General features: G+C 39.3%; 1 protein-coding gene across 9 annotated transcripts; it reads right to left on the reverse strand.

The window, feature by feature from the left end:
* Positions 1-50,041: 50,041 nt before the first annotated feature.
* Positions 50,042-115,797, reverse strand: GPBP1 (GC-rich promoter binding protein 1). 9 transcript variants are annotated; one of them, XM_055555030.1, is made up of 14 exons: positions 115,369-115,620; positions 113,211-114,175; positions 90,738-90,813; positions 80,985-81,104; positions 69,108-69,231; positions 68,752-68,975; positions 67,806-67,872; positions 66,709-66,768; positions 59,629-59,813; positions 58,885-59,025; positions 56,572-56,739; positions 55,927-56,114; positions 52,704-52,806; positions 50,042-51,011 (listed from the first exon to the last, which is right to left on the reverse strand). In XM_055555030.1, the coding sequence occupies exons 4-14, from the start codon at positions 81,045-81,047 to the stop codon at positions 50,853-50,855; spliced, it is 1,482 nt and encodes a 493-aa protein (XP_055411005.1). In that variant the 5' UTR covers positions 81,048-81,104; positions 90,738-90,813; positions 113,211-114,175; positions 115,369-115,620; the 3' UTR covers positions 50,042-50,852. The 9 variants fall into 9 exon arrangements, with proteins under 9 accessions (XP_055411005.1, XP_055411006.1, XP_055411004.1 ...); XM_055555031.1 differs by lacking the exons at positions 90,738-90,813; positions 115,369-115,620 and adding an exon at positions 115,662-115,797; XM_055555029.1 differs by lacking the exon at positions 90,738-90,813 and having other exon boundaries at positions 113,197-114,175; positions 115,369-115,619.
* Between the last annotated feature and the right edge of the window lie 28,382 nt (positions 115,798-144,179).

Consider the following 144,179-nt stretch of genomic DNA (forward strand, 5'->3'; position numbering starts at 1 on the left):
ACGGGTGACAGGGAGCTCGGACTTGGCGGTGGGCAGTCCCCAGTTCATCAAGGAACAGGGCTTGGCATTTCCTCAGGCAGGACTTCAAGGAATGGGGCCTTCAGTTGGCAACTTGGGACCAGCAAACAGAGAGCTGGTTGCACAGCCTTCCAGGGGCAGCCTGCAGCAGGGGCAGTGGCCGTGGTGAAACAAGTGCCCTCCTGCATTTGCCGGGAACACACAACCCTGGAAAGTGTGAATGCTATGCTATGCTAAGTCACTTCAGTCGTGTCCGACTCTGTGTGACCCCATAGACGGCAGCCACCAGGCTCCCCCGTCCCTGGGATTCTCCAGGCAAGAACACTGGAGTGGGTTGCCATTTCCTTATCCAATGCATGAAAGTGAAAAGTGAAAGCGAAGTCGCTCAGTCGTGTCCGACTCCTAGCGACCCCATGGACTGCAGCCCACCAGGCTCCTCCATTCATGGGACTCTCCAGGCAAGAGTACTGGAGTGGGGTGCCATTGCCTTCTCTGGGGAAGTGTGAATAAGCACCCTTATAACTTGAGAGCGGGTGAGGCGAGCAATGCCCCAGTGAGGTGCTGAGGAACCACCATGGAAAAGGAGATCCCCTAGAATTCACTGTTGTGATTTATTTACTCTGGTGCATTTACTCTGTTTGGTGTACAGAGAGCCAGAGATCAACGGTTCATCTGACCAACTTTCCTCCCAAGGACTGAATGCGACATTTTAAAACAGAAATACTGCCCAGCCTTTATTTTGTGCTCATGTCAAAACACTTCCAGTGAAAAAGCAACTGGGAAGCAAAACAGAAGCCACTAGAGAAAGCGGATCCACAATGTAAACAGAAATTTCTCACCCATTTTTTTTTTTGTTGTTATATTTTAGGGAAAATCCAATGCAAACATGAGGCCAAGTTCTGATGGAGTATGGTAAAATGGTTGTGTTTAGAGGGCTTGTGCTATAGATTTCAGCTTTAGGCTGATGATAAGAATGACTCCATTATTTAAAACATCTCATTAATATGTTCCTCCTTTAGAACATATCAAAACCTCAAATGTCACTGTAAGACCATCTATACTAAAAGAAACAGTGCTCTTAGTCTAAGAGAAAATTTGGGATCACTACAGAAAAGGTACACAGATTAAATGAGTTCTTGCTGTTTTTTAGTTTTGACAAAACAGTTTATTTTAGATCTAAACATCCCCCTGCTGTACTGTCAGCCTAAAATTGTTGTATATTTTAACTGGAAAGAGAAACTAGCCAAAAATAAAGGAGATAAACACATTGGCTCAATAGATTCTCATTTTCAAGCAAAACTACAGGCAAACTGTAAATGACGCAGAAAAAGCAAAGGCCTTAAATGTTGCAGTTCAACTTACCTAAATGAGCATGTGTGAGAAAAGGAACGTCTTGCTGTCCAGAGAGGATATCACAAGGCAGGTGGGTCTACCCTTACTCCCAGCTTGGCTCTTTCCCAGGGACTCTGATGGCCTCCCACGTAAGGAGCTAGCTGCCAGTTGGAACTGATCACATTGAGCTCACTTCAAGAGTCATAGCGATGGTCCTGCCTAAGCCCCCTTCATCTTCACAGCAACTCCATGAGGTACCACCATCATTACCCCTGACTATCTACAGGTGAGGACACCAAGGCACAGGGTGGGCGCCCAGCCACAGTCACGTGGTCGGCCCGGGGCTGCAGGCTGCCGGCCAAGACCTTCAGCAGTGCTTCCCAGAACATGGGCCACACACCTGTCCCAGGTGGAGGACTCTTTGTTTCTGATATCAACTGCAAGTAAATCCTCTGAAACTATTATAGAAACGTGCTCCAGAGTAATCTTATCTTTCTTAAAATCAGATCATTTTTAAGTGGGACTTGTACTGGATTTTTAATGTAATGTTTCACAAAGGTAAAATTTTCTTGTTAAACAAGTATCAATCTGTGATGGATTGGGAAAGACAAATATCATATGGTATCACATATATGTGGAATCTAAAAAAAAGACTACAAATGAACTTATCTACAAAACAAACAGTTACAGGTGGAGAAAATAAACTTATAGTTATCGGGGGGAAGAAGGGGAAGGGATAAATTGCAAGACTGGGATTGACATATACACACTACTGCACATAAAATGGATAACTAATAAGAGTCCACTATATAGCACCGGAAACTCTACTCAGTACTGTATGATGGCCTCCGTGGGAAAAGAATCTAAAAAAGAGTATCTATAACATGTGTATTCACCATTTGAATCAGTTCTAATGAGGTGGATGAAACTGGAGCCTATTATACAGAGTGAAGTAAGCCAGAAAGAAAAACACCAGTGCACATATATAATATATATTAACACATATATATGGAATTTAGAAAGATGGTAACGATAACCCTGTATGCGAGACAGCAAAAGAGACACAGATGGATAGAACAGTCTTTTGGACTCTGTGGGAGAGGGAGAGGGCTGGGGTGATTTGGGAGAATGGCATTGAAACATGTATAATATCATATGTGAAACGAATCGCCAGTCCAGGTTCGATGCAGGATACAGGATGCTCAGGGCTGGTGCACTGGGATGACCCAGAGGGCTGGGATGGGGAGGGAGGTGGGAGGGGGCTTCAGGATGGGGAGCACGTGTACACCCGTGGCAGATTCATGTTGATGTATGGCAAAACCAATACAATATTATAAAGTAATTAGCCTCCAATTAAAATAAATTTATATTAAAAAAAAATGTGTATTCCCTTTTCTGTACATCTGACACTAACACAACATTGTAAACCAAATACACCCCAATAAAATTTTTTCTAAATAAAGATAAATATCTGTTTGCTTTAAAATATAAAAGCAGGTCCTTCATCACACAGACGGAGAAGGCAATGGCAACCCACCTCAATACTCTTGCCTGGAAAATCCCATGGACGGAGGAGCCTGGTGGGCTGCAGTCCGTGAGGTTGCACAGAGTCGGACACGACTGAAGCGACTTGGCGGCAGCAGCATCACACAGTGGGAGGAAGACTGGTCCAAGAGCTCAGAGAGCCCTCAGGTTCAGGGCTAATGAGCAGGACCCTGTCTTCCCTCTGTCTTCAGCAGGAACTGCTTTTAGTGGCAGAGCTCATGTCCTGTGAAAGAGCCACCTGCCCACTGAGAATGACCACTGAGAAGACATGGGAGCTGGGGATGTTGGGGGTACAGGGGTTCAAGGCTGGTCATCTTAAATTCTCTTTGGTGATCCCCAAACTCTCCTGCTACAGTAGGTATGTCATTTTAGGAAGAAATTGTGTTTCATACCTGCATAGATCCATAAGAATGTCACTGCAAGTGACCCTGAATAAGGTCATCTAATGCCCCTCCTTTCCCCCGAGGAATGAAACTACAAGGGGACAGGGCACCGCATCCCTCGGGAACAGCAGCAGTCGCTGTGGCACCTGCAAGCCCATTTCATTGGTCTATCTGATCCCAAAGGGCCTCTCCCAATAAACATGGTCTTTGTGTTCCCTTCTCCTTGTAAAACAGGACACAAATGCATCAACCCCTCTCCTTAGTCTAGAAAGGAGCATAGAAAAGGACCCTGAATATCTGAAGCAAGTAAAGGATTAACTGGAAGCCCCAGATGGATAGTCCCTTGGACTGCAAGGAGATCAATCCTGAATATTCACTGGAAGGACTGATCCTGAGGCTGAAGCTCCAATCCTTTAGCTACCCAATGCAAAGAGCAGACTCATTGGAAAAGACCCTGATGCCAGGAAAGATTGAAGGCAGGAGGAGAAGGGGATGACAAAGGACGTGATGGTTGGATGGCATCACCGACTCAATGGACATGAGTTTGAGCAAGTTCTGGGAGATGGTGAAGGACAGGGAAGCTTGGCGTGCTGCAGTCCATGGAGTCACAAAGAGTCGGACACAATTAAGCAACTGAGCAACAACCAGATGGATAAATGAAAACCTTCCTGGCCCACAGCGGGAGGGATAAAAAGGACGGCACAGGACACAGTAGGGTCAGCGTTCCTCAGACTCACAGGCTTTGTTTTCTTGGAAAGCCTATCCCAAATAAACCAAGATGGAGCTTTTGTATCTCCAAAGCCACAGTTCACCATAAAACATAACATTTACAGAGAAAGTAAACAACTGTACTGGGGAAAGCTTCAGCTGAGGCACTCTGGACCACAAGGAACAATTTTTGGTAGATGAGATGCATGCATGTGAAGCGAGCTTTGGAGAGGAGTCAGCTGGGGCCAAGCATATGAAGACGTGGGCTGTTATGGTTCGTGGAAAGTGAAAGAGAAAACCCAGAGAAGTCACTCACCATAGACAAGCTAAAGCCCAACCTAGTCTGTTGCTACCTTTAAGACATTTGGCCTGAGAGGCAAAATTCCAACACTTCCGCTCAATAGAATTCGTGATAGCAATAATAGCAATATTATTATTAAGGTTTTATGGCTTTTTATAATTTACAAAGTCACATTATCTCATTTGATCCTAATCTTCATCCTGAGCAATAACCGGTAGAGATTTATAATCCCCTTTGGAAAGTAATCGTGAGTGAAGAAGAAGAAACTCAAGACATTTTGCCAAGATTGCAGGGAGAGTCAGTGGCAGGGAAGTTCCTGGCACTAGAATATCAGCTTCTCTCTCCAGACCTCTTCATGCATCAGCTACTTGATTCTATGTCACTCATTTCTCGGTTCATATGTCCTAAGGCGGGTTCATTTTGTCAGCTACTATCAGGTCAGGAGACTTAGAAAATAAATAAGTAATGATACTAATGTAACCTAACCAAGTGCCTATTACTATACAAATTTTAACTGTGTGTGTGTGTGTTTGGAATAGTTAATATAGTCTTCCTTCATTCTTTTTTTTTTTTTACTGGATCTGAATTCCAAATGGACTCATGTAGACCTTTACATCAGCATATTTTTTTTACTAAATTTTTGGTGAATTAACAAATGAGTGAATGAATGAAAGAAGGTTAGAATACTTGCTATGATGCTCATATCCTGGTAACCTGACCAGAATCACCTGGAATGGGCTGAGTTCCTCTTCTTCCTCACCCCCACCACCCAAATACACACACCAGGGGCCCAGCCTCAGAGGCTGTGATTCTGTGGGAGAGGACAGGGCCTGGGGGGCTCCTGGTTTCAAATCAGACGCAGAGGTGTGCTTCTAATTAAGAGTTACTATCTAGGCCAACAGTAGATAGTTTTTAAAAGGAGGAAGTAAAGGTCATTTCATTTAAGAAATGAGGAAATGAAGGTCCCATGATCTGCCCAACCTCACACAGCTCATGGGCGCATACCACCATAGCCCACCACTTCAGGTCATGCTGGAACCACCTTTAGAAGAACTAACCAGAAAACATCACATGGTACCAAATCCTCTGTGAGTCCAGATGAAGACCTCCTCTCTCTTGCCAAAAACAACTATATTTGACCATTTGAACAATCCTAATGCAGCACATCTTTTTTACTTCAGTTTGGATGAACTATGCAAAGTTCTCGTTAAGAAGACATCTTGGGTAAATATGAATAATTCCTAGACTTAGCAGAGGAAACAGACCTCGGTGATTCAGAGCAAAATTTATAGCCAAAAATATCAAGCCAAGTTAGCCTCTGACTGTACAGAAGTTCCCTCGGGACAGTGCAGCGTCTCCTGGTCACCCCAGTGAACGCACCGTGGACTTGTCTCCTAGAGTCTTATCACCTGTGAGGAGGTTCTGGGAGATAATGTGCTAACTGAGAGACCCACAGCTGGAGACTGGCTCTTCATCCCTCAAGATGCAGGAAGTGTACTTGTCAAGCTGACTGTTTCCAGCAGAGGTGGTGTGTCCTTGAGGATCAACTCTAGGAGTCTGTGAGAGAGGAACTAGGAGGGTGCCCTGTAAGAAAACACTGAGCGAAGTATATGAATGTGCCTCATGAGAAGGTAAGGAGTTCCTGGGCTAGTGTTAGTCGCTCAGTCGTGTCTGACTCTTTGCGACCTCATGAACTGTAGCCAGCCAAGCTCCTCTGTCCATGGGATTCTCCAGGCAAGAATACTGGACTGGGTAACTATTTCCTTCTCCAGGGGATCTATCTTCCCAGCCAGGAATAGAACCCAGGTCTCTTATTTTGCAGGTTGAGTCTTTACCATCTGAGCCACGAGGGAAGCATAAAGAAACACTCGGGTAAGGAAACATTGAACATAGTATGTGACTGTGCTTCATGAGAAGATAAGTGGATGCTGGGATAACATGGAGGGAAATATTGAAAAGATTGAAACTGCCACTCAGGTTAGAGCAGCTCTGACTTCGGGGTTGCCCTTTATAGAAGACAGTTATCACACACATCCTATTTTTCAAGGAAACCATCTTTTTTTGCCCTACTGAATTTTGTGCAGCCTGTCCTGTGAACGGTGATTTGCTGCCCCCTAGTGTCCATTTTCTTTTACTAAAATTCACAAATCATTAGTCTATTTTCCTTTCCCTCCCAGTCTCGTCAAAAAAAGTCATCCCTTGACTGTCACGACAGTAGCCAAATTAAATGATGACAAAGTTGACCTACAGACAAGGGCTTTCAAATCACACCCGTGACAGATGCTCTGCCTCTCTTCCCGTCACCACTCACAAACCCGAGCCATCACCGGTGGGAAGGAACCCAAGCACCCGCACGACAAAGCCAGAACTACAAAGTCACCCTTGTGTTACTCCAACTGCGTCTATTTAAGGAGAGTGTAGTTCTCTCCCTGAGGAAAGCCATCAGCGACCCCAGTGGTTCTCATATCAGGTAGGGCATCTAGGGGGCAGTGTTTAAAACACCTAGTCCTGGGACTTCCCTGCTGGTCCAGTGGTTAAGAATCTGCCTTACCATGCAGGGGACAGCTACTGAGCCCAAGCTCTAGAGCTGGTATGTAGCAACAAAAGATTCTGCGTGCCACAGGGAAGATCCCATGTGCCACAGCTGAGACCCAACACAGCCAAATAAGTAACTATTTAAAATAAAATAAAATCCTGAGTCCTGCAAGGCAGGGGTCCCAACCCCCAGGCCATAGACCAGTACTGTCTGTGGCCTGTTATGAACACAGCAGGAAGTGAACAGTGGTAAAAACCAAAACCATCTCCCCCTATCCCCATCCATGGAAAAATTGTCTTCCACGAAACCAGTCCCTCGTGCCAAAACGGTTGGAGACCACTGCTGTAAGGGATTAATCTCCAAAATATACAAACAGCTCATGCAGCTCTATGTCAAAAAAAATAAACAACCCAATCAAAAAATGAGCAGGAGATCTAAGTAGACATTTCTCCAAAGAAGACATACAGATGGCTAAAAAAAAACACACACACACACATGGAAAGAAGCTTAACATCACTAATTATTGGAAAAATGCAAATAAAACTACCATTAGGTATCACCTCACACTGGTTCAAATGGCCATCATCGAAATATCTAGAAATAATAAATGCTGGAGAGGGTGTGGAGAAAAGGGAACCCTCCTACCTTGTTGGTGGGAATGTATATTGGTACAGCTACTATGGAGACCTTACAGTGGAATACTACTCAGCCATAAAAAAGAATGAAATAATGCCATTTGCAGTAACATGGATGCACCTAGAGCATACGAAGTGAAGTAAGTCTGACAGAGAAAAACAACGATATCATGTGATACCATTCATCGATCTCTCTGAAATGTGACCCTCCGTGTCTACAGTTGCCACTTTAATCCCGGTATCTAGACAGGAACCAAGGTCAAAAGAGACAGGGCCTGTTCTAAAATATTTTCTTTACAAAACCTCTTACTTAAAGATATTCCGCTGATTCCATTTTGTGTGTTTTAAAGGATAACTTCCCCAGATTCACACTAGACTCCTCTTTTAATAAACCTTCAGAAAGTGATGGCATAAAGGCACCTCGTTTTTGTGGCCAACTGAACGTGTATATTATCTCTTCAAATCTTTTGCAAATTGGCAAAAAAAAAAAAAAAAAAAAAAAGCAGGAAAGGCATATGAGAGGTACAAATCGGCAGGTACAATGTTCCGGGGCGGACATAACAGCAGAAGTCCTGTTGGAGAGAAGAAAAGAAAAAACACACAAGAAAATTTCCAAGAACTGTAAAGAATTCCTCGTTGCCTAACAATAAACAAGAGACTCATTCAAAGTAATATTTTCACAAAATTTCACGGGCCTAGATAAACAAACCTTTTGGAAAGAATTAAAGTGAAAGTGTTAGTTGCTCAGTCGTGTCTGACTCTTTGAGACCCTGCCAGGCTCCTCTGTCCATAGAATTCTCTAGGCAAGAATACTGGAGTGGGTAGCCTTTCCCTCCTCCAGGGGATCTTCCCGACCCAGGGATTGAACGCCAGTCTCCTGCATTGCAGACAGATTCTTCACCATCTGAGCCACCAGGGAAGCAAAAAGAATTAAAGCAGTCACATACTGAAGATCAGAAATCAGAATACCATAAACTTCTCAATTACAATAAGAGAGACTGAAAGGCAATGGAAAATTCTGCAGGAAAAAGATTACCAACCTGGAAATACATAGCCCACCAAAGTGCACACCAAGAATTAGGACATGTTCAGACTCACAAGGAACTCAAAATAGTAACTATGACCCTATCTTGAGAAGTTCCTAGAAGATGTGCTCTAGCAAAGAGGGAATAAACCAAGAAAAGGGAAACATGTGGTAGAAGAGAAACTGAGGCCTATTACAATTTTAAGTGTTGACTGGAGCTACAGCCTATTCAAATTGGGCAGAGCCAAACCTGACCCGAAGTGATTAGGAGCACTTTGCCTATAGGAGCCAGGAATAAAAGACTTATACAGAGGAGGTGCAGAAGCAAAGCAAGATTATTGATTGCTGAAGGAGGAAATGGCCATCTCTCCGGTATTCTTGCCTGGGAAATCCCGTGCACAGAGAGGGCTGGTGGGCCACAGTCCATGGGGTCGCAAAGAGTAGGACACAACTGCACACATATCCATACATACACACACACACAAAGGGTGAAACAATGCCATTTGCAGCAACATGCATAGACCTAGAGATTGTCATCCTAAGAAAAGAGAGTCGGACAGAGAAGGAAGAATATCATATGATATCACCTACATGTGGAATCTTATGCAAATGAACTTATTCTAAGAAACAGACTCACAGACATAGAGAACAGACTCGTGCTTGGTTATCAAGGAGGAGGTGGGGCGGCAGAGGATGGATTGGGAGTTTGGGGATTAACAGATGCAAACAATTATACACAAAATGGATAAACAAGGCCCTACCATATAGCACAGGGAATTGTATTCAATATCTTGTGATAAACCATAAGGAAAAAGAATATGAAAATAATATATATATGTATAACTGAGTCACTTTGCTATATAGTAGCAATCAACTATCCTTCAATAAAATAAATTTTTAAAAAGATTATTGATTGGCCATAGCTGAAAGCCTGGTCAGCTGTTTGTGGTGGGCTGTCCTTGGTTTTGATTTCTTAACCTTGAGGCATTTACAGGCTTAGATGTTGGTTTGCTCATCTTTGTAGGTACCAAAGCATTAGAGGCCCCTCCATCTGGTGGCCTCCTTGAAACTTAACACATGGGACCCACACATGAGACTATTCCACAGGGTAGGGGTCAAAGGTAAGTGGGAGGGTCAGAGTTCTGCAGGCTATGAGCACAAGCAGTTATGCTTAGAGTAAAAAGACAAAACATGGATCAAGATATGCAATATATTTGGTAATTTGGGAAATATCATTGGTGTTTGACAAATCTGATGGCGTGCATGGAAAAATCAGTGATAAGTGCATGAAAAAAGCTAATCCAATGAAGCAATGACTCCAAGAAAACCAAATGTTTTATTTAAAAAAAAAAAAAAAAGGTGGGGGGAAATTATTGCAGTATTTCGCTCAGCAGTGAAAAATATTGTCTACCAAAATAACATGATTATTGGGACTTTCCTAGCAGTCCAGTCAATTAAGACTCCACACTTCCAAGCAGGTGTTGTGGGTTTGATCCCTGCTCAGGGAACCAAGATTCTACAGCCAAATAATAATAATAATGTGCTTATTATGTTTATATCAGGTAGGAGGGGAAGGGGATGGCATGAGGAGTACTAGACCAAACCTTCATCTAACATGTTATAAAGTCAGTAGCTAAATTCTCAGGTTAAGTGGAGAAATAGGACTTAATATGTAAACTCTGAGAGACATAGATGGGAAGGAGACTTTTCTCTGAATTCCTATTGGAAGGTTTTGAATCATGTGATGGTATTGCTTTTCTAGAATTATTACATTTTTTAAAAGACTCATCACATAGAATCTCTCTGGCAGGATATTCAATAAGCTAATTATAGTGGTTGCCACTGGTGAAGGGAGCTGTACTTTCTAAATCTGTACTTTGTTAGCGAATTATTAAAAAGATACAAATTTTTCCCCAAAGCAACAGAAACAAGAGTTGAAAATGATGGCCTCTTGGGAGTAGGACTAGAGAGAGTGAAGGGGTGGAAACGGTAAGGATCTTTTATATCATTTTGTGGTTTTATACACAAAAAGCTTTCTGTATTAATTTCTGGTATTACACTTTAAACAGTGTACATGTTATTCTATATGTAAACTTTTTTTAATATTTAAATGGAAGCTATGGAATTGCTTCTTGAACACAAAGATTAAACACTGTATATTCTGTACCTTAAGGCAGGCAAAGGTAATTCTGAGCTTCTTCCTGTAGTCAGGAAGTTTCTAAACAGTGGAAAGCTCGCTGGCTCCCTCTGCTGGTAAGAGATACTCTTGTAAAAGTGTATTAAAGTCTTGTTAAGAACCTCTGGTAGGCTAACAAATTCATTAGATGAATAGTTTCATTTCTGTTAAAAACCCCATTAAGCTGTCTGACTATGTTCCACATTCACTGGTGAGGTCATAGAAGAAAAAATTTCATCCTTTTCTTTGAATTCCAAAACCTTTCTTACCCTCAATCAATATTTTCACATACTTAAATAAAACCTTGTCTTCTGGTACTCAGAGAGCCTTTCCTCTTGTGCTAGAACAGTACAGAGAACATCAAATGGTAAAGTTACGAAATTTTCACCCTTGTCAGGTAAGTTCCAGGTGCCAAGTGGACAGAAACAAGCTCTCTGAAGGCTTGTTAGTCTTTGCTGTTTGATGAAACTTTCTCCATCTCCTGCCTCAGATAGGAGGGCTCCCTGGAGAGAGTCCAGACAGATGGAAATCTACCTAGTCTCACCCACAGTATCTGGAGGACGTACAGAGTTGCAGAACACCTTTACAGATTTTCTTTATTTTTGAATGCCTAAGTAATATATGCTTGCCTTAAAAGGTAGACAATTTTTTTAATTTAAAAAAAAAATTCTAAATGGCACAACTCTTTTAAAGAAAATTCCACAGGATCTATTTTAAAACTTTTTTTAAATTTTATACTCTATGATTGATCCATTTCACTATTTGGAGACTCTCCTATAGAGACAGGAACACATGTACAAGGCCACAAGAATGGCCAATGGGGCAGCTTGTAATAGCTAAAAAATGGGAACAATTTAGTTGCCCACTGGCAGGAGAATAGCTAGACAGATCATCTATTATCCATGCTATGGCATCCTACTTTGCAAGTTAGAAGAATAAGGTAGTTTACATATACTAACATGGATACATTTCTTTAAAATACTATGGAATTTAAAAGTGTATTGTAGAAAGATCCACACAACACGGTATCATATATTTTTAATACTATAAATTCTCTCCATGATATAACCATGTAAATACACAGAAAATATCAGGAAGGCAACATCAGTTCAGTTCAATTCCGTGGCTCAGTCACGTCCGACTCTTTGCAACCCCATGACTGCAGCACGGTACGCTTCCCTGTCCATCACCAACTCCCAGAGCCTACTCAAACTCACGTCCATCGAGTTGTGATGCCATCCAACCATCTCATCCTCTGTCGTCCCCTTCTTCTCCTGCCTTCAATCTTGCCCAGCATCAGGGTCTTCTCCAAGGAGTCAGTTCTTCCCATTAGGTGGCCAATGTATTGGAGTTTCAGCTTCAGCATCAGTTCTTCCAATGAATATTCAGGACTGATTTCCTTGAGGATTGACTAGTTTGATCTCCTTGCAGTCCAAAGGACTCTCAAGAGTCTTTTCCAACATCACAGTTCAAAAGTATCGATTCTTCGGTGCTCAGCTTTCTTTATAAGTCCAGCTCTCACATCCATAGATGACTACTGGAAAAACCATAGCTTTGACTAGACCAACCTCTGTCAGCAAGTAATGTCTCTGCGTTTTAATATGCTGTCTAAGTTTGTAATAGCTTTCCTTCCAAGGAGCAAGCATTTTTTAATTTCATGGCTATAGTCACCATCTGCAGTGATTTTGGAGCCCAAGAAAATAAAGTCTCTCACTGTTTCCATTGTTTCCCCATCTATTTACCATGAAGTAATGGGACTGTATGCAGGTCAGGAAGCAACAGTTAGAACTGGACATGGAAAAACAGACTGGTTCTGAATAGGAAAAGGAGTACGTCAAGGCTGTATATTGTCACCCTGCTTATTTAACTTATGTACAGAATACATCATGAGAAATTCTGGGCAGGAGGAAGCATAATCTGGAATCAAGATTGCTGGGAGAAATATCAATAACCTCAGATATGCAGATGACACCGCCCTATGGCAGAAAGTGAAGAGGAACTAAAGAGCCTCTTGATGACAGTGAAAGAGGAGAGTGAAAAAGTTGGCTTAAAGCTCAACATTCAGAAAACTAAGACCTTGGCATCTGGTCCCATTCATGGCAAATAGATGGGGAAACACTGGAAATAGTGACTGACTTTATTCTGGGGGGCTCCAAAATCACTACAGATGGTGATTGCAGTCATGAAATTAAAAGACGCTTGCTCCTTAGAAGGAAAGTAAAGACCAACCTAGACAGCATATTAAAAAGCAGAGACATTAATTTATCAACAAAGGTCCGTCTAGTCAAGGCTATGGTTTTTCCAGTAGTCATCTATGGATGTGAGAGTTGGACTGTAAAGAAAGCTGAGCACCGAAGAATTGATGCTTTTGAACTGTGGTGTTGGAGAAGACTCTTGAGAGTCCCTTGGTCTTCAAGGAGCTCCAACCAGTCCATCCTAAAGGAGATCAGTCCTGGGTGTTCATTGGAAGGACTGATGTTGAAGCTGAAACTCCAATAATTTGGCCACCTGATGCGAAGAGCTGACTCATTTGAAAAGACCCTGATGCTGGGAAAGATTGAGGGCAGGAGGAGAAGGGGACAACAGAGGATGAGATGGTTGGATGGCATCACCAACTCAATGGACATGGGTTTGGGTAGACTCCTGGCATGCTGCAGTTCATGGGGTCACAAAAAGTCGGACACAACTGAGTGACTGAACTGAACTGAATTGATGGTACTGGAGGCCATGATCTTAAGTTTTTTTAATGTTGAGATTTAAGCCAACTTTTCACTCTCCTCTTTCACTTTCATCAAGAGGCTCTTTAGTTCTTCTTCACTTTCTGCCATAAGGGTGGTGTCATCTGTGTATCTGAGGTTATTGATATTTCTCCTGGCAATCTTGATTCCAGCTTGTGTTTCATCCAACCCAGCATTTCACATGATGTACTCTGCATATAAGTTAAATAAGCAGGGTGACAATATGCAGCCTTGACATACTCCTTTCCTGATTTGGAATTAGTCTGTTGTTCCATGTCCAGTTCTAACTGTTCCTTCCTGACCTGCATACAGATTTCTCAGTAGGCAGGTAAGGTGGTCTGGTATTCCCATCTCTTGAAGAATTTCCCATAGTTTGTTGTGATCCACACAGTCAAAGGCTTTGGTGTAGTCAATAAAGCAGAAGTAGATGTTTCTCTGGAACTCTCTTGCTTTTTTGATGATCCAACCAATGTTGGCAATTTGATCTCTGGTTCCTCTGCCTTTTCTAAATCCAATTTGAACAACTGGAAGCTCATGGTTCATGTACTGTTGAAGCCTGGCTTGGAGAATTTTGAGCATTACTTTACTAGTGTGTGAGATGAGTGCAATTGTGCAGTAATTTGAACATTCTTTGGCATTGCCTTTCTTTGGGATTGAAATGAAAACTGACCTTTTCCAGTGCTATGGCCACTGCTGAGTTTTCCACATTTGCTGGCATATTGAGTGCAGCACTTTCACAGCATCATCTTTTAGGATTTGAAATAGCTCAACTGGGATTCCATCACCTCCACTAGCTTTGTTTGTAGTGACACTTCCTAAAGCCCACTTGACTTCTCATTCCAGGATGTATGGCTCTAAGTGAGTGATCACACCATCATGATTATCTGGGTCATGAAGATCTTTTTGTATAGTTCTTCTGTGTATTCTTGCCACCTCTTCTTAATACCTTCTGCTTCTGTTAGGTCCATACCACTTCTGTCCTTAATTGTGCCCATCTTTGCATGAAATGTTCCCTTGGTATCTCTAATTTTCTTGAAGAGATCTCTAGTCTTTCCCATTCTATTGTTTTCCTCTATTTATTTGCACTGATCACTGAGGAAGGCTTTCTTATGTCTCCTTGCTATTTTGTGGGACTTTGCATTCAAATGGGTATATTTTTCCTTTTCTTCTTTGCCTTTAGCTTCTCTTATTTTCTCAGCTATTTGTAAGTCCTCCTCAGACAACCATTTTGCCTTTTTGCATTTCTTTTTCTTGGGGATAGTCTTGATCACTTTCTCCTGTACAATGTCATGAACATCCATCCACAGTTCTTCAGGCACTCTCTCTATCAGATCTAATCCCTTGAATCTATTTGTCACAATTATACACTATTTCCACTGTATAATTGTAAGGGGTTTGATTTAGGTCATACCTGAATGGTCTAGTGGTTTTCTCTTCTTTCTTCAATTTACTCTGAATTTGGCAATAAGGAGTTCATGATCTGAGCCACAGTCAGCTCTTGGTCTTGTTTTTGCTGACCATATAGAGCTTCACCATCTTTGGCTGCAAAGAATATGTAATCAGTCTGATTTTTGTATTGAACATCTGGTGATATCCATGTGTAGAGTCTTCTCTTGTGTTTTTGGAAGAGGATGTTTGCTGTGACCAGTGTATTGTCTTGGCTAAACTCTGTTAGCCTTTGCCCTGTTTCATTTTGTACTCCAAGGCCAAATTTGCCTGTTACTCCAGGTATCTCTTGACTTCCTTATTTTTGCATTCCAGGCCCCTATAATGAAAAGGACATCTTTTTGGAGTGTTAGTTTTAGAAGGTCTTGTAAGTCTTCATAGAACCATTCAATTTCAGCTTCTTCAGCGTTACTGGTTGGGACAGAGACTTGGATCACCGTGACATTGAATGGTTTGCCTTGGAAACAAACAGAGATCATTCTGTCATGTTTGAGATTGCACCCAAGTACAGAATTTTGGACTCTTTTGTTGACTATGAGGGCTACTCCATTGCTTCTAAGGGATTCTTGCCCACAGTAGTAGATATGATGGTCATCTGAGTTCAATTCTCCCATTCCAGTCCATTTTAGTTCACTGATTTCTAAAATGTCGACATTTACTCTTTGCCATCTCCTGTTTGACCACTTCCAATTTACCCTGATTCATGGACCTAACATTCCAGGTTCCTATGCAATGCTAAATACATAAGAAGGGAAAGAGAAGGGAGGAGAGCCAGGAGTGGTGTTCAAAAGGGCCAACTTACAAAATATGGGTTCATTAATTACTTGAGTAATCAAAAACTAATGTAAAGATCATCATCTCTCCCAATCCCACATCCCCCGAAATAATCAATCTTAAAAGTCCTCCCATAACTTGCTCTACTTCCATATAAAGACATACAAATATACATGCACACACATTGTTTTCTAATTTTCTAAAATAGGATCAGACTATACATAACACTCTGCAGTTTTCTTTTTTCACTTAGTAATATTTCAAAGATACCTTTCCAGGTAATATATAGCTATATCTCATGCTTAATAGTTTCACTATAATCCATTGTATGAATATATCATTGTTTATTCAAAATATCTATGAACATTTCAGTTGTTCTGGTGACTTTTTTGCTACCATAGCACATTAGTATATGATATACACACATGTATCAATTAAACAGTTTCCCAGGTGGTTCAGTGGTAAAGAATCTACCTGCCAATGCAGAAGACACAAGAGATAAGGATTTGATCCCTGGGTTGGGAAGATCCCCTGGAGTAGGAAATGGCAACCCACTCCAGTATTCTTGCCTGGGATGGGTTATAGTCCATGCGAGTCACAAAGAGTTGGACATGACTGAGCAACTGAGCATGTAAGAACTAAGCAAGTTCATCTACCACAACCTCTTGCTTTACAGGTACAGAAGCTAAGACCCAAAGACATGAACATATTTGCCCAAATCACACAGCACCTAAATAAATGAACTAGAAACTAGAACCCAAGTCACTTGCCTAGTATCCATTCCCCCCTTTATCTAGTAACAGCTCCCTGATTGAATGGAAGGTAATGGGTGGAATATTGGGCCCCCCCAAAAAAATATCTGTGACCTAATCCCCAGAACTGTGAACATGTTACCTCACATGGCAAAGGGACTTTTATGGTGTGATTAAGTTAAGGATTTTGAGATGGGGAGATTAACCTGGATTTATCTGGGCCAGAGTGATAAGATTTTCAGCTTTGAAAGTAGAAGAGGGCCATGAGCCAAGGAATGCAGGCGGCCCCTAAAGGCTGGAAAATGCAAGAAACAGATTCTCCCCTAGAGCTTCCTGAAGGAATGTAGCCCTGCTGACTTTAGCTCAGTGAGACTCATTTCAGAATCCTGGCTCCCAGAACTGTAAGATAATGAGCTGGTGTTGTTTTAAACCACACTGTGCTAATTTGTTATAGCAGCAAAAGAAACAAATATGGGGAAAGGACCAGCTTCCTCCTACTCTGTAGTTATTTTAATTTCACTAATAAACTCAACATTCAGAAAACTAAGATTATGGCATCCAGTCCCATCACTTCATGAAAAATAGATGGGGAAACAATGGAAACAGTGAGAGACCTTATTTTCTTGGGCTCCAAAATCACTGCAGATGGTTACTGCAGCCATGAAATTAAAAGACTCTAGCTCCTTGGAAGCAAAGCTATAACCAAACTAGACAGCCTATTAAAAAGGAGAGACATTACTTTGCCAACAAAGGTCCATCTAGTCAAAGCCATAGTTTTTCCAGTAGTCATGTAGGGATGTGAGAGTTGGACTACAAAGAAAGCTGAGCACAGGAGAATTGATGCTTTTGAAGTGTGGTGTTGGGGAAGACTCTTGAGAGTCCCTTGGAGTGCAAGGAGATCCAACCAGTCCATCCTAAAGGAAATCAGTCCTGAATATTCATTGGAAGGACTGATGCTGAAGCTGAAACTCAAATAGTACTTTGGCCACCTTTTATGAAGAACTGACTCCTTGGAAAAGACCCTGATACTGGGCAAGATTTAAGGCAGGAGAAGGGGACAGCAGAGGATAAGATGGTTGGATGGCATCACCGGCTCGATGGACATGAACTTGTGCAAGCTCCAGGAGTTGTTGATGGACAGAGAAGCCTGGCGTCCTGAAGTCCATGGGGTCACAAAGAGTCAGACTTGACTGAGTGACTGAACTGAATTGAACTGAATATACATAAGTCCACAACAAAGAAGAGACACAGAAAATTCCAGTATATACAGGATTTGACTACTTACAATACATTACAATAAACAGGGCATTTTATAAGCAATTCAGCATTGGATTAGAATCTTTCCAGGGATGGCTAATTCTAGTTAGCAGAAATATTACAAATCCATTGCTATTAGGATGACAGAAGGCTTTCATTGTTGCTATTGAGTACTTTAAGCTTAATGTTATTAAATCTGAGTTTTCTGTGATTTTACATTGTAATCAATGTTTTTTAAGGAAAGTAATTTAAATCTAACAGTGTTTACTCTGACCTTAGTTGAATTTTTATAACAAAGGTGAAACTTTTCTCCATACCTCATTTTTCTTATTGCAAAAGTATGAATCATTTAGAAACTTGGTGCTATATTCCTCTTCACCAACTCTTCAGTTTAGATGGGGAACATGGAAAAGTCAGCCAAGGGCATATTACCCAGGCTTGGGTAACCAGCAAATGCCATGCCTCAGGCCAAGGTGACTTGGATCAGCAGGTCGACAATACTAGCCTGTGAGAGCCAGACCCAAAGTTTGTACTGAAGCTGTTTGTTAAACAGAATTTCTATTTTCCACTGGATTTTACCTGAAAGCATATAAGCTTGGAACTTCCCAGGGCTCCTATGAGGGGGAAGCCTGCCTGAGAACAGAACAGCACAGAGATGAATGATGGACAGAACCAAGAGATGGACATAACAGCTCCCTCCCCAGTGCTGTTTACACACTTGATCAGTCTGAGTATGAAGACAATTTCAGTCTGCTTTTCATTGTTTGTAGCCTAAAACAATTCTGCCTAGTTCACCAAGTTCTCAGTCTTTTGTGATTATGGCTCTTTCTGAAGAGAATTTTAAGCTATTTTTTCAGGCAACTGACATACTAGAAGATGATACAAAACCATAGAACTATCTAAAAGCACAAGATTAATAATTATTTAATAGAGCATTAGCCAAGATGCCAGGGTCATAAGTTCCTTTCCTTAAGTGTAATAAAGAGCATCACATTTCAGTTAAAAGCAGAATGAATTGAAGTTTGACACAGGAAAAAAAAGAACTTATGGACTTCATGGTTGTAAGATATGAACATGTTCTAAAATTGCAATGTTTTCCAGAAATCTTTAAGAGCATGCAAGCCACTTAGGGACAAATACCAGGGGGAACAGTAAGTACCGCTGGCTCTTTTCTCTGACCCTTGGAAAGACAGTTCATTTTCTAAACCAGCCTGTTGGTTATAGATGTAAACCTGATAGAGCAGGGGTAGCCAGGTAGTTTGTAAATAAAGTTTTATTGGAAAATATCCACACCCACTTGTTTTCATACTCTCTATGGCTGCTTTCCCACTACAAAAGTAGACTTGAGTAGCTTCCCACAAAGCCAAAAATATTTACTATCTGGACCTTTAGAGAACATTTGCCAACCTTTGAACTAGAGAGTTGCCTTATTCTGGGTCAGGCTGGGAAAAATGGCTTCATCAGAAGTATGGTTAAAGGCAGGGAAGCAAACTAACTGTCCATCAATAGATGAATGAATGAAGAAGCTATGATATGTATATACAATGCTGCTGCTGCTGCTGCCAAGTCACTTCAGGCCTGTCCGACTCTGTGTGACCCCATAGACAGCTTCCTACCAGGCTCCTCTGTCCCTGGGATTCTCCAGGCAAGAACACTGGAGTGGGTTGCCATTTCCTTCTCCAGTGCATGAAAGTGAAGAGTGAAAGTGAAGTCGCTCAGTCGTGTCTGACTCTTCGCAACCCCTTGGACTGCAGCCTACCAGGCTCCTCCATCCATGGGATTTTCCAGGCAAGAGTACTGGAGTGGGGTGCCATTGCCTTAAAAAAGAATGAAATTTTGCCATTTGCCACAACATGAATGAACCTGGAGGGTATTATGCTTAGTAAAGTAAGTCAGACAAAAAAAGACATACATATATTATCACTTATATGTTGAACCTAAAAAAATGAAACAGATTAATCAATATAACCAAATATAAAAGAAGAAGAAGAATTAGACCAGTCTACCAGAAGTCTTAGACCTCACATCAAACCAAACACTCCCCGATGCTGGAGTGCCTGTTGTGTGCAGTCCTGTGCTAGTGCTGGGACTGTAAAGATGAACAGCATTCAGGCCCTGACCTCTAGGAGCTGAGGAGTCTTCTGTCTCCAGGAAACACAGATACATAAACAAAGTAGCACAGCATGATATGGGATTTGAGAGATGCATTTAAACAAACCAACATGCAGAGAATGTTTGGCCAGTGCCTAATACCTGTTCAGTCGCTCAGTCGTGTCCGACTCTTTGCAAACCCATGAATTGCAGCATGCCAGGCCTCCCTGTCCATCACCAACTCCTGGAGTTCACTCAGACTCATGTCCATTGAGTCATGCCATCCAGCCATCTCATCCTCTGTCGTCCCCTTCTCCTTCTGCCCCCAATCCCTCCCAGCATCAGAGTCTTTTCCAATGAGTCAACTCTTTGCATGAGGTGGCCAAAGTATTGGAGTTTCAGCTTTAGCATCAGTCCTTCCAAAGAAAACCCAGGACTGATCTGCTTTAGAATGGACTGGTTGGATCTCCTTGCAGTCCAAGTGACTCTCAAGAATCTTCTCCAACACCACAGTTCAAAAGCATCAATTCTTCGGTGCTCAGCTTTCTTCACAGTCCAACTCTCACGTCCATACATGACCACAGGAAAAACCATAGCCTTGACTAGATGGACCTTTGTTGGCAAAGTAATGTCTCTGCTTTTGAATATGCTATCTAGGTTGGTCATAACTTTCCTTCCAAGGAGTAAGCGTCTTTTAATTTCATGGCTGTAATCACCATCTGCAGTGATTTTGGAGCCCAAAAAATAAAGTCTGACACTGTTTCCATTGTTTCCCCATCTATTTCCCATGAAGTGATGGGACCAGATGCCATGATCTTCATTTTCTGAATGTTCAGCTTTAAGCCAACTTCTTCACTCTCCTCTTTCACTTTCATCAAGAAGCTTTTTAGTTCCTCTTCACTTTCTGCCATAAGGGTGGTGTCATCTGCATATCTGAGGTTATTGATATTTCTCCTGGCAATCTTGATTCCAGCTTGTGCTTCTTCCAACCCAGAGTTTCTCATGATGTACTCTGCATATAAGTTAAATAAGCAGGGTGACAATATACAGCCTTGATGTACTCCTTTTCCTATTTGGAACCAGTCTGTTGTTTCATGTCCAGTTCTAACTGTTGCTTCCTGACCTGCATACAGGTTTCTCAAGAGGTAGGTCAGGTGATCTGGTATTCCCATCTCTTACAGAATTTTCCACAGTTTATTGTGATCCACACAGTCAACGGCTTTGGCATAGTCAATAAAGAAGAAATAGATGTTTTTCTGGAACTCTTGCTTTTTCCATGATCTAGCTGATCTTGGCAATTTGATCTCTGGTTCTTCTGCCTTTTCTAAAACCAGCTTGAATATCTGGAAGTTCATGGTTCATGTATTGCTGAAGCCTGGCTTGGAGAATTTTGAGCATTACTTTACTAGTGTGTGAGATGAGCGCAATTGTGCGGTAGTTTGTAAGCAATTAATAGATGGTAGCTCTTTTTGTTGTTCAATTGCTAAGCCATGTCTGACTCTTTGTGAACCCATGGACTATAGCATAGCAGGCTTTCCTGTCCTTCACTATCTCCTGGAGTTTGCTCAGACTCATGTCTATTGAGTCAGTGATGCCAATGGACTCTGCCAGCTCTATGGTAAGGGCTAGTGGCAACCTCCTCCAGGAGGACTTGTGCCAACATGCCATACCTCCCAGGACTGCTGCTGCCAGTGCCCTCTGTCCCCACAGAAGGCCACTGCTGACCCACACCGCTGCAGGAGACCCTCAAACACTCACAGACAGAAGATGAGCACACATCCTTCTACTCTGCCATCAGCAGAAAACTGAATGAAAGATTTACCTAGCATGGCCCTGCCCACGAGAGTAAGACCCAGCTTTCCCCACAGCCAGTTGCTCCCATCACCAGTAGCTCTTAACTTTTAACAATTTTTACTGTAACTCCCCAAATGCTCTGAGAGCTACCTAACCCGAACAAAGGTCAGAGGGTTTTCTCCAGTTTAGTCTGTGAAGCAACAGAGCAAGAAGGAATAGCGTGACTCCAGGTGTGGATAATTAGCCTGTGAGTATGAAAAATACCTGTTTTGTCAGAGTGCAGTGAGTAATCTGAAAGTCCTAGGCTTAGCAATTGCAGAAGGGAAGACTCTCTTAAAGCATCTGAGACTCAACCATGAAGGATTCCTTGTGTTTCTAACATACAAAGAGCAAAAGGATGAAGAGAGAGACAGGCTCAAGAAAGAGTTTGTTTTAGGATAAAGAAACACTGAAAGGCTTGTAGGCACAGAGAAGGGAAAAGAAGAGAAGGAAAAGGAGACAAAAACACACGCCTTGAGAAGTAGGTGTCTTCCTGTGCTGTGCTAAATCGCTTCAGTCATGTCTGGCTCTTGGCAACCCCACGGACTGTAGCCCACCAGGCTCCTTTGTCCATGGGATTCTCCAGGCAAGAATACTGGAGTGGGTTGCCATTCCCTTCTCCAGGGGATCTCCTCCACCCAGGGATTGAACCCGCTTCCCTTATGTCTCCTGCATTGGCAGGCGGGTTCTTTACCACCAGTGCCACCCGGGAAGCCCAGGTGTCTTCCTGCTGCTGCTGCTGCTAAGTTGCTTCAGTCATGTCCGACTCTGTGCGACCCCATAGACGGCAGCCCACCAGGCTCCCCCATCCCTGGGATTCTCCAGGCAAGAACACTGGAGTGGGTTTCCATTTCCTTCCCCAATGCATGAAAGTGAAAAGTGAAAGTGAAGTCACTTAGTCATGTCCGACTCTTTGGGTCTCCATGGACTGCAGCCTACCAGGCTCCTCCGTCCATGGGATTCTCCAGGCACGAGTACTGGAGTGGGGTGCCATTGCCTTCTCCAAGATGTCTTCCTAGGAAAAAGCAAAGAAGGCATTGCTTCAAAATCTGACCCCATACACTGCAGGTAAGGACAGACCAAAGGAAGAGACTGGTCACTCACTCCAGATGGGTAGGTGGCAGGTTTAATAAGCATGGAACTTATGTACAAGGCTGGTCCTGGGAGCTGTAAGATGAGCAGACCTACACACTGGTTGGCAGGATCTTAAAATGTATATAACGGCTTTAATGGGGTTCAGTCCTGTATTCAGAAAACTCAGATCATGGCATCAGGTCCCATCACTTCATGGGAAATAGATGGGGAAACAGTGGAAACAGTGGCTGACTTTATTTTTCGGGGCTCCAAAATCACTGCAGATGGTGATTGCAGTCATGAAATTAAGACGCTTACTCCTTGGAAGGAAAGTTATGACCAACCTAAACAGCATATTAAAAAGCAGAGACATTATTTGCCAACAAAGGTCCATCTAGTCAAGGCTATGGTTTTTCCAGTGGTCATGTATGGATGTGAGAGTTGGACTGTGAAGAAAGCTGAGTGCTGAAGAATTGATGCTTTTGAACTGTAGTGTTGGAGAAGACTCTTGAGAGTCCCTTGGACTGCAAGGAGATCCAACCAGTCCATCCTAAAGGAGATCAGTCCTGGCTGTTCATTGTAAGGACTGATGCTGAGGCTGAAACTCCAATATTTTGGCTACCTGATGCAAAGAGTTGACTCATTTGAAAAGACCCTGATGCTGGGAAAGATTGAGGGCAGGAGGAGAAGGGGACAACAAAGGATGAGATGGTTGGATGGCATCACCGACTCAATGGACATGGGTTTGGGTGGGCTCCAGGACTTGGTGATGGACAGGGAGGCCTGGCGTGCTGCGCTTCATGGGGTTTCAAAGAGTTGGACATGACTGAGCGACTGAACTGAACTGAACTGAGTCCTGTATAAGGACTGTCCAGATGGTCTCAGCCATGCTTCACCATCTCAAGGCCCTGTCCTTGGGGCAGCTCTTAGTGCAGGAAAGGCAAGCAGACACCTGTGCCAAGGACAGGGGATGGGGGAGGGGCCTCCGGCTGCCGGGGTCCAGCATGAAGGTTAACCAGCAGTCACATCCTCTCTGTGACCTCCTCCAACACTCCCATCTCTCAGACAGGCTCTTATAACCTTACACAGATCCTTCAGTATTAGCATTAGAGGCCCCTCCTCTAGTGGATCTCTGACTACTGGAGGCAGATCCTAGAGCAGCAGTAGAGGCACATGCAAGAGAAAACACAGATCAAGATAATGATTTTCAAATAAGTAATTTTTTCCACCAAGAGCTCCATGATCTGAACCACTGATCACTTAGTCCACTGGGCTGGGGGTCAGATCACCTAGGATGTTCACTTGTGTCTGTGTGTGATTTTACAAAAATGATATATTAGCAGACTCATCAGCTATGAACACATAGCACTTCATCTGGATGATGGCACAGGTGTTTCCCAGTGAGGCAGTCATAATGTCCAAGGCCATCCTATTTACTTTTTTTTAATAGTTATTTTTTATTTGGCTGCACCAGGTCTCAGCTGCAGCATGCAGAATCTTCAGTTCTCGTTGCAGCACACTGGATTTTTTAGTTGCAGCATGCATGATCTAGTTCCCTGACCAGGGATCGAACCCAAGCCCCGTGCATTGGGAGCATGGAGTCTTAGCCACTGGACCACTAGGGAAGTCCCAAGGCCATCCTATTTTAAAGGACAGCTTTCCTCTTAGAGGCATTTCAGTGTTGCGTAAGAACAGATTTTGATAGCTATCACTAAAGACTTGGTGAATTTCGTCAGAGCTTCCCTGTATGCTGTCATGCCCTCCAGGCCAGTGGAGCAGCCAAATGATGGAACCAATGGAACAGAGACCACCTGGCCTTGAGGAGAGGGAGGCTGGCGGCATTAGGAATTTGATCTGATTGTACAGATCATACATGTTGGCCAGGGGAAGCAGCACTGTCTGACATGAGATGAACAGGGTGGTGGGTCAGGGGCAGAGTTAGGGTTCAAACCAAAGCTTTCCCAACTCTAGTCTTAATGACCTTACCATTTCCCATAGTGGTTAGCAATCATCTCAGGCTTCTGACATTTTAACCTAAAACACGGCCTTCTCTCTTCGGCCACTTGCCAGCATTTGACACCATCCTCCACCTTCCTCCCTGGCTCCAGCACACATTTCTAGTCTTCTTGCGGCCACTGCCCCACCTGGCCACTCGCTTCACATCCCCTGCCCCTGGTCTTCCTTTGCTTGGCCACACCTCTGCACATGCTCCTCTTCCAGCCCAGTCCTGTCAACACAAATCCTCATGAATTTCTTGCTGAGTTCAAATGAAATACTAACCTAAAGAAAATTTACAACATATCATCGTGACAAGAGAAGAGACAACAACCTGGTTTATAAATGTCACCATTTTAAAGATTATTTAAGATTAGCCACTGAATAAGAAAAATTGTAATGCCTAAGACCTAACAGTTCTCTCATTGGTGAATCTCATTTGATAGAAGTTTTCTCAATTTAGGAATTCTAAAAATTTACAAGTCTTGAAACTAAAGGAAACTTTTCTAAAATATCAATTCAGTCCAGTCGCTCAGTCATCTCCAACTCTCTGCTACCCCATGAACCGAAGCACGCCAGGCCTCCCTGTCTATCACCAACTCCCGGAGCCCACCCAAACCCATGTCCATTGAGTCAGTGATGCCATCCAATCATCTCATCCTCTGTCATCCCCTTCTCCTGCCCTCGATCTTTGCCAGCATCAGGGTCTTTTCAAATGAGTCAGCTCTTCACATCAGGTGGCCAAAATATTGGAGTTTCAATTTCAATATCAGTCCTTCCAATGAACACCCAGGACTGATCTCCTTTAGGATAGACTGGTTGGATCTCCTTGCAGTCCAAGGGACTCTCAAGAGTCTTCTCCAACACCACAGTTCAAAAGCATCAATTCTTCGGTGCTCAGCTTTCTTTATAGTCCAACTCTCACATCCATACATGACCACAGGAAAAACCATAGCCTTAACAAGACAGACCTTTGTTGGCAAATAATGTCTCTGCTTTTGAATATGCTGTCTAGGTTGGTCATCACTTTCCTTCCAAGGAGTAAGCGTCTTTTAATTTCATGGCTCCAGTCACCATCTGCAGTCATTTTGGAGCCTAGAAAAATAAAGTCAGTCACTGTTTCCACTGTTTCCCCCTCTATTTCCCATGAAGTGATGGGACCAGATGCCATGATCTTAGTTTTCTGAATGTTGAGCTTTAAGCCAACTTTTTCACTCTCCACTTTCACTTTCATCAAGAGGCTTTTTAGTTCCTCTTCACTTTCTGCCATAAGGGTGGTGTCATCTGCGTGTCTGAGGTTATTTATATTTCTCCCAGCAATCTTGATTCCAGCTTGTGTTTCTTCCAGTCCAGCGTTTCTCATGATGTACTCTGCATATAAGTTAAATAAGCCGGGTGACAATATACAGCCTTGACGTACTCCTTTTCCTGTTTGGAACCAGTCTGTTGTTCCATGTCCAGTTCTAACTGTTGCTTCCTGACCTGCATACAGGTTTCTCAATAGTCAAAGATAAATTTCAGTTAATGACATTAGAGGGAAGAGGGGATTACCTTTCTATTCCACTAAAAAACATAAGAAAATGGCATCATATGAAAAAGAGATCAGAGAAAAAGTAGCCAAAAACTGTACTGGGAGAAGTGTTATATAGAGGTATGTCTGGGAACTATTAATAATTTTAAAATATTATCTTTCTGGACATTTTCAGTTTGTAGCATTTGTCATCTTTTTAAAATTTATGATCTGTTGTGATTTGTTCTCATTCTAAATAGTCTGTTTTGTAATTTTGAATTTTTCTTAACATCCCCCAAATTGCATAAGTTTTAGACCACAAAACCTGAATCACCCCAACTAAGCTGAGATGGTATATTAGTTTTGTACAGGCAAATTACCACACACTTAGAGGCTTAAACGACACAGATTTGCCTTACAATTGTGTAGATCAGAAGTCTCACACGGGTCTCACTGGCTAAAATCAGTAGCAGGGCTGTATTCTTTCTGGAGGCTCCAGGGGATAATATGCGTCCTTGCTATTTCTATCTTCTGAGGGCTGTGAGCCCTTCCTCCATATTCAAAGCCAATAGTGACAGTCAAGTCCTCCACATCACATCACTCCGACCTTCAGTAGTCACAGCACCCTGTTAGCCTCCCGCCTCACTCTCCCATATTTAGGGAACTTTGTGACTCCATTGGGCCAACCTGGATAATCCAGGATGTCTCCCTGTTTTAAGGTCAGTTGATTAACAACCGTAATTCCATCTGCCGTCTTAATTCCCTGTTACTATTATGTAAGTAACATATTTACAGGTTCCTGGACTCAGGACGTGGACATCTTTGGGACTTATTCTTCTGCCTTCCACAGAGGGTTGTTAGTCTGGACTACTGTGCACCAGACTTCTCCACACCCATCCCCAAAGGCCAAAGCTATCAACAGAAAAGAAAATAAGAATAAACCCGAGGAGGTGGGCAAGATGTGCAATGAAGAGAGGGAGAAGGAGAGAGGAAGAGAAAGAGGAAGCATTCACAAGCCCTGGTCACACCGAGTCCCTGACTCCACCCACTGTTCTTCCTTGTCCTTCCGCTTGAGCAAGTTTGAGTTCAGTTTCCGTCACTTGCCACCAGCAGAACCCTGATTAATAGTACAGTCATTTATTGAATCTACTATATGGAAAGCACTGTGAAACACTTCCCATGCACTTGCATTTTTTTAAATCCTCATAAGCATTCTGCAAAAAATTTTAGTTTTTGCATTTTAAAAATGAATAAGCTAAGGCTCTATGAGGGGAAATACCTTGCCCCAGGTCACCCACCAAGGCTCAAACCTAAGTCTGTTGAAAGATTTTAAAAGACTTTTTAGATGAGATTTGGGGCTTCTCTTTTGTGGGTCTTTTCCTTCTGAATTTCCCCCTAACTTTCTGTCCTATGGTTCTTCAGCCAGAAAGAATACAGATTTTCTGTTGGAGTTCTAGCTGTTCATAACTAGGGCCTGACTCAGGCTAGATGCCAGAAAACAGAAATCTCAGACAGTGCTATCCATTTTTTCAGAGCCAACTTCCATCCAGGTTTTTCTGGATGGTCTCTTGCCAGTGCCCCTCTGTGTATCAGTCACTCAGTTGTGTCCAATTCTTTGTGATCCTATGGACCATAACCCGTCAAGTCCCTCTGTCCATGGGATTCTCCAGGCAAGGATACTGGAGTGAATTGCCATTCCCTTCTCCAGGGGATCTCCCCACCCAGGGATTGTACCCAGGTCTCCTGAACTGCAGGCATTCTTTATCACCCGAGTCACAAAGAAGTACTCGTCTTCCGCCCTCCAAATCTGTATGACTAACTGCCTTCGAGACATTGCTATTTGAATGTCTCAAATCCAGTCGTTCTTATTCCCAGAATACACTGTTCCTTCTGAATTTCTTATTTTAGTAATGACACAACCATCTAAACCAAACACAGGCAGGCGTCCTGGACTTCTTCACTCCCTTACCCACCAAATCGTACTGATTCTCTCTCCTTAACGTTTCAATGTCATTCCTATTGAATTGCCTGAGTTCACTTCTTTTCCATTTTTTGCCAAAATGCAACATTTCAAACTCACTCCCTACTCCTCAGTTTACCCCCTTCTCATCTTCTTTTTACACTGTGGCCAAAGTGAACTTTCTGAAATGTGTATACCTGCTCATATGACTCCCCAGTTTAAAACTTTTCAGCAGTTTGTTGCCTCCAAGAAAACCTGCCAGATGTTTATTTGAATAGTCAAGATCTCTGCCTGCCTCTTATAGCTATTCCTCCACACAGTCCTCCAATACCATCTACACACTAGCCCCGTTGTTGAAACATCCTTTCCTCCACCATCCAACTAACAATTGTTCTGCAAGACAGGATCAGAATTTTACGTCTGCAGAGAATTTTCTGACATGCCTTTATGCTCGTCACAGCACTTACGACGCTGCCTTGTTTTTAACTTTGCTGGCCTCTCGAGGAGCAGAGCTTTGTGAAGGACGAGACTCCCTTTTCAATATCCGTGTTCCCAGAGCCCAGGATAATGGCTGATACATATTAGACTCTCCATAAATATTTGAACAAATAAATGAAATAAAATGTTTTAAAAATGGAAGGGTGGTCAAGTTGTAAATATACTCTGTGGATGCATCTATCCTAGACTTTTCTCTATCTAGATAAAAATTTTAGTTCTTCCAAACTTTTAACACTTTGGTGAACTTCCACCAAAAAACAAACAAAAAAAATCTCTCCAGCATCCTCACATGGCATTTAACCTTAAAGCAAGTATAAAATTCTTGGTTCTTTCCACTACATTGACCATCAGTGTGACTGAGTGATCCGAAAGTCTTTTTAATAATTTGGGTATTATAAGGAACTCAATACACCTAAGGCATATTATCAGAACTGCCAAATTTGTTAATAATAACTGGGGAGATCACCCACATTGTCCATTTATGTAAGAGTTCCCTGAAAATAAATGTGGTCACCTTTGCTCTTTTGGTTACAATTACGTGCACCTACAAAACCACAGAGTAAAAAAACTCATTTATTTTGGAACAGGTATAACAAGATAAAATAATTAAACTCAATTAAAGGAAAATTTTAAATATGCCAGACATTCGTAATATGAAATAATGTCTGCTCTCAAAAGAAATATAGACCCATAACAGGGTGAAATAACAAAGATGTGAATCAAAGGCAAGAGGTAATTTCAGAATATCAAGTACAAAACTCACCTTTCTCATCAGAGAAAACTAGCTGCAACGATCAACTTTTCTTGGCAACAGGAAAGTAAGAAACCGTGGAGTACAGTCAATTGGTCAGCATCTTCATGCTAGTAAGAAACTATTCAGCAAAGAATATTATCATTTCAACCTGTATCAACATGAAATGGGACATAAAAAGTGGAATACAAGAATTTGTTTGACACTTGTAAGATAATTTGGAGTGGAAGAAAACTCTATCAATCCAGAGAAGTAGCGACCTAAACCCAAATTAGGCTCAAAAGTAAAAAATAATGCATGCAGTATTTTCCATAAGCTGCTTTGCACTACTATGCCTCTTGAGGGCACCAAAGATTTTTAAATACTTTGACCTTGTTTTCTGATGAAATTAAAAATTCTCAAATTTTTTCAATGAACTTTTACTGAAGACTGTTAATACGTTTTATGGACAAGGAGCCATAATAAAGATGCAAAGATAAACAAAACATGATCACTTCCTTGGTGACTGAGCTCAAGGTCTGGTGGGAGTGGCCTTAGCACTATTAAGATAATGGAGAACGTAATTTGTTGAACTAACTGCTGGCATTAGGTATAAGCATATCTAATCTAGCCTTGACAGGGGTTCTCTAAGTAGGGGTCAGACTCCTGAGGCTATGACTCCCTTTTCAGGTTGGGAAAAGTCAGAACTACTTTCACTATAATACTAACATGTTTTTGCTTCTGTAACTTTCATTTTTCCATGCATGTACAGTGGAGTTTTCCAGAGGCTAAGTGACACATGATAGTGTTACTGCTCTGCTGACTGATGCAATGTGTATTTGTATATTGTAATTTTTTTTTAGAAATTTCTAAGGCATAACTGGTTTAGGGTATGAATTCCTGCATTTTCAAAGATTAATTTTGTCCTCTGTTCTCCTACAGGGCTCTTGCTAGCTATCTTCAGTTATACTTGCTATGTTTTCTGCTAATTCATTATCCAATAAATCATGATTCTGAAGCCCACAAGATTTTCTTGTAACTCTGTGGAAACAACACTACTGAGTATAATTTGATATTTTTATATTCTTTAATATAAAATTCAATATTTTAAAATTCTTGAAACTGTTTTAGAGTTTTACATAAAATATTAGGGTAGCTTAATATTTTATATGAAAATTAGCTATGTATTTTTCTTATGTTTTAGAATAGATGCCTTAAAATAGGGAGATTGAAAGACTGTTTTTTTCAATCCACACTTGTGCCATCTACATTTAAAGATGTTGAAAGAAATGAAATTGACACCCATAGAAGGGTCCTATCTCATGGAAGGGAGAAGAATCTACATCTACTCCAAAGAAACTGGGCAAGACTATAAGCAAACAAAAGTACAATTAAAACTCTCTTCCCCTTGGCTTGACAGATGTTTATAACTTGCCTTATTGTGCCTTATACAGGAGAATATTTTCATATAGTTTTTCAAATAGTTTTATAGTGCTACTTAAATTGCAACATCATTTTGAGACCAGAGTTTAAAGAAAGTATATAAAGAGTTTAAAGAAAAAGGGATTGAGTTCCCACTGAGTTGTGTGCCGCCCCTCAAGTTCCTGTCTACCTTGAAAGTGAGAATGTCATTTGATGGAGGCAGGGTCTTTCAGATGTAATCAATTAAGAGGAATCATAATAGCATAAGCCCTAATCTAATCACTGATGTCCTAAAAGAAGGCAGACATACTAGATACACAGAGGGAAAAGAACCCTGTGAAGATGCAAACAGAGATTTTGTGTTACTTTTTGTTACTGCCACAAAGCAAGGAATGCCAAGCATTGTCAGAAAACACGGGAAGCTAGTTAGAGACAAGGAGGAACCCTCCCCTAGAAACTTCAGGAAGGGGATGGCCCTGCCAACACCTTAATTTCAGGCTTCTAGTCTCCAGAACTGAGAGACAATAAATTCCTGTTGTTAAAAGCCACCTAATTTGTGGTACTTTGTTATAGCAGCCCTATTATTTTTAACATGGACATGATGAGCTCTTTAAAAGCCAAAATAGTTTAGGCATTTCCAAACTGGAAATGAAAAGGTCATCAAAGCATCTCACAGGTTTTTGTATTCCACTAACTACAGAAACTCACACATTAGCTGAGAGGCATTTAATTTCAAGCCCTGATAGAATAGACAATATGGAATGCCTGAAAATTCAGTAAAGAAATCACAAGCGTGCTATTTTCCAATGATATGGTAATTTGTTGAATTAAAATTTTAGCTGCAAACATGGAGACTGAATTAATAGCTTATCTTTAAAATTGTACTTGCCATGTAAATGACTGAATTTGGGATTTGTTGTTTTGCTTATATTTGCCTGGTATCAATATCAATTAATTACCAAAGAATATCTTCTTCTTTCATGTAAATGCTTGCCAACAAACAAGTTATTCAGTGCTTAAACAGTCAAACACTGAATAATTTCTTTAAAATATATAGTTCATACTGGAACAATTGTGCTGAATGTGTACACCAATGGTACTTGAGCATGAATCGAGGTGGAGGCACCAAACAATATTAGTAATCATTGTATCTTTTCACTCCCAGGTACTAACAGTAAAGGAAAACAAAACAAAACAAAACACCAGCTTCATTTAAAAATGTTCTGCATAAAACAGTAAGTTATTTTTACCGGATTTCAATTCTTGAATACATGTCTTTTTAATATTCTGTGTGATGCAAAGGGACACACACCTAAGGCTAAATATTCCAGGTCACATTAGTCATAGAGTGCTATTAGAAAGCATGAGGCAAATGAATTACACAGAACATCCAAGGGAGAAGCAGCTGAAGTTCTTTATGACCTTGTAATAAGTCACAGTGAAAAACGACAATTTAAAAAGCACAAGTTCACAAATTTCCCCTACATGAGACCATACAATCTAAGTCAAAAGGGCCATTTCAGTTATCTAGGGCAAGATTTTCCCAAATACAAACAGCCCTTAATAATATCTATCAAAATTGGTCACCCAGCTCCTGCTTGACTACTGTCACTGCTCATACCTTCTCAAGGAAACCACTTTGTAAGAACTCTAGTAGGAAGATTTTTCATTCAGTGAGCTGAAACCTCCATCCCTCATCCAACATTCTTGGACTGGCCCTTAACCTAGTAGAAAGCACACTAAATTAGGAAATTAGACAGCCCCATTCATAATTTCCAGTGTACCCACGTGCTAGGAGGGTGACTTTTGGCAAATTACTAATCTCCTTGGATTTCAGTTTGTAAAAATAAGAGTACTTAGTCTTTTCAACTACACTCCAGCAACTGGTGTAAGGACCAGTGAAGAATATGTTTAAAACTACTTGTTAAACATAAAAATAATGTTTACTCATATGACACATTTATTTAGAAAAATACTTGCTAGATTTCTCAATAAGCTACATAGAAGAAAAACAATAGCAAAAGCTAATATTGCTGGTTGTTGACTACCTGCCAAGCTCTTAAAAGGGCTTTACATGTTTGAGAGGTTTTGTTAGTCTTCCCCCAAATTTTATAAGACACCTCCAAATAGTGTCCAATTTTTTACCTAAGGAAACTGAGGTACACACAAGTTAGGTAACTGAACCAACATCGCACAAAAACTATCTAATTAATCCGTCTTTTTCCAAGAGTCCTGCAAACTCTTAAAACCAGCCTTCTTACTTGCTCTCTACTTGCCTCATCTTTCGGGGACCCTTGTACACACATTTATCTTTTGCTCAAAATAGCCTGGAGTCTAAGCAATTGATAGATGGACCTTCTGAGACCCAAAAATGCCTGTGCTAATTAGATTCAACAAGATGAATGAATGCCTATGAAGAGTCACCCAGCCTGCATTGAGAGAGATGCTAGGAAAATCTAACCTCTCTTCATAATTATCTCCAAGTCAAAAACAACAGCTTGGAAATTTGCCAAAGTTAGCAACTGCAATTTCAGCAAAACTCCTGTCTACCAAATCAGTAGCTAAAATTCAAGGCAAACAACAAGTAATACTCTAGGAATTTTTTTTATTAACATTACATCTTATAAAACATGTGATTTTTATTTTTTTTAACAAGCACACTGGAACTGGACCATCCAAATGACTATTGTTTCAGACTAATCACATTGGTAGGCTGTACACTTCGGAAGACTCAGGAGAGGACCTGGGCACACCGAAGTTGCTTAGATGTGCAAATAATTTTGGTGATTTGCCATTACTTAGATAATTTTTGGAATTTTTTTGGTTCTGTCCTCCAAAGACAAGACATGTATTTATTTTAAATAATCTTTGATAGGAGCACTTCTTGGCCTTAGAGGATACAGCTTAGCCTGTTGTGAATTTCTTCCTCTCAATTGTTAAATAAACCACAGAAAATTACATACAACATGAAAAATTTGAACAAGCTGTAAGTGTAAATTCAATTTATTTTTGGAAATAACACAAATACCTATTCAAAGAGATTTTTTTAAAACAAACGTTCAGATACTAAGAATGTATCTAGGTAAGCTATACAAAGAATCAGACTTATCTTTCCTGGTCTTAAAATACAGATATTTAGGTAAAAAGAGCATGTCTCTTGAGGAAGGACCATGTCTTTATATGTTGAGTCTCCTCATTCACTAGCCCTACATTTTGTTTATGGTAATTGTCAAATAATTTTCAACTATTTGCTTTTTAGTATGAGTTACTTTGGACTACCGGAAGCTGACTGTGGCTCAGATCATGAACTCCTTATTGCCAAATTCAGACTTAAACTGAAGAAAGTAGGGAAAACTACTAGACCATTCAGGTATGACCTAAATCAAATCCCTAATAATTATATAGTGAAAGTGAGAAATAGATTTAAGGGACTAGATCTGAAGGACTGTGTGTCTGATGAACTATGGACGGAGGTTCCTGACATTATACAGGAGACAGGATCAAGACCAAGAAATGCAAGAAAAAGAAATGCAAAAAATCAAAATGGCTGTCTGAGGAGGCCTTACAAATAGCTTTGAAAAGAAGAGAAGCAAAAAGCAAAGGAGAAAAGGAAAGATATACCCATTTGAATGCAGAGTTCCAAAGAATAGCAAGGAGAGATAAGAAAGCCTTCCTCAGTGATCAGTGCAAATAAATAGAGGAAAACAATAGAATAGGAAAGACTAGAGATCTCTTCAAGAAAATTAGAGATACCAAAGGAACATTTCATCCAAAGATGGGCTCAATAAAAGACAGAAATGGTATGGACCTAACAGAAGCAGAAGATACTAAGAAGTGGTGGCAAGAATACACAGAAGAACTGTATGAACAACATCTTCACGACTCAGATAATCACGATTGTGTGACCACTCACCTAGAGCCAGACATCCTCGAATGTGAAGTCAAGTGGGCCTTAGGAAGCATCACTACAAACAAAGATAGTGGAGGTGATGGAATTCCAGTCGAACTATTTCAAATCCTAAAAGATGATTCTGTGAAAGTGCTGTACTCAATATGCCAGGAAATTTGGAAAACTCAGCAGTGGCCACAGGACTGGAAAAGGTCAGTTTTCATTCCAATCCCAAAGAAAGGCAATGCCCAAGAATGTTCAAACTACTGCACAATTGCACTCATCTCACACACTAATTGGAGAAGGCAATGGCACCCCACTCCAGTACTCTTACCTGGAAAATCCAATGGACGGAGGAGCCTGGTAGGCTGCAGTCCATGGGGTCGCTAAGAGTCAGACTCGACTGAGCGACTTCACTTTCTCTTTTCACCTTCATGCGTTGGAGAAGGAACTGGAAACCCACTACAGGGTTCTTGCCTGGAGAACCCCAGGGACGGGGAAGCCTGGTGGGCTGCCGTCTATGGGATCGCACAGAGTCGGACATGACTAAGCGACTTAGCAGGAGCAGCAGCAGCACATGCTAGTAAAGTAGTGCTCAAAATTCTCCAAGCCAGGCTTTAACAATATGTGAACCATGAACTTCCAGATGTTTAAGCTGGTTTTAGAAAAAGCAGAGGAGCCAGAGATCAAATTGCCAACATTGGTTAGATCATCGAAAAAGCAAGAGAGTTCCAGAAAAACTTCTATTTCTGGTTTATTGACTAAGCCAAAGCCTTTGACTGTGTGGATCACAATAAATTGTGGAAAATTCTGAAAGAGACGTGAATACCAGACCACCTGACCTGCCTCTTGAGGAATGCGATGCAGGTTAAGCAGCTACAGTTAGAACTGGTCATGGAACAACACACTGGTTCCAAATAGGAAAAGGAGTACATCAAGGCCGTATATTGTCACCCTGCTTATTTAACTTATATGCAGAGTACATCATGAGAAACTCTGGGCTGGATGAAGCACAAGCTGGAATCAAGATTGCCGGGAGAAATATCAATAACCTCAGATATGCAGATGACACCACCCTTATGGCAGAAAGTGAAGAAGAACTAAAGAGCCTCTTGATGAAAGAGGAGAATGAAAAAGTTGGCTTAAAGCTCAACATTCAGAAAACAAAGATTATGGCATCTGGTCCCATCACTTCACGGCAAATAGATGGGAAAACAGTGGAAACAGTGTCAGACTTTCTCTTTTTGGGCTCCAAAATCACTGCAGATGGTGACTGCAGCCATGAAATTAAAAGACGCTTACTCCTTGGAAAGAAAACTTATGACCAATCTAGACAGCATATTAAAAAGCAGAGACATTACTTTGCCAACAAAGGTCTGTCTAGTCAAGGCTATGGTTTTTCCAGTGGTCACATATGGATGTGAGAGTTGGACTATAAAGAAAGCTGAGTGCCGAAGAATTGATGCTTTTGAGCTGTGATGTTGGAGAAGATTCTTGAGAGTCCCTTGGACTGCAAGGAGATCCAACCAGTCCATTCTCAAGGAAATCAGTCCTGAATATTCATTGGAAGGACCGATGTTGAAGCTGAAGCTCCAATACTTTGGCTACCTGATGTGAAGAGTTGACTCATTGGAAAAGACCCTGATGCTGGAAGGGATTGGGGGCAGGAGAAGGGGACAACAGAGGATGAGATGGTTGGATGGCATCACCAACTCAACGGACATGAGTTTGAGTAAACTCAAGGAGTTGGTGATGGACAGGGAAGCCTGGTGTGCTGCAGTCCATGGGGTTGCAAAGTCAGACACGACTCAGTGACTGAACTGAACTGACTTTGTACAAAGGAGAGATAAGAAGTTTACTTATTGAAAGAGAAAAATCATTCATTAGAACCTCATTTTTCTGGGGTCATTACCTAACATGGTATTATTGATGGGCTGCCTTGGGGAACTTCTCTTGTGCAGATCAGACCCCTGTTCAACCTTTCGCCAACATGCCAGTTTTAATTTGCCTCTTCTATTGCTAACATGCACCCCTCAACCTAGATGACTTTATGTACGCAAACCTGCATGAGACATTGGCAAGCTTTCCCTCCTACCTGCCCCTGAGTTTTAAGAAAGCATACATATGAACCTTGACGTAAAAAGACTTAAAGCTCAAGCTTACACTGAACCCCGTAAGGTTTCCTGAACTCAGTATGGGCCAATTCCCATAATTCGCCTAAAATTCCCTTCTGTCCTCTGTGTGCCTTATAAATAATTATTCGTTAAAACCAAGCAAAGATATCTTCTGGAAAGCTCCCCTGAGACCTCTTACCCTACCCCTAACTCTACACACTGAGCAATGACTGAACCCAGCCAGAACCAGCAAGGAGCATGGACTAGAATGGTCTTTAACTGTCTCTATTTGTTATACTCTGGGCATTCCAAACTATAAGAGGTATTTATGCTAGCCCTCCTTTTACTGACTTTTCTATTTGTTTTAACTTGGGAAGTTCCAGATATAAGGAGTATTTACTGCTAAATAAGTCACTGGTCAAATTTAAATGTAAGCTAACAAGAGTTTATATCTCCACATTTTTTCATTCTCCATTTTAGATCAAATCCCTCTTATCTAGGTTGGATGACAGAGTATTTAAACCTGGAGCCAGTTAAAGACCATTTAGTCCTGTCTCTTGTGAGTTGTGGCTGGGTTCAGTCATTGCTGCAGGAACTTACTCCTTATTCTTTTCTATGGATTTAGACCCCATGCGGTATCTGTGCAGTGGCTTGACTGCACTGTTTTGCAGGTTTACTAGCTGAGGAAGCTGTTTCCTATCATGAATTTCTGGGTTCAGATTCAATACACTAGTTTTACCTTTTTCCCTGTTAGAGAGCTGAGACCTTTTCCTCACTCCAACTTGAGGAATAATTTTGTACTGTCCTCTTTTCTGTGCCAAACTGCTATTCTGAACATGCACTACTGAGAGATTATCCGAGTTATCATCTGGGCAGTCATCTAAGCAGCCACCATACTTCAAATGAAGGGACCCAAAATGTAATGGGAACCTGATGTGTTGTAATAGTAACTTCCAGTACCAAACAGAGTTGCTTCTCTCATGTTTAACAGATAAACTATTCTTCACCATAAACTGTGCCGCTTCAGAGAAAAATTCTAATTTCTACCAAAGGCTTTGCCTAAAGGCTTTTCCTTTAAAATAAATGGTTCATATTACTGTTGACAAAATAAAAAATGAAAAAAAAAGTTTCTTTTTATGTTTATAAACACATGAAGTCCAGAATGCTGGCAGAGTAACAGAAGTCAGGAAAGAAATTACTGCACTTTTAGGGGAGAAAAAAGTTTGTACTTCTAAAATTCTCCATGTGTTACTAAAGTTTTTCCATTTTCTCAGTAGTCTCTACTTATATGGTATTGATAAATCTGCATTTCTTTCGATGTGATTCAGGATGCAATGTATTTTATCCTGCATAGATACATTACTACAATCATCTTTACAAAAACAGGAAAAATATTTTAAAGGTTTTTTTAACAAGACAAAAAATCATCCAGGTAATGGTGCAAAGATCAAATACCACAATCCAACTTTTACTCATTTCCAAAGTTCTGGTCCTTAAGACTGAAAAGTTGTTGTGCAGTCACTAAGTCATATCCGACTCTTTGTGACCCCAAGGACTGCAGCACGCCAGATGGATTCCTTGTCATTCACTATCTCCTGGAGTTTGCTCAAACGTGTATCCATTGAGTCAGTGATGCCATCCAACCATCCCATCCTGTCACCCCCTTCTCCTCCTGCCCTCAATCTAGCAAACTACTGCCCCTAGACAGCTAGTTTTATTGGAACACAGGACACATCCATTCATTCAGGTATTTTCTGACTGCTTTCATGCTATAATGGCAAATTTGAGTAGTTGCCACAGACCATATGGGGCTTCCCTGTTGGCTCAGATGGTAAAGAATCCACTTACAATGTAGGAGACACAGAATGAATCCCTGGGTCAAGAAGATCCCCTAGAGAAGCAAATGGCTACCCACGCCGATATTCTTCCCTGGAGAATTCCATGGACAGAAGAGGCTGGCAGGCTACATTCCACAGGATCACAGAGTCGGACATGACTGAGCGACTTAACACTTTTTCAACAGATTATATGGCCTAAAATATTTACCATCTGCCATTTTATAGAAAGTCTGCCAACACCCAACTTAAAAAAAAAAATCCCCCATAAGGAAATTATAGATATCTTGATGGGTGGCATGAAGGCTTTACATCTCTATTTGGGCATAAAGATGGGCCCTATATGCCTTACTTCTCACTACCCAGGTTTTATCTCATCTATTCCACCAAATGACTCTCTGCTCTACAACTCACTTCACCAAAAATATCAGTGCCATTGTCAGGACATTTCAGCTCAATTTTGAGGAGAAAGTACTAACTCCAAATAAAATACTTTTTCACCTCACCAAATCAGCTTCTTGTAAAGCAACTACTACTATTTCAGTACCCAGACTAACTGAAGGAGGCATTTAAAATGTGCTTTGTCTGTCAGTTGTGTTGGATTCTTTGCAACCCTGTGGACTATAGCCCACCAGACTCCTCTGTCCATGAGACTCTCCAGGAAAGAATACTGGAGTGGGTTGCTATTTCCTTCTCCAGGGAATCGTCCCAACCCAGGAATCAAACCTGGATCTTCTGCATCGCAGATGGACTGACTCTTCACCATCTGAACCACCAGGGAAAACACCAGTTAATTGCTAGTTTGCAAATTTCTCCTATCTTTAAAGAAAACCACATTCAGTTCAGTTCAGTTACTTAGTCATGTCCGACTCTTTGTGAGCCCATGAATCGCAGCACGCCAGGCCTCCCTGTCCATCACCAACTCCTGGAGTTTACCCAAACTCATGTCCATCGAGTCGGTGATGCCATCCAGCCATCGCATCCTTTGTCATCCCCTTCTCCTCCTGCCCCCATTCCCTCCCAGCATCAGGGTCTTTTCCAATGAGTCAGTTCTTCACATCAGGTGGCCAAAGTATTGGAGTTTCAGCCTCAGCATCAGTCCTTCCAATGAACGCCCAGGACTGATCTCCTTTAAGATGAACTGGTTGGATCTCCTTGCAGTCCAAGGGACTCTCAAGAGTCTTCTCCAACACCACAGTTCAAAAGCATCAATTCTTTGGCACTCAGCTTTCTTTATAGTCCAACTCTCACATCCATACATGACCACTGGATAAACCATAGCCTTGACTAGATGGACCTTTGTTGGCAAAGTAATGTCTCTGCTTTTTAATATCTATCTAGGTTGTTCATAACTTTCCTTCCAAGGAGTGAGCGTCTTTTAATTTCATGGCTGCAATCACCATCTGTAGTGATTTTGAGACCCAAAAAATAGTCTGCCACTGTTTCCCCATCTATTTCCCATGAAGTGGTGGGACCAGATGCCATGATCTTAGTTTTCTGAATGTTGAGCTTTAAGCCAACTTTTTTACTCTCCTCTTTCACTTTCATCAAGAGGCTTTTTAGTTCCTCTTCACTTTCTGCCATAAGGGTGGTGTCATCTGCATATCTGAGGTTATTGATATTTCTCCCGGCAGTCTTGATTCCAGCTTGTGCTTCTTCCAGCCCAACGTTTCTCATGATGTACTCTGCATATAAGTTAAATAAGCAGGGTGATAATATATAGCCTTGAGGTACTCCTTTTCCTATTTGGAACCAGTCGTTGTTCCATGTCCAGTTCTAACTGTTGCTTCCTGACCTGCATATAGGTTTCTCAAGAGGCAGGTCAGGTGGTCTGGTATTCCCATCTCTATCAGAATTTTCCTGAAGAAGGCGATGGCATCACTCTAGTACTCTTGCCTGGAAAATCCCATGGACGGAGGAGCCTGGTGGGCTGCCATCTATGGGATCACGAAGAGTCGGACACGACTGATCGACTTCACTTTCACTTTTCACTTTCATACACTGGAGAAGGAAATGGCAACCCACTCCAGTGTTCTTGCCTGGAGAATCCCAGGGACGGGGGAGCCTGGTGGGCTGCCATCTATGGGGACGCACAGAGTCGGACACGACTGAAGCGACTTAGCAGCAGCAGCAGCAAAATGAATTTCCTACTTTTGACTTATATTTAAAAAGAACTAAGATCTTTTTACTTATATTTCTTTTTACAATAAAAATGGATTAATTATGAAAAAAGAAAAAGAATTTTCCACAATTTACTATGATCCACACAGTCAAAGGCTTTGGCATAGTCAATAAAGCAGAAATAGATGTTTTTCTGGAACTCTCTTGCTTTTTCCATGATCCAGCGGATGTTGGCAATTTGATCTCTGGTTCCTCTGCCTTTTCTAAAACCAGCTTGAACATCTGGAAGTTCATGATTCATGTATTGCTGAAGCCTGACTTGGAGAATTTTGAGCATTACAAAACCATGTTAAAGCTGCATTAAAGGTGTAACAACAAAAGTAAATCCCTTACTGAAAAAATACTCTAATATCTAAAATGTCATTACAAGGGAACCTTACTACACTGTTGGTGGGAATGTCAATCGGTACAGCCACTATGGAGAACAGTATGGAGGTCCCTTAAGAAACTAAAAACAAGAGCTACCATATGATCCAGCAATTCCACTCGTGGACATATATTTGGAGAATACCATAACTCGAAAAGATACATGTACCCCAATGTTCACTGCAGCACTATTTACAATAGCCAGGAAGCAAACTAAATGTCCACTGGCAAAAGAATGGATTAAAAAAATATGGTAAATACATATACATAGGTCTTCCCTGTAGCCCAGACAATAAAGAATCTGCCTGTAGGAGAACCAGATTCAGGAAGATACTCTAAGAGACTGGAACCAGACTGCGTGTGCGTGTCTGTGTGTGTATGTGTCTGTGTGTGTCCACTCCATTGTGTGTGTGTTGCTGCTTAGTTGCTATGTCATGTCCAACTCTTTGCAACCCCATGGACTGCAGCACACCAGGCTTCCCTATCCTTCATGAACTCCCATAGTTTGCTCTGATTCATGTTCGTTGTGTCAATGATGCCATCTAATTATCTCATCCTGTTGGCCCTTCTCTTCCTGTCCTCAATCTAGATAGATATCTATATATTTAGATATAGATCTAAATATATAGATATCTAGATATATACATACACATACAATGGAATATTACTCATAAAAAAGAGAATGAAATAATGGCATTTGCAGTGACATGGATGGACCTAGAGATTGTCATACTGAGTGCAAAGAAAAGAAATATATCGCTTGTATGTGGAATCTAAGAAAATGGTACAAATGAACCTATTTACAAACCAGAAAGTCACAGATGTAGAAAGCAAATTTATGGTTACCAAGGGGGAAGGCAGGAGAGTTGGGAAGGATAAATTGGAAGGTTGGGATTGATATATACACAACACTATAATAAAATACATAATTAGAACCTATTGTGTAGCACAGGGTACTCTACTCAAGGCTCTGTAATGACGTATATGGGAATAGAATCTAAAAAAAAGTGGATATATGTGTAACTGATTCACTTTGCTATTCAGCAGAAAGACACTGTAAATCAACTACACTCCAACAAAAAATTTTTAAATATTACAAAATCATAAACTTCTTAAAAGTTGATACCTATAATCTTAATTTTCTTGTAACCCAGACCTAGTAAGCTTGTCCCATGATCTAATGTCCATTTAAGGGTAAACAGCTTTTAAAAAGTCATATTCCTCTCATCAAAATTCTCCACATTATCTCTGATCATCTTTAGCATCCTAGAAAAAGGATAAAACCTTGAGAGAAATAAACTCCAGCTTAAAATTATTTCTACAAAAAATGGCACTATTAAATGCAATTTTATTTTTAAAAATTTGAAAATACTGAAGCCCACCTTTGTAATTAGTTGACAAGAATATGATTTACCACTAAAGTTTAATGACTGCATTTCAGAAAACTGGTAAACTTCTCCTTAGAGTGAAAAAAAAAATCAAGTTTAGTTCATAACTGAGTATAATGTCAAATAAATGAAGTGGAAAAGAAGTCAGTTTAGTAAGAACTCAACCAGTTGTTTTACACCACATATAACCACTTAGAATAGTTTCTGTTTAATCTAACATGTAACTTTTAAAAATATGTACTACATGCTTCAAAATCACTGCAGATGGTGACTGCAGCCATGAAATTAAAAGATGCTTGGTCCTTGGAAGCAAAGCTATGACCAACCTAGACAGCAGATTAAAAAGCAGACATTACTTTGCCAACAAGTCTGTCTAGTCAAAGCTATGGTTTTTCCAGTAGTTATGTACGGATGTGAGAGTTGGACTATAAAGAAAGCTGAGCGCTGAAGAATTGATGCTTTTGAACTGTGGTGTTGGAAAGACTCTTGAGAGTCCCTTGGACTGCAAGGGGATCCAACCAGTCAATCCTAAAGGAAATCAGTCCTGAATATTCACTGGAAGGACTGAGGCTGAACTTGAAACTCCCAATACTTTGGCTACCTGATGTGAAGAACTTACTCATTGGAAAAGACCCTGATGCTGGGAAATATTGAAGGTAGGAGAAGGGGACGAGAGAGGATGAGATGGTTGGATGGCATCACCGCCTCGATGGACAAGAGTTTGAGCAAGTTCTGGGGGTTTGGTGATGGACAGGGAAGCCCTGCATGCCGCAGCCCACAGGATTGCCGAGTTGGACACGACTGAGCGACTGAACTACATGCTACTGGGAGTTCCTGTTGAATTACATGGTATTAACAGCAGTGATTAACAGCTAAAATTCATGAACACCTACTGTGTGCCCAGGATTTACACTAGGTGTTAGTGATTCTCTTCATCCTTACGGTAATGCTACAGAAGAGATATTAACATCTCAAGAAGTTAACTATCTGGATTAAGATGAAAGCTCACATAAAGAGTAAAGCCAGGATTCAAATCCAAGTGTGACTACTCTACCATACTGCATGTCAATACATTAGGATCTTTTTTTTTTTTAAAGTTCTCTAGTAACACTAATGTGTAGACAAATTTGAGAACTACTACTACAGGGGGTCTTATGTATGTATACCCAAGGGTTGGGACACTGCTGCCATTAAACATGCTACAGTAATGTCCTTCTAACATGATTTAACATTATAAATTTGTTTCAGATTAGGTTTCTACAAAACAAAGATTATAAATGGATAGGTAGAGTGAAATCTACAGGATAAATTAAATGTCAGCAAGTGATGAACTGCACAAGTAGTGATTAACTGCACTTTATATCTCATAAGGACAGAATTTCAATTAGAAAACCTTTTAAAGTAGATAAGTGAATTATACATATTCTCAAGCCCTTAAGTAGTAACACTTTGGGTCCATGTGTCAGCAAACAAAATTATCTACTAAAATAATCAAAAGTTCTCTTGGGAGACCCATCATTTTTCCAAATTCTAGCATTCAGCCCTAAGGCAAATTTACATTAAGTGGCAAAATAGAATAATGGAAACTTCTTTACAGCCCTCGGAGACTTTAATGGATTTTGCTATTGCTTGAAATGTCCTGCTCACTCACTCCTGAAGAGCCAAGTAATGATTACAACCTCCAGAAATGTAACTGTTTTCAAAAGAAAAAGTCATAATACCCACCTCTCACAATTAGTGATATTCTTATTTAAAAACCTAGCAATATATCCCTAGGCCTTCCCAGGTGGCGCGAGTGGTAAAGAACCCGCCTGCCAATGCAGGAGACATAACAGACGTGGGTTCAATCTGGTCAGGAAGAGCCCCTGAAGGAGGGCATGGTAACCAGTATTCTTGCCGGGAGAATCGCATGGGCAGGTGGTGCAAGTGGTCATAACCTGCCTGCCAATGCAGGAGACAGAGAGAGACGCAGGTTCAATCCAATCGGGAAGATCCCCTGGAGGAGGGCATGGCAACCCACTCCAGTATTCTTGCCTGGAGAATCCCATGGACAAAGGAGCCTGACAGGCTACAGTCCATAGGGCTGCAAAGAGTTGGACATGACTGAGGCAACTTAGCAGCAGAGGCAATATATTCCTAAATTTATATGGCAAAATAAAAACCTCACTTTAAGGAAAAATTTCACAAGTACCTTTTCTAATCCAGGTAGCTGAATTCTAATAAAACACATTTAATAAAACATCTTTTACAAAGTTTTAGAGTAACAGATTATGAATCATTTAGGTAGAATCTGAAGTCAGGTCAAGGTTAGTTATGTTTTGGGAGTCAGTAATATACACTTCCACTGTATAATCATAAAGGATAAATCAAATTCCTTATGATTATACAGTGGAAGTCAGAAATAGATTTAAGGGCCTAGATCTGATAGACAGAGTGCCTGAAGAACTATGGACAGAGGTTCATGACACTGTACAGGAGACAGGATCAAGACCATCCTCAAGAAAAAGAAATGCAAAAAACCAAAATGGCTGTCTGAGGAGGCCTTACAAATAGCTGTGAAAAGGGAAGCAAAAAGCTAAGGAGGAAAAGATATACCCATTTGAATGCAGAGTTCCAAAGAATAGCAAGGACAGATAAGAAAGCCTTCCTCAAAATCAATGCAAAGAAATAGAGGAAAACAACAGACCAGCAAAGACTAGAGATATCAAACTACTGCACAATTGCACTCATCTCACACACTAGTAAAGTAATGTTCAAAATTCTACAAGCCAGGCTTCAGCAATATGTGAACCGTGAACTTCCTGATGTTCAAGCTGGTTTTAGAAAAGGCAGAGCAACCAGAGATCAAACTGCCAACATCTGCTGGATCATGGAAAAAGCAAGAGAGTTCCAGAAAAGCATATATTTCTGCTTTATTGACTATGCCAAAGCCTTTGACTGTGTGGATCACAATAAACTGTGGAAAATTCTTCAAGAAATGGGAATACCAGACCACCTCATCTGCCTCTTGAGAAATTTGTATGCAGGTCAGGAAGCAACACTTAGAACTGGACATGGAACAACAAACTGGTTCCAAAGAGGAAAAGGAGTATGTCAAGGCTGTATATTGTCACCCTGCTTATTTAACTTATATGCAGAGTACATCATGAGAAACGCTGGACTGGAAGAAGCACAATCTGGAATCAAGATTGCCGGGAGAAATATCAATAACTTCAGATATGCAGATGACACCACCCTTATGGCAGAAAGTGAAGAGGAACTTAAAAAACCTCTTGATGAAAGTCAAAGTGGAGAGTGAAAAAGTTGGCTTAAAGCTCAACAATCAGAAAACAAAGATCATGGCATCTGGCCCCATCACTTCATGGGAAATAGATGGGGAAACAGTGGCAACAGTGTCAGACTTTATTTTTCTGGGCTCCAAAATCACTGCAGATGGTGACTGCAGCCATAAAATTAAAAGACGCTTACTCCTTGGAAGGAAAATTATGACCAACCTAGATAGCATATTCAAAAGCAGACACATTACTTTGCCAACAAAGTTCGTCTAGTCAAGGCTATGGTTTTTCCTGTGGTCATGTATGGACGTGAGAGTTGGACTGTGAAGAAGGCTGAGTGCCGAAGAATTGATGCTTTTGAACTGTGGTGTTGGAGAAGACTCTTCAGAGTCCCTTGGACTGCAAGGAGATCCAACCAGTCCATTCTGAAGGAGATCAACCCTGGGATTTCTTTGGAAGGAATGCTAAAGCTGAAGCTCCAATACTTTAGCCACATCATGCGAAGAGTTGACTCATTGGAAAAGACTCTGATGCTGGGAGGGATTGCGGGCAGGAGGAGAAGGGGACAACAGAGGATGAGATGGCTGGATGGCATCACTGACTCGATGGACATGAGTCTGGGTGACTCCGGGAGTTGGTGATGGACAGGGAGGCCTGGCATGCTGCGATTCATGGGGTCGCAAAGAGTCAGACATGACTGAGCGACTGAACTGAACTGAACTGAGAGATCTCTTCAAGAAAATTAAAGATACCAAGGGAACATTTCATGCAAAGATGGGCTCAATAAAGGACAGAAATGGTATGGACCTAACAGAAGCATTAGATATTAAGTGGCAAGAATACACAGAAGAACTATACAAAAAAGATCTTCACGACCCAGATAATGGCAGTGGTGTGACCACTCATCTAGAGCCAGACATCCTGGAATGTGAAGTCAAGTGGGCCTTAGGAAGTATCACTTCAAACAAAGCTAGTGGAGGTGATGGAATTCCAGTTGAGCTATTTCAAATCCTGAAAGATGATGCTGTGAAGGTGCTGCACTCAATTTGCCAGCAATCTGGAAAACTCAGCAGTGGCCACAGGACTGGAAAATGTCAGTTTTCATTCCAATCCCAAAGAAAGGTAATGCCGAAGAATGCTCAAACTATCGCACAATCGCACTCATCTCACACGCTAGTGAAGTAATACTCAAAATTCTCCGAGCCTGGCTTCGGCAATATGTGAACCATGAATTTCCAGATGTTCAAGGTGATTTTAGAAAAGGCAGAGGAACCAGGATTCAAATTGCCAACATCCACTGGATCATCAAAAAAGCAAGAGAGTTCCAGAAAAACGTCCACTTCTGCTTTATTGTCTATGCCAAAGCCTTTGACTGTGTGGATCACAATAAACTGTGGAAAATTCTTCAAGAGACAGGAATACCAGACCACCTGACCTGCCTCTTGAGAAACCTGTATGCAGGTCAGGAAGCAACAGTGAGAAATGGACATGGAACCACACATTGGTTCCAAATAGGAAAAGGAGTACGTCAAGGCTGTATATTGTCACCCTGCCTATTTAACTCATATGCAGAGTACATCATTAGTACAGAAACACTGGGCTGGACGAAGCACAAGCTGGAATCAAGATTGCAGGGAGAAATATCAATAATCTCAGATACGCAGATGACACCACCCTTATGGCAGAAAGTGAAGAACTAAAGAGCCTCTTGATGAAAGTGAAAGAGAGTGAAAAAATTGGCTTAAAGCTCAACATTCAGAAAACGAAGATCATGGCATCTGGTCCCATCACTTCATGGGAAACAGATGGGGAAACAGTGCCAACAGTGTCAGACTTTATTTTTGGGGGCTCCAAAATCACTGCAGATGGTGACTGCAGCCATGAAATTAAGATGCTTACCCCTTGGAAGGAAAAGTTATGACCAACCTAGACAGCATATTAAAAAGCAGAGACATTACTTTGCCAACAAAGGTCTGTCTAGTCAAGGCTATGGTTTTTCCAGTGGTCATGTATGGATGTGAGAGTTGGACTATAAAGAAAGCTGAGTGCCAAAGAATTGATGCTTCTGACCTGTGGTGTTGGAGAAGACTCTTGAGAGTCCCTTGGACTGCAAGAAGAGCCAACCAGTCCACCCTAAAGGAAATCAGGCCCGGGTGTTCATTAGAAGAAGTGATGTTGAAGCTGAAACTCCAATATTTTGGCAATCTGATGTGAAGAGCTGACTCATTTGGAAAGACCCTGATGTTGGGAAAGACTGAAGGCAGGAGAAGGGGACGACAGAGGATGAGATGGTTGGATGACATCACTGACTCAATGGACATGGGTTTGGGTGGGCTCCGGGAGTTGGTGATGGACAGGGAAGCCTGGCGTGTTGTGGTTCATGGGGTCGCAAAGAGTCGGACACGACTGAGTGACATTACAACATTAGGACATTAGTATTTAAACTTATCCCTAAGTAAGTTTAAAATGCTTATGTAATCTTATTCTAACAACAGTACAAACACTAGCCAAGAAATTTGAAATGTTTATAGATACCAAGCCCTTCAACATACTGAATTTTAATAAGGTATACCTGATGCTTTCAAATCTGATTTTTTTTTAGCTCAACATTTCTATATTCATTTCAACTTTAATAAAAATGTATTTATGGAAATGTTACCCTAATCCTGAATATAAGACAAGATATAGTTTTGGAAATGCTATTTAAAATCCATTACCGTAAGAATTTTGCTCATTAAAAAAAGGCTGGGAAGACGGGGTAGTAGTAGTAGTAAAAGGGGAAGATTACAATGGCGGAAACATAAAACTTCTCAGCGTGACATATACATTCACTACCCTGACTCCAGCAATGGTTTCCACAAGGCAAAGATAAACTATATGCTTTAAATATGTAGTTTATGCCAATTTATACCACAATAAAGTGGTTGTAAAAAAGAACTTACCACAGAGAAACAGTTTGAAGCAATTAAAAGCAGTAACTTCCCCTCCCAGGCCTCCATGTCCTGGGTTTGACAATTTCACACTAGATGTACAATTTAACTAGTTTCCACAATACTCACTGGTTCCCTTTCAAACAACATAGTCCAAACTCTACCAGCTGCCCATATTTCAAGAGCAAGTTTAAATCATGCTATGCTTTAAACATTCTATCAAAATAAAATACATCCATATGGCTCCATCTACTCAGTAGCCAAACTGGTTAATGCTATCATTAAATACACAGAATAACCATACCATTGTATCTTACCACAATGGAAACATTCAATATCACAATATGTGAATACACAATAAACAGTAACTGCTGAAAAATGAGACTTAAGGCAAAATTATCTGAAAGCAGAAAACGACAAAAAATTGAAAATTATAGAATCTTTTCAAAAAGCTATTTAGAAAACAATAAATTTCAAACATAAACCACATTTTTCAGATCCCTTCGAGCTTGTGTTAGCAAATACAACTTGCATCTGATAAATTTTATTAAGCCATAAACCAAACAGTGCAATCTAAGGGTTCCAAAAACATTAGATACTGACGAAGCTTTGTTTCAGTTTCACTGTGGCTAATGCTTCCGTTCACTTTAAGTGATTAGACTGATTTATGGCATATTATATAATAAAAGCCTATTATAAAAGACAAATTTTAAGATATATTTAATACTAATATCCACTTTAATCCATCCTCAGAAGTTCTGTGGGGGTGAAACTTGTGTTTTGTTTCAATTTCCCCATCACCAGCAGTCTCAATGTGGACCAAAAAATCTGGCTTCTGGTGAAAGCTGGGGATCCTGCATAGGATTTCTAAAATGGAAAACAGCAAAAACACTGCAGCTTTCTGAGAAAACATCTTGAGGATGTTAAACATTTTTGCTTTAAGATTATGCTCGTTACAATCAGAATATATTTAAACATGGAAACAGGATGGAAGAAGCTAAAAGCAAATGTGGGTAAACAAAATCAGAACAATCAAAAATACTAAAAAAAGAGAACAAAATTACTCTTACAGTGAGCAGTAAAGAGAAAATTCTATAATTAATGTGCAAATGAAAAATAGTGTTTGTTTTTTTTTAACCATTCATTCATTTAATAAACTTGTTAAGCAGTTGATAATAAAAGGACTATTTTAAGTAGTTTTCTTTTTCTAAACTCAAAAGTAATCACCATAAAGAAATAAATAAAGTATAACTTTGTTTTAAAAAGCGAATAAACCACAATGTGTTCAGAGACCAATATCTTGAACACTACAGAGAACGACAATATTCTGAAAATCCAGTTTATTTTCCATGTGGACAGATCCAGTCAATGTGATCAGTTTTCTGCATGTGTAATAATTTATCAAAATAAGTTTTCCCACAGACTCTTTTCCATCAACTCTGAAAATCCTGGTCTTACAACATACCCAAATAAAGCTCTTGAAAATCACCTCCTTAAATTTGGAAGAAAGTGTGGCAAGTCTTTCCTGTTATATTTACTGAACTACAAATGGCTAAAGAGCAATTTATGTTTTAAAACGTGACTAGCACAACAGTTGAGTTCAGGAAATTAACGTTTTAGTGCACTTTGCTCCAGTTTTAGCCAACATGCTACATTGTCCTTTTTTGGAGGGGGGGAAGGCTGAGGACAGCGCCACACAAAGTGGACTTGAGGATTTCCATTGTACGAAAAGATATGACTCTGCAAGCAGAACAGTGTAAGCTGCCTTTTTTCTTAAGACCTGGACATTTTAAGACAGAAGCTTTGCAAAACATTACACGATTTTTTTATTATTAAATGAGAAACTCTCATTTGTTACATCGTCACATTGCTAGTCAGAGAAATGCTGCAGTGATGAAGAAAGTCAATGTTGGATCAACCAAAGTCCTCATTTCTACAACATTCATTTACAAAGAAATAATGTTCAACACAGCCCAACACAACATTCTTGGTTTTCTTCATATTGAAGTCCCCCAAAAAATCATCTTCTAATGGGGTATTTTACTACATAAATTATAGTTCTTCATTTTTACAATTCACCCCAAACTGTATGAGAGATGTATCACACTAAAATTTCTAAAGCTGTCAGGAAACCCTTCACACGTCGTCGTCATCTGATGTGTCACTGCTGCTTGTCTCTGTGTCATCATTCTCAATAGTGGGTTTGAAAGTGCTGTTTTTCCAGGGTCCAAACTTGAAGTCACAGATCAGGCCATTTTTCAAAATGCCATTTTTCCTCAGACCATTCTTCTGTAACTAAAATATCAACAAAAATAAACTGAATAAATAAATTATCCTCCCAGAGTTACTACAACTAAGAATCCTCTAGTAATTAAATGTAACCAAGAACACAGTAAAGGTAAATAGAACTCCAAAGATTATGGTATCATTTCTGAAAAACTAGCTATATAGGTAATTATAGATCAAACCAATATAACAAAATATTTCCTAGGAATAAATCACTACTCTCGGGAGAGCTGCATTTACAGCATACCAAACCATTTATATATATACACATACATATTCTAATGTTTTGGGGGTGGGTGGGGGTGTGTGTGTGTGGGGGGGGGGGAGAGGGAGAGAGAGAGAGAGAGAGAGAGAGAGAGAGAGACACACTACTTATCAACCTGTAGCCATGTAGATAGATATCTATACACCCATATTCACACAGCATTATTTACAACAGCCAAAAGGTGGAAGCACCCCAAGTGTCCATCAATGGACGAATGGATAAACAAAATGTGGTACATACACATATAATGGATTATTGTGTCTCTGAAAAAAGATATTCTGATTGACCCATGCTACAACATGGATGAACCCTGAAGACATTCTGCTAAGTGAAATAAGCCAGTCACAAAAGGACAAATACTGCATGATTTCGCTTACATAAGGGGCTAAGGCAGTCAAATTCATAGAGACAGAAAGCAGAGTGGTTGTTTCCAAGGGTTGGGAGCAACAAGGAATAGTTATGGTTTAATAGGTACAGATGTTCAATTTTACAAAATGAAAAGAGCTCTGGAGGTGAGTGGTGGTAATGTCTGCATAACAATGTGAATGTAGCTAAATGCCACAGAACTGTATGCTTAAAAATGATCTAAATGGTAAATTTTATGCTATTTGCATTTTGGCACAAATTTTTTTTAGGATGATGAATCTACTAATATAACTAATTTCCTCAAAAATTTCATTCAAAGCATGTGAAAAGTGTTTGGAAGATTATTAACATTAATAATACTTAAAAATCACTTCTGTATGACCAGAACTATTTTCAAAAAGTACAATGGATTTGAAAAAAAATTTGAAAAACTCCCTGAGATTTCCCTCAACTCTACCATACATCTTCTAAGAAACACTCCCTGGTGGCTCAGTGGTACAGAATTCACCTGGCAATATAGCAGATCAGGTTTGATCCCTGGGTTGGGAAGATGACCTGGAGAAGGAAATGGGAACCCACTCCTATATTATTGCCTGGGAAATCCCATGGACAGAGGAGCCAGAACGGCTATAGTTCACTGGGTCAAGAGTCGGACATGACTTAGCAACTAAACAACAACTCTTTCAAAAAAGCAACTATGCAGACATTAAAATATATGTAAGATGTTATAGGACATCAAAATTCCTGTGCCAAGAAAAGGATAAAAGTGAAATTACATTTGAGAAAGCTACTGTTGTTTTCTACTTATCATCAAGTCATTTTTTAAATGCCTGGAAAATGATAAATCAGACACATTCTTTACACTAATTTCTAAGTACTGCAAATCCATGGATTTAAAGAAATCGGCCTTGAAGACCTACTTAAAACAAAGGCAAATCTGACCTATAATGTGATGCTCAACAAATCCCTAAATAAAACTATCTTACCCCTTAAAAATGCTTAGTTATATGTTGTTCTGATTAAGGAAGGGCTATTTTTAAAGTGAGCTTACATGATTCAGTTCTTCTTACCTGTTCACTAATAACTTGGAATTCTCTCATTTCATCCTCAGTTAAGGGTGCACATGTTTCATCATTTTCACTGTCTTCTTGCCAACCCATCTCCTTTAACAATCTGGAAAGGGATGGAAATGAATAAATTTAATTTAGAATTTCACCCAAATTAAGTCCTTTTATATTACGCGCAAGAAAACATGATCCATTATACAAAGTCCACACAAAAGATGTTAAGGTTTATGCTTTAACTATCTTTCTGAAAATGAATAGGTAAGATTATGCCCAATAAACTGTTTTAAATAATAAGATCAGAATGAAATGCCTAATTACTTTATCTTAGGTGTAAGAGGTTCTTTAAGGCTGGAAACCTGCAAAAGGTTCTTTAGGCTAAAAAGTGAAGAAAATTTGCTAAATTCTTATACTAAAAGTAGAAGCAATACACCTCCCCGTTTTCTTTAGGGCCACTACAGTTCATCATGTTCTTAGCTATTCATTAGGTTTTCTACTTCTGGTTTTTTTTTTTTTAATAATTACATCCCTTAAGCACTTGTTACTCCTTTTTATACCTAACTCATTTTTCAAACTGAACCTGTCACAAATTGACACTCTGTAGATCTTTACATACTGTCAAACAAGCTCATAAAAAATCAGTGCTCAGAGACTTGTAATATACCCATAATTTCACCTAAAGCCTTTGACTATGTGAAGCATCACAAACTGTAGAAAACTCTTAAAAGAGATGGGAATACCAGACCATCTTACCTGTTTCTTGAGAAACCTGTATGCAGGTCAAGAAGCAACAGTTAGAACCTTTTTATGGAACAACTGACTGGTTCAGGATTAGGAAAGGAGTACAACAAGGCTGTTTATCGTCATCCTGTTTATTTAACTTATACACAGAGAACATCATGCGAAATGGCAGGCTGGACGAGTTACAAGCTAGAATCAAGACTGCCAGGAGAAACAGCAACAACCTCAGATATGCGAATGATACCAGTCTAATGGCAGATATGCGAATGATACCAGTCTAATGGCAGAAAGCAAAGAAGAACTAAAGAACCTCTTGATGAGGGTAAAGGAGAGTGAAAAAGCAGGCTTAAAACTCAGTATTACAAGAATTAAGATCGTGGCATCTGGTCCCATCACTTCATGGTAAATAGAAGGGGAAAAGGTGGAAGCAATAACAGATTTCCTCTTCTTGGGCTATAAGATAACTGTGGATGGTGACTGCAGCCATAAAATTAAAAGACAATAGCTTCTTGGCAGGAAAGCTATGACAAACCTAGATAGTACAGTAAAAAGCAAAGACATCACTTTGCTGATAAGGTCCATATAGTCAAGATTATGGTCTTTCCGGTAGTCATGCATGGATTTGAGAGCTGGACCATAAAGGCAGAGTGGCAAAGAATCGATGCCTTCAAATTGTGGTGCTAGATAAAGTTCTTGAGAGTCCCTTGGACAACAAGGAGATCAAGCCAGTCAATCTTAAAGGAAATCAACCCTGAATACTCATTGGAAGGACTACTGCTAAAGTTCTAATACTTTGGCTACCTGATGCGAACAGCCAACTCGTTAGAAAAGACCCTGCCTGATGCTGGGAAAGAGTGAAAGCAGGAGTAGGGGGCACCAGACGATGAGATGGTTGGATGGCATCATTGACTCAATGGACCTGAGTTTGAGCAAACTCCAGGAGACAGTGAAGGACAAGGAAGCCTAGAGTGCTGCAGTCCATGGGGTTGCGAACTCGGACATGACTTGGCAACTGAACACCACACTATACCCACATTTTACAGATCAAGAACCATGATCATGTAAGTAAAAAACTTTGCCTACTTGATAGCAAAGCAGCAGAATTCTGGTTTTCTGCCTCCCAAGTTAATATACACTGCACCAAACTCTGTGGCCTCTGGACTAAACCCACAATTAGGAACAGATCATAACAGTGATCTGCACTGTCCCTTTTCATTAGCATTTCTTCTCCTTCTCTTTCAAACTATTATCAAATCACTCTAATACCACTTTCACAATTACCATCCTCTGCCAAATATTTTCAACAGCTTCCCAATTCCTAAAAGAGCAAACTCCGTAGCACACAATGACCACAAATTCAAATTCCTTACACTAGAAAAAGCACAGCACTAGAAGTGGAAGACCTGGGTCACAAATCCTACTCTATCAAAAACTAGATATAAGACAGAGCTCCTTCTTCATCTAAAGCATTCAAAGAGTTTGACTAGATCTCTAAGACCCTGTCTTTGCAATGTATCTCTAACTTCATTTAGGACTCCACACTCTTGTCAAGTTATGCTATACATCACCCCTAAAACAAACCATGCATGTATTCTATTCTAAACATCCTTTCATACCCCCATTTAAAAATGACTACCCAGTACCCTTGCCTGTATTGTCTCAGCCTTTAAGATTTAATTTAGGTCCCAATTAAAACTTTCTAACTGGTACTCAAGCCATAATGCTATCTAACCCCAAATTCCTTTGAAATTTTCTGGCACTGATTTCTATTAATTCATTTGGTGCTTAGACAAGGTAACAATTACCTCTCTGATGTTGAAACTATCCTCAATATTTTGATGGTATACTGAAACTTGGTAATAACTAGTAATATATATGCCAAATTATTTCATTTTAAATTTTAATTTACACATTTGAACAAAAAAAGTCATCCATGAGAACTGTATCACTGATACCTAACTTTTTAAATCAAGCAACATGAGTACTTAAATATGTATGTAACTTAAGAATACAGGGAGGTCCCTAGTGGTCTAGTGGTTAGGACTAACGCTTTCACTATTGTGGGCTGGGTTCAATCCCAGGTCCGAAAACATATCCCACAGCCCTCCCCTCCGCTCCCCGCCCAAGAGATGTACAGAAAATCTGAAGCCATGGAAAATAAATAGCACTCAATTTTCAGAGAAACACATTACAATATGGATGAACCTTGAAAGTATTACTGAAAGTAGACTGGTGGTTACTCAGGAAAGAGAGTAACAATGAGGAGTAACTGTAAATGAGCATGGGGTTTCTTTATGGAGTGAAAGAAATGTTCTGAAATTAGACTGAGGTGACAGCTACACAACTTCAAATATACCCAAAATTAATGAACTGAGTAAAAAAATTAAGAGTGCATATAAATTATATTTCAATGAAGTTGTTAAAAAAAAAAATCAATTTTCCATGTAAAATCAAAATTTTGGGTAGAGAAAAAAGTAAAAACACCGACCTGTGTTCCGCTTCAAGTGAACTAGAAAGAACATCAGTCTGCGGGAAGGTTGAAGACCGAATGATCTGTTGGGAAATTACTGAGGCATTGCCATTCTCTTGTGGAATTTCATTTTCATCGAAGTTTCGGTTTATATCCCTTTCTTGGTGAGTACTATTGCTGTTATGCAAATTAAATGAGTCGTCATCCTGATTTTTGAAGAGTTAAAAAAAAAATTAGAGAATAGTTATTAAAAAAAGGAAACTTTAATAGATCCTGGTGAGATTTTCATGGATAAAACGTAACTGTAATGTTTATATAATCATGTAGAAAACAGTTTCATAAGATGTAAAAATAAGTTGTGAAGGCAACTTACTAACTTCAAGTATTCACATCTATTTAACCAAAAATTAAAAGGACAAAGGCAGGCAAGATGGGGAAAACCAAAAATACAAATATGAACAGGAATCTTTTAAATTTCATTTTTGCACATCAACTAGAGTAAGAAAAATCTATTCAGAAAGGAATTCATTATTTATGCAAATAGCTAACTGGGCCTTGCTTTCAGAAATATGAAAATATTCAAAGATCCTAAATAATATATGTCCAACTATTCCAATGACATGCTAATGTCAAGCCCAAGAATTACACTACACGTTCAATTACCTTTTCTGAGCCCACATGGCTTTCATCTTCATGTTCCTCTTCCACTCTGTCCCTTTTCAATGCTTTCAAAAACTCACTCTTTTTATCTGTGCGCATTCGTGTCAGTTTGGTTAGACGAGGCTGCTGATTAAGTTTGTCAACAGGTGAAGAAGAATTTGAGCGATTACACTGAGAAAAAAAATTTAGAATGTTGATAAATACATAGAGAACTAATATCAACATAAAGTTCACAACTATAATGACTTTCTATTTCACTGTCTTCACAATATACAAAATTGATTTTAAATTCTATTTTCTACTATCCTTGTTATTTTTAATCTATCTCACTGAATGACTAAATATAAAATCTTTCTTATCTGAGAAACAAAGTCTGATAATACTAAGACCAGAGTCCCTTGGACTGCAAGGAGATCCAACCAGTCCATTCTGAAGGAGATCAGCCCTGGGATTTCTTTGGAAGCGATGATGCTAAAGCTGAAACTCCAGTACTTTGGCCACCTCATGCGAAAGTTGACTCATTGGAAAAGACTCTGATGCTGGGAGGGATTGGGGGCAGGAGGAGAAGGGGACAACAGAGGATGAGATGGCTGGATGGCATCACTGACTCGATGGACGTGAGTCTGGGTGAACTCCAGGAGTTGGTGATGGACAGGGAGGCCTGGCGTGCTGCGGTTCATGGGGTCGCAAAGAGTCGGACACGACTGAGCGACTGATCTGATCTGATCTGATGATTCTAAATTAGGAGTTTTAAATACTATTTTATAAAATGGATCCTGAAATTGTTTAAATATTTTTACATATATTTTTTAAAAAGCAGTTTTTAAAACTGTGCTCCATAGAGTTCGAAGGTTCTAATAATAGTTTCCAAAACAAACTAGTATAATTATTTATGCACAGGTACACTAAGGGTTTATCATATAGAATTTCACAAGGGAAGTTTTGTGGAAGAAAGAGGAGCGTGGTAAAGGAACTTGTATTGGAGTCCTTTTATTTTTCATATATTGAGAGTGGAATACAGAAGGAAAGAGAATGTTGGAATTCTGTGTCACAGGAATTTTAAGCCTTGGGAATAAATCAAAATGCTTAACTTAGCGATAACATCTGCAGACTATAATGAATTGAAGCCACAATTAACCAGCTGGTAACACGGGTCCTTCTAGCACAGCTCTAAAATTCTATGACTGAGAACTAGTCAATGACGGGTTATAATATTCCAATATAGTACCCAGAACAATCTCAGTTATTACAATATAGTCACAAGTGTCTTTTGTCCCTGAACTGGTCAGTGAAGTCCCTCATCTAGAAGCTTCAGAAAGCTGGCCAAATGAGAAAGAAATGTGTAAGCTATTAAGTATTCAAAGTCAGTAAAAATGCATCTTTCTCTCTTCTTCCTCCTCTCTGTCCTGAGTGTTAATACTAATAAAATGTCCATCATCCCCAAAAGAAGAGTATATAAATCCTGATTTTTTAGTCAAGGTTTAATCCTACATCATAGCATAACTTTATGACAAAAGTAAAAACATCTGTTTTCATAATTCTTTTCTTAAAAATTACTCTTTCTGGGGCTTCCCTGGTGGCTCAGTGGTAAAGAACCCGCCTGCCAAGCAGGAGACGTGGGTTCGATCTCTGGGTTGGTAAGATCCCCTGGAAAAGGAAATGGCAAACCACTCCAATATCCTTGCCTGGGAAATCCCATGGACAGAGGAGTCTGGTGGGCTACATCTATGGGGTCATGAAGAGCTGGACACCGACTTAGCAGGAGACACAGGTTCCACCCCTATACAGAAGATTCCACATGCCGAGGAGCAACTAAACATGTGCACCACAACTACTGAGCCTGTGTTCAAGAGCCCAGGAGTTCCAACTACTGAGCCCACATGCTGCAAACACTGATGCCTAAGCACCCTAGAGCATGTGCTCCACAAGGGAAACCCAGGCAATGCAACTAGAGAGTCGCCCCCACTTGCCAAAACTCAAGAAAAGCCTGTACAGCAGTAAGACCCAGCAGAACCAAAAATAAATAACTTTTTAAAAAACTCCTTCTGGTTAATGGGTTACACATGTTTATTTTACCATAGAATTTTCTACAGTTTAGGTTATTTGGACATTGTGTTAGAAATTTTTAAAATTGTCCCTCCTTAAATTGCAAAATTAGTTAGCAAACAGAGAGAAGTATCTGAATTCTAGAAGAACTAAAGTCTCTTACTTTAATGAATTTGTTCAGTGAATCTATGCCTTTTGTTCACTGTTAATTAAATTATCATGATTCAGATACATTTGGCTCCTTAGGAGTACTTTTATTAAATGCCATACCTCTTTCACTGAAGTTGTTGACGGACTAAAATTCTTGGCAGTTGATTTAAAAGCATTAAAGTTGCCAACACCGTATGTAGACTCATGAGGGAAAGAAGTCCCAACTTTATTTTCTTTAGTTTGGCTTTTCCATTGTGTAGGCTAAAGAAAAAACACACAAACATTAATTAATGTGTATCTAAACAGATTACATAGAGGAAAGAGAGAACAAAGTGAATACTATAAAATAAAGATGACTAAATATGACTTAAAAAAACAATTATTTTGTATTGTATCTTAATCATTTCTACATGGTTCTCTTTTTTTCAACAAATAAAATCAAAATCTGGTATTCAGATAAAACATTTAACTACCTTGCTTTTTTTCCAACTTTTATAAACCTTAAGTTAGGTTTCCTTTGCCTAATACCAAGAAAACATAAGTGAGAGTTTCAAAAGCCTAAAACTGAAGATGAAGGACAGCATTTTATACCATTAATAAACAAATATATCACAGACGCATCTGGCAAACACGTATTTACAGATTTCATTTACTACTGACTACTAAAACAAGAAAACATACACAAACAAACACACAAACCACTTAAAAGATAATTAAGGATACACAATGGCCCAACACTTTCCACTTAGAAATCAGCAGCCCATCAATACCCTCCCCACTTTGATGTGAATTTTTCAACTTTTGGCCAAAGTAACTCAGTTGATATCAACTTGTAACTTGCATGTTAAACAATTTAGAACTTACTTTTGTAGGTGGAGCAGCAGGTTTAGGAACTAAGCCTTTATAAACACTTGGACCAGTCCCATTCTTAACTGGCTGTGACTGAAGATTTCCTACTACTGGGAATCCAGATAGTTGTAAGTCTTTTGTATTACCTTTCTTAATGACCAGCATCCTTTGAGTTCTAGATTTAGGATTCGGGGGATATTCTGTATAAATAAAGCACGAGCAACAGTTATACAGTTTAGATTTTAGCATAAAATTAAATCACCAAAGAAAAGCATATTCCAAACTTTACTATATTTAAAAATAACAGCTGCTTCTTGGATAAAATGACTAAGCTATGTAAGTATGAATTATATTCTTGCTTGAGAAATAAAGCTTCAACAATCATCAGACCACAGCAAGGAACTGAGCAATGTCAAGTAACATTCAGAGATGAATTCAGTTAGACAGTGGCCTAGAATGCTATGACCAAGCCAAAATTAACTACATTCGAGTATATTTTTCTATTATAAATTTCATCCTAACAGCTCTTAAGACTTGAAATACAAGATACATTTTCCTCTTTTCCATTTTGAAACGAGTTTTCCTAATTCTTTTTATTTCATTCATAAAATTACTACCAATAAGAAACGATCTACAGTCCCTCTATTTCTAAATTCCTGCTTAATTTATGACTAATGAAAAAGGGAACTATGTTTTCACAATACCAGTTCATTCAAATATTTACTAGCCATCCAAACTAAACTGAAGGCATTGTGCAAGCTGTAGGGGATCCAACTCAATCTTTGCTTCTGAAGATTATACTAGAAAGTTTTTCTCAAGACAACTAAATTTGCTAAAATATGAAATATAACTTTTAGAGTTTAATCAGTTAATGTGTAACCAAACAGTTAATGTGTAATTGAACAGCTGTTACAATGAGCACGTTCCCAACAATGGCAGTGACATGTCTTTCTTCCTATAGAAATACTCTGAAAGCCATCAGTTTCACCACTGAAGAGTTTTGAAGAAAAGAATTAACTGGAAACAAAACTGCAGAAAATGTAAATTAAAATTAGTTTAAGATATGATCCTATGAAACAGTGAGTAGTACATATGTATGTAATGATGGCCTGCATCAAACAAACTTTCTACTGATTTATCTCAGAAACTAAACAAGGACTACTAGGAATACAGAGGCATTCTCAAAGTCCCTCTGAAACTTAACTCTTCAAACTATAGAGCTGATAAAGTAGTTCATTTATTGTAATGCTAAAAAAATAAAAGAACAAGAACCTGAGAATTCCCTGGTGGTCCAGTGGTTAGGACTTAGTGCATTCACTGCACAAGCCCTGTGGTGTAGCAAAAACAAGCAAACAAATGAAAAAACACACCACCCAGGAACCTAAAGCAACTAAGAAAAGATTCATCTTTCTGAAAGTTAAAACACTGAAAGTTTACCTACTAGGGCAAACATTCCAACTTCTCAGCTACCTACAAAGGCTCAAGATATGAAGGCTAAGAAAAATATTTTCAGGCACACAAGGACACTAATTACATCACCAATATATAGTTTTTCTGAAAAACTAATTGAAGTCAAATTGACATTGAAGTCAAAACAAAATGAAGAATAATGATCTTACACAGAGATCCAATGAAGAACATTAGAAATAGTGCTAAACAATTTTAAGTTTTACAATTATTTCTGGTAAACAGAAGGTGACACCATAAATAAAATAATAAAAAGACTCCTGAAATTACCAATTCTTTAAATTAGAATATAAGAGAAAATCTTAACAGTCTAGTACTCAAAATCTAAGTTAACAAACCTCAGGAATCTGAGGGATGACTGACTGACACTGGGAAATGCAAAAAATCTAAGAGTCTCTAAGGTCTGATCTCAGAAAAATCCAAGTGCTGAAGTAGGAGGCGGTCTTATCTGTGCACCACAGTAAGTTCATATATGACTGGCAAAGACTTCTATTCCAATATCGTCAATTAAGCACACAAGTTTATCTTCCTTCCCTTTTAGATCCTTATGTTAAAATTACCATAATGAGTGTTAGTCGCTCAGTCACATCTGACTCTTTGCAACCCCAAGGACTGGAGCCCACCAGGTTCATCTGTCCAAGGGATTCTCCAGGCAAGAATACTGGAGTGAGTTGCCATTCCCTTCTCCAGGGGATATTCCCGACCCAGAGATTTAACCCAGGTCTCCTGCATTGCCTGCAGGCAGGTTCTTTACCATCTGAGCTACGAGGAAGCCCCCCAAACTATGAGGGAGTAAACAAATATAGCAATAAAGAACAGGAGGAGGTTCCTCAGCAATGAATGATATCAACCCATATTTCTAGAGAGTAAATAAAGTAAAGAAAGAAACTTCAGCTTAGTGTGTGCACAAAGAAACTCAACAGCTGAGGAGGGGACTAATTTCCGCTGTAGAATCCTGGATGTAGAGTGGGACTTGGAAATGCCATATAAAGCAAGAGGAGGAAATGAAATCTTTTCAGACAAAAGTTAATCACCAAGAAAAGTAAAGTAAATCTACTAAAGTAAAATCTTTACTAAAGCAAATCCTAAACAATGCACTTTAGGCAGAAGTAAATGATTTCACATTGAAGCTGAGGATACAAGATAAGAAATAATATTTTTGTACATAAGTCATCACTGATCAAAACTAGAAGACAGAAGAGGAGAACAGATAAGCACGCAGGGATGATTAAGCCTCAATATAATTTCTGACTACCAAGTTCACCTTTCCTAAAACTGGATTTCTAGATACCTAAGAAATACTTTCACAGTTTCCTCAAAGAGGTCTTTGGTGCAAAGAATGAAAGGAAATCCTACAAAGAAAGATGAAGCCTAAGAAATCAGTCACAGACAAGAGGTAGTCAAGTAAAAGATAATAAATGTACCTAAAAGATGATGAAAGGGACTGGGAGGAAAAAGAAAGCAGACACAGTGCTGATTTACTAAGCATTCATATTCAAATAGTATAGAAATTAAGACCATGTGCTTTTGTACCAGATTTATAGAATTTTGTTACTTGCTCCAACATCACTAGTTAATCTCATCTATAAAATGAAAAACAACAGTTCTTGTCTCAGAGTTACAGTGAAGGAAAAGTCATATACAATCTCCACTGTAATAGGTAACTGTATTTCAAATTAAAGGTGTCTTTTTGAAGAATTTTAAACCTAAAATTTAAACTGAACCACAAGAGTATAGAAGATGAGAAAAATTACAACAGAAATAAACAAAATAAAGACTAACCTATATCATATATATCTATGCTGAACACACTACATAAACCTGCCTGCTTAACAAGAAATGTGTCCTTAGTCTGATGGGCCAGGATGGCATGGTGGCCGCCAGCAGAGGTGTTCACCTGGTGAAGTGTTCCCAACTGTGTCTGCCACCAGTGTCTGTGTCCTCAGGGTGAGCTGCAGGCAAGTCCCACCAGCCTTCCCTGCTGCTCTGGGAGACTCCCCAGGAGCAGCAGATGCTGGTTATTGAACTGCTGGTATCATGAGACTGGCTGACCAAAATTGAGAACTCGGACTTCAGAATCCCTGCTTTTTGATAGAGACGTTCTAGCTAAACGCTCAAATTAATGTGTTAAATATCAATACAAGAATACAGGAGCCAAAAAGACAAGTGGGGAAGGGGTCTGAGGGAGGGGGAGAGGGAAGGAAGAAGGGAAAAAGGAAGGGTGGGAAAGCTGGTTCTTGATGGTAATAATCACATCTAAGCAATAGCAAAGGTGATGGCAGCACTAGTAACTTAAATCTGCATCATTTCTATTACTTATAAACTGGTTTATCTATTCATAGATTATCTCTACAAATTCTCCTGACATGAACCTTCTGAGCTAGGTGCTGAATCTGTTGGATTCAAACAGTACCCAATGACTCCTTCTATATTTTCTTCACTTTATCAACTGGTAAACTTCCTGAAAAAGATTCAAACTGCTCATTTTTCTTTAAAAAGAAAATTTATGCATTGATGAAAGACATTAACACTTATAAAGAAGAATTAGTGACTTAGGTGACTTCCTTCTATAAATCATATAGGCTTATTATCAAGCTCATATAAAGCAAATATTCAAATTGCCTTCAAAATACCTAAAAGCAAATATGAGCTGTGGATTTTCATATCATTACTTCCTTCCATCCTCACCATCAACTGTAATCTGATGATACCTGGCTTTAAATATTGTTTTATCATCTTGTTATTTCATGCTCTCCCAGTATCTTTGAATGTTGTAGTAAGTTTTGTTCCTTAAATACAAAGCCAATAGTGGAGGGGAGAGGCTCAATCTTTTGAAGAAAAATTAGAATTAAAACACTGCCACGTATAATACAAAGTAAGTTGGCCACACGCATAAGTCAGAGCTGACATCTCAATTCCTTATTCTCTTTTCTGTTTTCATGCTCTCCATACAGTTGGCTTATATTCTGAGTCAATCAGTTTTCACTTTTATTTTTGAATCTATCACTTTTCATCTTTTCGTAAATCTATCAGAATCTTCCTCACTTACTAGATTTGAACTTAATTAGCTAACTCATATTAAACAGCTGTTAACATGATCAAGGATACCAATTTAACAGACAACTTAATATTAACAATGCTTTTCTCATTAGTATTAGCATAGTGCTCCATCCTCATCTCAGAGACAAGAAAATTCACTGAGATTAAGTAACCTTCCCAAAGTCTAAATAACTAAAAAGTAAAAGACCTAATGTTAGCACCCAGAACTATCTGATAATGCACTTAACCACTATATTATATTACTGGAGAAAATGGATTAGAGTATTGGCTAGGTCAAACAGTTAAAAATGTATACCATTCTCAACTAAAATACTACTAGTAAGTCTATACTGAATGGTCAAAATAGGAGGCTTGAAAGTGTACACTACCAAGTCAGGGTCCGCCCTTCCCCTCATCACAGTGATGACAATTACTAGGTTTAGTTTCCTTGTCGCAATGTAAGAGGCAACTTTACTGTGTGAATAGTAGTCAAGTGAAGGATAAATAGTATTTTAATTGTTTTCACATTAATTTGAAGAGGAAACTCAATCACATAAGACATAATAACATACAAATACCAGAAGCAAAGAATCGGTACCATAGCAATAAAGCCATCTGAACACTAATTTTAAAGGACAAAAATATTTTAAAGATTATTTTTCTATAGATTGATATTATTTCAATATTTCTATTTTTGATATTTTATATAGTGTACAAATATTTTGTTTCACAGTAGTATGAGACTTTTTAGTCACATGAGTTTCACTAACATAATGTCAAAGAAGGGGCATGATATTCTTTCCTTTAACAAGGTACCCACATTACTTATATGAAAAAGAGCAGGCTTTCTAAAACAAAAACAACTTAATTGACGAACACTATTTCTAACTCTAACTCTTACTTATGTCAAGTCATCTAATCAAACTCTTAATTTTCCCTTCTCAACTTTGAACATGTGTGGTAGTTACCTTTTTCTTACTGTTAACAATTGTTTTCACCTGAGACACTGAAGGAACGTAGACTCATACCAATATATAATCTACCTACAGAATACTTTTATATACAGCAATCTGATAAAGATTATTCCCCTCTCTTAATTCCTTTACAAAGTCACCTTAAACACTTTACTTGTTTTCATGACCTAAAACCTCATTTAGTGTTATCATGTCACTCCACCTGTATGCTAGTGGTTAGTATCATTAGAATTCTCTAGAAAACAACCCATCTTTAAGAACTGGTTGACAATTTGCTTTAATTTAGAAGGCTAAACAAATAAAGTTCATAGTACTGTATCAAATACAAGCAAAAATTAGGAAGTTCATCAAATTATCAAGGGATAAACACAAATGTAAATGCTGAGTTGCAACAAAACTAATAGTGACTAAAGGTTTTCATTATTTAGTATCTTAAGCACAAAATGTTAGGCTCTGTTATGTTGCTGACATATGTCATATGACAACATATGACATATGTTGCTGACATATGTCAACACAGAATAGCCAGTAGGACTTCTAAAAACATAAGTCAATTTGATAGTTACTAATGTCTCAAACTGCATACAAACACATATCATTTTCTTTCTCACTACTCAAATCAATCACCCAGCTAAATTATTTTAAAATTCTCACAGGAACACTGAAGTGCCTTGATTTTTTGTTTTAGATTTAAATTGCTAGATATAGGAGATAAATTTAGTATGAATCAAGCAACAGTAATCCTGGTTAAGATAAAAACACTACAAAAGTCAATTACAAACTACAAGGAGTTTCCAATAAAACTAAGTTCTAGGTAGAATTAAACATATTTAACAACAGGTTTAAACAGCTTAACTATTAATACTTCATTCAAACTATTTTTTTAAATTGGGATATTATGTTTAGACTCTTGCAATTTTTGATTTACAAAAGGACAGTTCCAGGGACAAACTGGTGGTATTTGTTTTTTAATATATATTACATTTCCATTATTAAATTTTGACTTACCTGGAAGGAAGTAGCACTAGAAAAGTTCTACTGAAAATTTTCTGTCTTCCTCAGGAACATAGCTATTTTAAATGTTGCAATGGGGATAACAATATTTGGGAACCCAGGGCATAAATTAAGAAAGGAATAGTGAAGTGTAACACAGTGAAAGTTTCATTGTATTCCTATGGGAAGTACTGGGAATTTAACAATTAATCAAGTCACAGTTTTTTTTCCTAATGCAGACACACTTTTTAGTTTACCTAAGACACAGTAAAGAGTACATCGTCCTTTTAAACATCTTTTCAACTAATGCTCAAAATCCTTAGACCAACTCTGAAACAGCAGAACCAAAATCTTTATATTAATACATTTTATGCTCAATATTTTCAAAAATGTATTTCTAAATCATTTCTAAAATTATTAACCAAGGATCAGTACCAGTAGTATCTATAGGTAGTTTTATATGACAATGCTCACTAACATTCTTGATTTTATTTACTTTCATTTTAATCAAATTCAAATTATTCCTAATTTCTTAAGAGATTTTATTTAACACCTTGCAGGTGGTTCTATATTCTTATGCAATCAGCTGTTCCCAGAAAAACTGAATAATAAGGAAACATACCTAAGAGAGGAGCTTGGGAGATTTTTTTGGTTGGGTATGTGTGTGTCTGGGCGTGTAGGCCTGGGGAGAGTGGTAGAAATACTAATTTGCAATACAGAAAAAACAATGCCATTCACATGGTTCTAACAAAAGTGTCTGACCACCCCCACCCCCACCCTCAAGAAGCCCTTAAATATATTGGGAGATCAAAAGAAACAAAATAATTCCCCCAGCATATCACCCCCAAATACAATAAAGAACAGCACAGGAAGTGGCAAAGTTTAAAATAATGCCTTTATCATTAGGACTATTATGCTGTCATAAGCCACGATCCTTTTGTTTTGGTAAATTGCTTATTTTCAACAGAAAAACACAAGAATGTGTGTACAAGTTCCAAAGCGGATGCAGCGCCTCTGAATTTGGTATCAAATAATTAAATTTATTTTTCAGATATCAAATCTTCATATTTTAAATTATTCCATTATTTTAAACTTCACTTGAATCTCTAAAAAGCTAATTAAGTTACTCTAAGTGCAGTTTAATCTTCTGTAGATGCTATCAAATTAAACTTTCAGCAGTTTTAAAGAAAAGGGAGTCATTACCAGAAAAACTGTCAAGATTTGACAACCAAAAAGGCAAATAATTTCAAACATAGACTAGTTCTAGGCAAAATTTATACAATTACTTTTAATACTCTCTATGGAGAACCATTTTCATTAAAAAAATTATTTTTATAGCACACTATGATTAAAAGTACTTATCTTTCCAGTTAAGTTTTCAACTTTGAAAAACTATAAATTGAGTTAAACTAAATTTTTTGTTTCAACAGATTATCAAGCTGCTCTCCAAATGATATCAATTCATTACATTTAACTTACTTTAAAAACTCATATCTGAATATATTTAATGGTACTAATATGTATAATTATCCAAATCAAGCTTTTCTTCTGTCCCCAATATCTTTTTTTAAAGTGCTACCTTTTTTTTATAGCTTAGCACATCAAAAACAGGTATTTAAAAGATAAAGTTTAATTCTAGCCTACTATTTTAAAAAACACAAATATGAAACCTAAAAATAACATTTTATACCCCTCAACAATAGATCAAAAATTACTTACCCCATACACCCGCAGCTAAAGATTTATTCTGATTTGGTTCTCTCTCATATTCAGGATTTAGAGATGGCTGGAAAAAAAAAGGTGGAATAAAAAGAACAAATGTTTAAACTAATCATATTTAAGAAAAAAATTCCTTTTAAAAGTAATCTCAAGAATATACTGACAAATTTGACACAATGAACTCTTAACAACTAAACACTAATTATTCATAAATCTTACTTTCTACTTATTGTAACAATTAAAATGGTTAATATCTATACTCACGCTAAGTTGAAAAAAACAAGATAAGTGTCTTTAAATGTTCTCCTCATCCTTAATTACATGAAGAAAAAATGTTAAAAAAAATAAGAAAGCAAATGTAGGAGAAGGCAGTCTTTGCATCAATATGAGAAACCATCCTTTCTTAGCATAAGGTTAAGAGCAGACAAGAGGAAATCAGACCATTCCTTAATTCTTCTGTTAGGTTTCCATCACTGAATGCTTTAGTTAACAAGCTCATACTCAAAGCAAAGTACAAGTTTATTACTTCAAATAGTGATGCTCAGGTTATTAAAAGGAAACTGAGCTGAGCGCTGAATGTGTACTCTAAGATTAGCTTAGTAGATGTTTGCTCTTTAGAAAAGGGAAATTATCTAAACTTCTATGAAGAATAATATGACAAATTTATCCAAAGTTTAAAAAAACCACATGGTGAGACACAGGAATAAGTAGATGTAAGGAATGAAGAAGACTGGGGAAGGAAAGAGTTATCTACAGAAAGTCTCACGAAATGTAAAGACTAAAGATAACTGAACCAAAATAAATAAATAAAAATTAAAAAATAATTGAACCTGTCAAGTGTGATCTCTGGAGAAAATGATATGTGCTGATAAAATCTCCTGAGAGATTTGATGCTTAAATAGCACTTGTAGAAACCTCATTCGTATTAAAATTACAAGCAACTTACAAAATCCTCAGCCTCAAACTGCTTGCGTTCTCTCTTGTCGTCTTTCCTCCCTGTCTCACTGTCAGGTATGTTGTTTTCATGAAGTCCTTGGCTTTTTCCAGAATGGAAAATACTGCTACGAGAACGGGAACTTCCACCATGGTATCCCCCTCGATGATTTATGTTTTCAGTACCATTTCTTCCATGTGTACGCCATCCATTTTTTTCTTTCCTTCCAAAGTTACCTTTTAAAAATAATGGCAAAGTATTACAAATTCAAAGATGGTTATGCTTAAAGACTCAATCACAATCAAAACAATTCTTGCAAGAATGTGAACAAAATTCTTCTTAAACTCTACTATTTCTCAGCAACTTACCTCCATTAGGACGTCCAATACCAGAATCAAAGCCATCTGAAGAGTTGTGTCGTCGGCGGTTCACATCATAACGATTTTCTGTCCATGAAAAGTTTTCAGAATGCTTTTCAAAATTCAGTGACGACTGAAACAAATTATAAGCATACAGATAAACATACATATAAAATTTGACTAACTTTAGAAACTAGTAATAAACTGGCTTAATTAATTCCCAAGAATTTTAAATGGTTAAGAAGAATATTTTATAATTATTTCAATGTGTTTGGTAACTGAAAACTTGTAAGAGGGATTCCACTGTTCATCTATTTTTTCTACTTAAGATAAACGAGAGCACCATTCTTAAAGAGTTTAACAACTACATTCACCGGAAAACTTCAAAGGTAAAGCCACTGTAAAGGCATCACAACAAATATAGTACACTTCTTTTAAAATAAAACATAGCATCGTGTATTTCACATTCTTTGATTTAAATAGCTCAAGGTTTTCTTCAAGATCAGAAAATTATGGTGAATGAAGCTACAGTTCTATTTTAAATTCTCTACAGATTTATTTCCAAACTGCTCTTCCCCAAAACAAGTGTTTTTAAAAATCTGTCCAAGGAAGAATGTTGTAAAAACAATTATTACAATTCTCTCCAGGACAAACAGAAAAGCTCCTCAGTTTTAATACAAACACACTGCACACACTCTTTACATTTAACTAGGCTCCTCCACATGGCCACTGTGGGACTTACTGGTGCAAGTTCCCCTACTGCTCCTGGCTTCATCCTCATGCTGCTTCTATGAAGCATGAAGGACAAAGCCCTTCATCTGTCTTCCACCAGCATCCATGAAACAACAGTGACAACCTGGCTTGCTAAGCTTTTAAGTAGGGTAAAAACCCAAACACTTCACAACCCTATCAGTTATGGTGATGAAGATACCATGCTCTCAAAGCTAAAACTTTCTAGAAAAACAAGGGTAGGGTCTCTTAGGCCAGACGGGGGCACAGGATAAGATTCTTCAGGACCTGGCAACAATTATTCTCATCCAAATGATGGGTAGAAGTAAAGGTTCCATTGTTTAGCAACTAAGTAAGTGGCAAGGGGCAGGACTGAAGCAAGATGTCCAAATAGTGCTTTAATGATGAAACTCTCCTCTGAGTAGAAGGAAGAGATGTATTATCATGAGATGGGGTCCCATCTGAAAGGCAATACGGCTGCAGCTGCTGAAGTCAAGAGGTCACCAAAGCTGAACAGCAATGAGAATAGAGAGTTTGGGAAAGACTGAAAATATTAGAAGTCAATTTGTTAAGGCCAAACTGCTACTGACATTGGAAACAAAGAAAAATGCAAAGCCTAGCTTTCTGGAGTGGATGTATTCTGTGCTCTTTGTACTTTCTGACTCCTTTCTTCCCCACATCAAACTCAGCTGCTTTAACAAGAAAGTCAGTGTGCGCCAGAACTTAAGGCAAGAAAGAAACAAACTCTTATAGTTCTCTTACACACAGGTACCCAAGTTACCATCCTACCCACTCCCATGGAGGGGAGACAGCATCAAGCACAAGAGTAACTCAAACTTTTCCATACAGGGCAAAGCCATGGCATTGTGGTATATGGGGGCATGAAAGGTCCCAGTCTGGGGTGTTTCCTGGGGCCAGGAGGTACATAAAAGAGAAATCAACACCAATCTTGGCTTGAGAAGCCACAAGAGAAAAAGCCTCCAGGCCACCCACGCAACCCCCAAAGGAACAGTCTCACCCTCCACCCTGAACTTTCCCACATTCCATGCTAAAGAAATCATGAGTGGTCCTGAAAGCTTAGACTGTAACTCTGATATGCATATATATACTAAACTCCTTAGTCTAGGCAAGAACATACAACTGAGAAAACAAGTGGTGCTGGGAAAACTGGTCAACCACTTGTAAAAGAATGAAACTAGAACACTTTCTAACACCATACACAAAAATAAACTCAAAATGGATTAAAGATCTAAATGTAAGACCAGAAACTATAAAACTCCTAGAGGAAAACATAACCAAAACACTCTCTGACATAAATCACAGCAAGATCCTCTATGACCCACCTCCCAGAGTAATGGATATAAACGCAAAAATAAACAAATGGGACCTAATTAAACTTAAAAGCTTTTCACAATGAAGGAAACCATAAGCAAAGTGAAAAGACAGCCTTCAGAATCGGAGAAAATAAGAGCAAACAAAGCAACTGACAAAGAATTAATCTCAAAAATATACAAGCAGCTCATGCAGCTCAATTCCAGAAAAATAAACAACCTAATCAAAAAATGGGCCAAAGAACTAAACAGACACTTCTCCAAAGAAGACATACAGATGGCTAACAAACACATGAAAAGATGCTCAACATCACTCATTATGAGAGAAATACAAATCAAAACCACAATGAGGTACCATCTCACGCCGGTCAGAATGGCTGCAATCAAAAAGCCTACAAACAATAAATGCTGGAGAAGGTGCAGAGAAAAAGGAACCCTCTTACACTGTTGGTGGGAATGCAAACTAGTACAGCTACTATAGAGAACAGTGTGGAGAGTCCTTAAAACACTGGAAATAGAACTGCCATACGACCCAGCCATCCCACTGCTGGGCATACACACTGAGGAAACCAGAATTGAAAGAGACACGTGTACCGCACTGCTCATTGCAGCACTATTTACAATAGCCAGGACATGGAAGCAACCTAGATGTCCATCGACAGACGAACGGATAAGAAACCTGTGGTACATATAGACAATGGAATATTACTCAGCTATTAAAAAGAATACATTTGACTCAGTTCTAATGAAGTGGATGAAACTGGAGCCTATTATACAGAGTGAAGTAAGTCAGAAAGAAAAACATCAATATAGTATATTAACGCATATATGCGCAATTTAGAAGGATGGTAACGATGACCCTATATGTGAGACAGCAAAAGAGACAACAGATGTAAAGAACAGACTCTTGGACTCTGTGGGAGAAGGCGAGGGTGGGATGATTTGAGAGAACAGCATTGAAACATGTATATGACCTTATGGGAAATAAATCGTCAGTCCAGGTTTGATGCATGAGATAGGGTGCTCAGGGCCAGAGCACTGGGATGACCCTGAGGGATGGGATGGGGAGGGAGGTGGGTTCAGTTTGGGGAACACATGTACACCCATGGCTGATTCATGTCAATGTATGGCCAAAACCACTGAATATTGTAAAGGAATTAGCCTCCAATTAAATAAATTAATTTAAATAAATAAATAAACAAACACCTTAGTCTGTGTGCCCAGGGTGGGAATGGACCCTAGTATCCCAACATGGCTGATAAAATTTGGAAAAATCTCAGCAGTAAGAGTGGGAAATTAAAATGATCCTACAGGTGGAGCCACTAGGCCAATTCAATGTACCAGTGTGTTTTATAGTTGGTGCTAATGTTACATGCTTGTACTAAAAATGCTCTAGATTCTCCCATTCAGGAAATGTCACAGGTTGACAGATGATTCCCATCCCCTTCAAAATGGTCTAATAAAAAGTACAGCTTCCAGAAGGAAAGAAAATAAAATCATATGTGGCTGAAGACTTGGCTCTGCAGTATTCAGAAAGACTATTTTCCAATACAGCAATGCCATCTTCCTGACACACACACCAAGTACACACTCCTTTTAAAAACTGAGTTCCCCTGGTAGCCTAGTGGTTAGGATTCCAGGCTTTCACTGCCATGGCCAAGGTTCAGTGTTCAATCCCTAGTCGGCCAAAAAAAAGAATGTGGCTCCTGCCATAATGCTGAGCTCTTACTGAAAGCAAACTTAAACTAAGGACTAACCAATAAAAGAACCCAAGAGGGCTCTTGATCAAATGGAAATCATGTGTTCAACAACACAGCTGGCCTCACCCTTGAAGTGCCAACCATAAACTTGCAGTATACTTTATTCCCCTTCTTGCCACCATGACAAGCCAGTGTTTCAATAAGCTCTCAAATCAGAAAAGTTCCCCTAAATGACTGAGCCTGGTTCACTGATAGTTCAGCTAAGTTAAAAGATGTTGGCACACACAGTAGCCACCCAGCCCCAACAACTCTGGAAAACCAAATGGGTAAGTGCCAATCACCTCAATGGAATAAAGCTATGATCCCTGCCTTAGATATTCTTAAGGACAAGACATTTTATATTTTTCTAACTCTTGTGTTGTTGCCAATGGCCTCATCATCTATCACTGAAAAACTATAGACTAGCCAATTAAAAACATCTCTTGGGGTCACACATGATGGGAAATTGCAGCTGCTGCTGAGACAATCTGAGTCATTCGTGTTGATTCAGTAAGGCTTGCTATCTGATGAGAGTGAATGGCATTGAGAGTGACTGAAATTAGAATGCTGATCAAATCTTCAGCATACCACCTAGACCCATTATCACACCAGACATGAAACACACCCACTATCACAGACTGGTTACAAAAGAAAGGACTTTATCTTTCTGATGCAGAAACCTCTACCGCATGCCAGCTTGTGACTCCTGCCAAAAGCTGGTCCATGTGTCTCACTGTAAAGAACACCACATCACACGGAACTACATCAAAGATCTGACTTCTTCATGGAGTCCTCAACAGAGTTGCATCACTACTGAAACTTTTTCAGGTTACATTATTACTGCTGCAGTCTGATGGGCTAACTCTGGTCACAGTATTGTGTCTCCTGAAATTAATTCATGTAATGGGTATATTCCAGACCAGAACAGTCCATTAAACAGTGCATCTTTTGTCAAAAAGGTCATCCTGCAATGAATTAATATTCAAAGTACTCAATGGTGTTTCATACTATTATTCACAAGTATAGACAAGCATTTTAACAGTCCCCTCAAAATTCAACTCAGAACCATTTATACTACACCTCTATACCCCTTCATCTCTTCCCACATCTTAGTAAGATGAATGAATGCAGCATAACCAAAAGGGGATCATCTCCTCTTGGCCACTTCTTGTGTAGTAATCAGGATGACAGAAGTGGAAGAGTTATGACAGTAAACAGACTTACACTAAAAATTCTGCTCTGATTATCCCTAGATATAATGTTTCTTTCTTTTCCCTAAGAACAACTACAGGCCAGGCCAACCCACAGGGTGATGGCTAACCAAAATGGAATTCAAACAAATCTAGTTTGGCCATCTGGATTCTCCTGTTGAACTGGCATGGTCCTAGACATGTAGACAACAGCCATTTGCTTGTGTACACTTCTCACGGAGTCCCTGCCTACAGTATCCAAAGTAGACAAAGGTGAGGGTGAGATATCTTTAAAATGCGGTCTCTGAAAATTATTTAAAAATGCCCCTGTCCCACTCACATCCAGTTCCTCTAGATTAAAATATCTAGGTACAAGGAGAGTTTTTAAGTGAAGTTAGAGCTATGGGAATGCGACACACTGCATACAGATTACATGGCTATAGAGGGAGAGCAAAAACCCTAGCAATTGGGAGAAGAAACATCTTTAACACCAGAAAGCACAGGTACAAAGGAGAACAATTAATGATCTCCTTATCCCTTGGAACAAGGGCCCCCAACACGCCAGGCCATGGACCACTACAGGCCTATGGCTTTTAAGGAACTAAGCCACAAGCACGTGAGCAGTGGGTGAGTGAGAGAAGCTTCAACTGTATTTACAGCTGCTCCCCATCATTCACATTACTGCCTGAGCACCACCTCCTGTCAGATCAGTGACAGCATTAAATTCTCAAAGGATTGCGAACCCTACCATGAACCATGCACAGAACGGACCTAAGTTTCACACTCCTTATGAGAATCTAATGCCTAATGATCTGAGGTGGAGCTGAGATGGTGATGCTAGCACTGGGGAGCAGCTGCAAATACAGATTACCATTAGCAGAGAGGTCTGACTGCACAGTGAAAGTCGCTCAGTCCTGTCCAACTCTTTGTGACCCCACAGACTATACAGTCCATGGAATTCTCCAGGCCAGAATACTGGAGTGAGTAGCCTTTCCCTTCTCTAGGGGATTTTCCCAACCCAGGGATCGAACTCAGGTCCCCGCACTGCAGGTGGATTCTTTGCCAGCTGAGCCACAAGGTATGGACTCCTGACTGCACAGAGACCATAATAAATCAACCGCTTGCAGATTATCATCAAAACCCTATCAGTGAATGTCAAGTCACAACAGGGCCGCATCTGGTGGCAGGCTTTATAGTGGCAATAATGCACTTCGTCTCATGAGACCTGGAAGTCTCATCTTCTGCCAGCATCCATCAAACAGTAACAAGCTAGCTTATTACAGTTATCTTGAAAGCAGGATAAAATTTCAGACCTTTCAGACTCTGACATATAGCCAGCATAGTAAAATATGAATAAGAAACACAAAACAGGATTGAAAATATAGAAAGAAAACTGCTATTTTTGTGAATGATTGATTTTCCACATTAAAAATCCCAAAAGCATTAAAGTAAAAATTAATCAATGTTGCTAGAAACAACATTAATACTTCAAGATACAATATATATGCTAGAAAGACTTAATAAGAAAGCGTTTTAAAATAGCATTTAAGGTAGCAACAAATAGGAACCTCCCTGGTGGTCCAGTGGCTAAGACTCCATGCTCCCAAAGCAGGTACCCAGGTTTCATTCTTGGTCAGGGAATTAGATCACACATTGCACAACTAAGACCAAAAATCCTGCATTTCACAACTTAGAGCCAGCACAGCCAAATAAATAAGACTTTTACAGAAAGAAAAAAAAAAAGGAACAACTACTATAAAGCAATTGAATATGTTGGGTACGTGTGTGTGTGTGTGTGTGTGTGTGTGTGTGTGTGTGTAGAGAGAGAGAGAAATACTTGGGTGACTGAAAAAGAACTATGCAATTTTATGTAAAACAGTTAAAGATCACACACAGACATACATACACACACACACTCTCTTTTTCTCTCCCCCGCCAAACCAGTACTCCCCTCAAAAAGGCAGCCCAGAAGAAATAATAAACAAAGAATGTGAATAGGCAATTCACAGAAACATAACCCAATGTCCAAGAAACAGTAAAAATACATTTCATAACAAAGACTGGAAAAATGTTAACCCTGATAATCTGACAAAGTCTTGACGAGAGTACAAAGTAAAAAGAATAGTTATGTACAGCATGCTATGCTATGCTAAGTCACTTCAGTCGTGTCCGACTCTGTGCGACCCCATAGACGGCAGCCCACCAGGCTCCCCCATCCCTGGGATTCTCCAGGCAAGAACACTGGAGTGGGTTGCCATTTCCTTCTCCAATGCATGACAGTGAAAAGTGAAAGTGAAGTCGCTCAGTCATGTCCGACCCTCAGCAACCCCATGGGCTGCAGCCTACCAGACTCCTCCATCCATGGGATTTTCCAGGCAAGAGTACTAGAGTGGGGTGCCACTGCCTTCTCCGATGTACAGCATACAGGAGTATAAATCAGTATACCAGATGGAAAAGAAATTTGGCAGTATGGAACTGAATTCCAGCAATTTTTCTTCCAACTATAGGTAAGAGCCTTGCCATTTAAAATGTGGTCCAGAGACAAGCAGAATCAACAATACTTTGAAGATTGTCAGGACTAGGACCCCATCAGAGATTTACTGAAACTAGAATCTGCATTTTAACAAAATCCCCAGGTTACTTTCATAGCCATTGAAGTCTGAGAAGCAGGAGTCTAAAGAATTCTTATCCATGCATGCTAGGAGACAGTAAAAGAATAGTCAGTACAGTATTCATTATAGAGTTCAGTTCAGTTCAGTCGCTCAGTCTTGTCCAACTTTTTGCAACCCCATGAACCACAGCACGCCAGGCCTCCCTTTCCATCACCAACTCCCGGAGTCCACCGAAACCCATGTCCAGTGAGTTGGTGATGCCATCCGACCATCTTATCCTGTCGTCCCCTTCTCCTGCCCTCAATCCTTCCCAGCGATATAAACAATCTCAACTTAATGAGACAAACACACTGTGATACAGAGGCAAAAAATAGAATACAGAGTTTTGAGGCTCCCCTGGTGGTTCAGACTGAAGAATCCACCTGAAATGCAGGAGACTCAGGAACAGTTTTTAAGGTAATTACAGCAAATCTGCAGATATCAACATGGGGGGAAATCTAAAAGATATAAATAACAAATATAAAAACAAGGTTCAGAATATAAATGTTAATCATTTATATTAATGTTCTATATATACAGAAAACTCTTTTGATATTCACATACCTAGTAACAATATAAGAACATGCACTGAGAATATCTCTGGGGAAAAAACGAAGACAGAAAAAAGACTGTGAAGAAGTCAACAGCAGACTTCAATTGTTTATTTCCATAAGAGACACAAAGATAAAACTGCAAAATGTTATGATGTGACTTATTCTCCATGTTTCTCTGTACGTTTAAATATTTCTTTAGAACTATCCACATGGTTCTTTTAGAACTATTAAGACAAATATACTGTAGGAAAATATATGCAGAATATGCAACAAACCCCCCAATATGAAAAGAGCTATTACAAATAAATCACTAAGAAATAAATTACATGAATAACATTTCGTAAGACAAAAATATGCTCAGTCATAATTAAATAATGCAAATCAAAACAATGAAGTGTCGTTTTTCATTGAATTTCACAAATATGAAAAAATGGGACAACAGCCAGCATTGCCAATGGTGAAAAATCTGCCCCCCTCCATATAATTTTTATAGGATTATAAACTGGTACAACCTTTCTAGACAGCAATTAGGCACTATCTACCAAAAGGTATAAACTTCCTAATTTACAGATTCTGCTGCTAGGAATTTCCCCTACAAATACATTCAAGAGATGCCCAAGCATTCCTGCAACTTAGTCCATTAACAGGTCCAATTAATCTATGAAGATTCACTCAATAAAAGATTAAGGTTGACAGTTGAAAAATGCAGGGAGTTAGGGGTGCCGACTATGTATGGTCAAAATCAGTATCCACAGATCACGGAGTTGTACAGTACATATATTTATTGGGGAGAAAAAATCCACATAAGTGGACATAAATAGCCCAAACCCATATTGCTCAAGGGTCAACTGTACACAGCTACTGCAGAGTGAAGACACCCATGTACTAACTACAGAAATAGATTATTGGAGATGCTACCCTTGAAGGAAAAAAAAAAAAAGCAATTTCATTCGCTTACCTAAACCAAGATAAAATTATATTCTGATATATATATTAAAACATCCCGGTATTTCACTTCTGAAAATTAGTCTACTTCTTAATAATCAAAAAAAGAAAGTTATTAAACATAAATATTTAAAGTCAAGCACACATATGTTCCTACACTAACTCAAGCACTTTGGGTCAAGTTACTTGTCTCTCTCAACCTCAGTTCCCCATCTGTTTACATTGGTTGGGGCAAGTAGTGGTAGAAGAGCCGAACAGTATTTTACCTTTTATGCTTTTGTTTGCCTTCTTATAAAGCGCTTTACACAGTGACTGGTATGCAGTAATGACTCGAGAAATATTAGTTACCACATTTTAAATCTTTTTCTGAATTTTTAAAAATAATAGCATAATTTTCTGATTCCCAGAATATGTGAATCAACAGTTAAAAACTGCTTAGTAAACAAGAAGTTTCAATGAATTCAGCTACCAGTCTAAATTTTCTCATCCTTTCTTAGCCTAAAGTTTAAAAAGCACCATTTCAATGCAAACTGATACTACTTATATTATTGAAGGCAAATAATTACAATTCTGTTTTTCAAACTGCAGGTGAGGTCTCATTATAAATAAGACACATAATTAGTAACAATTTGTATTTTTTTTTTGATTGGAATAAAAAGACCCCAAGAGAAATAAGAACACAGGTAAATGACTTTTTAGTTACAGCTATGTGCATATGAAAACATGATGTAAAATTTCTTACTGGGTCCTAATGAACAGTTCAAATGCCAGTATGTCTATTTCATAGACAGAAACAACCACATGCAGTTTAAAATTTCACCACATGATGGGGCTAAAATTCTGCACGCCTTAGAAAACTGCTCAGGTGCAGTGTTGAAAACATTGTTAACCCTTAATTCAAGTACTCTTATCATCTCTTCAAATAATAAAAGAAAAGACTTAACACAAAGTTGAAAAAGAGAACCCAACAGTTATTTATGACTATCCCATTTATTCAGGAAAAGATTAAAAGGGCTCTGTCAGAAAACAAGAATTATAACTGAAAACCCACGAATAGTGATTTTGAGTGATACAGCGTAAGTCATTAATACCTAATGATGTGTGTATTTATTTATTTGTTAAAACCACTTTGCGAAAGGTCTAAGAAGGTAATTTCAAATATTGCTAGTTAAGAGTTCAAAGTGACATTATTTTCTGTAGGTAATCTAAAATAAATTAGAATTAATTGAAAATTTAGAATTGGCAAAATCAAGACTTCGTTTCATGAGGGCCTATGTTCAGATCAAATGTCTGGTTCTAGAAAGCATTAAGAATTCCACCACACAAAACAAAGTCAATCTTAATCAACCTTAATCAACACTTCAATGAAGACAAGAATTATCCTCAATAATGTTTGTAACTAATTTTCCAGGTGCTGATAATTTTTATTGATATGTTTAAAAATGAAAACAAATCTTAACTCATTTCAAAGAGAAAAGGGAAACAAACAGAGGAGCAAGAAATTCATGTACTTCCAGGCTCTGAAGTGGGTCTGGAAAAAACTGAATCCAGGAAAAGCATAGCTGACAGCAACCAAGGGGGTGGGGTAGACATAAACAACAAGAGCAAAGCAAATTTCAGAGACCTAAAGAGAAGAGGAAAGGCAGGCAAACAGAGTCTGTAACTAAGAAATGGTTTTCCCATTTCCTAACAACTGTGATCCCATTTTATAATCTATGAAATAAAATGTTTAATCATTTTACAAAATTCACAAATGAAAATACTACAAAATAGAAAATGCATCCTAGATTCTAGTCTAGGCTCACACTAATCATATGAAAAGAGGCAAGTCAATGAGCCTTCCAGAGAATCCATCTGCATAAAATAACGTCAGTTCACATGCTATGTCTCCAATGCAACTTTTCTAATATATTATGATCTGACAAGTCCTTATTGGGGAACAACTCTGCAAATTATAAAATTGTTCCCATAAAAGCTGTTTCGGCAAACTGTTCTATAAGAACTGCTTGGACCCCCAAAAGGTCCTAGATGAATGCCTTAGCATGGTAGAGACTGATTAAAAGGTAAGCAGATGATTAAGACCTCCCACTTGATTCCTTTGCACTATGGAAAAAACAAAGTAGAAGATAGTATGGAGCCAGATAGATTGATTCTAATCCATTTCAACATCCCTCTCGGCAAGGCTTATAAGCGGATGACAATTTCAATGTCAAGCATGTCTTATACACCAAGTTCTGTTTCGGTTATATAAAATGAACATTTTAAAATCAGTGAGTCATCTGATATGTAGCAACACTGCAATGTTCTCGTAACTCCTAAAACTGAGTAATATGCCAAAGTCTCATTTATTTGAAAAAGAATTCTTCCAGTTGTAAGGAAAGACTTAAAAAACTTCTGATGTTTTTTTAATGTTATCTATAGGAAAGTAAGCAAAGTTAATTATCAGAAGAATAGTACAGAGAGAGGTAAGCCGCATAAGTAATGTGCAATGTATTTAACTGGCTTGAATTGTAAAATGCAGAACTTTAGCACAAAAGATAACTTTTGAAGTAAATGGTTTAAGAATGTTGATGGTATACTGAAAATTGACATATATAGATAAACCAACACATTAAATATGAAATAATTTAGAAAGTTTAGGTGTTTCTCTGCAAAACATTAAGCTTTAGTTTAACTACATCTGTGCAGAACATGAACTAAATAAAAGCAGATAGTCAAAAAGAAAAGAGAGATGCAAGAAAGAATACCTTTGTTGATGATGGTGGGGTAGGAAAATTAAGCCAGGCTGGAGCAAAGTCATGCTGCGCCATTTAGGTCCAGTCTCTCCAACTCAGCGAAACAAGGTTTCAACACCTCATGGCAAGTCCCTGTTATATAAAAGTGGAAAACATTAGATCTATATAGTTCCTGGCCAAAGTATCTTATACCTCCTTTAAATTACAATGATCTGACTACTGTAAGATTTCAATTATAATTCTAGAAAAGGCAAAAATATAGTGACAAACCAGATCAGCACAGTGGAGGGTAAAGGGCCTGGAGAGAAGGGAAATGACTACAAAGGGAAGAAAGAAATTTTCAAGGGTAACTGGGTATTTATCTTAATTGTGGTAAAGGGTAGACACTTGTTAAAACTCACCAAATTATGCACTTAAAACTGGATAATTTTATTATAAACTACCTCAATGAAGGTTAGTTTTGAAATTACAATAGTCTTGAAACAGACTAGTTATAAAGTGTCTCCTGATGTGACACAATATGATGCACACAGCATTACCTACGTACACAGCACATGTTCTTCCCCCCTGGCCCATACAGAATCTGAATTCTGATCTAATTACCAATTTGCAGGAAATTCAACACAGATAATAAATTAAAGGACAACTGAGGGAAGTAATCCCATCGAATGGAGATGACATGATATTCTACAGGTCAAATGACCTGGCTTCTTCAACAAATACATGGATTTCACAGACAGATCAATCAAATACATGTGGACCTTACTTACATAGATCCTTATTCCAACCAAATTCAAAAAGTGAAAATTATGAAACAGTCCAAAATTTGAACATGATCTGAATATTAAATGACTTTAAGAAATTATTAGTCACTGTAGATGTAACAGTTAGTGCAATGATGGTACTGTGGACCCTTCAATAATAAGGTCTCAAACTGTCATGGTTTGAGATATTTATATACAGATTTTTTTTCACTAAATATGTAATACATCACTACATGACCTGAGGTTGGCTGGATCCAAAGATGTGGAGCAGCAAGTGGGGAGGGCCAACTGTAAAGATTTTTTGATTTCTCAAGTCAGACTTTTGAACTGCATGGATGGACAGCACCCCAACCTCTATGCTATTCAAGGGTCAACTGTATATAAAAGGACATATACTGAAGTCTTTGCAATTAAATCCATGTATCTGGAACTTTAGGGGAAAAAAACAAGGAATATGGAAGTCACTGAAACAAGGTTGTCCGTGTGTTTATAAATGTTAGTACAGGGAGGTGCCTAAGTAGTCTCTCTACTTACATGTATGTTTGAAAATTTCCACAGTTAAAATGATTTTTAAAATTACAATCACCACAATGGGCATCCACTACTCTTCTACATTCTAAATTTAACTTTTTGGAAGCCTCTCTCAATTGCATCAAAAATTTCAAGTCACCAGCCCAATCTAAACACAGTAAATTCACAGATTTTTTTAAAATGGGGAAGAAGCCAGCTGGGCAACTGTACTCATTTCAATATAGAGCTTAGAAATTAGTGAATGAAGAAATCAAATTTTCTGAACATTAATGTCTAAATTTACTAATGTCTTATATTTACAACTGCAGAATAATCTCAAAAGGGAAATTTTAAAAAGCAAAATTATCAATACCACTGCTAATCATCCTTTTTCAAAATTCTTTCAAATATAAGTGCTATGGCAGAATTTAAGTCATACCAAAGTATTTCCAAAAATAAAAATTCTCAAGATACTACACAAAAACTCCACTTCTACTATCCAATGTACTGGAAAGGGGAAGGGGCGGAGTGAAGGTCAACAAACGTCAGATATAAGAAACAGAAACTGGTTAACTCACTAAGGTAATGAAAATGTTTACATAATTAAATGAGCAGGGCTTCACTGGTGGTCCAGTAGTTAAGAATTCACCTGTCAATGCAGGGGACACTGGTTGATCCCTGGTCCTCAAAAATCCCATATGCCACAAGGCAACTAAGCCTGTGTGCTGCAACCACTGAGCCTGCGCACATAGAGCCTGCATTATGCAACAGAGAAGCCACCACAATACTAGCCTGCGCACAGCAACTAGAGAGTAGCCCCGGGAACCACAGGAAACCAAAGATTAAATGGTAAGTTACACAGTAAAACTTATCTCTTTCTGTGTGTCTTTATGAATTCTAATTTAAATCAATTCTTAAATAATAAAGCATAGATAGCTAATGGCTTAAGTTTTCCTGTTCTGAAAAAAGGTAAAGAGCAATACTAGTTAATATCACATTTATGCCATCCCCTAAACAAGCCACTTTGATACAAGAAAAATTGAGCTGAAGGCATGTGAGTTCCTAAAATTCTTTATCAAACTAAATGCAGAAACTGCCAAAAGAATTTATTAATCCCCTCTCCTGGAGCAATTCATCTTCTCTTTTTGGGACAACAAAAAAGAAAAAAAAAATTCAGCAGCACACTCAGACACTGCCACAAACGCCTAAGGACCCCGTTACCCATTTTGTCTCAAAAATCATTTGCTTTTTTCTACTAAGTATTCTTTCCCCCTGTGAAGTTACGTATACAGATCCCAAGTTCTACTCATCCTCTTTGAGTTACTCACGGTGAGAGGTACTGCCAAGTGACCGCATGCTAATAAACTTGTTTGTTTTCTCTTGTTAATATGTCTTTCCTCAGTTTAATTTACAGAGCCCCAGCCAGAGAACACAGGAATGGAGAAATTTTTCCCTGGTGGCTGAGGGGTGAAAGAATCGCCTGCAGTGCAGAAGATACAAGAGACATGGGTTTGATCCCTGCGTCAGGGAAGATCCCCTGGTGGCAGGCTCAGCAACCCACTCCAGTATTCTTGCCCAGAAAATCCCATGGAGAGACGAGCCTGGCAGGCTACAGTCTGTAGGGTCGCAAAGAGTCAGACACAACTTAGCGGCTGAACAACAGAGGAACTAAGATGCCACATGCTGCAGGGCAACTAAGCCTACAGTCACAACTACTGAGTCCGCATACCACAAATAAGAGCCCAGGCACCACAAAGAAAGATCCCGCCTGCCACAACTAAGACCCAATGCAGCCAAAAATAAATAAATATTTAAAGGAAAAGAATACCCTAACACAGATCCAATAAACAAAGACCGGGAGAGTTCTTATTTCTTTTCTTTCTTTTTTATTCCCTTTAGGCTCCAGACACATATCTGCAACAAAACACAAACTGGACAAGGTAACGATGGCTCTTGTTTGAAGAGCTCTGACAACAGCCATATCTACGGACAGCTGAAATAAAACTATTACATTGCCTTGAAACTACTTTCTATAACCACTGAACCTTTAGTAAAGTCTTATTAAAGGCTGCAACCTGTCTCAGCTGTGCTATGAGCACTAAGTTGATTTCTTGCTTGCCTATGTGTGAAGGATTTGCAACCTTTAGACAATATATTGAGCCTGATAACTTCTTATTCACCACGGACTTTTTGCATTTGACTTTATTAAAATATTATTTCTCTCAAACAACAACAAAACACTAGGTGATTACAATCTGAGGGACAGAGACTTCAGAAACTACCCAAAACAAAGAATACAGACTTTCAGAAATAGTTTAGAAAAGTCACTAAATGAACACACAACCACAACCCAATAGTAAGCAACTCCAACGATGGGAAGAAAAAAATATTTGACTCCTAGAGTCTCTAACTTATTGATTCAGTATTCAAAATGCTTGATTTTCTAACAAACATTACAAAGCATGCAAAGAAACAATACAGTACAGCCCATGGGGCAGTGGGAGGGGGGGCAAGGGGGGAGCTGTGACATTAGCAGAAACTGCCACTGATGAGAAACAGACATCAATTGTCTTAAATACAAAGGGCTAAAGGAAACCAGAACAATGTCTCAACAAACAGTATCATAAAGAGATAAGAAATACAGAAAAGAACCAAACAAATTCTGGAGCTAAAAAGTACGTTAACTGAAATGAAAATTTCACTACACAGTTTAATAGCAGATTTGAGCCAGCAGAAAGAAGAATCAGAGAACCTTAAGAGTGAAGAGGTCAATTAAAATTACCAGTTTAAGGAGCTAGAAGAAAAGAAAACTGAACAAAAACCTGTGGGACATCATCGAGCATACCAACATACACATAACAAAAGTTTCAGGAGAGAAAACAAGGGGGACAGAAAAATAAATCAAGAAATAATGGCTAAACACTTAGCAAATTAGCTAAAGACACAAAATATACATATCCAAGAAGTTAACTGAACTCCAAGAAAGATAAACACAAAAAGATTCACACCAAGACACATAACCATCTAGTCAAAGCTATGGTTTTTCCAGTAGTCACATATGGATGTGAGAGTTGGACTATAAAGAAAGCTGAGTGCCGAAGAACTGATGCTTTTGAACTGTGGTGTTGGAGAAGACTCTTGAGAGTCCCTTGGACTGCAGGGAGATCAAACCAGTCAATCCTAAAGGAAAACAACCCTGATTTCTATATCTGTGGGTAAAACTGTAAGAGCTAATAAACTCAGCAATATTGTAGGATACAAGATCAACAAAGAAAATTCAGTAGCATTTCTATATACTAGCAATAACAATCCAAAAGGAAATGAATAAACAAGTCTATTCAAAATTATCCAGAAATAAATTTAACCAAGGAGGTTTAAGATTTGTTCACTAAAAACTACAAACCATTGCTACAGGAAAATTTTAAAGATCCAAATTAATATAAAGATATGCTTTGTTCAAGGACTGGGAAACTTAAGTATTGTTAAGATAGCAATAACAGATTCAACATAACCTCTATTAAAATTCCAAAAACCCTTTTTGCAGGAACAGAAAAGCCATTCTCAATTCATTTGGAACTGCAAGGAACCCCAAATAGCCAAAACACTACTGGAAAAGGAGAACACAGTTACAGGACTCATAAATCCCTATTTTGAAACTTACTACAAAGCTATAATGATCAAAACAATGTCTTACTGGTATAGTGTAAGGGATAGATATATAAACCAATGGAATGGAACTGAGAATCCAGAAAAAGTCATACATGTATGGCCAATTGACTTTTTTTTTTTTTAACCAAACTGCTAAGACCACAACAAATGGATTTCAACAAGTGGATACCCAATAAACTCCTACTGATATCTATAACTCAAAATGGATCAAAGACCTACAAAAGCTAAAATTATAAACTAGCAGAAGAAAACAGCAGTAAGGTTTCACTAACTTGGATTTGGCAATGGAATTTTAGGTACAGCACCTTTGGATTTCACTAAAATTTAAAAATTCCATACAAAGGATATCATCTAGAAAGTGGAAAGACAACAAAATGGAAGAAAATATTTGCAAATTTTATCTAACAGGTGTCCAGTGTTCAGAATATATAAAGAATTCTTGAAGACAATGTAAAAATGGGCAAAGGACTTGAACAGACATTTCTCAGCCTCCCTTCAAGAAAGGGGAAAGAAAACGAAAGAGTAAAACAGTAAGTGTTAGACAACCCTGGTGGTCCAGTGGTTAAGAATCCTCTTGCCAATGCAGGGGACATGGGTTTGATCCCTGGTCCATGAAGATTTCACATGCCACAGGACAACTAAGCTCATGCGCCACAACTACTGAAGCCTGCATGCCTAGAGCCTGTGCTCCACAATGCAAGAGAAGTCACTGCAATGAGAAGCCTGCCCACTGCAGCAAGAGTAGCCCCACCTCGCAGCAACTACAGAAAGCCCAAGTGCAGAAAAGACCCAGCACAGCCAAAAATTAATTAATTAAAAAACAAGTGTCTGTACACCCATGGTTGATTCATGTCAATGTATGGCAAAAACCACTACAATATTGTAATTAGCCTCCAATAAAAATAAATAAATTTAAATATATATATATAAATAATATAAAAATGAAATTTAAAAGTATATAAAAAAATAATAAGTGTCGTCAAATATATGAAGAAACTGGTACCCTGGTACATTTTTAATGGGAAGGTAAACTGATGCAAGTGCTGGGGAAACAGTTTGATAACTCCTCAGAAAGCTAAAAGCACACAGCATATGACTCAGTAAAACCACTGCATTCAAAAGAACTGAAAACGGATACTTAAATACTTGAATACTGATGTCCACAGCAGATCTATTCACAACAGCCCAGAGGTGGAAACATCTCAATGTCCACCTATAGATAAATGAATAAAAAACAAACCGTGTATGTATTCAATAGAAGACATATTCTATTATGATTAACCATGAAAATATGCTAAGCCACCAAACACATCCAGAAGCCGGATCACGTGCTGTACGATCCCAATTTTTATGAAATATCCAGAACAGACAAATCCAGAGATGAAAAGCAGAGACCTAACCAGGGACTGCTGGGAAGGAGAAATGGGACTGGCTGCTAAATGGATTCAGACTTTTCTTAGAGGGTAATGAAAATATTCTGGAACTTGGTTTCACATCATTGTGAATGCACTAAATGACACTGAATTATACATTTTTAAATGGTTAATTTCATGTAACGTGGCTTTCACCCCATAAAAATAAATAAATGTGCTATATTATAACCCCTTGAATAAAACACTATGAATCCAGATATACATACAACTGAAAAATTTTAGAAGGAAGAGGTTATTTATACAATTTTTAAGAACCTCAAAAAAAAAAAATAAAAGGTTACTACAGTTTTGCAATGAAATGGCCTGGCACATAGCCTGGGAAATCCTTAATCAACAAATCAAAGCAAGCATCATCAGTAAAAGAACAAACTGAAATTGTGTGCCAATGAGCAAGACAGGGCACCATTTCACTTCTGTAATATCCTAACCAAAGCACAGCCTGTCTTCAACAGGAGAGGCGCTAACTTGAGACATTCAGTTCAGTTCAATTGCTCAGTCATGTCCGACTCTTTGAGACTCCACGGACTGCAGCATGCCAGGCTTCCCTGTCCATCACCAACTCCTGGAGCTGGTGACATTATAAGAGACGCATTGTATGTACTCTAACAACTAGCTCAAAATCTTCAAGAATCAAGTTTTTATAAAAATCATTTTTCTAAAATGATAAGGCTGTGACATGTTTATTCTGTATTTTTGCATCATGTTTTTAACACTTTTTAAAGTTGTTTTTTTTTTTGATGTGGACCATTCTTAAAATCTTTATTGAATGTCACAATATTGTTTCTGTTTTATGTTTTGGCTTTTTAGCCCTAAGGCATGTGGGATCTTAGCTCCCCAACCAGGGATGGAACCTGAACCCCCCTTTCTTTGGAAGGTGAAGTCTTAACCACTGGACCACCAGGGAAGTTTCATGTTTTCAACTTTTGAAAAGTATGTTCTGACATCTTATTCCACTCTTGTGTCTGCTTCACTACTGCAATACCACTAATGAAGTCTGGTTAACATTTAGTAAGCGCTAGGTGATTTCCAGATTTCCCTAATAAAAAGTAAAAGATCCTTTCGCTATAGATTTTGACTCAACGGTTCTTAAGGCTGAGAATTCTATTCTTAAGTGAGTACTTAAAGTAATGATAATCAGGAAAAGATGGTAAATACTGTAATATTTACCAAGAAAAAAACTCTTGCCTAAGGAACATGGCCTCTAAACACAGGAAAATAATCTACTGCTCTACTGTGTTTTGCAGTTTCAGTTATGAAACAAAGGGTCTAATACCTTTTCTTAGTTATCAAACTCTCAATTACAGATTAGACTCTCAAATATAAAACATCAGCAAATTTCACAAGAAATCTAGAGTATTAGAAATTTTCATCCTTTAAAAAGCTTCCTATTATTGGCTTGCTTTAACCTTGAATTTTGTTAGGTTTCCCTACCTCCCTCAGCTTATCGCTTATTAAGTTGCTCAGAACCTTTCTGTTTTACTTACAAATAAAAAATAAAACAGAAGAAGAATTTAATGAGAATTGTTATTTGCTAAATTGCTACATGTGAAAATTGCTACTTTCACCCCTACAAAAAGAATTCTATTTAAGGAGAAAAAAAAAATGGAAACAGCATGCTTTCAATTCTTGAGATTTTAGATTACTGAAGGCTTAATACACAAAATATAACTGAAGTACTCCAAAACTTATAATGAGCTAACAATTTTCATACAAAATGTACCACTACAAAAAAACAACACCTACTCTATAAACAAATTTTTACTCACTGAGCTTCTCTTTCAAACTCACAATACTAAACAGTTTAAGTCATCCCTGAATGAGACCTTGTTTTAAGGGCTGGTAAAGATACATTTTAATTTAGAAATATATTGCAAACAATATGGTCTACATAGGATAAAATTTAAATCAAATCAGCTCATTTACTAAACAGCCAATGTAAGCAAAAACAAGCAGCACTAAACACTGCTGATGATACTAGATTTAAAAGGGCAGTCTTCCCTCTTTAACAGCTAACAAATGGAAACAAAGTTGCTGCCTCATATCCTTCATAAGTTAAGGTATAAGCAAATTATCCATCTGAAGTATTTAACCAAAGAAAAGCGCAAAGTGTGTGTGTGTGTGTGTGTGTGTGTGTGTGTGTGCGTGTGTGCGTGCGCGCACTTCATCACTCAGCCCCATCCAACTCTTGCAACCCCACGGACTGTAGCCCACCAGGCTCCTCTGTCCATGGAATTTCCCAGGCAAGAATACTGGAGTGGGTTACCATTTTCTACTCCAGGGGAATATTCCCAACCCAGGTCACCCCTTGACTGTGGACTAGTCTTAATGGCTTGCTTCTAATGAAAAGAATGTGGTAGAAGTGACTTCTAAGACTAGGTCATAAAAAGCACTGCACACTTCTAGCTGCTTTTCTTCTCAGATCTCTTCCTCTGGAAATGCAGAAGCCAGGCAAACAGTTGGAGATCTACATATGCAAAGGAAATTTGAGTCCTCTAGACAACAGCCAGCAGCAACCTGCTAACCCAAAGAGGAACACCTTCTTAGAAGGAGATCCTCTAGGCACCAGTGTCAAGCCTTCAAATGACAGCAACCTTTGAGATTTTTATGAAAGACATGGAAGAAGCCAGAACCACTCAGCTAAACTGCTACCAAATTTCTGGCCCACAGAAAATTCATGTGCAAAAGTATTTTAACTCCCTTGTTAAAAGAATATACAGTTTAAGGGGGGAAAAAATGATGTTTTGCCATTAAAAAAATGCCAATATTATCAGAGTTCAAATAAAGTAAACAGATACACTTTAAAAAATAAATGTGGCATCAGCTTATATATGTTCTCTGAAAGGGGTGGGGTGGGGCGCAGAATAGGAAGAGATAATTTACCCCCAGACTAGGCCCTTCCCAGGTGGTTCAGTGAAGAATCCGTTTGCCAATGCAGGAGAAAGCAGGTTTGATCCCTGGGGGTCAGAAGAACCACTGGAGAAGGAAATGGCAACCCACTCCAGTATTCTTGCCAAGGACAGAGGAGTCTGGCAGGCTACAATCCATGGGGTCACAGAGTCAGACACAATTTAGCAACTAAACAACAACAACAACAACAAAACTACAGAGCCTGTTACGATATGAACTCAAATCTTCCTGCCTCAAAACCATGCTCATTGTTCATTATCAGTATATTTCTCAAACTTTTTCCCACAGAAGTTACTTACAAAGTTAACAAACCTGCACCCTCCAAAATGTATTTTCAGAAAGTAACCAAAACAACTCGTCCTCAAGTCCTATTGTACAAACTCATGAAATTTCTGCACTGTACTTTATATATGTTTCAATATAAAAAAATTTAAGTTACTTATTCAAGTAAAATAACCTTGGATCAGAGGTGACTGGTTTACCTTAAGGTTTCTTAAACCGTGTGTTTGAGAAAACACTGCTATAACAAGGTAAAATCCCAGAGATGACTTAGTTCAACTGGAATATAAACATAAGAAAAAGAAAGATGTATGACTATAGTTAAACATATATATATATATCTTAGATACAACTGACAATGGTTCATATAATATAGAATATTTTTAAAAAAACGGTATTATAAATTAGAATAATTACCAAGAAGCTTCTAAATTACCATCCCTTAAGATTTAAAGATCTTGTTATTTAAAATCTTCAAATTTATTTAGCCCAAGACACAAAACCATAATGTTTAATGTCATGTTTCAATTAAGTACAAAGCAGAAAACAAATTACACTCTCTGGCACTGACACAGAAAGGAAATGGAATTTATCACTGTTTCTCCTTGTCTGTCCCCACACCTTGGCCAGTAACATAATCCTAAAAAATAAAAAACCTGAAGGAATCATTTTGTGTGAATAATTTAGAGTAAGCACAGAATATTTCTAAACAGGTCTCTTAAAACCACTGGGGGACTTCCCTGGTGGCACAGTGGATAGGAATCTGCCTGCCACTGCAGGGGACATGAGTTTGATCCCTGGTCCAGGAAGATTCCACATGATGCAGGCAACTAACCCTGTGGGCCACAACCACGAAGACCGAGTGCTGAAACTACTGAAGGCCACGTTCCAGAGCCCGTGCTCCTCAACAAGAGAATCTCCCACAATGAGAAGCCTGAGCGGCACAACAAAGAGTTGCCCCTGGCTCGCCACAACTAGCAAAAGCTCGTGAGCAGCAACGGAGATTCAGCACAACCAAAAATAAGTAATTTAAAAAACAACTACTACTACTGGGGGTTTCCTTTCTCAATGGTACTAAGTCATTCTGTTACAAACTTCTTTGAACTAATGAATCTAGCCAATAGACTCTCAACACATCAACCCAGTAATGAAAATGTCAACCAACACCACTCAACAGGCCAGGATATCTAAAACCAAGTAGAGAAAGTACTCTGAGGACACTACGTACTGCCTCAAACAGCACACAGGAATGAGAAATAGGAACTAAATTCAGCAGGCAAAGGAAGCACCCAGAAGTTTTAAAGTTACAACTGTATGTCTGGAAATGTGCTTAGAAAAAATAAATCTGGTATAGTTTGTTGTAAAATAAGGGGGCAGGGAGGATTCAGAAAATCACCTTGAGAGGAAAGGTATTGGTTCCCATTACCACTCACTCATAACAGAAGCTTTCAAAAGATGTGTTACTTAAAAAATTCCAGTTTCAGTGGAAAAGAGCTAGCTTCCTTCAATTTTCTAAAAACTGTAATATAAAAGCCAAACTCAAAGCTCTCTTATAAAGAATGGAAGTAAAGAGAGCAAGAATAAGGAGATAGTACATGCAAATAAATGAAGTCAGAACACTCTCTCATACCACACACAATAACAAACTCAAAATAGCTTACAGACAAATATAATACATGACACCGTACAACTCCTAGAAAAGATCATAAACAAAACATTCTGACATAAATTGTACCAGTGTTTTCTTAGGCCAGTCTCCCAAGACAATAGAAATAAAAGCAAAAATAAACAAAAGGGACCTGATAAAACTTATAAGCTTCTACACAGCAAAGGAAACCATAAAGACAACCTACAGACTGGAAGAAAATATTTGCAAACAATGTGACCAACAAGAGCTTAATTCCCAAAACACACAAACATTTTCTACAACTCAGTAACATGAAACAAACAAACCCAAACAAAAAATGGGCAGAAGACCTAAATAGATATTTGTCCTCCATATCTAGAGATATTCTTCTCCAAAGAAGATATACAAATGGCCAAAAAGCACATCAACAGATGCCCGATATCAGTAATTCTTAGAGCAACGCAAACCAAAACCATGAATTATCAACCTCACTTGGTCAGAATGGCCATCATCAGAGAGTCTAGAAATAACAAATGCTGGAGAGGTTGTGGAGAAAAGTAAACCTTCGTACACTGTTGCTGCGAATACAAATTCGTGCAGCCACTGTGGAAAAGAGTATGGACGCTCCTTTAAAAACTAAGAGTTACTGTATGACCAGCAAATCCCTCTCCTGGGCATGCATCTGGAAAACACAAAAATTCTAATTCCAAAAGATACATGAACTCTAATGTTCATAGAAGGATTATTTACAATAGCCAAGACATGGAGGCAACCATGGACATTTATCCATACAGATGAAAGGATAAAGAACATGTACAGACACACACAGGAACATTACTCAACCATAAGAAAGAATGAAATACCATTTGCAGCAATATGGATGGACCCAGAGATTATCAAACTAAGTGACGTAAGTCAGAGGAAGACAAATATTATATATCATTTATATGTAGAATCTAAAAAACAGTAGTACAGATGAATTTACTACAAAACAGATTCATAGAAAAAACTTACAGTGACCTAAGGTGAATGGGAGGCATAAACTGGGATTACGGTATTAAAAGATGTACACCACCATATATAAAAGAAACAACAAGGATGTAAACCAACTATACTTCAAGTAAAGAAAAAAACAACAAAGAAAGAAAAGAATAAGGGGGTATTAACGATGGAAATGATGTGCAGGGGGGAGACAGAGGGAGACTGCAGAAACACAATCTACAGGTGGGTGACTGCAAAGGACTGGATGTGAAGACACAAACTGGATGTGGAGACAGAAAGGGAAGATGAAAAACATTTCAAAGTTAGAAAATGAGAAGGACACAAACATTTGGGGGTGCTAGTAAACGGTGTTAATATAGGGTGTTCACTTGTGAACACACTGCATACTTAAAATTTGTGTGCAGTGTCCATTAGTGTATGTGTGTTACAAATGAAAACTTTTTACCAACAGAAAACCAGAAACAAAATTTTCAAGAACTACTGGGCAACTTGCAGCAAATCACTAAAGGCCAGTGATTTAATCACTCACTCCTAGGTACTAGAACCTCTGTAAAAACCCTAAAAGAACGGGTTTGCAGAGCTTCCAGGTTGCTGAATGTGCCTACTTGCTGAGGCAGTGGTATACCCCAAACTCCAAAGGGACTATTCCAGACAGCATCCTATGTACTGCTTCATTTGGCTCTTCAGTTGTGTCTTCTAGAAAATCCTTTAAAATAAACCAGTAACAGTAGTGTTTTGTTGCATTCCGTGAACCTTTACAGAAAAATATGGAACCTGGGGGGTGGCAGGGGGGAACTGGTGGTGGTGGGAGGGGTGTCCATGGGCATCTCTACTTTAAAACCAAATCAGACAGAAGTGTGGGTAACCTGAAAATCTAGTACTTGAGATTCATATCTGAAGTGGGACCAGAAGGGCAGTCCTATGGGACTGAGCCCTTAACCTGTAAAGTCTAAACTAACTCCAGGTAATAAGTGTCAGAAAATCCGAACTGAATTCAATTGTAGAAAACCCAGTTGAGTATCCACAAGAAAAAAAACTGGAGAACTGCTTGCTGCTTGGTATATGAATGTACATAGAGTATGGAGCAGTACTCAAAAAGAAAATAACGGAGTTAGGGTAGATTCTCCAAATAAAGAGCTAAAATGGGCACTAACACCACAAAGATATTTGGCTTTTCAGAGTCCTTCAACATAACAGCCATTCAAAAAGCACTGTTTACACACATCAAGTCCCAAAGAACTTTTTAATCATTTTTAAGTGTGAAGTAACAACCAAACATTTTAAGACAAGTGGCAACAGCAAAGAGACCACTAAAAACCATGAACACAAAGGAAACACATAATTCAAGAAATAACTAGCAAAATGGAATTTTCAGAACCCCAAAAATACAGAACAACTTCTTGAGAGATAAAAACAAAACATCTCCACATGAAGGGGAAAAAAATCATACGCCATCAAACTACTTAAACATCTCATGCTATTAGACAGCAAAATGGCAGTCAAGGTGCTGAGGGAAAAAGTATTTTGAATCATGAAAGCTATACTCAAAGTATCAAAAGTGAAGCAGATAAATACCTTCTTAGACAAGCAATTCCTAACAACCAGGAGGAAAGAAAAAGAAGAGTGGGACTTCCCTGGCTATCCAGTGGTTAAGACTCCAGAGTTCCAACTGCAGGGGGTGCAGGTTTGATCCCTGATAGAGGAACTAAGACCCCACATGCAGTGTGGCGCAGCCAAAAGAAAAAAAGACTAAAATCAGTGACCAACATTTTCTAGTCACTTTATGGACAGTTCATAAAAAAAATTAACCATTAGGGGCTCCTCTGGTGGTATAGTGGTTAAGAAATTTGTCTGGCAATGCAGGGGATGCAAGTTCAATCCCTGGTCAGGAAACTAAGCTCCCAGGCACCACAACTATGGAGCCGGTCCACTATGGAGCCCGTGTGCCACAACTAGAGCACCCAAGTGCCACAACTTCTAATGACTGAGAGTGGCTCAAGACTCCTGGAAGCCTTGAGCCACATACAACTAGAAAACCCAGGCACAACAACAAAATTCACATACAATGCAACAAAGATCCTGTATGTTGCAACTAAAATCCTGAGGCAAATTAAAAAAGAAAAAAACTATTAGACAGGAAAAGATGTCCAGCTATTTTAATAACAAATTTAATAACTGGAACTACTCAGCTACCAAATTGACAAAACTCTTTGTTCAGTTCAGTTCAGTCGCTCAATTGTGTCTGACTCTTTGCGACCCCATGACTCGCAGCACGCCAGGCCTCCCTGTCCATCACCAACTCCCGAAGTTCACTCAAACTCACATCCATCGAGTCGGTGATGCCATCCAGCCATCTCATCCTCTGTCGTCCCCTTCTCCTCCTGCCCCCAATCCCTCCCAGCATCAGAGACTTTTCCGAGTCAACCCTTCGCATCAGGTGGCCAAAGTACTGGAGTTTCAGCTTTAGCATCATTCCTTCCAAAGAACACCCAGGGCTGATCTCCTTTAGAATGGACTGGTTGGATCTCCTTGCAGTCAAGGGACTCTCAAGAGTCTTCTCCAACACCACAGTTCAAAAGCATCAATCTTCGGCACTCAGCTTTCTTCCCAGTCCAACTCTCACATCCATACATGACCACAGGAAAAACCATAGCCTTGACTAGACAGACCTTTGTTAGCAAAGTAATGTCTCTGCTTTTCAATATGCTGTCTAGGTTGGTCATAACTTTTCTTCCAAGGAGTAAGCGTCTTTTAATTTCATGGCTGCAGTCACCATCTGCAGTGATTTGGGAGCCCAAAGAAATAAAGTCTGACACTGTTTCCCCATCTATTTCCCATGAAGTGATGGGACCAGATGCCATGATCTTCGTTTTCTGAATGTTGAGCTTTAACCCAACTTTTTTCACTCTCCTCTTTCACTTTCTGCCATAAGGGTGGTGTCATCTGCATATCTGCAGTTATTGATATTTCTCCCAGCAATCTTGATTCCAGCTTGTGCTTCTTCCAGCCCACCCGATGTACTCTGCATATAAGTTAAATAAGCAGGGTGACAATATACAGCCTTGACGTACTCCTTTTCTTATCTGGAACCAGTCTGTTGTTCCATGTCCAGTTAGGGTGGGTCCAGAAAAGCTTGTAGTTTAGAGTTAATTTTGCCCCACTAATTGGAGCTAATCCTTTTGAAGATTTTGCCTCTATTCTACTTACTGCCTATGCTCCAAATCTTAGGTGGGTTTTCCACTGAAGCTGATGTAAACATAAACTTTTCCTGACCCTACATAAATCTTTGGAATTGGTACACCTACTCCTTTCTGATGGTTGTATTCCCTGGCTTCAGTCACTTCCAAACATGCACATGCAGGTCCAGTTGTAAGTCACAAGCCTTGAGTAGATTCTTCTGAGTTCTCTCTCCACTCAACAGTTTCCTATTACTTTGCCCCACAAATTCTATCTACTTTGACCTTTCCAAATTTTCAGCTGTCTCAACTTGTAGTAAGACCACCAGACTGTTTGAATTCACCCCACCACTCCCCCACCCCGTGCTGTAACCTATTACTTTTCTTCAAGCAATGAGGGCTTTTATACCACCTCCTGTTATCCAATGTATAAAAGCCTGTAACATACGTTTTGTCCGGCTTTTTAAATTTCTGAGATGAGTGGGTAAATCTGGTTATCTGGTTGCCTGTTACTCTGTCATAGCCAGAATTTAAAAACTGCATGCCAATTCAATTTTACTATTACAGGATTTTCACGAAATTTAAAGTTTTACTTGTATAAATTTCCTCTTAGAACTTTTCTTGAAAAGATCCAACTAATTCCAGCTTGTTTCCCAAAGCAAAGTCCAATGACAAAACCTAACACTTAACAATATGAAATTCATAATCTTTGGAATTCAGTCAAAATTTACCGGTCACGCAAGACTTCCCTGGTGGTCCAATAGTAAAGAATCTGCCTGCCAATGCAGGGGACACAGGTTTGCTCCCGGGTCCGAGAAGATTTCACACGCCGTGGGGCAACTGAACCTGTGTGCCACAACTACTGAGACTGCACTCTGGAGCCCACATGCTGCAGCTACTGAAACCTGCACACCTACAGCCTGTGTTCCGCAACAAGAGAAGCCACGGTGATGAAAAGCCAATGCACCGCACTAGACTAGCCCCAGCTCTCCACAACCAGAAGCCTGCTTGCAGCAATGAAGACCCAGAGAAGCCAAATAAACAAAACAAAAATAATTAAAAGTATCTGTCATGCAAAAAAAAGGGGGGGGGGGTGGCTCCCCCACAGGAAAATACTACCAATAACAAGAAGAAGAATCTACTTAAAGAGATAGCCAGATATGACATGACAGCATTAGCAGACAAGAACATTAAACCAACTATTATAAAAATGTTTATGGACAGGGAAAATAGGAACATAAAGGAAAAATAGAGAACATAAAATAGTACTTCTAGAAATAAAAAATGTAATATCTGAAGTGAAAAACACTGGACAGGATTAACAGCAGATTAGATAATGCACAAGAAAATGATCAGTAAGTGTACTAACAGGGTAGCATTCAAACTAGAAAGCATGAAAGTAGACAAAGACAGACTTTATAACTGAAATGTACAATAACAAGGTAATTCTAGTATTTATGATCCCAATAACAGTGATACACTTTCATAAAGCATAAAATACAGGTGATACAAGAAAAATACAGAAGACTTGAACACATCTTGCTCACTCCAATACAAACCTAGTGGATAAAAAATTAGTAAGCATATAGAAGATTTAAACCATACTCATTTAAATTTTAACAGATTTTATGTATCAAATGCTAAACCCCTAAATACAGAAAGTACATCATCTTTTTGAGCAACCTTCTCAGGCCACCAAGAAATCTTTAATAAATTTCAAACATACCTACAAATGACATTACCTGACCAAAATTCAATTAAACTAAAAATAACAAAATCAAGCCTCTTCCACGTGCAATTTTAAAACAAAATAAAAAGAAGCAAAGTCACTAAACCAACAGTTAATAAATTGGAAAAGCTGAAGAACTATAAATCCAAAACTGCTGTGGGGTGGGGATACGGACAGATCAGTAGAGAAGCTACTAGCACAAATATATAAAATAAAAAATGACAACATTTAAAATCATACACCATCTGAACAACTCTATGTAATTAAAGCTGAAAATATAGAAATGGACAATTTTTAGAAAAAGACAATTTACTAAAAATATCCCCAGTAAAATCTAAACAAATTACCATGAAAGCGTCCCATTACTAAAAAAAAAAAAAAAACCAGACTAAAGTGTCCTTGAGAACCAAGATTCTAAACGTTGAAAAAAGGAAAATACACATCTAAGACAGAAGGCGATAAACAAAAACCCAGTGGTCCTAAACTTGAACTGGAAGTATCAAGATGAACTCTACAGTACTGCAAAGTAAATAAATATACATTAAGACTGGTTTATAATTTAAATTGTGCTTTAAAATTTAACTCAACGTGATAAACAACTATTACCTTTCTAAGAAACTCTTCCATCCACGGATGAATGGATAAAGCCGATGTGGTACAAAAAAAAAGGAAATCTTGCCATTTGTGACAACAAAAAAGAGTAGACCTTGAGGGCATTATGCTAAGTGAAATAGGTCAAGGAAAGACATATACTGTATGATTTTACTTTTATGTGGAATCTGTTAAAAAAAAGAAAAAAAAACTAGAAAGAGATCAGATTTTTGGTTACAGAGATGGAATGAGGAACCCAATGGAGAAGCATAATCAAAAGGTACAAACTTCCAGTTACAAGTACTCAGGATGTTATGTACAACATGAGAAAATGGATGCTAACTAAACTTACTGTGGTAATCATTTCACAATATATGTTAAGTGAAAACATGCTGTGTACACTTTGAACTTACACAAATTATATATGTCAATTTATATCTCAATAAAACTTAAAAAAGATTAAAGGCATAAAAATTTTTCATAAGAAAAACCTTAATCATTTCACAAGTTATTTATCAAAAGATTCAGCATAAATATGCTATTCTATTAAACAATTAAGCTTCCCATAAAGAAATATCTGACATATTTGTTTTCATATAACAAAAATGAAATCTAGGGAGTCAAAACTCCAAACCAACACTTTAAAGTACATCCTTCAAAAGAACACATAATAGTACAGAATGAATGAATGAACTGGATGGAGAACAGGAGAGAGGGAGGGAAGAATTCATGTCCTGTTTAGAGAATAATGGGCCTGATAATTTCCATTTCAAAGGCAAATCAATTTTCTAAAATTAGGAAATAATAAATTAAATATTAAATATGCAGTTCCTTAATTACGGATTAAATGGCTTTTTAACTTCTTTTTTATTTAACATAACTCAACTTTAAAAGTCACAGTGACTTTAAGGCACCATAACATTAATATGTGAACAGAAAGAAACCTCAGTGAAAGAAAGAAAAGTCCACATAGGCAACACATACAGAAATTTAGTATAAGAGGAAAGTTTGGACAACTCTCCTACTTCAAAGTTTACTTAAAATAATCAAAGAGATTAACGATTTAAAGGAGAAAAAAGGCAAAGTCATTACAGAAAAAGTAAGAGAAATTTTTATTATTTCAGAAAAGGGAAGAAAGGCCTTTCTAAGTATGACACACAAGAAGAGAATAAAAACACATTTACATATAAACTCAAAAAGCATTCTATTTGATGAAAATCACAATCAATGTCAAATAAAACATCATTATACTGGAGGAGGGCAGGGAAGACTTGTCACACAAAGCATATATAAAGGTCTTTTACCTTCATACACAAATGTTCCTATAAATCAACAGAAAAAGAACTCATAGAAAAGACAGAAAAATGAGAAAAGGATATAAAGAGTTCACAAAAAAAGATCTTATATATAAAATTTTCATTCTCAGGAGTTTCCTGGTGGTCTACTGGTATTAATATGGAATAATCTTCCAAGATAATTCCTTAAGTAAAAAAGGTTCAATAGCAAGATGGAGGGACTTTCCCTAGTGGTCCAGTGGTTAAGAATCCATCTTGCAATGCAGGAGACAAAGGCTCAATCCCTGGTCTAGGAACTAGGATCCCACATGCTGCAGCACAACTAAACGTGCACACCGCAAAGAAACCCAACTCAGACCAAAAAAAAAAAAAAGAGAGAGCCAAGTGGACATCATGCTACTACTTGTATTAGAAAGAAAAATATCACGTGCTTACATAGCCATAAAATCTCTAGAAAAATTCATAGAAAACAGTTTCTTCAGACAAGAACTATAGCTGGACAAAAGGAGGTGACTTTTCTATTAAAAAAAAAAAAAAAAAACTCGTGTACGATTTGTAATCTGCACTAGGTGCATGTATTCAAAATAATTTTAAATCCTCTAAAGTCTGACTCAGCTTTACCAGTTCTTGACTCCTCAGACACTTTAATATAATCCATCTTTAATTTAAAGATTTGGGGAAGTCCCTGGTGGTCTAGTGGTTAGGACTCTGCTTCCACTGCAGGGGGCAATCTCAGGGAACCAAGACCCCTCAGGCCACACAACATGGCTAAAAGTAAAAAAGTTAATTTTTTAGAAAATAATTCAGGCAACTTTTTAAAGGAACAAACTGACTTAGCAACAGCAACAACAGCAAACTGGTTATGAAGACAAAATATACAATGAATATATATTTTCACACGCACACAATTTGTTAGGCAATCTGATTAGGATTTTACAAGTATTATCTCATTTAGTTCTCAGTATCCCCAGGAGGTTGACATTATCTTTTCTTCAAACAAGAACAACAGGTTTTTAGATGTGAAGTACATTTTGAAGTTCCCAGGGTCACAGTACTAATCAGTGGTAGCTCAAATTCTTAACCTCCATATACACCCTACACGTACTGTAAATAACCCAGGGTACATTAGGTAGAGATGATGTGTTATATAAAATATTAGCTTTAAGTTTAACAAGTATTTCAGTCAGTCTCTATTTTCTGAGTTTTAAGTTTCTGCCTTACCTGTCAGGCACCATCTTGAGTTATAGCTTTATAGCAAACCATAGAAAACACAGATCTCCATCTCCCAGACAAAAAGTCTTTTAGGTGGCAAAAAGAAGACAAGTAGTCTGAACTTCCACAACAGTCACAACTTGCTTTCCACTAATCCAGCCAACTTTATCTTCAAATAAGACTCGTTCTCTCATCAAATTCAATCCTTGGAAGGCCCTAATTTAAAGTACTAAGGTGAAAACATTTTTACTCACTTTTCCCCATTTCCACAAAGTGCCTATAAAAGGAACTCATTTTAAATGTAGATCAAAGAGTACATAATGTGAAAGATCTAAACTATGTTAAAAAAAAAAACCTAAGGCAACTAAGCTTGCATAGGAAAAGTCCTTAAGACATCTTGATAATCAAGTAGTTTTCAACCTAGCTAGTGTTCATGCAGCAATGATTTCATTACCCACCTAATGACACCTGCTACAGCAGCCTTAAGTTTACCATCCTACCAGAGTTTTATTAGACAAGCCCCCTTGGAAAGGATCTAAAAGATTCAAAGCCAAAACCAAACTGAGAAAATCTGCAATACTAAAAATAATTAAAGTTCTATGGACATAAATCTGCATTTGCCATCTCTGAGGACAAAACGTAAAAGGATTATGTTTCCTCCTTAAATAAAGACATCAGTTAATATAAATGAATTGTCATGGCCTTTCTGATTTCTGAAAATGAGCCCAAAATTGGCCACCCACATATTTCAAGGTCACTTCTTGAAATGTAAAGTGTTTTATCTTCTTATGCCGGAGAGGCCAATTCCACTAGATTTCACTCCCTCTGACTGAACATTTCAAAACTATGGAAATTTTTTTAAAAGGCCCGGGTTATAATAAAAAGAAGTCTTTATCAAGCAGTCCCTTCAGAAAGGTTACAGCAAACCCAAAGTTAGCCTTGAATCTAGCAAGCAGACTAGAAGTTACTGTAACAATTATTTAAGTCTAGGCAGATAAAGCGGAGAAGGCAATGGCACCCCACTCCAGTCCTCTTGGCTGGAAAATCCCATGGACGGAGGAGCCTGGTAGGCTGCAGTCCATGGGGTCGCTGAGGGTCGGACACGACTGAGCGACTTCATTTTCACTTTTCACTTTCATGCACTGGAGAAGGCAATGGCAACCCACTCCAGTGTTCTTGCCTGGAGAATCCCAGGGACGGCGGAGCCTGGTGGGCTGCCGTCTATGGGGTCGCACAGAGTCAGACACGACCGAAGTGACTTAGCAGCAGTAGCAGCAGCAGGCAGATTAAGAACTTTGCTGGTGGCTCAGACCATAAAGAATCTGCCTGCAATGCAGGAGACCTGGGTTTGACTCATCGGTCCAGAAGATCCCCTGGAGAACGAAATGGCAACCCACTCCGGTATTCCTGCCTGGAGAATTCCAGGGACAGAGTAGCCTGGCAGGCTATATATAGTCCATAGGGTTACAGAGTCAGACACCACTAAGCAACTAACACTTACTCTCAGGCAGATAAAACTGCTTCTAAATGGTCAGACAACAAAGAAATTCACCTGTAAATAATCCCCTAACAAATTTTACCTAGCCCCCAGGCAATTAAATAGAAGTTCTACAATAAAATACCGAGGGTGGTGATGTAGGTGGGGAATGGATTACATTATCTAAGATGTCTTTGCTGTACACTAACGCACGGAGCATATAACAATAAACAAACGAGACAAGGTACCTCTCCTCAGAAGTTTATGCAATAGATAGGTGAGAGGAGATAATTAAGAGACTGATCTGAACGTAATACAGTAACAAGAGAAATCAAAGGTTATAGGAAGGGGGTTGCCCACTTCACACAGAATGCTTAGAGACAGTCATTCAGAACGTAACATATGAGTCAAAACTCAGCTAAAAAAGGAAAAAGAGGCAGAGCATAAAGGCCCAAAGACAGGAAGGAAAATGCCTGGTGTATTTAAGAAGAAAATGCCAGAAGTCAATGGTCTAGGATGACAGTGACCAATGTTGCAGAGAAAAAGAAGGGACAATGAAGTTGCTTGTAGGCTGTATCGTCTGCGTGTTATTCTTAGGTCTGATGAAAAGACCATGCTCTGGGAATAATGAACTATAAGAATGCAAGAATGACACAATTACAAAGTTACAAGGCTACAACAAGTAGTTCAAGTAAGAGAAAATCAAGGCTTGTAACAAGCCCAGTGACGGTGGAGCAGAAATGGATATATCTGGGAGAGCAAAGAGACTTCCTCCCATCTAGTCAATTGACTAGATGGGAGGAAAATAAATCAAACATGAGACTTGATGATTTAGTCTGAATAGGCGGATACTGTATCCATTTATTGAGCAATGGAAGCAGGGACAAAGGGGCTGGGAAAGACTCAAAGACAAGTTCAGTTTTGGATATGTTATATTTGTAAATGAAATAAAGAGGTCAAGGTCGGTTAAATTACAAGCGTAGAATATGGGGAGGAGGCCTGGACTGGAGATTTAAATTTGAGATCTTTTGCATAAAGATGCCATTTAAAATTATGGTACCATACTGCAAGTTAAGCAATTACCTCAGAAGAATGTAACGACTATGGCTCAACAATTTTAAACAGGTCATAAATGCAATCTAAATATACCTGGTTTCTGCTCAGTTCCCTACTTTCCCTTATCTACAATTTCCCTCCTGGCTGATCACATGATCCTCAAATACCACTATCTATATGGCCCAGCCATAACAATACTATGTTACCATTATTTTACAATTTCAAAGCATTTAACATTCATTATTTCACTTGATTGTAATGATAACTTTGTGAAACAGGGAAAAAAAACTAGTTTTACCTGAGCAGAAAATAAAGTCTTAAAAAGGCTGGCCTGGCCAACATTAAATAGTTATTATTTACTAGATGATATGAAATCAGCATTCAAATTTAAGGACTGTGTTTACTCTATATTCACAGAACTTCAGAGAAGACAAACTACATGAGTTTAGGAATCTTATATTATCACCTTGTTTGCTACTAAATGCCCAGCACCAATCAAAGTACAGGCATATAACAGACAAACATCTACCAGGCAATAAACATCTCTAGCACAGACTAACACTCAAGAAATAAAAATCCCAGATCCATTGTTGAGTCAATATTTTACCATAAATAAGATGATATGCTTGTATCTTACTTTCTCATTTGCCACATGAAAATGCTGTCATTTATTTTTCAAGTACACTTACATATAAATTAGATAATATCTAAAATCACAAGCCATTCAAAACACAATTGCTCCATGAATTCAAGATGGTATTATTTTGCAACAGGTCATATTTCATATCCCCACAAAAACAATTTCCCCTTTTAATCCAAATTTCCTATAAAAGATGTCAATCAGGTTTTAAAATAAAGCAAAAAGAAAAAGTCAAAAGTTACCATTTGTATTTATCGACTACTGCTTTGTGGAACTGACATATATCAAAGAAGCCACAATAGTTCCACATGTATAAAGTCAACTGACATTCAACAGAGGGATTTCAACATCATTCAGTGGGAAACAAAGTCTTTTCAACAAACAGAATTAGGAGAGTAGGACATGTATATTCAAAAAAGAAAGAAATGAACCTCAACCCTTTCACAAGTAAAAAAAAAAAAAAAAAAATTCACTCCAAATGGATCACAGATCTAAAAATATGAACTACAGAACTTTCAGAAGAAAGCTAAAAAGGAGAAAATCCTATGAATTTGGGTTAAGTACAAATTTCTTATGACACAAAAAGCACAAATCGTCAAAGAAAAATAACCAATTTTACTACAAGTTTTAAAATGTTTGATCTCCAAAACACAGTTAAGAAAATGAAGACAAACCATAGATGGGACAAATTTGCAAAATACATTATCTAATACACTTATAGCCAAAACAAAGAATTCTAACAATAAAACAAGATAATCTTTTAATGGATCAAAGACTTGAATAGACACTTCACCAAAGCACATTAAAAGATGCTTATCATGTTACTACACTGTATGATAGCTTTAATGTTGGCTAACTGCCCACTCAACTACCCTAGCAGTAAATACTATTAAAGGAAAAATTAATCAACTTGAGGAGCTTATCTTCCTTAAAGGACAAGAGTACTTATTAGATCATCTGCTTCTTTTTAAGAAGGGCAAATAACCTGTAGAGTATGGTCTGGAAATTAGGGGGCAGAGAGGAGGGTATCTGATCATACTTATGCTATTATATATTCAAATACATTATCATAAATGTCTATTTTCTTATTATTTAGCTGTATAACATTGTGATATTACTATATGCATAGGCGATTTTATTTCAGGATAATATGGAGCACTTTAAAAAGTATTTGTCACAAACAGTTTAGGAATCTGACAGAATTCTGTACCACTGCTCTAGAGCTGTGCTGTCCAATATGGCAGCTAGTGGCCATAAGCTGTAATTTAAACAAAAATTAAACAAATCTTAAAATTCAAATCCTCATCTGCACTAGATGCATTTCAAATCTCCATAATGACACATGAAGTCTTGAAGTGTTGGTCGCTCAGTTGTGCCCAACCCTTTGCGACCCCATGGACTGCAGCCCACCAGGCTCCTCTGTCCATTCAATTTTCCAAACAAGGATTACTGGAGTGGGTTGCCATTTCCTTCTCCAATGACACATAGCTAGTGATTATTATACTGAAAGAACAGACACAGAATCTTACACCTTTTCACAAAGTTCTGTTGGATAGAATAAGACCTACTACTTAGAACCTTAGAATGCTAAGGAAGCTAATTGTAACAGAAGAATGCAAATACTCCAAATTATGGTTCCCTCACTTAGTGAGAAGCTTGCATAAATTATTTAATTTCAGACTGACTTTCTTAAACCACTGAACGGAAATAACATTTATTTTACATGATAATTGGGGAAAACACTTTCTAAATTAAATTGCTATACAAACATTAGTAATGAGGTGATTCTAAAGGAAAATATTCCTGAAAAAGAACTTATGTGAGCATTTTATTAACAAGTCACAACTGTATCACATTAAGGAAAATAAAATTTAGTTGCTGGTTAAGAATAAAGTTTCTAAGTTCCTGAAATAGAATAGAATTTGACTTTCTTCCTCCTGTCATCCTAAAACTATGAACCATAATGGTTGGGAGTTCTAGGTTCTGGATGCAGAATGTATGGATTCAGAAATCCCACTTATAGGCTGTGTAACCTTAATAAGCAATTTAAAACCTCTGACTTCATTTTCTTACCTATAAAATGAGAAGAGAACCTTTCCACAAGCTGCACCTATGAGGATCAAATTAGTTAATACAGTTAAAAAGCTTTGAATACTGCTTGAAACACGGTAAGCATTAACATGGATTAACCCACTCATTATGGTAGATGTTGATATCAAGAATAAAGAACTTCTATAACTCAACAACAATCTGGTTTAAAAATGGGCCAAAGGCTTGAACAGGTGTTGCTCCAAAGCACACAAATGACCAATAAGCACACCAGACATCACTTATCACATTACTAATCATTAGGGAAATCCAAGCCAAAACCATAACAATATCACTTTACAACCATTAGAACACAATACACAGAAAACAACAAATGCTGAGAAAAATTTGAGGAAATTGGGACCCCTGTGCATTGCCGGTAGAAATAAGAAACGGTGCAGCCTCTATGGAAAACAATATGGTGGTTCCCCAATTAAAAATAGAATTACTGTATGATCAGTAGTTCCACTTCTGGGTATCTATCCAAAAGAATCAAAAGCAAAGATGCAGACAAATATTTGTACTCCCATGTTCACAGCAGCATTTACAGTAGTCAAAAAGTGGAAACAACCCAAGTGTCCATTAACGGATAATGGATAAACAAAATGTGGTACATACACATATAATGGATTATTGTGTGTTAAAAAAAAGGGTATTCTAATCGACCCACGGTACAACACTGATGAACCTCAAAGACATTCAAAGGAAATAAGCCAGTCACTAAACGACAAATTTGCATGATTCCACTTATATGAGGTACCTAAAGTAGTTAAGTTCATAGAGACATAAGAAGAGTGGTGATTTCCAAGGGTTGGGAGGAGCAAGGAATAGTTATGGTTTAATGGGTACAGAGGTTCAGTTTTACAAAATGAAAAGAGCTCTAGAGGTGAGTGCTGGTAATGACTGCGTAACAACATGAATGTACCTAAATGCCACACAACTATACACTTAAAAATAACTGAAATGCTGAATTTCATGTTATGCGTATTTTGCCACAAATTATTAATTAGAACCAAAAAGTCTATTTTATTATAAACATATCTGATTTCCTTGAAAATATCCTTCAAAATATTTAAGAAGTGTTTCAAAGAGTACAATATCAATAGGGAAGAGGTACCCAGAGTAGTCAAACTCATAGAAAATACAACAGTGCTTGCCAGGGGCTTGGGAGAAGGGAAAATGGAGAGTTAATGGGTAGCGTTTCAATTTAAGATAAAACAACGTTCTGGAGATGGATGGTGATAATTGCACAATGTGAACGTACTCAAGGTCACTGAATTGTACACTCAAAAATGGCTAAAATGGTAAATTTTATGTTTATCTTACCATAATAGAACAGTTCATCATTACACAGATTGGGAGATTAGTGCAAAGGGGGCCGAAGATTTTACTTCTCTATCTCATACAGTGGCTCAAAGGGCAGAAAAGACTTATACCTGCTAAACTGATACAAATTTAGAATCTATCTTCTTCTCTAAACTTGAAACCACCTATCTGTGGGGGTGAAGACTTTAGCTAATTATATTGACAACGTGTGGGTATCCTCAGTCACTCAGTAGTATCCAACTCTTTGCAACCCCATGGACTGCAGACTTCTCGGTTCATGGAATTTTCCAGGCAAGAATGCTGGAGTGGACTGCCATTTCCTACTCCAGGGGAATGTTCCCAACCCAGGGATCAACCAACGCACCCCCGCCTCTTGCATTGGCAGGCAGATTTCTTTACCACTGAGCCTCCTGGGAAGCCCCCATATTGACAACAGGTTGTAAAGAATTACCCCCTAATTTTTTTAACTATGTCCACAAAATCTTTTGACAAAAGGTGGAACCTAACTTCTCACTCCTTGACTGTGGGCTAGACTTAATAGGTTGCTTCTAATGCAAAGAATGTGGCAGAAGTGACTTCTGAGACTAGGTCATAAAAGGCACTGCACACTTCTACCTACCTTTCTTCTCAGATCACTTCCTCTGGAAATGCAGCTGCCATGCAAACAGCTGAAGATCTACATATGCTAAGGAAATTGAGTCCTCTAGACAACAGCCAGCAGCAACCTGCTAGCCCAAAGAGGAACACCTTCTTAGAAGGAGATCCTCTAGGCACCAGTCAAGCCTTCAAATGACAGCAACCTTTGAGATTTTTATGAAAGACATAGAAGAAGCCAGAACCACTCAGCTAAACTGCTACCAAATTTCTGACTCACAGAAAATCCACATGCAATAGTATTCTTTTAACTCCCCTGTTTAAAGAATAGTTTTAAGCAAAAAAAAAAAAAAAAAAAGTTTTGACGTTAGAAAAAAACAAGAACATACAGTTGACCCTTAAACATAGTCATTAGAACTGTGCAGGCCACTTTACATGTGGATTTTTATCAATATTAAATATTAGACTACTACACTATCCAAAACTGGTTCAATTTGTGCATGCAAAACTGCAGATACCGAGAAACCTCAGATACAGACGTCTGGCCTACTATATGCAAATCTTCCAATTCAAAGATCAGATCAGATCAGTCGCTCAGCCGTGTCCGACTCTTTTCGACCCCATGAATCGCAGAATGCCAGGCCTCCCTGTCCATCACCAACTCCTGGAGTTCACTCAGACTCACGTCCATTGAGTCAGTGATGCCATCCAGGTGCCTATAATCCCCGTGTCATTCAAGAGTCAACTGTGTTATTTATGTTCATTGAAAGCTAACTTGTTTTTACTAGTATACATACATACGTAAAAACAAAAAAAAATGACAATTCTTCAGTTAAATAATTTTCTAAAGGCATCTGCGAGGTACAACCAAAACAATCCATTTAACTAGAATTTTTAAGATTCTTGCTTAAAAAAAAAAAAACAAACTTAAGTATGGAACAACTTCTAAATATGGTTTTAAAAATACATAACCTGGAAACTGAATTAACGGGTAGGAAATGAAGATGAAAACAATGCACTGCCCAAGTTGTGAACAGAAAGATAACTAAAGAAACTGGGGCTTCCCTGGTGGTCCAGTGGTTGGGAGTCGACGCACGGGACGTGGGTTTGATCCCTGGCCTGGGAGGATCCCACATGCCTCACAGCAGGAGCGCAGTTACTCCAGTGCTCTGGAGTCCAAGCAACACAGCTAGAAAAAATCTGCACACAACAACTAAAACCAGCACAGCCAAAAATAAATAAATAAAAACTTTTTAAAGAAACTGAGTATGATCTCTTATATAAAAAGACGCAGAAAACAGCAATTACTTTAAGAGATACAGCACAAAAGCTTCTAAGTATTCTGCTGGGTGGGACAGCTAACAAAAAGGGGAAAAGCAGGCAGGTAAAACTGAAAAAGAGATCCAATCATAAAAGGTCTTATCAGTAATTATAACATTTTGTGTCTCGTGATCCTGCTGTTGAAACTGCTCTCCAAAAAAAGACATGGAAGCACCTTAAAATACATCTATTTCAAAGACTTCTCAAATCAGTCTCCCATCCACATAGCCAAAAAAGAATTCATGTTAGGAGCCCCTCACACATGAAACATTAAAAGAGGGGAGGGCATAAGATAACATCTCTTTGCAACTTGCTCTTTCCAAAATATTCCAAAAACATTAGCTGAAAGGCTGCTAAAGTAACAAAACCAAGAACTGTAATTTAGGCAGATTTCTCTGGCCACAGGAAAAGACTTTGTAAACTCAACTAAGGACCTCCTTGGTGGCTCAGACCGTAAAGAAATCTGCCTGCAATGGGGGAGATCTGGATTCGACCCCTGGGTTGGGAAGATTTCCCTGGAAGAGGGCATGGCAACCCACTCCAGTATTCTTGCCTGGATAATCCCCATGGACAAAGGAGCCTTGTGGGCTACAGTCCATGGGGTTGAAAACAGTCGGACGAACTGAGCGACGAAGAACACACACACACAAACTCAACTAAAGTAGGGTATTTCCTTAGCCAAAGATCAAGCTGGGACGATAGATTAAACTGGAAATGAGGAAAGCGTGACTAGGATGCAGGTAATACCGTTAACAGAAACAAGAGACAGAAATAACTTCAGAGCCCATAATATTAGTTTAACATGTAAAATATATTAAATAGAATTTTATAATGTTACAAATAAAACTTTACCTGTATATTAATTACACCTCATAAGTAAATATGTGCATGCATGCCAAGTCGCTTCAGTCATGTCTGACTCTTTGCAACCCAAAGGACTATTTTGCAACCCGCCAGGCTCCTCTGTCCATGGGATTCTCCAGGCAAGAACACTGGAGTGGATCATCACGCCCTCCTCTAGGGAATCTTTCCCGCCTAGGGATGGAACTCCCATCTCTTACGTCTCCTGAGCTGACAGGCAGGTTCTTTACCACTAGCACCACCTGGGAAGCCCTTAAGTAAATACGCAAGGTCACAAAGACCCTTTTCTAATATTCCAAACCTAGATCAAAAACCTCCTAACTCCCCCAAAACTACCCTTTTCCTACATCACGACCCCTAATTGGATCTAAATTGTTATCTAAACGCTTTTATTAAAAAGTGGTTGAGTCAAAAACAATTAGATAATCTGGCCTGTTTAGGTTCTATTCTCACTTGTAATTTTACTTTCAGATTAAAGGTTCCCATCCTTATTCCCTTCCCTTGTTGAATTTTATTTTCTTCTCTCTTCTGTTCACATTTCATAATCTGAAACCATACTTTAATTTTTAGCTAAATGAAGTTAGCACTCAAATAGCTACTAACAAATAGTAAAACAGTGGTTTTTCTTCTGTTAGCTGGTCTCCAAGCTCCACCAGTAATCATTATTAACCAAAGAAAAGCAGTAAATAAGAAAAATACATCAGTGATAATGTTCAAATTGAATTAATAAACGTAAAAGCCACATGAAGACAGTATTAAACATGGCTAGTGATTAAGTTTGGGTCTCTCTAGTCCACCTTGGAGACTTGGTCAAGACTCCTACACCAGTCTCGGTCTCTCTAAAACTTTTAATTTCTCACCTATACAACTAATAGTAGTTTTCTCTACGATACACTACTATGTACCACACAATCAGCATCTATAAATGTTAATCATTGTAAATGTTATTTTAGACCTATTATTGTTCAGGCACAGAGGTAGGGAAAAAATGGGAGAAAGGGAGATAAAAGTATTTAGGGTGAGGGGGGAGAACCCAGCCATTATTTCAATTACTCTGGTACTGTACATTTCAATGCCAAGAAAATAATGAAATATTTATGAAAACACTCAAGTCAAATAAAGCTGCCCTTGAACAACTACTGTAAGCAAATGTTACTATTCAAGGATTAAAGTTAATTGTTAAAAATCCTGGTCACTAGAGTCATCTTTATCCTGATACTACTGCTTGGAGCAACAGGAGAGATTTAAAGAAAAATAATCACAAACAGTAAATCTTATGTGGTTCTTTTCTATAAAAAAAAAAAAAAGGGCCATTCACTTCCAGTTCAAATTCCTAATCACATTCAAAATGCATATTCTTAGATAAGTAACTTGAAAACCCATTAAGTTTGAGGAATATAAAAAATACAGGCTCTCCGAAGCAAAGAAAAGGGCAGAAGGGGGGTTGTTCTCATCACAGGTTTATATAAATCAAGGTGGAAACTCAATTAGAAGTACTACACAAAGCTGTGACAAAGAACACAAGAAATATCCTATTCTTTTCTGACAGATTTATTTAACTCTAATCTCAATTTTGTATCAGAAAATAAAATATCACGTATATCTAAATACCTACCATCTTTTGGACTCTCCTACCTCTCCTGCTTTAAGGGAGCTAACAGGATTCAACAGCATAACAACAGGACAACAAAGGAGCCAAATGACCAGTTATTAGGCTATCCTAGCAAAGTGTGCAAATATTATGGTATTTTTTAATCTCAGAGAGATAATTAAGTGAAAAAAAAAACCTTAACTTTAGCCACATTCGTCTGTTAATATGCACTGCTTCAAAAATAAATTTTAGTCAATTTTTTAAAAACACACACTTCTACTGAATGCCTATGACTCACTAAAAAAAATTAAATGCAGTAACAAATCATAGTACCAGTCAATCCTCAAATAAACAATTAAAAGATGATACTCTTTTGTCAAAGGATTTTTATTACAGCAATTAATATTCACAACTTTTTTTTTTTAAACCAAGATTTGTTTATAACTTAAGGCAACATTACCTTCTGGAGGCAGAAAATGTACACTCATTTTTTTTTTTTAAAGTTAAAGGTTCTTAGTGTACCTTCTCTACCTCTCAGTTTCTGTTCCTAGTATTGACTTTTTGAAACTTTTTGGAACTTAACGAACAATCTGAAATACAAAGCCACTTCAAAATTTGTTTCAAAAAATTTCTGTAATGGATAGAAATTGTTATCCCTTAAAACAATTTACTTCATGAAAGACCAGATTAAAAGTCAAGCCCTTTAATTTGTTTAAACTACTACCTAATTCTACACTGGAACACTAAACTGCATTCAGAATGTAATCTACACTCATATTTAGGAAGTAAAATGGCTATTTGTTGATTTTTTTCCTACCTTTCTATTAATCCATAAAGCCATACTGACCGTATGGATTTGTCTACTTCAGAAGCACAAAAACTTCAAATGTGACCAGTTTCATCTGAAATATTCTTAACAATTCTTTCTGCATTTCAATTTACTTAACAGTTCTTTTCAGAATGCCCAGGAAACTGAAGCCAAGGAATCTTACTGCAAGAAACTGAAAGGCTTCCAAAGAATAACACAGGATAAAGTTGACTCATTATAGTTTACAAATGAACATTTGATTTGCTCACCATATAGTACTTACAAATTCCAACAGGACTGCACAGGAAGGTGTTGGATTTGTCTCTGTAATCTTTATGTTTTCCAGTTTGTTTTTTTATTTTGTATCCTCTGAAATAATATCCAAGTTCTTTGAAGACACTTAACCTATGGCTATTTGACATAGAGTTACTTCAGTCAGCTACCCATACTTCTGTTTTAAAGTTTTCATATGGCTATCGCCAGAATTAGCCAAGTTCCTTGGATTTTAAGATTTTAAAGTCTTCTTTATTATTCCATGTACTTGTCACTGTTGTACTTATCCACTCCAGATGAAATAATCCAATTTATGAGTCAAAAAGAAAAAACAACAAGAAAATTTCACATCTGAAGAGCATTCCTAAACATCAGCATAAACAAGAGACACACAGCTATCTCAATACTACCATGCTGCTGGGAAACTGCCACATCTTAAATTTCCACGTAAATAAAAGATAAAAGCAAAAAAACTCTGTATTCATTCAATGTCTTCATTTAGAAAAGCGGTCCCATTGTGACATGAAAAGGGCTGAGGTCAAAAATTCCTAAAACTTTTAATAAAGGTAAAAATAAACTGCCATGAAACTTCAGCAATATTTAAACAGTAATTTGAAACTGCCGAAACTACTCAGTACACAAATCAAACATATCTTACAGTTTTGGCTGAAGAACACCAACAACAGGGGAGGGGTTGGGGGGAAGGCAAAAATACCACCAGCTGAAACACTTTAAACCAGTTATATAATCCGTTTGAACCAAAATACTGAAGAAATGCCTGGATCTCTTTTTAAGAAGCTTGCAGAACTGTTCACTACTATCAATTCACTTCAGAGATGATTCTTGCCAATTTTAATAAACTTCTGGGGTAAAATTATCCAAAAACATTGTAATTCCAAAATGGCCACTTGAAATATCCGGGGCCTTTTACACAAAACCTAGAAGATGATCTTCATATCTGAGTAATTCAATCACCTGTAAAAGTTATAAAAAAAATTTAAATTACACAATGAATTTTAATTTTGAACTAAAAATCAATCCCCGTCCTCAACAGGCAACCTCTGGAGAGAAATGCACTTCCGCAACCAAAAAAAGGTCTACTGTATGAAAAGGACTTCAAAATATGTTGAGGGGGAGAAAAAACGGTGGGAAATGGTATTATGGAAGACAAGTGCTGATTCCAACTGGGAAGAGTGTGCGGATATAAGGTAGAGGGATTATATAAGCAAACCTTCCTATACTTTGAGTAAATGTTACAAACGAGCAAACAATCTTCTAAGAGATCTTCCGTATTTTCTATTCAAATCTACCAAAAGAAAACGCAAATACAGGTGTGCTGCTACCGAGCATTACTAAAGGCAACTTAGCGAATGAGGGATATAAAGAGAAAGACGCTCCCTCCAAACCAGAATGTCCAGAGGAAAGGGGCACATTTCCCCCATTCAGAGTAGGAAGGTAAGTGGCCGAGAAGTGGGACAAGAACATTCCTTAAATTCGCCCGAGGGTGAGACTTACCCGGCAGCCACGAGATGTGAGGGTTCCTATTTCCTTGAATTAAGAAAACAGGTTTCTCTCAACACTGAGGGGGTGGAAGGTACTGAGCCCTTCTCGTATACCACGTTAAGAGTGCTTTTCTCCCCAAACAGACCGAGTCCCCTCAGACCCTACAGGACTCAGAGGGGCAAGGCTGCGCTCGCCTCGGTCCACAGCCACGGACCTGGAGAGGCGGGCTGAGCGGGTGCGCTGAGAAATCACCAAAGGCCACAACTCGGCCTCGACTCTCTCAACCCTCCGACAGCGGCAGCGGTGCAAAAGGAGGCGGGCGCCTGCGAGAGCCGGAGGGAGGAAGACCGAGCACGAAAGGCGTCGGACCCATTCCCAGCCTCCACCAAACAACACCCCCAACCCTCAAGCCGCCCGGGCTAAGCCACCCACCCCCTCCCACAACCGCCACCTCCGCTCCACCCGGACCAAGCCAATACCTAGAGGGGCCTCGCCGCGCCGTCCTTCCCTCTCTGTCCTCGCTCTCCCGCCACCCTCCCCCCGTCCTCGGGCAGCTTCACACCTCACGCCGCCAACGCCGCTCCCGACCCCTCAAACCTCAACGCCGACACGGGTACCCCCTCCCATCCCTAGACCCTGGCGCCGAGCGCAGAGAACGCTATTACCTTCTGCCACACCAGAGGTGCCCCTGGCCTAGGGGTGCCGCTGCGCTCGATCCCGGGAGGAGGTTTTCGGTACTTTGAATAATCCCCTTTTGCCGCTTTTCCCTCCCCCACAACCAGTCTCAGTCCCAAAATGGCGCCGACCCGATCCGCAATGTTCTGGGCCAAGTCTCGCGAGATCGTGGAAGGTGGCGAGGCGGGGAAGAAACTAAAGGGGCTGAGGATAAGGGAGGGGAAAGGCGGGGCAAGGAGAAGGAGGAGGGAGATAGGGTGTGGAAGAAGCGGTGCGAACGAACCTACTGGGCGGGGCAGCAGGAGGAGCGTCTCCACCAGAGAACCTTCTGGCCTAAGCAACCGCTCACGCCCGGGCCAAAGAAGCCCCGCCCTCTACGTCGAGCGACTGGGGGAGGGGAAGAGGGCGTGGTTATGCCTAGGGGAGGGGCTTCGAGGAGGTCCCGGAGGCAGGGGCGCGCGGGGGGCGGTGGCTCCGCGCGGTGACGTCAGGAGCAGCTGGAGTCGGGGATTACCCCCTGCTGCTGACGTGAGGATGGTGAACAATCGGGAACGTTCGGTGGAAGGGGGAATTCCCCGCTGCTCCCTGAGGAGCCCCTCCTCCCGCCCTTCCCCCCGTCCGCGGCCGCCCGGGAGCCTGGGATGGTGGGGCTGCGGGAGGGCGAGAGGGGAACGCCGATTCGGGAGGCAGCCGCGCCGGCTCGAGTGGCTCGCGCCGCGGCGTCTACCCTGGCTGGATGGTCTGAGGAGCCGCGGCGCGCGCGATGCGCCGGATACCTCTCTCAGGCCTGCGAGGCTGAGAGATCACATGCTCGCCGGTACACAGCCTTGCGCGGGCGGAGCGCCGGCTAATCCGGCGCCGTGAAGTAGTGGATCCACTGTCGTATGCAAATACGAGAGTGTCGGACATAAATAATATACGCGAAGCCAGTGACTAAGGAGACTCGCTGGTTGGGAACGAAGCCCAGATTCTCAGGGATAAAACTGGCTACTGGATATGACCGTGCTAATTATCGTTTTTCTCTATTAAATCTACAGCAGGGTAGGATTATTTCAGCAGTGTGTCAGTCCCTCACAGCTCGTAAGATTCGGTATAATGAATTTTGTGGGCGTCACCGTTTTCTAATCGCGATACCTTTTTGCCTTGAAACTGATGTTGAAACCTGTGAAATCAGCCTTTCAAGGGGTATCGCAAAGTAAGAAAAGTAACCGTATTTCTTTAGGAAGTATGTGGGGGAAGGGTATTTTAACGAGGGAAAACCCAGAGAAGAAAAAATCCTTGGCTCTTCGCCCTTCTCCAAGCAATGAAGATTTCATACACGGAAACTTTATGGTTCTTTTATGTGCATTATGGGGTTTGTAGTTTAATGAACTGCTTCTAAAAGCTACCTGAAAGAATATTTGAACATAAACTCACCAAAAATTACACCTCCCAATCTTTTCGTTTTCGTAGGGGAAATGGACACTTGGCAATTAATAATGCCTCGCTGAGTGCAAAGAAATGAGAATTAACACTTGCTGGATTCCTTGTCTGTGCCAAGTACTTAATTCTTATTCTAGTCTCTGAAGTGGTGTTGTTTTCCTCTTTTGCAGATGAGGAAACTGGTTCAGGTTACACAACATAGAATGTGGGTGCCACCACTTGGCTGTACCAGACTTGAACTCAAATGTGTTTGGGTCTTAATTCACGTACTTTACACCACACCACATTGCTTCCATAGAAATAACTTACGTATTGGGACAAGACCTGCTGCTGCTTCTGTTTCTAAGATGGTGTCAATTCAACAAACAAAGGAAAATACTGATGCTTTGAAAACACGAATTGTACCTTTCATATGGCAAAAGATATAAAGCTGAAAACCCAATAGTGAATGGAGAAACAGTTGTAACATGGATGACGAAAGTGTTAATATTTAATTATATACAGTTGGTTACTATTCGAAATATCTAATAATGTTTAATTTACATAATACATTAAGAGCTCTTACAAATTATTAACAAACAGGCAACCATGCTGTTTTAAAAGGTCAAAGTACATGAAGAAGCCAGTCACCTATGTGTCAGTAATTATATGAAAAGATGTTCTACCTCACTAAAAATCAGAAAAAATGAAAATAAAACTAATAGTGACCTACTGTACTACATTTCACCTAGCAGACTGGCAAAAATTTAAAAAGAATAAAAACTAGATGAAGGTATAAGGAATAGGCGTTTGTGTATCAACAGCTATTCTACATCTGAGAATTTTTATTAGTAAAATAATAGGAAAGGTGTCCAACAATTTATAAAGATATCCATTGATAAATTGCTTATAATTACAAAAGCCATTTAAAATGATGATATACTTCTTTGTAAAAAATGATAACATAAAAAGATGTTCACAGCAGACATTACTGAAAAGTAGGTCGGTTACAGGACTGTCCATTTTCTGTCACCTAGAAAAACTTTACATCAAAAGATTAAGTCTGACTGAATAGATAACAAAATGTTACCAATGTTTATTTCCAGGTAGAGAATCTTTATTCTTGTTAAGGGCCTGTATTACTTTTCTAATCATTAAAAAACAAGCTAACTAAAAAATATACAAGAATCTGTCTTCAACCAGTAATATGGTTTCCATTATTTTATTCATTTAGTGAAATGCAAAGGATTTATCACATAATAGATTATTTTAATTTATTAGTTAGCATAACATTATAATAGTTTGAAAAATGCTTTTTTAACCAACCCCCGTATAAGAAATAAGGGCTTCCCAGGTAACTCAGTGGTAAAGAATCTGCCTGCCTATGCAGGAGATGAAAGTGATGCAGGTTCGATCCTTGGGTAGGGAAGATTACCCTGGAGTAGGAAATGTTAACCCATTCTAATACTCTTCCCTGGAAAATTCCATGGACAGAGGAGCCTGCCGGGATACAGTCCATGGCATCGCAAAGAGTTGGACACAACTGAGCATGCATACATGCTTCACTTTATATAAGAAATAGTGATAAATTTGACAACTCTTTCAGTGATTTTATAAATATTAGTCATAAAGAGATTAAGTAACTTGCTTCAAAATAATGTTAGCTCAAGTATACATGATGTGTAAATGAAGGTATTCATTCCAACTTATATGTAATAGTGAAAACCAGAAAACCTAAATGTCTGCCAGCCAAATGTGTGTGTGAGTGCATGCTCAGTGGTGTCCAACTCTTTGCGACCCCAGGGACTGTAGCCTACCAGGCTCCTTTGTTCATGGGATTTTCTAGTCAAGAATATTGTAGCGGGTTCCCATTTCCTACTTCAGGGTATCTTCCCAACTCAGGGATGAACCTGCCTCTCTTGCATCTCCTGCACTGGCAGAAGGATTCTTTACTACTGTGCCACCTGGGAAGACCCTACCAGCCAAGTACTGGTTAAAAAATTAATGTGCATCCATATAATAGAATACAGCTGCTAAGAATAAGGTAGGCCAATATATGCAAAGATATTCAATATGTTAAGAGGTCAAATATGTGACAAAACTATATATATATATATATATATATATATATATATATAGCATCAGCATCTGTTTTTTAAAGCACGTATATTTATATAGCAATATCGAAAGAATAACTTTACTATTCATCAGATCAAGATTTTTTTGTTTTATTCACTTCTGTGCTATTTGAATATACCATTTTATAATAATTTGATGTTTAAAACTTAATTGCCAAAAATCTAAAGCAGTTGGGAAGCAAAATATTTCTGCAGGAAACCTTGAATCTTTCCAAACTATATCCAGTGTTCCTTTTCTGTGTTCCCATTATGCAATTCTGTGTTCATATCTATGATTACCCATTTTTACCTCTATCTTGATCCTGGAAAGTGTCTAGGAACTTCCTTATCATCCCTCTACATGTAATTACAGTTGCTGATTTCCTTACTTGTCTCTACCACAGAACTCAAAGGTTCCTGAAAGCAGCAATTATGTTTTTCATATTTATTCATAGCAACTAGTATAGTTTTGGCCACAGCATAAATATTTGTTAAATGCATGGCTTCCTCGCCTTATTCTTTGTTTTTGCCACATACTATTATACTTGTGGGCTTCCCTTGTAGCTAAGTCAGTAAAGAATCTGCCTGCAATGCAGGAGACCCAGATTCAGTCCCTGCATTGGGAAGATCCTCTAGAGAAGGAAATGATAACCCACTCCAGTATTCTTTCCTGGAGAATCCCATGGACAGAGGAGCCTTGCAGGCTACAGTCCATGGGGTCACTAGTCAAGACACGACATAACATCTAAACCACCACCAATAACAATTTTTAAGTACAAAAGTTGTACATGCAGAATGTTTGACAGATACAGAAGAGTATAAAGAAATAAAAATTACCTGTAGTCCATGACCCAGAAATAATGGCTCTTAAGTTTTATTAATGTATTCCTTTCAAGGATTTGTTCTTAGTATGTCTTTGTATCATCATATATGTAAAGCTAACCTTTATATCCCTTTTTTATTCCATATGTTCAAAATTTCCCACATTTAAAAAATTCTTCCTTTTGTCTACGGTTCATTTTAAGGATTAGCATAACATTTGATATCTAGTCTTTATGATCTGTTTATTTTAACACAATAAGGATGGTCATTATTTTTGAGCCACTTTTCTAACCTACCTTTCCCTAGAAAAGGTCCCTGCTCCTATTAAGTTTCACTCAATTCATGATTATAAATTTAAATTTACCATGTATTTTCTCCTTTTGATGAGTTTTTCAGTTGTGACAGTGTTAGTCACTCAGTCATGTCCAGCCCTTTGCTATCCCATGGACTGTAGCCTGCCAGGCTCCTCTGTCCATGGAACTCTCTAGGCAAGAATACTGGAGTGGTAGCCATTTCCTTCTCCAGGAGATCTTCCCAACCCAGGAATCGAACCCAGGTCTCCTACATTGCAGGCAGATTCTTTACTGTCTGAGCATAGAACTAATTGCTGGAGAACTGACCACTTACTCCTTACTCAAAGCATATATGTGAATTGACAAATATTCTCTGGGCTCCAGTTATGGGTGGCCCAGTTTTGCTAATTGGCACTTCCACATCTGTGTTCCTCACTTTGTTCTAGGAGATATGGAGGAACACCATTAGCTTGGGCACAATTGTCAAGAAAATTTTTAAATGTTCTCTCCAATATGTGACTTTCAAAACACAGACTCTTCATCTATAATTTTAAAGCTATAACATGTAAATGAATGTAAATCACTGATGATAAAGTGAAGAAAACGCTTTGTAGAGTTTTTAAAAGTCTTGGAATCTATTTCAATATGTTCCTCTGTGATCTCTGAAAATGAAATATGAGGAGCCCTGGAGGTACAATAGCCACCATCCCCTGCACCTTGTTACTGACTGAGTGACTTGAGAGAAACTGAGTCAAGAGCTGGGCTATTCTGCTACCTCTTGACTCTAGGTACAATCAATATGTAGGAAATTGCTTAGGAATATTCTCCATGATGGAATCTCCCTGGTGTTTTTCCTCTTAGGTTTCCAAGTTCATCTTGGGGTAGCTCCATCCTCTTTGGGCTCTGAATATTCATTCAGTGAAAGGAAATCCATCACGTACTTTAGAAAGTTTATTGAATCAATAGCTTCCCAGTAAAAATGAGTGACGACACTGCCCCCCCCCACCCCACCTGGGCAAATAAATCTAAATGCGTTAATGCCACTTGTAACACTAAGTCTAATTGCCTAATAAGCATATAGGGATACAGACTGGAGGCTAAATGGCCTGGTAAAAGTCAGTCAAACAGATCTGGAAGTAAAACTAAAGATTTCTCATTTAAGTTTCAGAATTAAGTAATACTGCTAAGTCAATTCAGTTGTGTCCGACTCTGTGCGACCCCATGGACAGCAGCCTCCCAGGGTCCTCTGTCCCTGGGATTCTCCAGGCAAGAGTACTAGATCACTTCAACTTTGCTAAGACTAGAAGCTATGCTCAAACTAACCAGCTTTTAAAACAAAATCATAGGAATTAATATGGTAATAGTTTATGTTATCAGAGCATCTTTTATATTTTCACCCTTATCTTCCTTTTTAATTATGAAAATGATACAAGTTTATTCTAAAATCAAACAATACAAAAGTATATAAATTGAACAACCATCTCCTACTATATAATACAGAAAACTATGTTCAATATCTTGTGCTCAGTCACTCAGTCATGTCCGACTCTTTGTTGTAGCCCATCAGGCTCCTCTGTCCATGGGATTCTCCACGTAAGAATATGGAGCCAGTTGCCGTTTCCTCCTCCAGGGGATCTTCTCCACCCAGGGATCAAAGCTGAGTCTCCTGCATAATAAACTATAATAGAAAAAAATCCAAAAATACATATACGTACCAACTGAATCACTTTGCTATGTACCAAAAACTTAAAAAAACTGAAAATCAACGATACTTCAATAAAACATTTTAAAAATTTAAAAACCTAATGGAGATAAAAGACGTTCATGGAGGACTTCCTAAGCATCCGTCTTCTGCATAGATGGTTCAGTGTATCTTAGGTCAAGGATCATTGTGAGAACCTAATGATGATAATGCACACCATCCCTGGGGGAAAAAAGCACATTTCTACATACATGCAAAAGGTATATGCTCTGTCAGAGGGTGCGCAGTCAGTCCCCCGTAGCCCAGCTGACAAAGCTCTAGGAGAGTCAGGGGTGTCTCTAAACTAAGAATCTCAGTCCTACTTATAGAAAACAAACTTGTGGTTACCAAAGGGGAAAGGACAGGGGAGGGATAAATTAGGAGTTTGGAATTAACATATACGCCCTACTATATATAAAACATATAAGCAATAAGGACCTACTACATGGTACAAGGAACTATATTCAATATCTTATAATAACCTATGATGGAAAATAATCTGAAAAAGAACAGGTATACACGTATGTATAACTGAATCACTTTGCTGTATACCTGAAACTAACACAACATTGTAAATCATCTATACTTTAGTAAAAAGTTGTTTGTTTTGAAAAAGTATATATAAATGAGAAGATCCTACTATACCTCCAGAATGAAGATTTTGTGAACAGTTATGATCCTTGTAGATTTTTCTTATTCATGTATGTATCATATCCATATATATTGTAATAAAATTGGTCTATACACATTATTCTGCAACTTGTTTTTTCAACTTAGTAATATATGGTCATCTTTCTTTGTCAGTTGCACTTAGTGCTAACTTAAGAATTGCATAATAATCCTTTGGAAGAATTTACCTTATTTAACCAGTACCTTATAGAAGAACATTTAGATTGTATCTAATTTTTTCTTCTATTAAACTGTATAGTGATAAATGTTTCTGAATTTAGAGAGTGTGTCTGGAGATGAAGGAGACAGAAGTGTTGGAAAATTAAGGTAATATGCCAGAGGGTGACTCATTGAGCCAAAGATGGTAGTTTAAAAGGACGATTTGGCAAAATTACATTATTTATTGAGCATTTAAAATGAACCAGGTCCTGGTTACTTATGATCCATGCTGACATTTTTCTTTAATAGTGTTACTATTTTTACTTTAATGGACTCGGATTCATCTGGATTCCACATAGTAGTGGAAAGATCATGGACTTTGAAATTAGGCAGACCTGGGCTTGAATACTAGCTCAATTCAATTCAGATTTAATTATATTTGGCACTGTTGTACATCTGTTGAGGATACAGAAATGATTAAGACACAATCAGTGCTCCAGATTCTCATAACCTGAGGGGCAAAGCTGACCTAATATCTGTTTTGTTCACTACTGTATCCTCCAGTGCCTAAAACAGTGCTAGCAATAGTAACCACTCAATATTTGTCAAATGAATGGATCGCAAGACTTTGTGCCAAGTGTTATGTTAGACCCATGCAGAGTGCTGTGAGGTGGCTTTCCAAGAAGAAACCTTTAAAAAACTGAGTCTGATGAGTTGAACATAATTCCAGGAGGGAAGGGCCTTCTAGTTAGAATCTGTTGCACAGTCAGAGGTACATGGATGAAAATAAGCCGGAGCAATGGGGTTACAAAGAGTCAGATACGACTGAGCGACTAACACACACACACACACACACACACACACACACACACACACACACACATCATTTCCAAAGACGCAGATGAAGTGACTGCCACCACATAGACTGCTAGGAACCATGAGGGAGGAAGGCAGAAAAACACGTGAGAACAAATCCCAAGGGCCTTGAATCTGTGCTAGGGAGATTAGGTGTTTATCCCGAAGGCTTTGGAGAGTCTTTAAGTAAGAAAGAAACATGTTGGATTCATGCTTTACAAAGAGCCTCCTTGTGATCCTCTGAAGAAGAGATTAGGAAAATGAAAGTCCACGAAGAGAAAAGCTAAAATGCTATGGCAGTCATCCAGGTGAAAGACGATGATGTCTTGAGATTGCTGCAGCCATTTTTCAGTTTCTCCTACATCCCGTAATTCTCCACGATCCTTCTAACACATCCTCCTCCTACTCCTCCTAAGTCGCTTCAGTTTTGTCTGACTCTGTGCGACCCCATAGACGGCAGCCCACCAGGCTTCCCCGTCCCTGGGATTCTCCAGGCAAGAACACTGGAGTGGGTTGCCATTTCCTTCTCCAATGCATGAAAGTGAAAAGTGAAAGTGAAGTCGCTCAGTCGCGACCCATGGACTGCAGCCTACCAGGCTCCTCCATCCATGGGATTTCTAGGCAAGAGTACTGGAGTGGGGTGCCGTTGCCTTCTCCGTCTAACACATCACAACTGTGTAAATGGTCATTACACAAACTTCCTCTTGGCTGGAACACAGGTGATCTCCCACTTTCTGCCAGTTCTTACAAGCTTTCAAGCTTCAACTTAAATGTCACTTCCTTAGGTAGTCATCCCTGAGCTCCTTGTTCCCCTTGTACTCACCCTTATAGCACTGATCGTAACTATAAATTAAAGTTATTTTTATGGTTATTCATTTGATATATACCTGGCCCAGTGGACTCGAGATTTCTTGAGGAATTGAGTGAGTGGAGTAGGTGAATGGACAGGGAAAGATTCGAACAGATTCAAGGATGGATGCAGAAAATGTTATGTTTAAATGTTTGAGAAGATGGGCAAGTAAAAACTAGCTTCTAATTTGGTCATCTGTGTTGATGCTGGTAGCATTTTCTGAGTTAGGAAATCAAGGCAGAGAAACAAATTAGGTGGAAGATGGGAATCCCAATTCAGATTGGGACTTACTGTGAGTTTGAATCTCAGATCACAAACTCCAGTGGACAGCAATGAGAACTCAGTTAGCTTTCCATAAAAAGCGCTATATCCCAGTTAATTTCAGAATCTCCCATGCTGACTCCAATGATAACTAAGGCTACCAATTTTCTCAGTAATAATTATGCTGCTGCACTCTTGGAGTTATTTTACATCTGTTTTATTTGTGTCTTTTCTTTTTTTTCCCTAATTTTCTCTCTTTCCAGGCCATAAAGTCACTAAAACAAAGTTGTCAAAGTTTGACATCTCTCAAGATTCCAACAAAAAAGTAAATTAGAGCATGAGTAATCTTGATTGGAAATAGAGATGATTTCTGATAAAAATTTACTAAATATTGTAATTAATAACAGGATACTTTAAGAAATTGCCATCTTTTAAGTGTCAAACTTGAAAGAAGTTTAAAGTGGAGACCCATAAGAAAAATATTGATGGAAGAGTGGGGGCTGGCCAGTACTTCTTTCCTTTGAAAACTTCTAGAATGTCTGTTCGGAAAGAGACCCATTCTGTGTTATACGATTTGGGACTGACCCCACCCCTTAGCCATTAGCCTCCCCACCTCTCAGTTACAGGTATGAAGCTGGATCCTATCCCTGCCTAATTGGAATACTATCTCCATGGCCACAGTGCTGATTTGAGGCACCTTTCTCAAGCTAGACTCATCAGAACCTTCTCTGAGACTTTTCTACAGGAACTATCAAGAAAACATTCTCTATTAGGGTTACTAAAAACGGAGGGAGGCCAAATCTGGAATTTCCAGTGCAGAAACTCTGGAATTCTCATCCTGCCTACTATGTGGCTCTTACAGGTAAACATAGTCAGAACCCTAACATCCTCTCAGTCCTTAGACCTAGTCCTACCTGAAATAATGACCATCCCTGGGTTTTAGAGTAATGCAAACAAATTTTCTTCATTGCTTTACTAGTTTGTGTTACATTTCTGTCACTTTCAGTTTAGGAGTGTCTATGAATTTAGGGTCTTTGTCCTGTAGGCTGGCTGATACTATGCAATGTTTTCTTTCATCCGTGATATCCAAAGTCAGTTGTGAAAGACCTTCAGTTTCTGGTAAAGGAACTGGCCATCTGAAACCACCAATGGGGTAAGTGTAACAATTCCGGTGTTTTTCTCCCTTTTGTGTCAACACTGTGGCTAACCCAAAGAAGAATCAAATTCACTTATCCTATCTATAAATAAGTTTCCCTTTAAAGCAGGATTTCTTTTGTGGAAAATAAATTGAAAAGGAAGCAATTTATCCTATCCAATTTTCCTCTATTACCCAGGGCGGACACTCTTTTCACTTCCACAGAATGAAAAGGGCATCTGAGAAAGACTCTAGGAAGTCTCCCTACAGTTAGCATTCTTTTCTACTGTAAAGAATGAATTCAGCCAGACTTCTGGACTGTAAAATGAATAGGTGAAGGAAGGCAATCACTTTAAGGGGAAAAAGTTGGTGACTCAAAGAGTGAGAGAAAAGCATAACTGGAATAAGAAAATAAACTGGATAAGAGAGAAGAAAACTGAAACAGAAAAATAACCTTATTTAGAATTTTCTTTGTTGTTCTTTGCCTTAACTTACATGCAAAAAAATTATTTATCAATTCCATAATCATTCATCCATTAAAAACAAACAACAAAGTCCTATAAAGCCTACTCCGACCTAGGCAGAGGCTAAATGCTGAGGATGCAATAAGGAATAAGATACCCATAACACCATCTATATTTATAAAAATCAAAGGTTGATTGTAGGCAGGATTGAGGAGAGGAGAGAAATAGGTGAGGGAGATTAAGAGGTGCAAACTTCCACTTACAAAATAAGTCTCCGGTATGAAATTTACAGTGTGGGAAATACGGTTGATAATTATGTAATATCTGTGTATAGTAACAGATGTTAACTAAGTTTAATATGGTGATAATTTTTAGCATATTATATGTAATATATAACATTTTATACACATATATTGTATAATAATATAATCTAGTATTACAATGCATAATTATGTGATCTATTATATGTAATAGATTACTTGTGTATGCATCTTTATATATAAATTTGGACTGAGCAACTTCACTTTCACTTTTCACTTTCCTGCATTGGAGAAGGAAATGGCAACCCACTCCAGTGTTGAATCCCAGGTATGGGGGAGCCTGGTGGGCTGCCGTCTCTGGGGTCGCACAGAGTCGGACACGACTGAAGCGACTTAGCAGTAGCAGTAGCAATACTGAAAAAAGCAGTATTACACATTCTTTTCAAGCATATACTGAACATCACTAAAAATCATCAACTGGTCTTCCCAGGTGTCTTCAGATCAGATCAGTCACTCAGTCGTGTCCGACTCTTTGCGACCCCATGAATTGCAGCACGCCAGGCCTCCCTGTCCAACACCAACTCCCAGAGTTCACTGAGACTCACGTCCATCGAGTCAGTGATGCCATCCAGCCATCTCATCCTCTGTCGTCCCCTTCTCCTCCTGCCCCCAATCCCTCCCAGCATCAGAGTCTTTTCCAATGAGTCAACTCTTCGCATGAGGTGGCCAAAGTACTGGAGTTTCAGCTTTAGCATCATTCCTTCCAAAGAAATCCCAGGGCTGATCTCCTTCAGAATGGACTGGTTGGATCTCCTTGCAGTCCAAGGGACTCTCAAGAGTCTTCCCCAACACCACAGTTCAAAAGCATCAATTCTTTGGCACTCAGCTTTCTTTATAGTCCAACTCTCACATCCATACATGACCACAGGAAAAACCATAGCCTTGACTGGACGAACCTTTGTTGGCAAAGGAATGTCTCTGCTTTTGAATATGCTATCTAGGTTGGTCATAACTTTCCTTCCAAGGAGTAAGCGTCTTTTAATTTCATGGCTGCAGTCACCATCTGTAGTGATTTTGGAGCCCCCAAAAATAAAGTCTAACACTGTTTCCACTGTTTCCCCATCTATTTCCCATGAAGTGGTGGGACCAGATGCCATGATCTTCGTTTTCTGAATGTTGAGCTTTAAGCCAACTTTTTCACTCTCCACTTTCACTTTCATCAAGAGGCTTTTGAGTTCCTCTTCACTTTCTGCCATAAGGGTGGTGTCATCTGCATATCTGAGGTTATTGAGATTTCTCCCGGCAATCTTGATTCCAGCTTGTGTTTCTTCCAGTCCAGAGTTTCTCATGATGTACTCTGCATATAAGTTAAATAAACAGGGTGACAACATACAGCCTTGACAAACTCCTTTTCCTATTTGGAACCAGTCTGTTGTTCCATGTCCAGTTTTAACTGTTGCTTCCTGACCTGCATACAAATTTCTCAAGAGGCAGGTCAGATGGTCTGGTATTCCCATCTCTTTCAGAATTTTCCACAGTTTCTTGTGATCCACACAGTCAAAGGCTTTGGCATAGTCAATAAAGCAGAAATAGATGTTTTTCTGGAACTCTCTTGCTTTTTCCATGATCCAGCGGATGTTGGCAATTTGGTCTCTGGTTCCTCTGCCTTTTCTAAAACCAGCTTGAACATCAGGAAGTTCATGGTTCACATATTGCTGAAGCCTGGCTTGGAGAATTTTGAGCATTACTTTACTAGTGTGTGAGATGAGTGCAATTGTGTGGTAGTTTGAGCATTCTTTGGCATTGCCTTTCTTTGGGATTGGAATGAAAACTGACCTTTTCCAGTCCTGTGGCCACTGCTGAGTTTTCCAAATTTGCTGGCATATTGAGTGCAGCTGGTAAAGAATTTACCTGCCAATACAGGAGACGCAAGAGAAGTGAGTTTGATCACTGGATCCCCTGGAGAAGGAAACAACAGCCCACTCCAGTATTCTTGCCTGGAGAATTCCATAGACAGAGGAGCCTAGTGGGCTGCAGCTGAGCAACTGAATACACTCATCCTCAGCATTTAGCATTAGATCACAGGCAAGTTTCAACAATTACAAAAAAACTGAAATCCCGGTAGTTTGTTTGGGTCATTATAACAAAATACCATAAACTGAAAGTAGTCAAAGTGAAAGTTGCTCAGTCGTGTCCGACTCTTTGCAACCCCATGGACTATACAGTCCATGGAATTCTCCAGGCCAGAATACTGGAGTGGGTAGCCTTTCCCTTCTCCAGGGGATCTTCCCAACCCAGGGATCGAACCCAGGTCTCCTGCATTGCAGGCGGATTCTTTACCAGCTGAGCCACAGGGGAAGCCCACCTGGGTGGCCTTCCCAGAAGGCCACAGAAATTTATTACTCAAGTTCTAGAGGCTAAGTCCAAGATCAAGATACCAGAAGTTTCACTGTCTGCTGAGAGTCTGTTTTCTGGTTCACTGTGTCCTCATATGGTATAAAGGTCATGGTGATCATACTGAAATGTATAGAAATACAGAATCACTATGTTGTGTACCAGGGATTAAATAGTGTTGTATGTCAATTATATTTCAAAACAAATAAACAAATAGACTCATAGAAGAAGAGGTCAGATTTGTGGTTATCAGAGGTAGGAGGTGGGGGAGGGGGAACTGGATGAAGGTGCTTAAAAGGAACAAACGCCCAGTTATAAGGTAAATAAGTCCTAGCGATGTAATGTGCAACATGATAAACATAATTAACGCTGCTGCATTGTCATCCATACCAGCCCCTGAGAGCTAAAGTATGCTTGTGTTAATTTATCCCCGTGTTTGTTTCTAAAGCACCTGGCATTTGACAGAGATGTTTTCCATCTATGCTTTAAGAGAAATGCTGTGGTCAACTGCTCTGAACCAGCTGGCTCTGATTTGATCACAGAACCATACCTGAGCAGATGAGACCTGGAGGTATCCGAAAGTTACCTTTGCTTCATTACCATGCTAAGATCTCTGCCCAAGGAGGGATTTGTTCTCTGCTAGGCACAATTTGTACCATGTGCAAAGAATTGTGGAAGACTGTGTGAGCCCCAGCTGCCCCTGGCTGCTCAAGGAAATCTATCTCCACCACTTTCCTAGAGCCCTGATGACAAGTCTCCCTCCTACCCCTTAAAATTTCCTGGGGAAGAAGGTGTTTTTAGAGCATGAACTCTCTCTTCTCCATTCCTTGGTCAATGAATAAAATTTCTGCTCTGCTATACCAAACTCCGTTTCCTTTGATTGGCATTTACAATTCCAGGCAAAGGACCCAAATTAAAGGATCATTGATCCATCAGGGATTGGTAAAGGATGTTATATATAAAAGCTGATAAGAGAGTAAATCTTGAGAATTCTCATCACAAGGTAAAAATATATCTATACATCTATAAATATATCTATTTCTTTAATTTTGTTTCTATATGAGATGATGGATGCCCACTGAACTTACTGTGGTAATCATTTCCTGATATTCGTTTTCATTTCAAATCATTATCCTGCACAGCTGAAACTTACAGAGCACCCTGTATCAATTATATATCAATAAAACATAGAAAAAAAAAGTTGAAATAAAGACCAGATGAGTTAAAAAAAAAATTGATTGTAGGAAGGAAAGAGAAATGAATAGCAAGAGTCCACTGTATCATTGTGTTGATGTTCTCCTAATCCCAGGAGGGTGCTTAGGCCATTCTGAAACCAACCAAGAAGGAAGCTTGGAAGACAGGACACTTGACTCAGACCTGAGGGTCTCAATGTTGTGGTGAGCTGCTTTTCTGACAACAGAGTTAAGCAAGAGAACTCTGTTGGGAATGGCCTGAACCTGAAGTTTGGTGGGTTAGGGAGTGCATAAGTGACCCAAAAAACAGATGTAGACGTAGGGAAGGGAGCTGGACTTGGCCCAAGATGATCACCCGAAAGGGTGCGGTGACTTCAGCAAAAAGGTCGGTTGCCTGAATCCTAAAAACTATCAAAGAAAAACAAAGGCAGATGCTAGCTAAAGTGGTAAGGACAAATTTTAATTAGTATTACACTATTGCATAGGCGGAGAAGGCAATTTTACCCCACTCCGGTACTCTTGCCTGGAAAATCCCATGGGCAGAGGAGCCTGGTAGGCTGCAGTCCACGGGGTCGCTAAGAGTCGGACACGACTGAGCGACTTCACTTTCACTTTTCACTTTCCTGCATTGGAGAAGGAAATGGCAACCCACTCCAGTGTTCTTGCTTGGAGAATCCCAGGGACGGGGGAGCCTGGTGGGCTACCGTCTATGGGGTTGCACAGAGTCGGACACGACTGAAGTGACTTAGCATTGCCATAGGGAGAAGATTCCAGCGTAAACTGAACCCAACTTTTAGTGGAATTTGTGCAGAGGTGGCTGGGCAGTTAAAGGGGAGAAAATGGAATAGGGAGAGGGGAGGGCCTTAGCAGAGTCAGGGAAGTGAAAAATTATAAAAAGCTAGAAGGGTGGGGTGGCGCCTGTGAAACCCATCTGTGTGTGTTAGTTGGCCCTTATCAAAGTCTCTTCTCCCACAGAGAGGGAGGCAAGGCTCTATCTTCAGGTGTTGGCTGCAACAGTCAATTCTTTTGGCAGCATGGAGTTTTCTAGGGAGGCACTTTAAGGGAGTGAGACTCATCCTAGGGATGTGGCCTTGAGCTGTTAGAAACTATGTTTGTGCTTGTTCTAATCTTTGCAGGCCAAGGTTGAGGCCTACTCAAGAGAGGGCTCAGAAGTGCCTGGCTGAAATGTAGTCAAGAAGAGAAACTTCATCAAAACTCATGTGAAAGTGACAATGAAAATACTGCCCAAGATTTTGTGCTGAGACAGACAAGGGCCATTCTAGAGAGTTTAAGGGACTTCCCAGGTGGTGCTAGTAAAGAAACTGCCTGCCAGTGCCAGAGACTTAAGAGAGGTGGATTAGATCCCTGGGTCGGGAAGATCCTTTGGAGGAGGGCATGGCAACCCACTCTAATATTCTTGCCTGGACAGAGGAGCCTGAAGGGCTATAGTCCATAGGGTCGCAAAGAGTCAGACACGACTGAAATGACCTAGCACGCAGCAGGAGGAGAGTTTAAACATAAGGCTGCAAAGGAATAAGGGTTGTTTTCTGTTTACACTGGTCCAATTTTAATAGTTTAATAAACTATTCACACGCATTCATCCAGTACCTCCTCTTCCAAATGTCCCTTTAGAATGAATCTATTTGTATATACAAAGGGTAAGGTGCTTATGCAAGTGTTTATGCTTAAATGTAAATGTATAAGAAGTCTCCTGGTTTTCATGATGCTCTTAAAGGTCTATTGATCCCAAAGTAAAAAAAAAAAATCTTACCCTAGGCTAATGGGTCTAAGCTCTACATATCTACACCCTCCTCCCTTTTTAAATAATAAGTGTTTTTGTCACCCCTTTACTTTAAAAAACTGGAAGTAATTTGTAATAAAACACACAGTTGGATGTGTAAATGCTTAGTCACAGTTTTACTGGAATGCATAATGGAATCGTCATATGTCTGTAGTGTTAAAAAATAAGACAACAGGCCCAAAATGGAATCATTTATGCCAAGGCCCATGTTGCCAAACCAAAACCTAATTACAGTTTCTGTTCTCCCAGAAATGGGATCTTAAACTAGTTAATCAAGAATCATCTGATCAGCACCAGTTGCGTAAACTGCTTGACAGACTCCTGCCATCAACTGAAAGAAAGTAACCCTGCAATAACAAAATGCTTCTTTTTTTTTTTGGCCTCCTCTAACTTCCTTGTTCCTCCACCCTTCTACGGATGAATCTTTCATGTTGTACAGCTCCTCGGAGCTCCTTTCTCTCTGCTAGATTGGATGCTGCCCAATTCTAAGCATTTTTTGCCCAAACTTAAAATTTTTTATATAGCTCAGTAATTTCTTAACAGTTTCTGTATGTGGAATTTTTGACTGCAAAAGCTATAAATGCAGACTAAAACAAGTATATTATTTTGATTTAAATAACATTAGCTGACATGTTACTACTGGTATTATTTCAAAAGTTCTGAATGTTTCTTGGTAAAGTTCTGCATTAAAGGAGGTATAATTTTCCTTCAGTGTATTCAGTAGCTGCAATCCCAGAAAATTCAACAACGTACATTAAAGTCAAGCAAGAAATATTTGGTGTTTATCTTTTAAAAGAAGTGACATTGATTACATTTAGCTTTACTAAATGCTATCTTTGTAACACTCAAAAAACACTCACACAAATTTCCAGCTCACCCTCAGGGGACTATCCTGCCTTTGGGTGCTGTTGTTCTGGGAGGGCCCTTGAAGGTCATCTAGTCCCACTTCTCCCTCCGGCCTTTTCAGTTCCTGCCTACCCCTCCCTCCTACCTTTCCAGTTTAAGGGGAATTTCTGGATTAAAGAGAAACCACTTTGTAGTATTTTTCTTTTAGAAAAATTGAGAGGATCTTGACATCTGATTATCCTATACAGAAAGCCAAATCTTGATTATGTTTTAGATGCTCTGTGTGTGCTTGGTCACTCAGTCTTGTCTGACCCATGACCTGTAGCCCACCAGGCTCCTCTCTTCATGGGATTGCCGGGCAAGAATACTGGAGTGTGTAGCCATTCCCTTCTCTAAGGGATTGTCACAACGCAGGGATCGAACCTGGGTCTCCTGCATTACAGGCAGATACTTTACCATCTGAGCCACCAGAGGAAGCCTAAAACTCCCCAAGTCACCCAGGTTCTCAACCCTCCCTTTTTAGTGATTTTGCTTTGAGAAGATTCTCTGTCTGTATTTGGGGACTCTCCTGCAGAAAATCCCAGAACCATGCTGACTGACCTTATTACAGATTTACTTGTCTCCGTTTCAGGTCCCTTGGAGCAGCGTATTTTCTCACGTCAGCTTCTCTCATCTTCCTCAGCCCTGACCCCCAAACCCTCTAACCAATTCACCACTCCAGCTGAACGTCAGCTGAATGTTTCTTGGTAAAGTTCCTACCTCAGTTCCTACTTCAGCGAGATAAAGTTGTATAATCCTTCCATTTCCTTGCTTTTCTCACCTGCCAAAGCAACAGCTTTCTACAGTAGAATGTATCCTGGCACCCTGTTATGGAGGACAAGGTGGAATGCTGAATGAAGGTTTCTACTGCCAAGCAGGAGGATGCCAACCCAGCTGAGTCTGGTCTCCAGTGGATGAAATTGGAGAGAGAGAAAATGGAGTCCTATTTTAAAGCCAAAAGCCACAGTCCCTACCCTGTTTTAGGACAGTGTTGCTGTGCCCAAGGACTGGGTGGGGCTGGAGGGCATTTGCCTCAGGAGCTTAACTTTCAGCAGCTTCTGCTTCCAGCTAGCTGGTTAAGTGCGATTTGAAACCTCCTTCCCTGGTGGTTCAGACGGTAAAGCGCCTGCCTACAATGTGGGAGACCTGGGTTCGATCCCTGGGTCGTGAAGACCCCCTGGAAAAGGAAACGGCAACCCACTCCGGTACTCTTGCCTGGAAAATACCTTGGACGGAAAAGCCCGTAGGCTACAGCCTGTGGGGTTGCAAAGAGTCAGACGGGACTTCCCTTTCACTTTCCTTCTTGGACTACCCTGGTGGCTCAGAGGGTAAAAGCGTCTGCTTACAATGCGGGAGACCCGGGTTCGGTCCCTGTGTTGGGAAGATCCCCTGGAGAAGGAAGTGGCAACCCACTCCAGTACTCTTGCCTGGAAAATCCCATGGACAGAGGAGCCTGGTAGGCTACAGTCTATGGGGTCGCAAAGAGTCGGACACAACTGAGTGACTTCACTAGTCATTGATATTTTGCTTTCAGATGCCACCACTTTAACCTTCATAAAATGCTTAGATGGTTGGTCCATTTTCCCTTCACTAAGAAATGGTTTTTTTTTTTAGGATTTGAAATAGCTCAACTGGAATTCCATCACCTCCACTAGCTTTGTTCATAATGATGCTTTCTAAGGCCCACTTGACTTCACATTCCAGGATGTCTGGCTCTAGGTCAGTGATCACACCATTGTGATTATCTGGGTCCTGAAGATCTTTTTTGTAAAGTTCTTCTGTGTATTCTTGCCGTCTCTTCTTAATATCTTCTGCTTCTGTTAGGTCCACACCATTTCTGTCCTTTATTGAGCCCATCTTTGCATGAAATGTTCCCTTGGTATCTCTAATTTTCTTGAAGAGATCTCTAGTCTTTCCCATTCTGTTATTTTCCTCTATTTCTTTGCATTGATTGCTGAGGAAGGCTTTCTTATCTCTTCTTGCTATTCTTTGGAACTCTGCATTCAAATGCTTATATCTTTCCTTTTCTCCTTTGCTTTTTGCTTCTCTTCTTTTCACAGCTATTTGTAAGGCCTCCCCAGACAGCCATTTTGCTTTTTTGCATTTCTTTTCCATGGGGATGGTCTTGATCCCTGTCTCCTGTACAATGTCACAAACCTCATTCCACAGTTCATCAGGCACTCTATCAGATCTAGGCCCTTAAATCTATTTCTCACTTCGGCTGTATAATCATAAGGGATTTGATTTAGGTCATACCTGTATGGTCTAGTGGTTTTCCCTACTTTCTTCAATTTAAGTCTGAATTTGGCAATAAGGAGTTCATGATCTGAGCCACAGTCGGCTCCTGGTCTTGTTTTTGCTGACTGAATAGAGCTTCTCCATCTTTGGCTGCAAAGAATATAATCAATCTGATTTCAGTGTGGACCATCTGGTGATGTCCATGTGTAGAGTCTTCTCTTGTGTTGTTGTAAGTGGCCACAGGACTGGAAAAGGTCAGTTTTCATTCCAATCCCAAAGAAAGGCAATGCCAAAGAATGCTCAAACTACTGCACAATTGCACTCATCTCACATGCTAGTAAAGTAATGCTCAAAATTCTCCAAGCCAGGCTTCAGCAATATGTGAACCATGAACTTCCTGATGTTCAAGCTAGTTTTAGAAAAGGCAGAGGAACCAGAGATCAAATTGCCAACATCCGCTGGATCATGGAAAAAGCAAGAGAGTTCCAGAAAAACATCTATTTCTGCTTTATTGACTATGCCAAAGCCTTTGACTGTGTGGATCACAATAAACTGTGGAAAATTCTGAAAGAGATGAGAATACCAGACCACCTGATCTACCTCTTGAGAAATTTGTGTGCAGGTCAGCAAGCAAGAGTTAGAACTGGACATGGAACAACAGACTGGTTCCAAATAGGAAAAGGAGTACGTCAAGGCTGTATATTGTCATCCTGCTTATTTAACTTATATGCAGAGTACATCATGAGAAACTCTGGACTGGAAGAAACACAAGCTGGAATCAAGACTGCTGGGAGAAATCTCAATAACCTCAGATATGCAGATGACACCACCCTTATGGCAGAAAGTGAAGAGGAACTCAAAAGCCTCTTGATGAAAGTGAAAGTGGAGAGTGAAAAAGTTGGCTTAAAGCTCAACATTCAGAAAACGAAGATCATGGCATCTGGTCCCATCACTTCATGGGAAATAGATGGGGAAACAGTGGAAACAGTGTCAGACTTTATTTTTGGGGGCTCCAAAACCACTGCAGATGGTGATTGCAGCCATGAAATTAAAAGACGCTTACTCCTTGGAAGGAAAGTTATGATCAACCTAGATAGCATATTCAAAAGCAGAGACATTCCTTTGCCAACAAAGGTTCGTCCAGTCAAGGCTATGGTTTTTCCTGTGGTCATGTATAGATGTGAGAGTTGGACTGTGAAGAAGGCTGAGCACTGAAGAATTGATGCCTTTGAACTGTGGTGTTGGAGAAGACTCTTGAGAGTCCCTTGGACTGCAAGGAGAGCCAACCAGTCCATTCTGAAGGAGATCGGCCCTGGGATTTCTTTGGAAGGAATGATGCTAAAGCTGAAACTCCAGTACTTTGGCCACCTCATGCAAAGAGTTGACTCATTGGAAAAGACTCTGATGCTGGGAGGGATTGGGGGCAGGAGGAGAAGGGGATTACAGAGGATGAGATGGCTGGATGGCATCACTGACTCGATGGATGTGAGTCTGGATGAACTCCAGGAGTTGGTGATGGACAGGGAGCCCTGGCGTGCTGCTAATCATGGGGTCGCAAAGAGTCGGACACGAGTGAGTGACTGAACTGAACTGAAGAAATGGGTACTGACATTTAAGAGTAACCTCCAGGTGGTTAAATTATGAGTAATTATTTTGCTATTTTGTATCTTCCAGATTTCAAACAATAAACAGGTATTGTGTGTTTTCATTTTTAACTTTGAGATGGTAAAAGTACAGAATAGTGCAGACAAAAGCATAATACTCATGTTTCCATAATCTTAAGTTCATCTATAACATTTATATTAATAATTTACCAAGTAATATAAAATGAGTAACAGTTACAGAATGGAAGCATGAGATGACACACTTATCTGACAGGCTCAAATCTGCCAGGTGGGCTTTCAGCATGACCTCCACTCTTTGTGCTGCTGATTTTTTTTTTTTTTCTGGTTATAAACAAAATAAAACTTTATCTTATAGAACATAAAAAGCCAGAATGACAGCGGAATCTGAAGGGAGAGGTCATTACTAAATGACTACTTCTCTGAGTACACAGGTTCTTTTGGAATGATAGAAATGTCTTAGAACTAGATTGGCTGCACAATTATTTAACTTCTTTATTTTTTTGTTATTGTGATTTTGGTCTTCTGGCTATGTCCCTCAGCATGTGGGATCTTAGTTTCTGAACCAAGGATTGAACCTGCACCCCTTGCATTGGCAGCATGATGTCTTAACCACTGGACTACCAGCAAAGTCTCTTATTTCACTTCTTGATTTGCATACAGTCTATCAACACATTCTACCTTCAGCTTTCTGATAAATAAGGAATGACTAAGAAGGAAAGAAAAAGAAAACATGAGTTGCCTTATATTTCCTTTTCCTTTTATGCCACCATTTTCACTTGGCTATGCAAGAAATTGGGCTTCTCAGGTGGCTCAGTTGGTAAAGAAGCCACCTACAATGCAGGAGACATGGGTTCGATCCCTGGGTTGGGAAGATCCCCTGGAGAAGGAAATGACAACCCACTCCAGTATTCTTGCCTGGGAAATCCCATGGACAGAAGAACCTGGCAGGCTACAGTCCATGGGGTTGCAAAGAATCAGACATGACTTAGTGACTAAACCACCACCACAATACAAGGATTATTGTCTCTTAGAACACCACTGCCTTTTTTTTTTTTTTCCTGTTTTGGAAACTAGTTCCAGTTCAAGCAGATAACCTGGCCTCTGGGGGCTTCATTCCTTACTCAGTCATAGATGCAGTATGCTATCTTGCCCTTGGTTTGAGTCTTATGGAACTTTCACACATTGTGAACCCACGGAAATTTTGTGACCATGGGCCTCACAAATTGTATGGGCAAACAGAACAGCAATAAGTAGCAGATACATCTATTGTACATATCTCTTCTGTTGATGCACAGGCTTCATCGTCTCAAAATTTCTCTTGCAAAACACTAGTTCAAAGATAAAATTTTTAAGAATTTCAAGACTGTGACAGCAGAGCATTAAACTCTTTGGGAGCTCATTGACCTGTGCCACTGTATAGGCTGTATGTCCAGGAAGCCCACTCTCATTCCAGAGCCCAGATTCAGCCTTCTCAGGACATTGACCGGGTCCTGAGCAAAAGGAAGAGCCTGGGAAATTACTGTGATATTGGCGACATCATTTGGAATCAAAATAAATTTTTAAAATCATTTTACTTCAATATGGGATAGAATATTTAATAGACTTATGGGTCAAAAATTTAGATATCGCTAACTGGCAACTCTCTCCCTTAACTCCTGTCACTGTTTGATTTTCTAATTTCGGTTTCTTTATATATTCCATTTCTCTAGTTTAAATTGAAATATAATTGACTTTTAGTACAAAACACAGATCTTAAGTGTACAGTTCACTGACTTTTTACCTATATATCCAACTATGTATGTATAGGTACAATATGGAAAGTTTCCATCACCCTAGCAAATTCTCTTGTACCCATTAACAGTCAGTAACCACCAATCACTCTCCAAAGTTTGTGTTCTTTAGCTATTTGGCTTTTCTAGAACTTCACGAAAACAAAAGAAACAAAAAGTAATTAAAAACAACAACAGCAAGAAAATAATTTTAAAAAAGGAAAAAGAGAAAACAGAGTCTGATAGTGTATATTCATTTGTGTCTACTCTGCATAATGTTTTTTGAGATTCATCCATGATGTTGCAGGTAGAAATTGTTCATCCATTTCAGTGTTAATGGACGTTTGGGTTGTTTCTCAAAATTCTCCAAGCCAGGCTTTAGCAATATGTGAACCGTGAACTTCCTGATGTTCAAGCTGGTTTCAGAAAAGGCAGAGAACCAGAGATCAAATTGCCAACATCCGCTGGATCATGGAAAAAGCAAGAGAGTTCCAGAAAAACATCTATTTCTGCTTTCTTGACTATGCCAAAGCCTTTGACTGTGTGGATCACAATAAACTGTGGAAAATTCTGAAAGAGATGGGAATACCAGACCACCTGATCTGCCTCTTGAGAAATCTGTATGCAGGTCAGCAAGCAAGAGTTAGAACTGGACATGGAACAACAGACTGGTTCCAAATAGGAAAAGGAGTTCGTCAAGGCTGTATATTGTCACCCTGCTTATTTAACTTATATGCAGAGTACATCATGAGAAACTCTGGACTGGAAGAAGCACAAGCTGGAATCAAGATTGCCGGGAGAAATCTCAATAACCTCAGATATGCAGAAAGTGAAGAGGAACTCAAAAGCCTCTTGATGAAAGTGAAAGTGGAGAGTGAAAGAGTTGGCTTAAAGCTCAACATTCAGAAAACGAAGATCATGGCATCTGGTCCCACCACTTCATGGGAAATAGATGGGGAAACAGTGGAAACAGGGTCAGACTTTATTTTTGGGGGCTTCAAAATCACTGCAGATGGTGACTGCAGCCATGAAATTAAAAGACGGTTACTCCTTGGAAGGAAAGTTATGTCCAACCTAGATACCATATTGAAAAGCAGAGACATTCCTTTGCCAACAAAGGTCCGTCTAGTCAAGGCTATGGTTTTTCCTGTGGTCATGTATGGATGTGAGAGTTGGACTGTGAAGAAGGCTGAGTGCTGAAGAATTGATGCTTTTGAACTGTAGTGTTGGAGAAGACTCTTGAGAGTCCCTTGGACTGCAAGGAGATCCAACCAGTCCATTCTGAAGGAGATCAGCCCTGGGATTTCTTTGGAAGGAATGATGCTAAAGCTGAAACTCCAGTACTTTGGCCACCTCATGCAAAGAGTTGACTCATTGGAAAAGACTCTGATGCTGGGAGGGATTGGGGGCAGGAGGAGAAGGGGATTACAGAGGATGAGATGGCTGGATGGCATCACTGACTCGATGGACGTGAGTCTGAGTGAACTCCGGGAGTTGGTAATGGACAGGGAGGCCTGGCGTGCTGTGATTCATGGGGTGGCAAAGAGTCGGACACGACTGAGCGACTAAACTGAACTAGGTTAGAACTACTGTAAATTAAGCTGCTATGAACATCTGTGTAAAAATCTTTGTGTGGATATTCCTTTCCATTTCTCTTGGGTAAATACATAAGAGGGAAATACTGTGTCATCAGTTCAGTTCAGTCTCTCAGTCGTGTCCGACTCTTTGCGACCCTGTGAATCACAGCACGCCAGGCCTCCCTGTCCATTACCAACTCCCGGAGTTCACTCAGACTCACGTCCATCGAGTCAGTGATGCCATCCAGCCATCTCATCCTCTGTAATCCCCTTCTCCTCCTGCCCCCAATCCCTCCCAGCATCAGAGTCTTTTCCAATGAGTCAACTCTTTGCATGAGGTGGCCAAAGTACTGGAGTTTCAGCTTTAGCATCATTCCTTCCAAAGAAATCCCAGGGCTGATCTCCTTCAGAATGGACTGGTTGGATCTCCTTGCAGTCCAAGGGACTCTCAAGAGTCTTCTCCAACACTACAGTTCAAAAGCATCAATTCTTCAGCACTCAGCCTTCTTCACAGTCCAACTCTCACATCCATACATGACCACAGGAAAAACCATAGCCTTGACTAGACGGACCTTTGTTGGCAAAGGAATGTCTCTGCTTTTCAATATGGTATCTAGGTTGGACATAACTTTCCTTCCAAGGAGTAACCGTCTTTTAATTTCATGGCTGCAGTCACCATCTGCAGTGATTTTGAAGCCCCCAAAAATAAAGTCTGACCCTGTTTCCACTGTTTCCCCATCTATTTCCCATGAAGTGGTGGGACCAGATGCCATGATCTTCGTTTTCTGAATGTTGAGCTTTAAGCCAACTCTTTCACTCTCCACTTTCACTTTCATCAAGAGGCTTTTGAGTTCCTCTTCACTTTCTGCCATAAGGGTGGTGTCATCTGCATATCTGAGGTTATTGAGATTTCTCCCGGCAATCTTGATTCCAGCTTGTGCTTCTTCCAGTCCAGAGTTTCTCATGATGTACTCTGCATATAAGTTAAATAAGCAGGATGACAATATACAGCCTTGACGAACTCCTTTTCCTATTTGGAACCAGTCTGTTGTTCCATGTCCAGTTCTAACTCTTGCTTGCTGACCTGCATATAGATTTCTCAAGAGGCAGGTCAGGTGGTCTGGTATTCCCATCTCTTTCAGAATTTTCCACAGTTTATTGTGATCCACACAGTCAAAGGCTTTGGCATAGTCAAGAAAGCAGAAATAGATGTTTTTCTGGAACTCTCTTGCTTTTTCTATGATCCAGCGGATGTTCGCAATTTGATCTCTGGTTCCTCTGCCTTTTCTGAAACCAGCTTGAACATCAGGAAGTTCACGGTTCACATATTGCTGAAGCCTGGCTTGGAGAATTTTGAGCATTACTTTACTAGCATGTGAGATGAGTGCAGTTGTGCGGTAGTTTGAGCATTCTTTGGCATTGCCTTTCCTTGGGATTGGAATGAAAACTGACCTTTTCCAGTCCTGTGGTCACTGCTGAGTTTTCCAAATTTGCTGGCATAGTGTGTGCAGCACTTTTACAGCATCATCTTTCAGGATTTGGAATAGCTCAACTGGAATTCCATCACCTCCACTAGCTTTGTTCATAGTGACGCTTTGTAAGGCCCACTTGACTTCACATTCCATGATGTCTGGCTCTGGGTCAGTGATCACATCATCGTGATTATCTGGGTTGTGAAGATCTTTTTTGTACAGTTCTCCTGTGTATTCTTGCCATCTCTTCCTAATATCGTCTGCTTCTGTTAGGTTCATACAATTTCTGTCCTTTATCAAGCTCATCTTTGCATGAAATGTTCCCTTGGTATCTCTAATTTTCTTGAAGAGATCTCTAGTCTTTCCCATTCTGTTGTTTTCCTCTATTTCTTTGCATTGATTGCTGAGGAAGGCTTTCTTATCTCTTCTTTGGAACTCTACATTCAGATGCTTATATCTTTCCTGTTCTCCTTTGCTTTTTGCTTCTCTTTTTTTCACAGCTATTTGTAAGGCTTCCCCAGACAGCCATTTTGCTTTTTTGCATTTCTTTTCCATGGGGATGGTCTTGATCCCTGTCTCCTGTACAATGTCACAAACCTCAGTCCATAGTTCATCAGGCACTCTATCTATCAGATCTAGGCCCTTAAATCTATTTCTCACTTCCGCTGTATAATCATAAGGGATTTGATTTAGGTCATACCTGAATGGTCTAGTGGTTTTCCCTACTTTCTTCAATTTAAGTCTGAATTTGGCAATAAGGAGTTCATGATCTGAGTCACAGTCAGCTCCCGGTCTTGTTTTTGTTGACTGTATAGAGCTTCTCCATCTTTGGCTGCAAAGAATATAATCAATCTGATTTCAGTGTTGACCATCTGGAGATGTCCATGTGTAGAGGCTTCTCTTGTGTTGTTGGAAGAGGGTGTTTGCTATGACCAGTGCATTTTCTTGGCAAAATTCTATTAGTCTTTGCCCTGCTTCATTCTGTATTCCAAGGCCAAATTTGCCTGCTACTCCAGGTGTTTCTTGACTTCCTACTTTTGCATTCCAGTCCCCTATAATGAAAAGGACATCTTTTTTGGGTGTTAGTTCTAAAGGTCTTGTAGGTCTTCATAGAACCGTTCAACTTCAGCTTCTTCAGCATTACTGGTTGGGGCATAGACTTGGATTACTGTGATATTGAATGGTTTGCCTTGGAAATGAACAGAGATCATTGTGTCATTTTTGAAATTGCATCCAAGTACTGCATTACGGACTCTTTTGTTGACCATGATGGCTACTCCATTTCTTCTGAGGGTTTCCTGCCTGCAGTAGTAGATATAATGGTCATCTGAGGTAAATTCACCCATTCCAGTGCATTTGAGTTCGCTGATTCCTAGAATGTCGACATTCACTCTTGTCATCTCTTGTTTGACCACATCCAATTTGCCTTGATTCATGGACCTGACATTCCAAGTTCCTATGCAATATTGCTCTTTACAGCATCGGACCTTGCTTCTATCACCAGTCACATCCACAGCTGGGTATTGTTTTTGCTTTGGCTCCATCCCTTCATTCTTTCTGGAGTTATTTCTCTGCTGTTCTCCAGTAGCATATTGGGCACCTACTGACCTGGGGAGTTCCTCTTTCAGTATCCTATCATTTTGCCTTTTCATACTGTTCATGGGGTTCTCAAGGCAAGAATACTTAAGTGGTTTGCCATTCCCTTCTCCAGTGGACCACATTCTGTCAGATCTCTCCACCATGACCCACCCATCTTGGGTTGCCCCACGGGCATGGCTTAGTTTCATGGAGTTAGACAAGGCTGTGGTCCTAGTGTGATTAGATTGACTAGTTTCCTGTGAGTGTGGTTTCAGTGTGTCTGCCCTCTGATGCCCTCTTGCAACACCTACCATCTCACTTGGGTTTCTTTTACTTGGGCATGGGGTATCTCCTAACGGCTGCTCCAGCAAAGTGCAGCTGCTGCTCCTTGCCTTGGACGAGGGGTATCTCCTCACTGCCACCCTTCCTGACCTTCAAAGTGGATTAGCTCCTCTAGGCCCTCCTGTGCCCGTGCAGCCACTGGTCCTTGGACGTGGGGTTGGTCCTCCCGGCCTCCGGCCCTGATCTTGGGAGTGGGGTAGCTCCTCCTGGCCGCCGCCCCTGGCCTCGGGCGTGTCATAGAGTGGCATATATTGTACTTGAGTAGAAATTGCAAGTGGGCTTCCCTGGTGGCTCAGAGGTTAAAGCGTCTGCCTCCAATGCAGGAGACCCGGGTTCAATCCCTGGGTCAAGAAGATCCCCTGGAGAAGGAAATGGTAACCCACTCCAGTATTCTTGCCTGGAGAATCCCATGGACAGAGGAGCCTGGCGGGCTACAGTCCACGGGGTCGCAAAGAGTCGGACACAACTGAGAGGCTTCACTTCACTTTGCCTAAGTAGTTATATAATTTTGCACTCTTGGACTTCCCTGGTGGTCCAGTGGTAAACAGCATGCCAGCGTAGGGGATATAGGTTTGATCCCTGGTACAGGAATATTCCACATGCCACAGAGCAACTAAGCCCTTGGGCCACAACCACTGAGTCCAAGCTCTAGAGCCCATGCATTACAACTACTGAAGTTCATGTGCCTAGAGCCCATGATCCACCACAAGCTGCTGCTGCTAAGTCACTTCAGTCGTGTCCGACTCTGTGTGACCCCATAGACGGCAGCCCACCAGGCTCCCCCGTCCCTGGGATTCTCCAGGCAAGAACACTGGAGTGGGTTGCCATTTCCTTATCCAATGCATGAAAGTGAAAAGTGAAAGGGAAGTCACTCAGTCATGTCTGACTCTTTGCGACCCC

This window comes from Bubalus kerabau, chromosome 18 (genome assembly GCF_029407905.1).
Source record: "Bubalus kerabau isolate K-KA32 ecotype Philippines breed swamp buffalo chromosome 18, PCC_UOA_SB_1v2, whole genome shotgun sequence".
NCBI lineage: Eukaryota > Metazoa > Chordata > Mammalia > Artiodactyla > Bovidae > Bubalus > Bubalus kerabau.

What these genes read in the sequence shown, in the direction of transcription:
- GPBP1 (XM_055555031.1), bottom strand. Translation starts at nt 81,047, where the DNA reads ATGGCGCAGCATGACTTTGCTCCAGCCTGGCTTAATTTTCCTACCCCA. An exon ending in CTCCCAAGCTCCTCTCTTAG is followed by an intron (nt 59,814 to 66,708) that starts GTATGTTTCCTT and finishes TTATTTATACAG; the next exon opens with AATATCCCCCGAATCCTAAA. An exon ending in CTGCTGCTCCACCTACAAAA is followed by an intron (nt 59,026 to 59,628) that starts GTAAGTTCTAAA and finishes TTTTTTCTTTAG; the next exon opens with CCTACACAATGGAAAAGCCA.